Source organism: Eleutherodactylus coqui, chromosome 1, assembly GCF_035609145.1.
Source record: "Eleutherodactylus coqui strain aEleCoq1 chromosome 1, aEleCoq1.hap1, whole genome shotgun sequence".
Lineage (NCBI taxonomy): Eukaryota > Metazoa > Chordata > Amphibia > Anura > Eleutherodactylidae > Eleutherodactylus > Eleutherodactylus coqui.
The window spans coordinates 93,894,785-94,038,963 of record NC_089837.1 but is presented as its reverse complement, the minus strand read 5'-3'; the positions used below and the strand labels follow the sequence as shown (position 1 = coordinate 94,038,963).

Sequence of the window (144,179 nt, the reverse complement as noted above, 5' to 3'; positions counted from 1 at the left end):
TCGTTTCGAGTACTTACGCACCCGAGTACCGCCATTTTCGAGTACTTCAGTACTCGGGTGAAAAGATTCGGGGGGCGCCGGGGGGCGGGGAGAGGCGTGGCGGTGCGGGGGGTAGCAGCGGGGAACAGGGGGAGCCCTCTCTCTCTCCCTCTCCCCCCCCCCACTCCCCACTGCTACCCCCCGTGCCGCCACGGCGCCCCCCGAATTTTTTCGCCCGAGTACGGAAGTACTCGGAAATCGCGGTATTCGGGCGAAAAAGGGGCGTGGCCGAGCACGTTCGCTCATCTCTACTTGCGATGCTTTGATGTAATATCATACCACGATCTGACAGGCAATTAATGGCCTCCGGCATTTCATGACAACCACACGGCAACCCGCAGCAGTTGTAGCATCTGAATTGTCAGATCAATTGGCCTAGTGTTGTAGTGGGAGGCCAGTATAATGTTGGCCTGCTGTGGATGGCGCAGGTACATTTTCTCGCCCGTGCCATCTATTAGTCATAAATTCACATTCATTCAGGGAAGGGAATTGCTATTTGTATAGCGCCAACTTAGTGCTTCCAGGCAATTTGGTTATTACCCCCCAGGGTATATATTCTGTTTGTGCTTTTTTTCATTTTTCTTGCGCAAATGTAGGACTTTGCATTTCCCCTTGTTAAATACCATTCTATTTTCTAGATCTCTTTGAATCCTCTCTCTCTGTTCTCTAGTGTTAGCTATCCCTGCTAGCTTTGTGTCATCAGCAAATTTGATCAGTTTTTCATCAATTCCCTCCTCCAGATCATTTATAAAAATGTTGAACAACACTGGGCCTAGGACAGAGCTTTGTGGTACTCAACTTGATACATTCTTCCACTTGGATGTGCAGCCACTTATGACCATTTTTTGAGTACGATCACTCAGCCATTTGTGAATCCGCCTAACAGTTGCCTTGTAAATCCCATATTTGGTCATTTTTTAATAATTATGGTATGAGATACATTGTCAAATGCTTTACTAAAGTCAAGATATACTATATCCACTGCATTTCCCTGATCAACCCAGTTGGTGATTCTGTCATAGAAGGAAATTAGATTAGTCTGACATGACTTGTTTGTAACAAACCTATGCTGCCTCTGGTTAATTACTCCATTCTCATTGAAGTACTTGCATACATGCTGGTTAATAATTTGTTCAAAGCTCCTTCCCAGTACAGAAGTCAGACTTGCAGGCAAGTAGTTTCCTGGATCCATCTTCTTCCATTTTTTGAAGATGGGGACAACATTTGGCCTTTTCCAATCTTCTGGGACTTCTCCTGTTCTCCAAGAACTTTCAAAGATTATGGCGAGTGGTTCACCAATTACCTTCGCTGCTTCCTTTAGTATCCTGGGATGTAATTCATCTTGACCTGGAGACTGGAATTCAGTTAAGTTATCTAAGTGTTCCCTCACCATCTCTCTGTTTATAGACAGTCTGCAGTAGCTTCCTGCTGTCCCTCTCTCTTTGTAGATTTCTATGAGCAGCATGAGACCATACTGTTCTTCTGTTGCTAGACACAGACGTCATATTACAACAGGTAGTGGACAGCAAATTAGAAGGAAGGGAGATCCCTAGTGGCCAGCACTTTGTAGTTAATTTTCAGCACAAAAACATCATTTTAGGGGAGTGGGAGCAAGCAATGCAAGAACCTAGGTAGGGGAGGCAGTATTGCTTTAAGCTGCTGCTTAAGCCGCCTTTTATCGGAATAGCTTAAACATTCAGGTTTATGCAGCCTAAGTTGTATTTCTCCCTGTTGTCAGACACACTGTTGCTCAACACCTCTGACCTTCGGTCTTCACCTCCAGGGCACTATTTGTTTTGGCATAGATAGTAGTCTGATCCACTAGTTTACGTAACAGTACTTACACATCCACACTGTTCTTTCAAGAGGCTATTCCAATAGAACAATTTCAGCATCTTGTACCTATTGTTTCTTCCTTTTCTGTAATTTTTAACTGTTGCAGCCACACCAAGACCCTGGTGCCTAAGGCTGCCTGCAGACGGCCGGGTCGGATCACGCTGCGAGAATTCTCGCAGCGAGATACAAACCCGTGCCCCTGCACAGCCCTGCGGCTCTCCCGCTCCCGGCATCTTTCCTCTGCACTATGTGCCGGCTGCCGCCCAGCCGCCACGTGTGCAAAGCGGAGCCGGCCCATCACTAGTGATGTTTCTGTGCAGGCCTCTGCGAGACCCGCACAGAATCAGAACATGCCGCGATGTGTTTCCCGTGTGTGTTTTCACATGGACAAATCACGGCCGTCTGCATAGGATTACATTATCTAATGCAATCCTATGGCAGCGGGCACGGGTGGAAATTCTGCGGTAAATCCCACCGCGGAATTTCTGCGTGTGTCCAGGGAGCCTAAGAGAGGTCTATGCCAATACTAGAAAAACCATATTATGAATAGAATTGGATATCAAGTTATACCTCCTAATCATTGTCCGTGTCAACCTTCCTGAACATACATCTTATGCAGTAAATGTCATCAATGTATCTATGCCTCACAATTGCATGATAAAAAAGAATACACATAGAAAAGGTCATCTTTGAAGGCAATTTCATAATAACTTGCTTGTGGGAAAAGACAATGGTACACACGACACCATACCCTTGTTTTGGGGTATGAAAGATGTCCAATACTAAAACAAGAAATGCTGGAATAAATAAATCCCAACATATTCAATCATCTTTATTATTTCATCATATCATGATATAAAATCTATTTAGAAACAATGAGTGCAGCAACCTTATTGATGATACTATTACTTCCAATCATGGACAATTATATGTTTCTGTTGGTCTTTACTTTCAATTTTTTGGGGGTAGTGATCCTTTGCTATTTTCCATGATCCTTTCTTAGAGGAATTTGCTACCCATTTCCTTTATCCAGTGAAGAATGAAGAAGAGTTAAGCCCAATGTCCGTGGGTGGGTTTGATTTGCAGAATCCGCACGGGACACCCGCAAATCAAGCCACCCATAGGGATGCATGGGTGTCTGCAAATGCATTAAAACATGCGCATTTGTTTTCGGACCTTTTGGTCCGGATAACAAATCACAGCATGCTCCATTTTCCTGCGACTCCTGCACGGACAGTTTCCATTGAGGTCAATAGAAGGTATCCTATCCACGGCCTGCCTGCAATTCAATTGCGGATGGGCCGCGGATACCACAGGAAAACAGGAACTATTTAAAAAAAAAAAAAAAGTATTGCACATGCGAGCGGCGTGCCCGCATGCATCCGCAGTGCAAAAGAAAGAAGATCCGGACAGGGATGGAGAAGATCCACACAGGATCCAGACAAGTTAAAAAATGTTATCGGCCGTGAGCAGAGTCAAATCCCGCTGCGGGCTCCCGCGGGCAGAATCCGACCCGCCCGTGGACATGAGGCCTAATGGTAAAGCCAGAGCTAGTAACAAGGAAGAGACCAAAAGCTTAGGAACCTTCCTTTGAGAGAATGTGCTTTATATAAGCCCAGGTGCTCTGGGATTGGAGGGGAACAGGATACAGGACGTGTGCACACCCGTTTGCGGGAGTGTGCTCTTGTGCTTTTTGGACAGGAAAGAAGGCTTTACTGAAGTGGATTAGAGCCTATATATGAAAGGCCTGATTGCACAGACCCCTATAGAAGCAATTGGGTGTGGCAGCAGCTGGTTTTATTGGTTTGCCTTTCACTCCTCTCACACTTACTACACCCTTGTGATCTAATTATTCTACATCCCTCAACTAAGGCCTGTACCTTCAAGAAGGACCCTTCGCCAATCTCCATTTTTTTTCTTCCTTTGGTGTCCCTGAAAATCTTCAGTGTTGTAACATTAATGTCAGGTTTAAGTCAGGAAATGTGCATCTACAGCCTGACTTGGTGTAAGCTACTCTAGCTATCAACACCTAGGGACCGCAGGTTTTCACTCATTAACCCCTCCAAGAAGGATGTGATCTCTATCTGCTGCGAATCCCCAGGGTGCTTCACCAGACTTGCTGCTGGGTAGTGGAGCGAATTGGCAACAGAGTTAAACAGGCCAGGGGCCAGTACCGGGAAGTTCATAGATAAACCTCAGAGCCCAAAAATAAACAAGAAACAGAGTTAGGTACACAGCAGGACCAGATCCAGGAGGACTACAAGGTAAATCCAAGGTCAAAATACAGATATAACAACAGACGGGAATACAGGTATAACAGGAAGGCAATCAAGTCAGACATATACAGACCTACAGATTGGTTTGCTGGTAGAACCTGATTGACAGGTGAGAAGAACTAGCAAACAGCTCAGAATTAAAGGGGTTGTCCCGCGGCAGCAAGTGGGTCTATACACTTCTGTATGGCCATATTAATGCACTTTGTAATGTACATTGTGCATTAATTATGAGCCATACAGAAGTTATCAAAAGTTATTCACTTACCTGTTCCGTTGCTGGCGTCCTCGTCTCCATGGTTGCCATCTAATTTTCGCCGTCTAATGGCCAAATTAGACGCGCTTGCGCAGTCCGGGTCTTCTCCTTTTCTCAATGGGGCTCCGTGTAGCTCCGCCCCGTCACGTGCCGATTCCAGCCAATCAGGAGGCTGGAATCGGCAATGGACCGCACAGAAGCCCTGCGGTCCACCGAGGGAGAAGATGCCGGCGGCCATCTTCAGCAGGTAAGTAAGAAGTCACCGGAGTGCGGGGATTCAGGTAAGCGCTGTCCAGTGTTCTTTTTTAACCCCTGCATCGGGGTTGTCTCGCGCCGAACGGGGGGGGGGGGGGCGGGGTTGAAAAAAAAAACCCCGTTTCGGCGCGGGACAACCCCTTTAATATACACAAGGGAATAATATACAGAGTTTCCTTAAGGGTGCCTTCACACTGGCGATTGCGTTTTTCTTTTTTTTTTCTCCCCATGATTTTTGAGCGTTAACGCTGCTTTTTCTCACAAGAACATCACTCCTACTTGTAAATTTCTCATGCATTTTTATCTTGCAATTTTGCCATGATTTCTTTGCATGAAAGTCAATAGATCTTTCTAATGTTAAAAACACATCCCATCGTGCAAAAATCGCAAGTTTGTTCTTTGCGATACGATAAAAAAGGAGACTCCACAAGGAAGCATGGTAGATAAGAAAACAGAAAACACAGAAAGATAGGGCATGCAGCGATTTTTTTCTATCGCAACATTGCATGAGTGAAAACATCACAAATGTGAAGGAAACTATTGAAAGGGTTACCTTAAAGGGGTGGTCTCGCGAAAGCAAGTGGGTCTATACACTTCTGTATGGCCATATTAATGCACTTTGTAATATACATCGTGCATTAAATATGAGCCATACAGAAGTTATTCACTTACCTGCTCCGTTGCTAGCGTCCCCGTTGCCATGGTTCCGTCTAACTTCGGTGTCTTCTTGCTTTTTTAGACGCGCTTGCGCAGATGCATCTTCTCCCTTCGGCTGGTCTTGGAAGCATCGGCGTTTTGGCTCCGCCCCCTTTTCGCGTCATCGCGTAGCTCCGCCCCCGTCATGTGCCGATTCCAGCCAATCAGGAGGCTGGAACCGGCACACGTCATGGGGCGGAGCTACGCGATGATGCGTACAAGGGGGCGGAGCCAAAATGCCGATGCTGACGAGCGGAGCCGAAGGGAGAAGAAGGGAGAAGACGGATCTGCGCAAGCGCGTCTAAAAAGGCAAGAAGACACCGAAATTAGACGGAACCATGGCGACGGGGACGCTAGCAACGGAGCAGGTAAGTGAATAACTTCTGTATGGCTCATATTTAATGCACGATGTATATTACAAAGTGCATTAATATGGCCATACAGAAGTGTATACCCCCACTTGCTTTCGCGAGACCACCCCTTTAAGTCCTGTTTGTCACCATGACACCAACGTTCCTGAACAAGAATCGGGAACATTCGGTCCTGTTCGTCTACTTAAACTCTTGATGAAACACCAGCAGAACAGTTCTTGCACGGAAAACAATTTATACATTACTGAAGCAGTGAGGGCTCCCAAGGCATTATTCATCTCAGTTATTTGTAGGATCTTTCTCTCTCTTGGCCCAAACTCTCTCACCTGGTAGACACTCACTTTACTCACGTGCTTGCGGTTTTCCTTTCATTCCAGTTACATGCGGTTCTTGTGCTGAACTCCCACACGTATGCAACATGTCTGGGCTTCCACACTCTGTAAAGGCAATTTCTAGAAGGAGTGTTGCAGACATGGTTGCGCTCTAGCAGGAGCAGCAAACCACTTCTCCTCTTCTTCTATTGCTCCTCACAACAGCCAACTCTCTACTTCTCTCTCCGACAGCTACCAACCAAGCACTCTCACTAACTAAGGCTGCCTGCAGACGGGCGGAAATCCCACCGCGGGATTTCCGCCACTAAAAGCCTGCATAGGAGTGCATTACAATACGCACTCCTATGCAGACGGCCGCGGTTTGGCCACGCGAAATGTCGAGCGGCAAACAAACCGCGGCATGTCCTATTTCTGTGCGGGGCTGGCAGAGCCTCGCACAGAAACGTCACTCACCTGGCCGCTGGCTCCGGTCTGCGCATGCGCCGACTGCCCGGCAGCCAACACATGAAAGAGCTGGGGCCGCCAAGCACGGGTGAGTACGCGCTCGTCCCTGCAGGCGCTGGGGTCGGGTCCCGCGGCGAGAATTCTCGCCGACGGATCCGACCCGATCGTCTGCAAGCCTAACTCCTCTAGACATCTCTCTGCATCACATGCACACAAACCCCACACAAAATTGATACATTTTCCAGACAACACTAGACATGACCAGACATTAACCAGTTCATGCCTGCAGGTGCTAATACACATGACCCAGAGGCATTCCACATTTCTGACAATGTAATACAAGACAAACATAAAAAATGTATAATACGGTGCTGGAGAGCACCCCAAAACTCTGGGCCACTACACATAATTCTACGTTTTCACTCACTCTCGCATCACGCGAAAATCTAACAATTTTATTGCCAGTGTGAAGGCACCCTAAAGAGGTTTTCCATGGAAAATAATATTGATGACCTATTCTTAGGATGAGTCATGAGTAGTTGATCGTCCGGGGTCCACCGCTTGACACTCCAACCAATCAGCTGATTTTAGGCCTGCTGACAGTGCTGCAAATACACCAGTTTACACTACCGCTGTGTAGTGGCTGGCGGTTGTAACTGCAGGCGCTGCTCTCATTGAAATCAATGAGAGGTGCACCTGCAATTACAAGCACTGCCCACTACACAGGGGTTGCAGCAGCAGCTTCTGCTCTGACACCAGTGTATACAGGTGCTATCATTGGGCGCCAGATTAGCTGATGGGTCGTGGTTCTGAGCTGCGGATCCCAGCAGATCAACTATTGATTATCTATGTTTAACAGTATTTGCTGCATCCTCTTTTCCCCCTTCACGGTCTCTTCCCTCACTGCTCTACATCCTTCTCCCCTTTCTTTTCTCGGTGCCAGCAATTTTTTTCCCATTATGACAACAACATGTTTCATATTGTGGATCTAGAGAATTTCAAGTTTGGTGCCCCAAACAGATCTTTGGACTGTTCTCATAGATGTCCACACTGCCCGGATTATTCCCTGTCCAAATGATCTGTTTAATGACGGAATCAAATGGCACCAGTAACTATAATAGGATCTGTCCGGGTTCCATTATGCACTCTAGCATTTTGCTGGACGAAATAGTGCAGATAGAATTGCCAACCTGAATTTCTCTCTTTTCTGGACAACTTTTCCAAAAATCAAGGACAGCCAACATTTTTAATGGACACATTAAAAAACCATAATGAACAATAAAGATTATAAATGATACATGTTTATAGGTTAAATACTGATATGAACTCATTGCCAGTCTTTCTTGTGAATTGTAAAATGACAATAATTATATTGTGCTTCCCCGAAAGTAAGACCTACCCCAAAAATAAGCCCTAGCTACACTACATAAAAAAGCAATACTTACCAAGCAGGCGCCGTCAGGGTCCTTTCCATTGCTCTCTGGAGTTCTTGCAGGCTTCCGTGCAGTTCTCAGCCACCGACAGAACATAGCTTGCTGGTAACATGGTTTGAAAACCCCGTCTCCAAAAAAAGGCAAATTGCTCTGATTGGTTCTTGAGCTCCAGCTGGCTCTGAACCAATCACAGCCATTCAAACAATGGCTGTAATTGGTTTTATCGAGCGCTGGCTCTGATTGGCTGAGCCGCGTCGCTCGAGAACCAATCAGAGCAATCGCTTGCTGTAGGCCAGGGTTTTCAAACCCCGTTACCAACAAGCAATGTTCTGTTGGCGGCTGGGATCTGCAAGGAAGCCTGCAGAAAAGATGGAGAGCAGCAGTAGGGACCCAGACGGCGCCTGCTGGGTACGTATAACACATCTCCCGAAAATAAGACCCTGTGCCTCTTTTGGGACAAACATATATATAAGACAGTGTCTTATTTTCAGGGAAACACAGTAGTTATAATAACCTGCTCAAGTACCACAAGCCTCAAAATATGTATATTTTTTTCATGGACACTGGAAAAAACAAGCCTTATTTTTTCTGACTGTCCAGAAATTTTGAAATGGTTAGCAACCCTGAGGACAGATTGCTGTACTGCATCTTCTGGGATTTTCTACTGAATCTGTGCTGAAGGATCTAAATGGAGCCTACAATGTAGATGTGAAAGTATATTTATTTTAAATAATTTTTTTCCATGTACTGTCTCATAGTGGGACATAAATTTGTATTTGTTGCATTTTTAACTTATTGTCCATCAGTGCATGTATGTCTGTAAGTACTCCTGAGCAATATGGTACAAATGAAGTAAGGAAAAAGTAATAATAATAAAAACAATAAATAAGGTGTGTCTGTATTGTCCCTCGTTGTTTTTAAAGACATTTTTCATTCATGATGAATTAGGCCAGTCTCACACAGGCGTTTGTAAAAACATGGTGTTTTACAGCGTCTTAAAACGGAACCCCATCATTGCAATGTGTGATGTGGTGCGTTAAAAAGCGCTGCTATCAACTAAAATAGAACATACAGCATTCAATTTAGTGCGCATTAGAAACGCCTAAAACACTCGTGTGCGAAGCCTTATTGAAATCAATGGAGGCTCAGTACAGTGCATTGCTAATTTGGATTTTTGATAAAAGAAATCAAGTAAAGCAAGTAATTTGAAATTAAACTGTTCCTCGTAAGACATATGGCTAATTAACCCCTTAGTGGCGAAGCCTGTTTGCGCCTTAGTGACGGAGCCAAATTTTGGAAATCTGACATGTGTCACTTAACATATCATAACTCCGTGAAGGCTTTACATATCCAAGTGATTCGGACATTGTTTATTCGCCACATGTTGTACTTCATTTAAGTGGTAAAAATAGACCCATAGAATTTGTGTATATTTATTAAAAACCCCAAAAATGGGAAAATTTAAAAAAAATTGTCATTTTTTTCACATTTTCAACTGTAATATCTCAAATATGTGCAAACATACTGTACAAATTTTTGCTCAGATATATATTTCCATCTGTTCACTTTATTCTGAATGCACGTTTGAAAAACATTCGTTTTTTTTAACCATTTAGGAGACGTACAAATTTAACATTACTTATCAACATTTTGAGGAACGCTTTATTTTCCGGCACTAAGCCAAGATTGTAAAGGCTCATAGGTGTCAGAATTATAGATAACGCCAAAAATGACCCCATTTTAAAAACTACACCCCTTAGTGTATTCACTGAGGGGGGTCAGGAGTATTTGGACCCCACAATTTCTTTTCAGGAATTAATGCAATTTAGAGTAAAAAAATAAAATGTCATATTTTTGCAAATACGTAATTTTTAATGCAGAATTTTTTTCTATAGTGCACATGAAAACGAGGATTTACACCTCAAAATGCATACCCCCGTTTGTCCCGTGTTCAGAAACATATCCATTGTGGCCCTAATCTTCTGTCCGTATGTACAACGGGGCCAAAACCGAAAGGAGCAGCCGGTGGCTTTCAGATCAGACATTTTGCTTGAAGGCGCTTTAGGCCCCATCGCTCACTTGTAGACCCCTCGAGCGGCCAAAACGATTGAGAACCCCCACAAATGAACTCATTTTGGAAACTAGACCTCTTAGCTCATTAATCTAGGGGTGTACTGCATATTTTGACCCAACAGTTTTTGAATGAAGCAAAGCAAAGCATAAGGAAAAAATTACGATTTTTGTTTTTTTATCAATTATGTGATTTTAAAAACATTTTTTTTTGGACAGCAGACATATAAATGGAGGCTTTCACCCAAAAATGGATACCCCTGTTTGTCCTGTGTTCAGAAACATACCCATTGTAGCCCTAATCTTCTGTCCGTATGCACAACGGGGCCCAAACTGGAAGGAGCAGCGGGTGGTTTTCAGAACAGACATTTTGGTTGAAGGTGTTTCAGGCCCCATTGCCCACTTATAGAACCCGTGAGTGACCAAAACGACAGAGGACCCCCACAAATGACCCCATTTTAAAAACTAGACCCCTTAACGCATTCATCTAGTGGTGTACTGCATATTTTGACCCCACAGTTTTTAAATGAATTGAAGCAAAGCAGAAGGAAAAAATCACGATTTTTGTTTTTTTGGCAATTATGTAATTTTAAAAATAGGTTTTTTTGTACAGCATACATAGGAATGAAGACGTTTAGCCCAAAATGTATAACCCCATTTGTCCCGTTTTCAGAAACATATGCATTGTGGCTCTAATCTTCTGTCTGGATGCACAACGGGGCCCAAACTGAACGGAGCGTCAAACTTTAACTGTCTTTTGACTTTTACGTGACCGCCATTATCCATTGGATAATGGCGATCACGTGACCGAAGACCGCTCACAGCGGCCCCCCGTGACATCTCTAAGCTCTTGGCTACCTTTAGTAGCCAGGAGCAAGGAGATTTTAAATTTTCTCTTGCCCTCCCCAGCTTTAGCGCTTGCGTCCGACATTTTGGCGACGGGCGCATGCGCCAAAACTGGGGGAAGGTCCGCGGATAAGGATCCCATCAGGGAACCTTGCTGGTGGCCTTATTTAGGTAATTTCACCTCCCCTTACGGATCCGATCCGTGATGGGAGGTGAAAATTAAGCTTTTTTTAACTTTTACGTGATCGCCGTTATCCGTTGGATAACGGCGATCACGTGACTGGGAAACGCGTATCGTGGCCGCCCATGAAATCTCCAGGCTCTTGGCTACATTTAGTAGCCAGGTGCGGGGAGATTTTAAATTACCGCGCCAATCTGCGGCTTTTGCACCTGCGTCCGCCATTTTGGCGACGGACGCGTGCGCAAAAGTCGGGCAAGGTCCGAGGATAAATCTGGGGGCTTAAGGTACCTAATTTCATCTCCCCTCATGGATATGATCCATGAGGGGAGATGAAAAAAACTTTTTATCTTTTTTTTTTTACACTTTTTAAACTTTTTCTTTACTTTTACATGATCGCTGCTATCCAATGGATAGCAGCGGTCATGTGACCAGGAACCGCATACAGCGGCTCCCGGTGACAGCTCCCTGCTCTCGGCTACTCATTCTAGCCGGGAGCAGGGAGTTTTTAAATTTCCCTGGCCTCCCGGCTTTCTGCGCATGCGCCTGACGTAATTCGTCTGGCGCGCATGCGCAGACGCCAGCGGCAGTGCCGGGGAGAAGACCGAAGGATCCGGACGCTGCGGAGGACCGGGGGTGAGTACTCTCAGCTCCCCTTACGGATCGCATCCGTAAGGGGAGCTGAAACTTTAATTGCTTTTAACTTTGCATTGACTTTAACGGTGGATACCGATGATCGCGTTACCGGGGGTGGGGTCCCGCGGCCCGGGATGACAGCTCCATGCTGTCAGCTACCTCCGGTAACCGGCAGCATGGAGCTATCACGTCCTGAGCCTGCAGGGCTGTCATTCCTAGAGGATGCATAAAACTACGTCCTGTAGGAATAAAGCCCAGCCGGCCAGGACGTAGAATCCTGATGGGGTGGTCGTTAAGGGGTTAATCAAATACTGCAATTGCAATACGTGTCAAATGCCTGCAGAAATGCAGTCCTAAGCTCTCGTTCACGACCTGTAGGTTGCAGGTTTAATCCCTGTGTGGTTTAGGTAGCCGGCTCGAGGTTGACTCAGCCTTCCAAGGTCAACAAAATGAGTACTCAACTTGCTGCGGAAGGCAATGTCAAACCGCCCCACACAAACAGTCTGCCAATGCGACATTACCCAAGGAGTCAGTCATGACTCAGTGCTTGCACCAGGGAACTTTACCTTTACCAATATTTGTAAGTAATGTTAGGGGGGTCTTTGATCAGACCGTTCAGCTGATGCTGTCTGCTTCCCAATCAGTTTCAGGTTTGAGTACTCAAAGACAACTCAGATGGATGACCACACGGGTATGCGGTGCCAAAGAAGAAGTGAGTTTATTGGCAAAGTACAGAATATATAGAAAGGTTGCTTGCGTAAGATTTAATCACTGCGCATGTCCAAGGTCGCTGGACATCTGGATGAACAATTAACAATACTCCTTTCAAAGACACCTGGTTTCCCAGTACAGTACATCAACATATTATGATCAGTTTATAAAAAGTAGAAAGTATTCAAGGATACTTTCCCAGAAGGGAGGGAAAAGGGAGTATAGATAAGAACTCGTGTGAGAGAAAAGGGAGGGTCGATAACAAGAACAGAAAGAGATACAGAAAGATAATAATTTCAGACAGTGAAATTAAAGCTTATTTTCCTCTATTTTATTTGAGACAGGAGAAAATCTAGAATTAACCCCTCACATTCCCCCATTTGGACATAGGGTCCACCATCATGCTAGGTACTTCACCCGAGTGGTGCCAGCTCCTGCCAGATTCCCTAGAGTCATGTGGTGGTCCCAAAGTCCATCTGGGTTAAAGTTTAGCAAAAGCCTTTCACTACAGCGTGTGATACAAGACATGATTAACTTTAAAGCAACATATATGATGAGCAAAATCATCACTACTTGAAGCATACTTTGTAAAATTCCCATGAACCACCCTCCTAGACCAGAGAACCAATTGGCAGGGTTCAAAGAACTAAATGTGTTACCCCACTAGCTATCTCTGGTTTCTGAGTTTTCATTTGTCCATGCAAGCAGTTCTTTCAACGGAACAGGAACAGCCAGGAAAGGAAGACTAGTGGCAGTTACTGGTGCGTGTGTGCAAGTCCAACAGTCCTTCACCTGTGAGGTGTTCAGTATATCTACCAGTATTTGGTGGTGTCTAACAAAGTGGTTCTGGGCGTTGTCATTTTGCACCCTCTCATAGGGGCGAAGCATGGAGTGAGGAGTCCAAAAAGTTCAACAATAAACAAAATGTCCTTCATTTTCCTTCTCATAGGGGGGGCAAAGCAGGGCGTGAAAAGTCCCATTAGTCCCAAGACAAGCAACAGTTCCTTCAACTTTTACTGAAGTAGGTGTGGTCAGCAGGACTTGATAGGGCCCCTCGAATCTGGGCCCTAGGGATTTCCGGACACGCCTCTTTACGACCACCCAGTCTCCAGGTTGTAGAGAGTGTGATCCCTCCAAGTTGTCTGGGTCTGGAATGGAAGAAAAGACTAGATTCTGTGTTACTGTTAGTTGGTCACACAGGTGCTTTACATATCCGGTTACTGTGTCATAGCCCTGCTGTAGGGCCTATGGATGATACAGCCCCAATCTTGGCACAGAGCCAAACACTTCTTTTAATTTAAGCGTACCATTTAGTCTTTGTAATAGTCTGGCAGCCCCAGTGCGGGTGCACTTGTTATCTGTACTTTCAGCTGATGGAGGGCTGACTCGGCCTGTGGGGTCAGGGCAAATGGCCGTGAACCCAAACAGTCGTACAGAGGCTGCATGGTCATGGAGGCAGAGCGTATCCACGGCCGACAGTATGAGCCCAATCCCAAGAAGGTACGCAACTGAGCATGGGAGGTGGGAAGTTGCATGTCACTTACCACCTTCGTGCATTCCGGCGTCAGGTGTGTTGTACCTGGACCTAGGCAGTGGCCCAGGAACACTACGTGAGACTTGCAGAACTGAAGTTTGTCTTTGCTGGCTTTGCAGCCATTCTACTCTGATGGAGGAAACACAAAAGGCTTAGTGATGCATTGAGGCAACTATTTGGGTCAGGAGCACACAAAAGTAAGTCATCAGCATATTACAAGAGGGCGGTGCCCTCGGGAATTGGCGAGGCATCTAATACCAGCTTCATGCATCTGGTGAACTGGTTTTGGGCTATTCTGTGCCCCTTATGGCAGCACTGTCCAACAGTACTGCTTTCCTCTGAAAATAAATGCAAACAAATACTGACAGTCTGGCTGGCCCTTTATACTTTTTCTCTTAACGGGGAACAAAAGGGGTATTGGCTGGGAAGACACGTTCCTTAAGGGCTTTAAGTTGACATAAAGAAGAGACAGTGTCTGCAATTGCATCTTCCTGGACATGTGCCAGGGGGTACTGACGGACCAAGGGGGCTTTTTTCCCCTTCCTTTAGGTAAACCATTACAGGTGGGATTGACAGTCTGCCGAGGTCCGTCTGCTTGGTAGCCCAAAGGCTCGAAGGAATGACACTAAAAACTTGTTCCTCTGCGTGCGTAAGAGTGAGGACAGGGAGAGGTGTCGCTTGGTCTGCTGCCATCCGACAGAAGGTCAGGTGACTTTCAGACCTGGGGTGTATACGAGCCTCACCGGACGGGTGAAGTTTGATACAATATCCCAAGGGTCCCATCACGTCAGTTCCCAATATGCTTTCAGGAGCTTCCAGCACAAGGAAGCGCGTGAGGCATCGCGACCCTTTGAACGTAACCTCTAGGGGTTCAGTTTCTGCCAATTGAATTGGCACTACTGAAACCCCTTGCACCTATTACCACTAGACAATCAGGCTGGTATTCTATTTCAAATAGATCAGAACCTTGTTGCAAAAAAAAAAAAAATTTAAATAGCTGACCTGCAATACCTAGATCACCCATGTCTTCTCCTCCCCCCCTTTGAACTAGGGTACTTAATTGGAAGAAGAGTAGCCGGGTTCAAAGTAGTAGCAACTTTGAAAAGAATGACAAGAGCACATTGTAGCTGGATTTGACGGGCCAGAAATAAGTGCTTGGGTTGCACTTGCGTGTATATGCTCTGGATGTCATGAGGGGTGAGGACCACTAGGGGGTAGTCCAATACCAACTCCGAAGATTTGTCAACCATTGCCTGTACTGCTGCCACCGCACAAACACATGAGGGAGCTCTTCGAGCCACTGGATCCAGCCTCATGGAGTAGTATCCAAGTGGCCGTGGTTGTCCTCCGTGCTTTTGTATCAATACTGTCGTCATATGGCCAGAAAATTCAGTACAGAAAAGAATAAATGGTAAAGTGTGAAAGGGTGGAGAGCTGAGAATTGAGCTTCAGGGGTGAGAGAGAAAAGAATGATTGAAAGACAGTCATAGAGTAGTTGCATAAGAGAGGAAACAGAGTGGATCCATGGGCGGCAGTATGAAACAAGGCCCAGAAAGGTGCGGAGTTTGGCAGCAGGTGTAAGTACAGGTATGGCTTTTGGACAGCAGCCTTTTGTCCCTATGTCAGATGTCCAGTTCCTTGGGCTAAGCGATGACCCAGGAGAACAACCTTTGTTTTGCAGAATTGGAGTTTGTCTTAGAGGTGGCTTACTATTTGTCAGGACCTGCGGAAAGCTGAGTTTCCGCAGTAGCTGTCAAGACAAATACATGAGCCGGATCCACCAAGAGAGCGGTTAGTTTACAAAACTCTTCTGAACTGTCACCTGAGGTCTCAACCCGTACCGATCCATCTGGTGAGAATTTGATGGATGCAGATAAGGCTTGTAAGATACCAGTACAAATAACAGAGACATGAATTACAACAAGGCAGAATAATCCATAAACATCTATCCACATTGGAATATTATTTTCTTTAAGCAAATTCATTATTAATCTGATCCTGCTGCAATGTCTCATCAAATTTGAGAAAGAAAAAAAAAAACTTTTCCTAACTGCCCAAGCTTCTCACCCCTCCTTTCGGAGAAGAGAGGGATAAAACATTACGCACTTTTACATCATCTAGCTCCACCCCTTCGATACTGTCAGTTTGCATATTTCCCCTACAGAACATTCTCTCAGGGACAGTACAGTACTAACAGCATTTAGCAGTGATACAGACGTCCAATCAATCACAGAACTGACCTTTACACAAAAAGCAAAAATATACCTTAAAATCCCTATATGTTTTCTATTTTTAAAACCGTATAATTCACGTAATTCATTACAAGTTTCTTATTTCATCAACGTCTGTCTTTCTTCTATGACCTTGAATTTTATCTCTCTATGAAACAGAACAATAGCTAAGATTTTAGAAAGCGGCCAGAACATTCAGACTTTAAACAGCATTAATCATTAGTAATTACAAGAGGTATATTTCTCTGCACAGACTATGAAACACAGACGGCAGGGGATAGTTAAACACATAGAAAAGACAACATGCTAAGCACTTCTAACAGCACAGCATTTTTAACCCTTGTATTCTTAAAAGCCCCCACAGACGTGAGTGGGGTATAACTTTCTTACACTTGTATGAAGGAGACTAAAATGTACAACAAAGATTAGATTACATAACATCAAGACATACAAGACAAACAATAATGGTTATTTGTCACATAATTGTCCACAGATTCTGCATGAACCTGCTTTATGTCCCAAAGGAACACAGACTATAAAAGAATTCCCTTTCTCTGATAACCCATTACCGCCGTGTCTACACTTGCCTCTATCCATCTGTCTAACATACTTTTATCCAACCTTTGACTATCTCTGAATCTTTCCCAAACTTGCTGGTCTAAGACTCCCTTCTCCCAAAATTCTAAACACCTGCTTTTCTCAACAACTTACTAAATTCTCTCCCCACGGCTAACTTGCTTTCTCTGTCTTTTGCTATTTCTCTAGCTGTTTCCATATAGGCATACTCCTTGCCCTGTACGTTTCCCATATTGTCTGTTCCTTTTTCTAAACCGGCGTCTCTGATATCTTTCATGCTTTCCCCCGTACTATTGTCAGAACTCATAGTTAAAGGTTCCCGCTTTTCTAAGTCCTATCCGCTTGTATACTTTACAGGCTTGCCTACAGATGTCTTTCCTTTCCCCTTCTCTCATGGACTTACCTTTTGATTTACCACTATCACACAGTGTAAGGATGCCCACAGCTTCCTCTGGTAAATCTGGCGGTCACACAGAACGTTTAGTCCCTTCTGCCAAGTCCGCGACTAGCAGGACACTTATTTGCACTATGGACTTGTTCCTCTGTTTTTACCTCAATCACGCAGTATAAGAATGCCCACAGCTTCTTTCTGGTAAATCAGGGCAGTCCCTTCTTCCAGGTCCGCAGCTAGCAGGACACTTATTTGTCACACAGACCTTTTTATGGAGATAGGGGAAACCACGGCTCACCTCTATATGCGGCTTTTGTAATCTTATAACAAATTACAGCTAAGATAATGAGTCTGGCAGTTAAAGCACAACAAAAAGTTATCAGTTCAATGCTTGCAGCAGACAGCATGGCAATATACACATATGGGTTCTTCCGTCTATTACAGTTACTAAGAACACCAAAAATAACAGGCAGAAGCGTCCTATAAACATGCAGCGACTCACCTCCTGTCAGGGGAGCCCAGAGCTGGAGTGGCAAGTCAAGGGCTTACCTTACACCAGTGTTTTGTAGATCTGGGGTCCCGTGGCCTCTGGTCCGGCTGGTCGTCAGGTAGGGTCGTCAGGTATCGGCTGCAGGTAAGGAGTTAGCTTCTGCCCCCACGTTGCAGCGCCAAGTAATGTTAGGGGGGTCTTTGATCAGACCGTTCAGCTGATGCTGTCTGCTTCCCAATCAGTTTCAGGTTTGAGTACTCAAAGACAACTCAGATGGATGATCACACGGGTATGCGGTTAGCCAAAGAAGAAGTGAGTTTATTTGCAAAGTACAGAATATATAGAAAGGTTGCTTGCGTAAGATTTAATCACTGCGCATGTCCAAGGTCGCTGGACATCTGGATGAACAATTAACAATACTCCTTTCAAAGACACCTGGTTTCCCAGTACAGTACATCAACATATTATGATCAGTTTATAAAAAGTAGAAAGTATTCAAGGATACTTTCCCAGAAGGGAGGGAAAAGGGAGTATAGATAAGAACTCGTGTGAGAGAAAAGGGAGGGTCGATAACAAGAACAGAAAGAGATACAGAAAGATAATAATTTCAGACAGTGAAATTAAAGCTTATTTTCCTCTATTTTATTTGAGACAGGAGAAAATCTAGAATTAACTCCTCACAGTAACATAGTATGTTAGGCCAAAAAAAAGACAAATGTCCTTTCGTTCAGCGTATTCAATCCCCCCTCCCCCAATATTAATCCAGAGGAAGGAAATAAAAAAATACTAAATGAGGTAAAAGCTCACGGGGAACATTATTTCCTATATATCCCCTTTATAGAAGCAAGAACCATTTGGTGTTTTAGATAAAAAAAAGGTTTAGCTTTAGATCCTCTCCTGACATGCTCTTATGACATTAAAAGAAGGATTGGACTTTTCTATACTTCAGACCGGTAAGGTGAGTTGTAGATTTTGCTCAATCTAATAAAAGCGCTGTCGATTTGATGGCTATTTATGATTCAGGAAGTGCAGAAACGTATTGGAGAGCAGGTGATCCAGTGGACTAAGTGCAGAGTGACTACTGGGATCAGCCTGGGTCTGTCAGACTGCTTGGATGGGCAGGGGCACCTCCGGGAGTTGGAAGCCCCTTTATTGCAGAGTTATGGCGCCCCGATCTGTCTAGGTTGGAGGAGGTGCCAGCAAGGCCTTATGACTGGTCTCTGCTCAGACCAGTTCAGGGGTAGGCCTTGCTTTGAAATAAGCCAGCAGAGTTGCGGAACCCATAAGCAACAAGGAAGTCTAGTAGCCCAGAGTTGGGCACTGCAATAAAAAAGTGATTACTTTTATTTAAATGTGTGTATATGCCTTTAAAATGTTCATTGCATGTTTGTTACTCACAACATAATCTGCCTAACAACTGGCAGCGTTTTTTAATTAGCTTCCCATTCCCTGAGTTCCATTGGCCTGAGTAATACCCAGCAACAGTTTATTGGTTGGAGGACAGGATAGTTAGGAGATAGCAGGCCTGTGATTGGTGTGTTGGCTGCTTAGCAGCACCAGAGCCCGCATGGAAAGATAATTTTAAGTGTTCGTAGTTGGCAGTTAGAGAAAGACCAGGGAGTTGGAGTTTAGCAGCCAAGGAGAGAGGAAGCAAAGACAAGAGCAGGAGAGAAAGACAGTGTAGTGCGGCAAGAAGGCAATAGTGTGAGTACTAACAGAAGGAGGAGAGAGAGCAGAAGAATAGGAAAGATAATATTTGTCTAGAAAGAAAGAAGATATATAAGAAAGAGAAACGGACAGAGAAATAAATAGCTATAAAAGGAGAGCTAAAGCCTAAAAGAAAAGGGTTGAGAGGAAAGACAGATATCCAAAATAATAGTGTATAAATGTGGTTCCTGTACTTAAATAACAAATAATTCACCTCAGAAAATGTCAATTTACTGAAGACTGCTCTCAAAGAAAAAAACTATTATTTTGGTTTACTGTTTAACCGTTTGTCTCCTAGAGTCCCTTCTTGCCACCGTAACACTGCCAGTAAAGAGTACCACACCAATACCATCCTCCAGGGGAAAAGGACCATTCCCCAACTTTTATTTTATTTTTGCCCGCAGCCGGTTGGGGGCTGGTGCAAGGGCTGGCGTCACAAACAATTCACAATAAACCACCCGAGTGACTGGTAGCAACCACCGTTCACGGTGCGCCCAACTAGAGAATTTAGATATTTATTATTCAGTCGGTCACCACCGTTTGTGAGGAAAAGCCATGGAGCCACCGCCGCCATTACCACCAACTAGAGATGAGCGAACATGTCCGTTACGGACACATCCGCACCCGGACACCGGCTTTGCCGAACACTGCAGTGTTCGCGCGTAAAGGTCCGGGTGCCGCCGAGGGGCGGGGAGATGCGCGGCGGCGTGGGCGGCAGTAGCGGGGAACAGGGGGGAGCCCTCTCTCTCTCCCTCTCCCCTCCACTCCCCGCCGCACCCCCCCGCGCTGCCACGGCGGCCCCCGAACTTTTTTCGCCCGAACACTGAAGTGTTCGCAAAGTTCGGTGTTCGGGCGAAAAAGGGGCGGGGCCGAACGTGTTCGCTCATCTCTACCACCAACGCCTCACATTTTGGTGCGCACCAGAGAAGTAGCAATATCCACCAGTCTCTGTAATGCTGCAAAACATTTATTCAATTGTGTGATGGTTCTCAGTAAGAGAAACCAAGTAATCTCATACATATGATACCTTTTAATGGCTAAAAAAATATATGATGTTATAGCGAGCTTTTAAACCTCGCAGGGTCCTTTCTCAGGCATAATGGAATAGATCTAAAGACATTTTTATATAAAAAACATATACACATGATCACATAATGTGATTAATTTGCACTTGAAACAAATTCCAGAACAGGAAAAGAGGGTACAGACAAGTTGTAGTTCTGCAATTCCTGCCCATAGCGCTACTACGGTATGTAGAATCATAGAATGATAGAGCTGGAAGGGACCTACAGGGTCATTGAGTCACCTGATCAATGCTGGATTCACTAAATACTCCCAGACAGATGTCTGCCCAGCCTCTGTCTGGGAGTAGTTAGTCTCCCAGTACCTTCTTTCAAGAGCCACTGGCAAATGCATCCTCACATAACGACAATCTGCTGGTCTCTGCTCACCTCCCGGGTTCTGGTCAGTGGTTTCTTACCACCAGCTGCTCCTCGAACCCTTCCCTTCTTAAAGAGACACTACACAATATCTAAGGATACATTAACAAAAAGAAAACAATGGCAAAACCCTCCCCCCCCTTACATAAGGATCAAACATAAATAAGTATGCAGATGATCAAACATAAATAAGTATGCAGATGATCAAACATAAATAAGTATGCAAATGATATAAGTTGTCATTGATGTAAGTTGCCCACTTTGTATTTTTGCAGCATGAGATAAGAACTGGGAAATAAACAGCCTCCTTTGGCCTTGTTCACATAGGCAATAAAGTCGCGTGATTTTGTAGCGTTGCTACAATGCTACAAATCGCATGTATGAGAAGCCCTTGCTTTCCTATGGGTTCTTTCACAAATGCGATGTTTTGTAGCATGCAACAACCCGACAGAAAAACCTTGCGGGTCCGGCAATATGCACGTGCACATGTTCCCCTATAGAGCTTTCCTCCCTGTTGCATCGCACGAAAACGCGGTTTATGTGCGGTGCGATGCAACTTTGACAGTAGAAAATCCTACTGTCAAAGGTATAACCTAAGCCCTGGCTGCAGGGAAAAAATACACATACACATACAGCAATTGATTGGTTCAATCACAGCCATTAATGAAGTGCTGGCTGTGATTGGCTAAGCTTCAGCCAATCACAGCCAGCGCTTCCAGAAGGCAAGGATTTTTCAGAACAGAAGAAGATCAGTGCCGGGAACTGGGAAGAAGATGCGTCCGGGCTGAAAGCGCGTCTAAGATGATGTATGTCTATTTATTTTTTCTCTTCTTCAGCTGCAGCTTATTTTCGGGGTAAGGCTTACATTTCAAACCTCCCCCGAAAATCCTTGCATGTGATGCTACAAAGTCGCGTAACTTTGTAGCGTCACATGCGACTTTGTAACACTACAAAATCATTGTATTGCCGTGAGAAAACGTGGCGATATAGCACGGACCAGCGATGTGATATCTCTGCGATTTTCTCATGGCAATGCCGTGTCGCCCGTGTGACCGAGGCCTTACAGACATAGAAGAACTAACTACCAAGTAAAGTAAAACTGTGTCTGTGCAGCGTCCATGGAGAAGGTTTCGGTGTAGGAGATGGCGGGGATTAGAGTAGGGCCTTGTCATGGAGGTACTGCCATTTCCCACCTGAAGGGTAACAGGAAAACAAGTTCCAGGGGCCAAGGGCAGGCTAATAGATAGGGTTTATAGCTTACTTGGCTCTGTGGTTATCCCGGGTGATGCCACTGCTCCTTCCTGCGCGGTGAAATTGGCCATGTAATAAAGTCCTCAGACACGGGTAGCAGTGAAAAACACACAATTGCCAGGAACGGTCGGCAGCTGGAACTTCACTTGAACAACTCGCATATATTACAATACGGTGGATGGAAGTAGTTGTAATAAACACACCAGTGCAGGCAGAATTAGTGATGAGGACAGGGAGGCAGACACAGGATGATACCGGGCCCACAGTCCAAGTTATCTGTGCAGCACTGCTCCTGGAAAAATATACTCTATAGGACAGTGATGGCAAACCTTTTAGAGACCGAGTGCCCAAACTGCAACCCAAAACTCACATATTTATGGCAAAGTGCAAACATGTCAGGGGGCGGGGCTTATCACGTATCATGTATGATTTTACACCCGTCGTTTTAAAAAGCACAGGGCTGCTTCAAAATAGACAGCGTGCAGATTTTGACTGCTTTTTGGATGCGGAAATACTGCAGAATGTCCTGAGCAGAAATTTCTGTGGAAAATTCTGCAGCATTACCGCATCCAAAAAGCAGTCAAAATCTGTACGCTGTCAATTTTGATAGCAGCCCGCAGTATGACAGCTGCCCCCAGTATGACAGCGGCCCCCCACAGCGGCCCCCAGTATGACAGTGACCCCCCACCGCGACCCCCAGTATGACAGCGACCCCCCACAGCGGCCCCCAGTATGACAGCAACCCCCCATAGTGGCTTCCAGTATGACGACAGACCCCAGTATGATAGCGACCCCCGTGTGACAGCGACCCACTGTGTGACAGTGACCCTCCCCACACACAGCGGCCCTCAGTGTGACAGCGACCCCCCCAATAGCGGCCCATTAGAGTGACAGCGACCCCTCCCCACAACGGCCCCCAGTGTGTCAGCTACTCCCCCCTCACAGCGGCCCATTATTGTGACAGCGACCCCCCCCTCACAGCGGCCCATTAGTGTGACAGTGACCCCCTGACAGTGGCCCATTAGTGTGATAGCGACCCCCCCACAGCGGCCCATTAGTGTGACAGCGGCCCCTAGTGTGACAGTGACACCCCCCACCCCCATTCCCCAGAACCCATATACTTATCCACTGCTCCTCTGCTCGGCGTTGCTGCTGGTACTGATCCCGATGCAAACTGTGATGTCAGTGTGCTGCTGGATGCCTCCTCCCCCTGATCTCGCGGAACTAATAGTAATAGGAGACGTCAGGGGAGGGAGGAGGAGGATCCCGGCTGCACACTGATGTCACAGTGTGCGCCGGTATCAGCGCTGCTAGCAGCGCAGTGAGTGAATGCCGGCAGGGGAGCCGCGGACCCTGCTGGTAATCACAAGTGGTGAGTGGCCGATGGCGGCTTGTGCCAGCAGGGAGGGCCCTGCATTCCACCTCTGCCATAGGTTAACCACCACTGATATAGGAGAACATGAACTCGCTACCTGTCACACCCTCGTTTAGCCAGACTTAAACTCTGCATGGTGGACTCCACACTTCAGGCACACTTCTTAAATATGGGCCTAGAGAAAAAGTTCCAGGCCACCTCTCTTCTTCTTCCATCTTCACCACATACAGGTTGAAGGTACCTATAAGTAGCCAGCACTCCACAGCAAGCTCTCTTGTCAAACTCCAATTCAAACTCAAGGAAAAAGACACGATCATCCACCTTGCAAATACATATATGAAACATGGTCACATGGCATACAAAGGATACATTTCCAGACATGACCCAGACAGTAACCCATTCAGTGCTGAATAGAGATGAGCGAACGTGCTCGGCCACGCCCCTTTTTCGCCCGAACACCGCGATTTCCGAGTACTTCCGTACTCGGGCGAAAAAATTCGGGGGGCGCCGTGGTGGCACGGGGAGTAGCAGTGGGGAGTGGGGGGGGGGGGGGAGAGGGAGAGAGAGAGGGCTCCCCCCTGTTCCCCGCTGCTACCCCCCGCACCGCCACGCCTCTCCCCGCCCCCCGAATCTTTTCACCCGAGTACTGAAGTACTCGAAAATGGCGGTACTCGGGTGCGTAAGTACTCGAAACGAGTACGTTCGCTCATCTCTAGTGCTGAAGCTAGGCAATACACTTCATATTCATGCAACATAAAAAGTACTGATAATACATAGATCATCCAGCACCTTCCAGAAACTTCCAAACATGAACTTCTGTACACTACATCTTATTCTTTCATGTTGAGAAGACTGTTTCCATATAAAATAGTTGAATGCTGCACCACGGATAATAGTTTAGCAATTAAACTTCCAAACTAGAAGAGCTATACTTTGCCAGACAGATGAAAAAAGTGTCTCTTTGCCAAAAACCTGTGTAAGAACAACGGTCACTGATAAGGAGGTGAACAGTAATTATTGGGAAACATTTCTGTAAATAATACAACTGATCCGCTCACTTAGCCACCCCGTTCTTCTATAAATACAGGTGCCATTAACAGGCACGCTGCAGTGCTTCATGGGACATTCTTCACATGGTGCCTGGTACGAAATAAGGATGACTCCTGCTTTCCAATTGTTACTGTGTCTCTGCCTGTTGGGTAAGCTCAGACATCGTTTGCTACATGTTCACACAATGGCGCTCTGTTAATTCATAGAGAACAACTGTGATTGAAACCTTTTAAATATGCTAATCATTTAAACTGGCAGTCAACATAATAATGTCCAATTTAAAATGTTTTTTTAGGGAAAAATACTATTGATAACCTATCCTGAGGGTGTGCCGCTTGGGAACCTGGACAATCTGCTGAGCAGATGCATGTTATCAGTGTTGCAAATAAACAGGGGTTGGAGCTAGAGATGAGCGAACGTACTCGGTTCGGGTGTTTTTGGACTCGTGCACCGCTTTTTCCGAGTAACTGACTACTCGGACGAAAAGATTCGGGGGGCGTCGGGGGCGGCGTGTTGGAGCAGGGGGTAGCAGTGGGGAACAGGGGGGAGCTCTCTCTCTCTCTCCTCCCCCCCCACTCCCCTCTGCAACCCCCCACGCAACCCCGGCGCCCCCCGAATCTTTTCATCCGAGTAGTCAGTTACTCGGAAAAAGTGGTGCTTGAGTCCAAAAACACCCGAACCAAGTACGTTCACTCATCTCTAGTATGAGCAGAAGCTTCTGATCTGACACCTGTGTAGTGGCTGGCACTTGTAATCACAGATGCAGCTCTCATTGATTTCAAGGAGACCCCAGCCTGCAGTTACAAGTGCCGGCCACTACACTTACGCTCCACCCTTGTGCATTTGCTGACAGTGGGCGCTCGATCAGCTGATCACCCGAGATTCAAAGGGTAGTTTTTATTGATACCATTTAGGGGATACATATGTATTTTTGATCGATTTTTTTTTTTATTCAGTTTTTTTCTAGGATTCGGGGTGAGCAAAAAAAAAGCTCAATTCTGGCATTGTATTTTCTTTCCCACATTATTTGTCATTCAGAATTATTAATGTGATACTTTAATAAGTGGACTTTTATGACATGGTGATATCAATTTTTTTTATTAATCTTTGATTTGACTGGGAAAAGGTTTTTTCTTAAAACTTTGCAATATTTTTTATTCTTGTAATAATTAAAAAAAACTTTATTTTTAATTTTATTTTTATTTGCTAAAGGCGACGTACACTTATAATCATTTGATCACTCATACAGTATAATGCAATAATATAGTTCTGTATTATTCTACATTCCATCTGGCGTTCTATTAAGACATTCCACATGCATCATATTGTAGGGACAAGTCTGCTAAGTTATTATCCCAAACAGCAAAAATGATAGGGGGAAAATTATTAAGACAGGTATTTCCAATGCCAGTCTTAGTACAATTTCCCCAAGCACATGGAGTGCTAAATGCACAAAAAGGCGAACACCACTTCAGGTATTACACACATCCCTGACACCTCCATGCACCTTCTCAAAAATGTACGCCAGGTCGGACCTGATGTACATTTCTGGTATAATCTATGCCAGTTTATAGCATACATTATACATAAATCTATCAGTCTGGGGTGGCCACACCCCCTCCCGACAAACCCTGGTATAAAGATAATTTTCTTTATGAATTTTATGTTACTTTTATGATTATTCCTTAACCTACAATTTTCCAGGGCTGAGCTACACAGCGCCCCAAGGGAGAAATGTACGTTGGTGTGTGACATCAGATATTGAAGACAAAAAGTGCAATGATCTTGCAAACTCTTGCACCGTCAATGAAATTCACCTAAAATGTGTGAAAAAATCCAGCACTTTGGACTGTGTGAAAACTATCAGTGTGAGTACATCTTCATGGAAGTCCATGGCCATTCATAAAGTAGTGGCTTGAACCAGGTTCAACTGCTGAACAATGAAGTAGATTTCTCTCCAAATCATATCTTGTAGTGTTATCTGAGACCAGCATACCTGGAAATATAGACTAGAAAATTAGAGAAAGGCTACAAAGAGAATCTCCAGCTCTGGGGACAGTGTAATTTTAAATTTATCCTGCAGTGGCGCTGCAGGGAAATTGAGCATTTGTTGCAGGAATCACCCATAGGTTGAGCTGATCGCTGGTGATTGTTGTGATCACCATATTGTCGAGGGAACCTTCCAATAAAAGTAAAATAAATGACATTGATTAGCCTATTGTTTTTCAGGATGGAGAAGCAGATGCTATTTCTCTGGATGGTGAAGATATTTACAAAGCTTCATTAAATCCTTTTAATCTGAAGCCCATTATGGTTGAAAGTCATTATCACAGAGGTGAGCACTAATCTCATGTGACTAGAGTTATTATTTTTTCTTTACTGTGAAAGAACAAGCTTAGGCCATCAATAGTAGATTAGCAAGGGTCTACCTCCAGTCCCATTGCACTGGTCGGGCTTGGTATTACGCACAAAGCTCCCATTCACTTCAATGGGAAAATTGCCTGCAATACCAAGCTTGGCCACTGCAGTGCGAATGGAACTAGCTTCTTCACGAAGAACTGAGCTCAGTGCACAAGAGCATTGGCCCGCTGAACTGCTCATCCACAGGGATCCCAGGTGGTAGACTACCACTGATTTTCTATTGATGGCTTATTGTATGGATAGGCCATCAGTAGTTTACAACTGGACAACCCCTTTAATTAACCTGCATACAACACTCCTACATGTTTGACCATAGAAATCATTATGTAATACAAAATTATCAACCTAACAGTATGTGAAGTGACTGCATATGAATGGGAGTTTAGTATGATTACAGTAGTTTAAAAAAAAAACAAAGTTAAAGGGCTTATCCCAAGTTTTAAACTTATTTCCTAGCTGCAGGTGCAGTGGTCGAGACACAAGGCCCACGCTGAGGAGTTGGAAGGGTAGAGATGGCAATTGTCATGGTGGCTCTACCAAACTCCTCGCTGGAGAGACGCATGCAACCTTGACCAATGCACCGCTAGGCCTCTTCCAGGCAACGCTGATACAGCGATTAACTGTATATGGGTGCAGTGGATTGAAGAAGTTGTCACTCATGACGCCACCGTTCCTTCACACTGTTGATTCTCTGGCAGTAGAAATACTAGAGTCCACATAGAATCATAGAATGGTAGAGTTGAAAGGGACCTCCAGGGTCATCTGGTCCAACCCCCTGCTCAGTGCAGGATTCACTAAATCATCCCAGACAGATAGTTGTCCAGACTTCCATTGAAGGAGAACTCACCACTTCCCGTGGTAACCTGTTCCACTCATTGATCCCCCTCACTGTCAGAAAGTTGTTTCTAATATCTAATCTGTGTCTCCCTTTCAATGTCATCCCATTGCTTCTGGTCTTTCCTTGTGCAAATGAGAATAGAATCATTAAATGGTAGAGTTGGAAGGGACCTCCTAGCTTATTGGGTCCAACCCCCTGCTCAGTGCAGGATTTACTAAATCATCCCTGACAGATATTTGTCCAGTTTTTGTTTGAACACTTCCATTGAAGGAAAACGCACCACCTCCCGTGGTAACCTGTTCCACTCATTGATCACCCTCACTGTCAGAAAGTTTTTTCTAATATCTAATTTGTGCCCCCTCCCTTTCAGTTTTATCCCATTGCTTCTAGTCTTTCCTTGTGCAAATGAGACTAGGGCTGATCCCTCTGCACTGTGACAGCCCTTCAGATATTTGTAGACAGCTATTAAGTCTTCTCTCAGCCTTCTTTTATGCAAGCTAAACATTGGACACAGTATTCCAGATGAGGTCTGACTAAAGAAGAGTAGAGGGGAATAATTACCTCCCGTGATCTAGACTCTATGTTTCTTTTAATACATCCCAGAATTGTGTTTGCCTTTTTGGCTTTTGCATCACATTGTTGACTCATGTTCAGTCTATGATCTATTAGTATATCCAAGTCTTTTTCACATGTGCCGCTCAGCCCAATTTCTCCCATTCTGTATGTGCTTTTTCATTTTTCTTGCCCAGATGTAGGACTTTGCATTTTTCCTTGTTAAATACTAGAGATGAGCGAGCGTACTCGTCCGAGCTTGATGCTCGTTTGAGTATTAGGGTACTCGAGATGCTCGTTACTCGAGACGAGCACCACGCAGTGTTCGAGTCACTTCCATTTTCTTCCCAGAAAAGTTTGCGCCATTTTCTGGCCAATAGAAACACAGGGAAGGCATTACAACTTCCTCCTGTGAAGTTCCAGCCCTATCCCACCCTCCTGCAGTGAGTGGCTGGGGAGATCAGGTGACACCCGAGTATATAAACTGGGGCCGGCCGCGGCTCGCCACAGATGCACGCTGAGAGACATTAGGGAAAGTGCCGTCCTGCTGTAACTGCTATAGGGAGAGTGTTAGGCTGTTATCTTCATCTTCAAGAACCCCAACGGTCCTTCTTAGGGCCACATCTGACCGTGTGCAGTACTGTTGAGGCTGCTTTTAGCAGTTTTGCACATTTTTTTTTTTGTATATCGGGCGTGCAGACCATAGCGTCCTCAGTCTGCAGTCATTTTACTGAGTATAGGGGCAGTACTGGTGAGGCAGGGACAGTGGTACAGGGAAAGAGATATACTGGCTTTATAGGCAGTGGGCTTTTTCAAAAAAATTGGAAAAAAAAATCTTTGGGCTGCCTGTGACCGTGTTCAGTTTACTGCGTGTCTGCTGGGGGTAGTAGTCGCTCACTATTACCCAGCTAGGTGTTACTGCAGGCTTGCGCATAATTGTTTTCTGGATGCACTGTGCTTTCAATAACCACAGTCATCCTCCAACAGGGAAATCCATATACAGGCAATATAGGCCGTGGGCTTTTTCCCACAAATTGGAAAAAAATACTATATTTTGGCTGCCTGTGGCTGTCTTCAGTTTACTGCGTGTGTGCTGGGGGTAGTAGTCGCTCATTATTACCCAGCTAAGCCTGTGACCGTCCACAGTTTACTGCGTGTCTGCTGGGGGTAGTAGTCGCTCATTAATACCCAGCCTTGCACATACTTTTTTCTGGCTGCACTGTGCTTTTAATAACCACAGTCATCCTCCAACAGGGAAATCCATATACAGGCTATATAGGCAGTGGGCTTTTTCCCAAAAATTGGAAAAAAATACTAAATTTGGGCTGCCTGTGACCGTCTTCAGTTTACTGCGTGTCTGCTGGGGGTAGTAGTCGCTCATTATTACCCAGCTAAGCCTGTGACCGTGTACAGTTTATTGCGTGTCTGCTGGGGGTAGTAGTCGCTCATTATTACCCAGCTAAGCGTTACAGCAGGCTTGCGCATAATTGTTTCCTGGCTCTGCTGTGTCCGCTACATGATCGCCGTCATCCCGCCAGAGGGAAAGAGTATACATATATACGCTGCATACAGGGTCTGTCTGGTTTTTCACCTCACCATTTTAAAAAATTGAAGCAAAATACTTAAAGAAGTTGTCCCGCGCCGAAACGTTTTTTTTTTTTTTTCAACCCCCCCCCCCCGTTTGGCGCGAGACAACCCCGATGCAGGGACTTAAAAAAAAAAACGCTCAGCGCTTACCTGAATCCCCGCGCTCCGGTGACTTCTATACTTACCTGCTGAAGATGGCCGCCGGGATCTTCTTCCTCCGTGGACCACAGCTCTTCTGTGCGGTCCATTGCCGATTCCAGCCTCCTGATTGGCTGGAATCGGCACGTGACGGGGCGGAGCTACACGGAGCTACACGGAGCCCCATTCAGAAAAGCAGAAGACCCGGACTGCGCAAGCGCGTCTAATTTGGCCATTCGACCATTTTAGATGGCGAAAATTAGACGGCAACCATGGGAACGAGGACGCCAGCAGCGGAGCAGGTAAGTGAAAAACTTTTTATAACTTCTGTATGGCTCATAATTAATGCACAATGTACATTACAAATTGCATTAATATGGCCATACAGAAGTGTATAGACCCACTTGCTGCCGCGGGACAACCCCTTTAAGGCCTACCACTGGCCTTTGGCCACTTGACTGGTTCTTCGCTGTGAATTCCAGTAGCTCAGTCATATGCACCTAGGTCTGACTACAGGCTTGCGCATAATTGTTTCCTGGCTCTGCTGTGCGTTCCATAAGCGAAGTCAGCCTCCAACCACAGGCCAATAAGCGGCACATTTAATTACAGCATTCTGTTTCTGCTCTACTCGTAATACACCATGCTGAGGGGTAGGGGTAGGCCTAGAGGACGTGGACGTGGTCGCGGGCGAGGACGCGGAGGCCCAAGTCAGGGTGTGGGCACAGGCCGAGCTCCTGGTCCAGGTGTATCGCAGCCGACTGCTGCGGGATTAGGAGAAAGGCACGTTTCTGGGGTCCCCAGATTCATCTCACAATTAATGGGTCCACGCGGTAGACCTTTATTAGAAACTGAGCAGCGTGAGCAGGTCCTGTCGTGCATGGCAGAAAGTGCATCCAGCAAACTATCCACCGTCACCACCCAGTCTTCGACACCGTCCACTGCTGCATCCCTGAATCCTCTCGCTGCTGCTCCTCCCTTCTCCCAGCCTCCTCCCTCCCAGCAAATGACACATTCAGAAGAGCAGGCAGGCTCCCAGGAACTGTTCTCGGGTCCCGGCCTTGAGTGCGAAAAAATGAATCCTCTATCACCTGAGGAGTTTCTCATGACCGATGCCCAACCTTTGGAAAGTTCCCGGGATCTGGGTGAGGAGACTGGGGACTTCCGGCAACTGTCTCAAGACCTTTCAGTGGGTGAGGAGGACGATGACAATGAGACACAGTTGTCTATCAGTGAGGTAGTAGTAAGGGCAGTAAGTCCGAGGGAGGAGCGCACAGAGGATTTGGAGGAAGAGCAGCTGGACGATGAGGTGACTGACCCCACCTGGTTTGCTAAGCCTACTGAGGACAGGTCTTCAGAGGGGGAGGCAAGTGCAGCAGCAGGGCAGGTTGGAAGAGGCAGTGCGGTGGCCATGGGTAGAGGCAGGGCCAGACCGAATAATCCACCAACTGTTTCCCAAAGCGCCCCCTCATGCCATGCCACCCTGCAGAGGCCGAGGTGCTCAAAGGTGTGGCAGTTTTTCACTGAGAATGCAGATGACCGACGAACTGTGATGTGCAAGGTTTGTCGCGCCAAGATCAGCCGGGGAGCCACCACCACCAGCCTCACCACCACCAGCATGCGCAGGCATATGATGGCCAAGCACCCCACAAGGTGGGACGAAGGCCGTTCACCGCCTCCGGTTTGCACCACTGCCTCTCCCCCTGTGCCCCAACCTGCCACTGAGATTCAACCCCCCTCTGAGTTCACACGCACGACCGTCTCCCGGCCTGCACCCACACCCTCACCTCCGCTGTCCTCGGCCCCATCCAGCAATGTCTGTCAGCGCAGCGTCCAGCCGTCGCTAGCGCAACTGTTTGAGCGCAAGCGTTAAACGTGCACATAGCCAAATTGATCAGCCTGGAGATGTTGCCGTATAGCCTTGTGGAAACTGAGGCTTTCAAAAACATGATGGCGACGGCGGCCCCGTGCTACTCGGTTCCCAGTCGCCACTACTTTTCCCGATGTGCCGTCCCAGCCCTGCACGACCACGTCTCCCGCAACATTGTACGCGCCCTCACCAACGCGGTTACTGGCAAGGTCCACTTAACAACGGACATGTGGACAAGCACAGGCGGGCAGGGCCACTATATCTCCCTGACGGTACATTGGGTAAATTTAGTGGAGGCTGGGACCGAGTCAGAGCCTGGGACCGCTCACGTCCTAGCCACCCCCAGAATTGCGGGCCCCAGCTCGGTGCTGGTATCTGCGGCGGTGTATGCTTCCTCCACTAAACCACCCTCCTCCTCCTCCTACGCAACCAGCAGTCAGTGTCGCGCGGTGTGGCAGCACAGCGGTGGGAAAGCGTCAGCAGGCCGTGCTGAAACTACTCAGCTTAGGAGAGAAGAGGCACATGGCCCACGAACTGCTGCAGGGTCTGACAGAGCAGACCGGCCGCTGGCTTTCACCGCTGAGCCTCCAACCGGGCATGGTCGTGTGTGACAACGGCCGTAACCAGGTGGCGGCTCTGCAGCTCGGCAGCCTCACGCACGTGCCATGCCTGGCCCACGTCTTTAATTTGGTGGTTCAGCGCTTTCTGAAAAGCTACCCACACTTGTCAGACCTGCTCGTAAAGGTGCTCCGGGTCCCACACGGACGCTGCCACCCTGCGGACCCTGCAACATCGGTTTAATCTGCCAGTGCACCGACTGCTGTGTGACGTGCCCACATGGTGGAACTCTACGCTCCACATGTTGGCCAGGCTCTATGAGCAGCGTAGAGCTATACCAACTCCAACATGGGCGGCGTAGTGGGAGTCAGCCTCCTCAAATCTTTACAGAAGAGTGGGCCTGGTTGGCAGCCATCTGCCAGGTCCTTGGAAACTTTGAGGAGTCTATGCAGATGGTGAGCGGCGATGCTACAATCATTAGCGTCACCATAGCTCTGCTATGCCTCTTGAGAAGTTCCCTGCAAAGCATAAAGGCAGACGCTTTGCGCTTGGAAACGGAGGCGGGGGAAGACAGTATGTCGCTGGATAGTCAGAGCACCCTCATGTCTATATCTCAGCGCGTTGAGGAGGAGGAAGAGGAGGTGGAGGGGGAGGAGCCTGAGGAGGAGCAGGGGGAAGAGACAGCTGGGCCCACTGCTGAGGGTACCCATGCTGCTTGCCTGTCATACTTTCAGCGTGTATGGCCTGAGGAGGAGGAGGAGGATCCTGAAAGTGATCTTCCTAGTGAGGACAGCCATGTGTTGCGTACAGGTACCCTGGCACACATGGCTGACTTCATGTTAGGATGCCTTTCTCGTGACCCTCGCGTTAGACGCATTCTGGCCACTACGGATTACTGGGTGTACACACTGCTCGACCCACGGTATAAGGAGAACCTTTCCACTCTCATACCTAAAGAGGAAAGGGGTTCGAGAGTGATGCTATACCACAGGACCCTGATGGACAAACTGATGGTAAAATTCCCATCCGACAGCGCTAGTGGCAGAAGGCGCAGTTCCGAGGGCCAGGTAGCAGGGGAGGCGCGGAGATCAGGCAGCATGTACAGCGCAGGCAGGGGAACACTCTCCAAGGCCTTTGCCAGCTTTATGGCTCCCCAGCAAGACTGTGTCACCGCTCCCCAGTCAAGGCTGAGTCGGAGGGAGCACTGTAAAAGGATGGTGAGGGAGTACGTAGTCGATCGCACGACCGTCCTCCGTGACGCCTCTGCTCCATACAACTACTGGGTGTCGAAGCTGGACACGTGGCCTGAACTCGCGCTGTATTCCCTGGAGGTGCTTGCTTGCCCTGCGGATAGCGTCTTGTCAGAGAGGGTGTTTAGTGCAGCTGGGGGAATCATCACGGATAAGCGTACCCGCCAGTCAACTGACAGTGCCGACAGGCTTACACTCATAAGTATGAACAAAGCCTGGATTTCCCCAGACTTCTCTTCTCCACCAGCGGACAGCAGCGGTACCTAAACAATACGTAGGCTGCACCCGCGGATGGAAGCATCATTCTCTATCACCATAAAAAATGGGGACCTTTTAGCTTCATCAATCTGTGTATTATATTCATCCTCCTCCTCCTGCTCCTCCTCCCGAAACCTCACGTGATCACGCCGAACGGGCAATTTTTCTTAGGCCCACAAGGCTCAGTCATATTACTTTTGTAAACAATGTTTATACGTTTCAATTTTCATTAAAGCGTTGAAACTTGCACCATAACCAATTTTTATTTTAACTGGGCTGCCTCCAGGCCTAGTTACAAATTAAGCCACAGTAACCAAAGCGAATAATGGGTTTCACCTGTCCTCTTGGTTGGGCATGGGCAATTTTTCTGACGTACATTAGTACTGTTGGCACACCAATTTTTTTGGGCCCTCGCCTACAGTGTAATCCTAGTAATTTTTATGGGCCTCGCCTGCACTCATGCTAGAGCAAGGTGTGTGGGGTTGGCCTACACCTTTGCTGCATAAATGTAACTGGGGCCTTGTCTATACTGCAATACTGAATTGTGAAAGAGACTGTTATCTCCCTAAACTGCTGCAACAGGAATGTTACTGTGGCCTGTCTTGACTGCTACTATTACTGAAATGGAACTAATACTGTGCTCTCCCTATACTGCTGCTAGTGATATGTTACTGGGGCCTGTCTAGACTGCTACTACTACTCAAATGGAACTAATACTGTGCTCCCCCTATACTGCTGCTTTGGAATTGTAACTGGGGCCTGTCTTGACTGCTACTATTACTGAAATGGGCGGTTGGGCAGCATGTTACCCAGGAGAAGTGGCAGCGGAGTGTCATGCAGGCAGTGATTGGGCTTTGTTAGAGGTAGTGTGGTGCTTAGCTAAGGTATGCCTTGCTAATGAGGGTTTTTCAGAAGTAAAAATTGTTGGGGGGGGGCCCACTCTTGCTGCTATTGTGGCTTAATAGTGGGACCTGGGAACTTGAGATGCAGCCCAACATGTAGCCCCTCGCCTGCCCTATCCGTTTCTGTGTCGTTCCCATCACTTTCTTGAATTTCCCAGATTTTCACAAATGAAAACCTTAGCGGAGCATAGGTCCCATACAAAAATGCTCGGGTCGCCCATTGACTTCAATGGGGTTCGTTACTCGAAATGAACCCTCGAGCATCGTGGGAAGTTCGACTCGAGTAACGAGCACCGGAGCATTTTGGTGCTCGCTCATCTCTATTAAATACCATTCTGTTAGTCACTGCCCATTGTTCAAGCTTTTCTAGATCTTTTTAAATACTCTTTCTCTCTTCCCTAGTGTTAGCTATCCCTCCTTGCTTTGTGTTGTCGGCAAATTTGATCAGTTTCCCATCAATTCCCTCCTCCAGATCATTTATAAAAATGTTGAACAACATTGGGCACAGGAGAGAGCCTTGTGGTACCCCACTTGATACATTCTTCCACTTGGATTTGCAGCCATTTATGACCACTCTTTGAGTACGATCAATCAGCCAGTTGTGAATCCACCTAACAGTTGCCTTGTCAATCCCATATTTGGTCATTTTTTCAATAAGTATGGTATGAGATACATTGCCAAAAATGCTTTACTAAAGTCAAGATATACTATATCTACCACATTTCCTTGATCAACTCAGTTGGTGATTCTGTCACAGAAGGAAATTAGATTCATCTGGTATGACTTGTCTTGCTGGCTCTGGGTAGTTACTCCATTTTTATCCAAGTACTTGCATACATGCTGCTTAATAATTTGTTCAAAAATCATTCCCAGTATAGACGTTAGACTCACAGGCCTGTAGTTTCCTGGATCTACCTGCTTTCCTTTTTTGAAACTAGGGACAATATTTGCCCTTTTCCAATCTTCTGGGACTTCTCCTGCTCTCCAGGAATTTTCAAAGATTATGGCAAGTGGCTCAGCAATTACCTCCGCTGCTTCCTTTAGTATCCTACGATGTAACTCATCTGGACCTTGAGACTTGAATTTATTTAAGTTAGCTAAGTCTTCCCTCACATCTCTCAGCTTATAAAAAGAAAATATAGTGGGTAGCGCTCCACGAAGTGGATAGAGAGTAGAAGGAAAATGAAATGAAAAATGAAAATTATATGTAATATAGGGTGCTGTAGAGAGATAACTCACCCCGTTGGATGGGCTCCGATGCGTCAAAATCCAGGATAGCGTATCAATCCACAATATGGATGGAGCTTCCTTACACCGGTCACTAAGGACATCTTGAGGAGAGCGTCATAGTTGATCCCAGAGATGAAAAAAACACCACGGGATAGGAAACAAACCAATAAAATGCAGAAAATAAACCAGCGCTCCAGTGTTTGGAAGATAACAGTCAGGAAATGCAGCTGTTTGTATTTGGATTTAGTTCTATAATGAGTATTACTTCACAGGGGTGCTTATTGAAAAGCAGCCCTGGATCCGAGATAGCAGGCAGAATTCAAACGATGTATAAAGAAATCTTTTATTTACGACGCGTTTCGGCAGTAATATCGGCCTTTTTCAAGCTTGCGGCCGAAACGCGTCGCAAATAAAAGATTTCTTTATACATCGCTTTTCAATAAGCATCCCTGTGAAGTAAGTAATACTCATAGAACTAATTCCAAATACAAACAGCTGCATTTCCTGACTGTTATCTTCCAAACACTGGAGCGCTGGTTTATTTTCTGCATTTTATTGATCTCTCAGCTTATAGATAGCCTGCATTCTTTTATTCCCCCAATAGCACAAGTAAAATCAGTTGATGTTCCATCTACTTTCTAATAATAATAATAATCTTTATTTGTATAGCGCCAACTTATTTTGCAGCGCTTTCAGACATGGATAAATGCAAAACAATACAACAATTACAATGTGAGGTATATTGGGTTTGACACAAATGGGTTGGGGGAGGTACAGGAGGTGCAGGGTTGGGGGGGGCAAGGCATGGGGAACACAAGCAATAGGGAATTTCATGTGCAGATCAATTATTAGAAGGCAAACAGGGTGGGGCACCATAGGGAGGGACAGGGGACTAGGTCAGGAGATTTGGTATGCTTCCCTGAAGAGGTGCGTTTTTAAGGCACGTCTGAAATTTCGTGCATCGGGAATTGTCCGGATGACTTGGGGTAGAGCAATCCAGAGGATGGGTGCTGCTCTGGTGAAGTCCTGTAGGTGAGCATGTGAGGTTCGTATTACAGGGGTGTTTAGTCTGAGTGTGTTACAGGATCGGAGTGAGCAGGCTGGGTGGTGTACTGACAGGAGGGAGGCGATGTATGCTGGCGCAGCGCCATGCAGAGCTTTGTGAGTGCGGTAGCGGAGTTTAAATTTAGTTCTGCAGTGAATGGGCAGCCAATGGAGCGACTGGCATAATGCAGAGGCATCTGAGTAACGACTGGATAGAAAAATGAGCCTAGCTGCTGCATTTAGTATGGATTGGAGTGGAGCGAGTCCGATGCGGGGAAGGCCAATGAGTAGCGAGTTGCAGTAGTCAAGCCGGGAGTGGATGAGGGCAACCACGAGTGTCTTTAGCGTGTTCGTGGTTAGGAACGGACATATTTTAGCAATATTTCTGAGGTGCATGTGGCATGTTTGGGCCAGAGATTGGATATGGGGGGTAAAGGAAATGTCAGAGTCCAGTGTGACACCAAGGCATCGGGCATGCCGTCTGGGAGTTATGATGGTGCCAGACATTGGAATGCAGATGTTTAGGGGAGGTCGGTTGGAAAGTGGAAAGTCAAGGAGGTCAGTTTTAGAGAGGTTTAGTTTGAGAAAAAGGGAGGACATAGTGTTGGAGACAGCGGACAGACAGTCGGTGATATTTTGGAGGAATGGTCCAGAGATCTCACGAGAGGAGGTGTATAGTTGGGTGTCGTCAGCGTAGAGATGGTATTGGAGGCCAAATTTGTGGATGGTTTGTCCAATTGGGGCAGTATAGATAGAGAAGAGAAGGGGACCAAGGACCGAGCCCTGGGGTACCCCAACAGTGAGAGGAAGTGGAGCGGAGATAGAACCCGCAAAGGAAACACTGAAAGAGCGGTCAGAGAGGTAGGAAGAGAACCAGGAGAGAGCAGTGTACTTTAGACCAATAGAGCGGAGCATAGTGAGAAGGAGGTTATGGTCGACAGTGTCAACTTTCTAAGAGAAAACAGATACAAAATAGAAATGTAAAAGTTCGGCCTTCTCAACATCATTCTTAACCAATTCACCATTTTCATCTTGTAAGCATCCGATAGCATCTTTGACGTTTCTTTTGCTTTTGACATACTCCAAAATCCTTTTTCTATTGCTTTTGGTCTCTGTTGCAAGCCTCAATTCATTATTAGCTTTAGCTTTTCTGACAGCTGCTCTACAGTTTCGGCAGACCACATTATATTCTTCTTTAGATATTCCCCCCTCTTCCCATTTGATAAACATTTTTCTTCATTTTTAACATGTGTGCAAGTTCTGTGTTCATCCATCCTGGTCTCTTTAAATGCTTCTTCTTTTGGGGATTGTTAACAATTGTGCTTTGAGAATCTCATTTCACAATATTTTTTCAACCTTCTTGGACATCTGTCCTTAAGAACATCCAGCCATTGGATTCTTCCTAGCCTCTTTCTGAGTTCATTAAAATCTGCCTTTCTGAAATCGAACCTTGAGGTCTGAGTTTTCTCAGGTCTTCCTCCCCTTTTTATCCAAAATTCAAGAATAGCATGAACACTGCCTCCCAAGGTCCCAGCCACCCTTACTTCCTCAACAATTTCCTTCCTGTTGGTAAGTGAGGTTAGCACACACTGTTAACTTTGGATAAGTTAATCACTGGGAACAGACAGTGACTGGAACTTTTACATCTTGTTCGCACAAAATACAACGTCAAACACCAGTGCAGGAAGACAGTTTATAAGACAGTCAGGGGGAGGACACGGGATGAAACTGGGCATACACTTGAGCTTTCTGTATGACTCCACTCCTGGACACTCACACTCCAAGATATAGGAGAACACCGGATGGGGGACACAACACTCCACGGACGCTCACTTGAGATTAGTAGTTTGGGTTCTGCCTGGCGACTCCTTTCTGCATTCATGCTTTAAACATGGATCCTGGAATTGCGAACATCAGAATACCTCTCCTCAGCTTTCATTCTCTTCACAACATGAGGGTTGATGGTACCCCCATGTGTCTGGCACTCTCTCTTTCTCAAGGCACCCAGAAGAACAGAATAGACTGCACTCAGAGGAAAATGGACTGTCTGACTCACTACTTGCAAACATATATATAGGGTAACATCACGTCACAAGACAAATTGTTACATTTTCCAGACATATCCCAGCCACTTTCAGCATTAACCTCTTACATGCTGCAGCTGTGCAATACACATACCTCTAGACAAGACACTTCGCACAGTGCATCCACACTGAAGACACTACATGTATGACAATTATGGAGGGGCCAGACATATGTTTTTCGGGCCACTACACAGGATATCCAACAATCACAAGGATAGGGGTCCTGAAGTTAGTTTCTGCACTAAGATCTTGTCACAACTGGTAGGTCACTTCAGTCATTTGTATTACAAAATTTATATACTCTGGCGTGCCATTGGCCAGGACCTAACTTTGAGTTAGGGTTACGAGGAACAGATGCCTGTTTGGAGATGCTGTATTAAGAAATATATTGCCCTAAATATGTGGCACCTGGCCTAAATTTTGCTTCATTCTAAAAGAACTTTGATTTTTTTTTTAGATCTCAATTTAGCAGATCTGAGTCCCTGTCAAAAAGAACGTCAGCATGTACCCAAAGGAGGACAACCCCTTTTAGGAGCTTTTGTGCCCGAGTGTGATGAATGGGACAATTATAGTCCAAAGCAATGTCATGGCAGCACCGGTTACTGTTGGTGCGTTAATGAAGATGGTAAAGAGATTGATGGCACAAGAACTCCACCGACACAAAAATCTCCTACGTGTGAAGATCAAAGTAAGAAATAGTTCTCAGTTTTAGGGCTTATTAACATGAGCGTATATTGGCTGCGTTTTCATGGCTGGCCGATATACGCGACCATCTGATGCATTGATTTCCAATGCATCACTTCAGATAGCCGACTTGAAAAGATAGCGCATATGGTGCGCATTCTGGTCGGCCGTTTTAACGCCGGATGGAAAAGTTAGTTCTGGAACTATCTTCTGGCTGGAATACGGTGGCCAGTCCCCTGGACTCCTATGTAAGGCTATGGGAGCTCCTGGAAAAGGGAGGTGGGAGGGATTTTAGTTCCCTTCCCCTCTCTGCTCCTTGCCAGCTGTCTGCAATGGGATGGGGTGAGAGCTAGTGTGCTAAGCTCCCGTCCCGCCCCTTCCCATTGCTGGCAGCCAGCAAGGGGCGGAGGGAGGTGGGATTTTAGCACACTAGCTCCCGCCCTATCCTGCCCCCTCCCATTACAGACAGACGCCAAGGAGCGGAGAGGGGGAGGAAAGGGGGAGGGAGTTTAGCAGCACTAAACTCTCTTCCCACCCGATGGTATCCCAGGGCTCCGCTGTATATGCGCCACAGCTCTGGCCATCTGAATGGGTGCTAAAACGGGAGATGCAGCAATGACTTGGCCATGGCTGCCTTTTGTTCATGCGATTTTTGGACGCACTGCGGCCATGACATGGCCGGACGAAAATCCCAGCACTCATGTGAAAGAGACCTTATTTTGTAACTAGTTATATTTGTCATATGAATATTACACATCAACTGCTGTATGTTTGTGAATAGCACTAGACCACAATGATGGCAATAAATACATGCTGCTTAAGGCCGTTTCCACGCGGGCGATTTTCTTGCACAATTTCACCGCAATGCGACAGTGCGACAAATTGCATGTATGTAGAGCCCATTCTTCCACATGAGCGATATTTTGTAGCCTGCGACATTGCAAGACTACAAAATTGCAGTATGCTCTATACAGCCACGCTTTGCGATGTTTTGTGGCCCATGTTTCCATATAGACCCTTCCTATGTGTTTCAGCGCATCGCACGAAAACGCGGTTTTCATGCAATGCAACTTTTGCAGTAGGAAATCCCACTGTAAAAGCCCTAAAATAAACCCTAGTTGCATTAAAAAAACACATACATCACCAAAGAAGCGCCACGTCTTCTCACGATCGCCGGCAGTTGTCTTCAGGCATCTTTTCTAATCAGGAAATGGAGAACCCCTGCCTCCAGGAAGCACTGCCTCTAATTGGCTGAGCCCCAAGCCGCTTAGCCAATCAGAGCCTGCTCTCAATGAACCAATTACAGCCATTCAATGAATGGCTGTGATTGGTTCATCGAGCACTGGGTCTGATTGGCTGAGCGCCTCGGTGCTCAGCCAACCAGAGGCTGCACTTCCTGGAGGCGCAGATTTTTCAAATCCCTGGGCAGGGAGAGATGCCTAAGACAAGTGCCGGGGACCGGGGCGAAGATGCAGTGGAGCCGGACTGCGTTTCTTAGATGATGAATGTTTTGTTTTTTTTAAATGTAGCTAGGGATTATTTTCGGGGAAGGGCTTATATTTCAACCCCCACCGGAAAATCCTCGCACGTGGTGCTACAAAGTCATGCGATTTTATATCACCATGAGCAACTTTCTAGCGACAAATGCAGCGATATCGCAGTTGCAGAAATTCTGCAGCATTTACAGTACAAGCCATTTAAAAAAATCTCCTTCATATGATGCGGACGTTCTTGAGAAATGCTGTGGATTCTAAATTCAAGGCATGTCTATTTATGCTGCACAATCGCGCTGCAGAATTCAACCCTTGGAATACAAAGGTTAAATTGCACAGCTGTTCCGCAAGTAAAAATGCAGCCAAATCTGCACCATTTAGATGCGGATTTGGCCATTGTGAACGTCTTGCAGAATTGCTGCTGGTATCCCATTGTGGAATGCCAACAGTGATTCTGCCATGTAAGAAAACAGCCTTAAGGCTGTATCAGGGTGCCTTCACACATGGCAAAAGCATTATGGTCAGTGCAGATTTGGCCACGTTTTTAATTGTGGAGCAACTGCGAATTTAACCTTTGTATTTCATATGCGCCGCGGATGCGTTGCTGAAAATTTCCACATCATGTGAAAAATAATGCAGAAAGAAAAAAACTTTTCTATTCACTGCGCTACACTCCCAACCCAAAACGTCCTGTGGGAATAAGCTACTATGAATACGTCAATAGTAAACTATACTTTTATTCCCCATATTACACATAACAGATATATTAAAAGCAACGCGTTTCTGCGTCCACTGACGCCTTTATCAAGCTAAAAACAAATCTGTACTGACACTCATATAAATACATACATTAAATACCTTAATCACATGTGTAGATATCCTTCATCTGTTACCTTCTCGTCGCTCCATGCTGAACGCCGATCCGGCGTGTGCAGGTAGAAGGAGGAGTTCCCCAACTCACCGGTCTGCGTCATCAGACAGCAGGTCCGGACGGCATGCGTTCCACCCTGTGCGCTGCGTCTCACGTCCTCCCTAATGAGGAACGTGGTATGCAGAAGCTTGTCTCGCTTCTGTTACCTAGCAACTCCGCTATACGGGGTACCGATGAAGGCTAGACAATCTTTCTTGTGCTATGTAGCAGCGCTCAGTGGCGGACCGCACTGCCAATATCACACAAATGATATAATCACTATTCAAACCAATCTACTCTACCTTCATAACTCTATTCTTAAACGATTTTAAAACTATTATATAGGTGGTATATATATATATAAAATTATAATGCATAAAAAATTCATATTGTTAACCCTATAATGACATTTAGATAAATCTAGTTCTACCATATACATATAAAACAATTTACTCTTTCATAATACTCAATAAATAAATATATAAACAATAAATAATTAATACAAAAAACTCAGTATTATAGACCCTAAGATAAATACTCCCAATACAATAAAAAAATGTCCTTATATATTTATCAATATCCAACAATCGACTGTTTCATAATCATCAATAATTTAACATATATACTAACACTATCCTATAAAAAACCATCCTATTAACTAGTATAAAATGTGATGAAGATCTTTTCTTATGCATATTACCCTGAGAATAATGAATATCTAAACCTTTATATCATATCATGTTATTTTTTCTAAAGGGGTCAGAAACGCTCTTTTCTCCTTAGGGAGAGCAACTATATACTATAAACTAAGTGAGGAGACTCAAATGGCCACGCACGCTCCTCTGGGTAATATGCAAATAAGGGAGATGGAATAAATCCTCCACAGTGCCACCTATGCCACCTATTGAAAGGCAGCATTCCTTCGAGTCAAAGTGGGACTTTTTTATACACTGATGATGGGCAATAACCCGGAAACAGCTGTATGTACATGGAGTCTGGCTTTGCTTTTGATTCCCAGTCATTGTAACAAGACTTGTATAAAAAGTCCCACTTTGACTCGAAGGAATGCTGTCTTCCAATAGGCGGCACTGTGGAGGATTTATTCCATCTCCCTTATTTGCATTTTTTCTAAAGTCTCATTCAAGCCGTTCGGATGTAAAGAATTCATCCGGAATATCCAGAACATTTCCCTCTGGTGTAAATGGGAAAATGATCTGGATGGGATAGTCTCTAATGGCGTAACAACTAATTTAGTGGGATTTTGTTTATGTATTTCCTTAAAATGGCGTGATACGCTATGTTTAGTAAAACCAGATCGTTTAGATATTCATTATTCTCAGGGTAATATGCATAAGAAAAGATCTTCATCACATTTTATACTAGTTAATAGGATGGTTTTTTATAGGATAGTGTTAGTATATATGTTAAATTATTGATGATTATGAAACAGTCGATTGTTGGATATTGATAAATATATAAGGACATTTTTTTATTGTATTGGGAGTATTTATCTTAGGGTCTATAATACTGAGTTTTTTGTATTAATTATTTATTGTTTATATATTTATTTATTGAGTATTATGAAAGAGTAAATTGTTTTATATGTATATGGTAGAACTAGATTTATCTAAATGTCATTATAGGGTTAACAATATGAATTTTTTATGCATTATAATTTTATATATATATACCACCTATATAATAGTTTTAAAATCGTTTAAGAATAGAGTTATGAAGGTAGAGTAGATTGGTTTGAATAGTGATTATATCATTTGTGTGATATTGGCAGTGCGGTCCGCCACTGAGCGCTGCTACATAGCACAAGAAAGATTGTCTAGCCTTCATCGGTACCCCGTATAGCGGAGTTGCTAGGTAACAGAAGCGAGACAAGCTTCTGCATACCACGTTCCTCATTAGGGAGGACGTGAGACGCAGCGCACAGGGTGGAACGCATGCCGTCCGGACCTGCTGTCTGATGACGCAGACCGGTGAGTTGGGGAACTCCTCCTTCTACCTGCACACGCCGGATCGGCGTTCAGCATGGAGCGACGAGAAGGTAACAGATGAAGGATATCTACACATGTGATTAAGGTATTTAATGTATGTATTTATATGAGTGTCAGTACAGATTTGTTTTTAGCTTGATAAAGGCGTCAGTGGACGCAGAAACGCGTTGCTTTTAATATATCTGTTATGTGTAATATGGGGAATAAAAGTATAGTTTACTATTGACGTATTCATAGTAGCTTATTCCCACAGGACGTTTTGGGTTGGGAGTGTAGCGCAGTGAATAGAAAAGTTTTTTTCTTTCTGCATTATTGTTTATTTCCCAATCTGTTTATTGAAACTTTTTGGGGTACTTTTCGGGCTGCTGCTGTCTGGATCAGCTGAGAACTATTGGATTCTTTAGTTTTAGCTGTTCTGGATAATACTCCACCCATCGGCAAAGAAACCCTCTAAAGGTGAACTGGGATTCCCGGTGCAGGTGGGACACAAACTTATGTTTGTTGCCCCGCCTGACACCTGGTAAGTAGAATCCGATTTAGTGCTTATTTTTTCATTTTTGCGATGGCGCTCTCCCTAGCTTTTGTCACATCATGTGAAAGAGATTTCTAAAATATCCTCTGTGTGGCTTGTAGTGTAAACACTGCACAATTTCCACAGCAAAATCCGCTGCAGAAACTCCTCAGCAATTTCACCATTTGTGAAGGCAAAGATTAGTTACACTTCTCTGTCCAATAACTCTCATTTGTTGCAGTTACCACAAAGCACATACACCCTATTATCTGTACAAACAATGAAGAAAAGGGCATTCCGAATAGTGCCATCCCGAGGAAAGTACTTACAAATAAAAAGCTGCAACAATTAAAAAATAAGAAACTTTATTTCTCTTCTACAGACTTAGGGCTCCTGTCCACGGACGATCTTGCATTTCGTTACTCGCGGCGATAATCCAGCTTTCCATAGTGTTGCCATGAAAAGCGCAGACCCCTGTCCATGAGCGGAGAATCATAGCGATTGACCACTCGCGAGACTCAAATCGCGGCATGCTGCGATTTGCTGCGATTCTCCACGGTGAACCTATCTGTCAGATAGGCTCACCGCAGAGAACTGTGAGTTCTCTCCCCTGCTCCCTGGCGGTGGACAGGCGGCCTTGAGGTCACATGTATAATTGGATTTCCATTCTTCTCTTCTGTCATATGAACAGAAAATTGGAAACCCTGCAGCAAAAGAATCCATCCTGTACCATAGCTCACTATAAGGTTGTGTCCATCTAGCATCCATTTGGGTGCTTTCAGACCAGTAGAAAATTTCTGCAAGTTGCATTGAAAGATGCAGCTTAATCTGCAGCTGCAGGATTCCGCTCTAATACTTGATTTTTGTGCAATGCGAGAGTGAGTGAAAATGCCGAATTATGAAACCAATGATTTTCAATGGTTTCATTCCCATTTGCGATGTTTTCACTCATGCGATGTGCAGTGAAAACAAAATTGTAGCATGTCCTATCTTTCTGCGTTTTGCTTTTTTTTTTAATCTCCAACATCACAACACACGAACTTGTGATTTTCGTTCAAGCAATGTTTTTAACATTAGAAACTCATATTAGCTTTAGTGCGATTTTATCACGTGAGAAAACCGTGGGTGACAGCAATGCGATGCGAGATTATGCTCAGGAAAAAGCATCACTGATGCTCAAAAATTACACGAACAAAGATTTTTATCACAATTTTCTCGCCAGTGTGAAGGAGCCCTTAGGTGTAACTTGCAGAAATATTCCACACTTAACTACTCCAACTGAAAAATATTATATTTACGTGGACGTGGCTCCTTAAAAATGGGAATACCAACCAACTACAAGACTCAGGAGATTGCAATGCAGCTTTTACATTTCTGCCCAAAATGTCTTCAGTGTATCTCCTCACCTGGATCTCAGCCAATCTCATTAGTTAAAGGTCCTGTATTTTTTATTTTATAATTGTTTTACCTTGTATGTGCATCATTTTATTTTTACTTTTTAGGTATCTTTTTTAAGCACTGCAACTTTTGTATTAAAACTTAAATCTTAATTAAATCCGGTCTTTGTATGTTCAGAGCAATCACCTCTATTATGTCACCAGTCTAAAATCCTTCCTGCTTGTTCTTTGTGTTTTATTTAAATAGAAAGTACTCGTTGCTTGAGGCATCGCCACAGTGCCCTTAGAGGAAATAAACCCAAAATAGGGGCATATGTGCCAGAATGTGATGAAAAGGGTAACTACGTTCCAAGTCAGTGTCATGGCACCAAAGGTCACTGTTGGTGTGTGAAACCAAATGGTGAAACAATAGAGGAAACAAGAAGTGCACCATACAAAGTTCCCACAAAATGTGAAGAATACATAGGTTTGTAATAGTCCATTCAATATTTGTTTTTTCACCCTCAATCTCTATATTGGGCTAAGTATGCCTTCTGATCTACCATTACTTATTATATGTTATTCTTTGCACTTGTTTGTTGAGAAAGTAGCTGAACTTTTGGTTCATCATAGACGATACACTCAGTTTTTAACCACTGATTTTGCTGTTTCCCTAATGAATTGGCTGACTAACATCGTTTTACAAACAGCAAGTGTGGACCCACTGTGCAAACCAGCCGGTTTGACTTTGGGCTACTCCTAAGGGCGTTATCCTGATGGCCCCCCGGTATTCACCCTTTAATCCCTACACAGGGATCTGGACTTCATCGCAGGAGACCAAGCAGGCTCCTACCTCTTGGAGTAGTCCCAGAATGGTTGGCAGCTGAACCCTGGAAGTCAGAGGCATCGGTGCAAAGCACGCTGAAACAGGCCAACCTATGAACAGAAACTAGTGCAAAGTCAGTGAACAAATGAATACAGACAAGAGTACAAGACAAAGAGCAGACAACAAAGTCAGAGACAGGATGGGTACAAAGAAAGGTAGACAACGAACAAACGCACACAAACAAGAGCCCAAAACAAAGAGCAGACAGTAAAGACAGAGACAAAGACCCATGTTGGGTGACTGATACACAACACAAACGAACACTCAGACAAAGAAGGCGAATCCCCAGCTCACTTAAATAGCAGGGTAATAGTCTATTACCCTGCAGCTGGGCTGTGAGAACTAAGGAGGATTAACTCCAGCAGTGTTGATAAAAATTACCCAGCTAAGAGCTATTCACACAAGAGGAGCAGAGCAATGCCCACATCTGCCTGAAACAGCAAGAGGGCGGCAGACACGGGTAGCCAGCTTAACACATAATAGATGTAACGTTTCTCCCAATAATGCCAGTGAAATAGCCTGCTAGCAAACACACAACCACAATCAAGTTTGGTGCTAGCTACTCTAGCCATAAACACCCAGGGACAACAAGTTATCTCCCTTTAACTACTTTTTAACTACTTGCCCCCCAAAAAGGTATCTATTTCTTATATCACAGAGATTTATTTTAAAGTATCACAGCGGAAAAAAAAGTATACATTTTGTATCGCCCTAATTGTATTAAACCCTCAAAATAACATTAACATGCCATTTTTACCACTCCATATATGCTGGAAAATTAACCCTCAGAAAATGGTGGAATTGCATTTTTTTTCCACTTTACCCGGCTTAGAAATATTTCAAAGTTTTTCAATATATTATATGACACATTAAGTGATGCTATTAAAAAAAATCATCTTGTATAAAACAAGCCCATATACAGCCAAATCAATAGAAAAATAAAATAAACTATGATTTTTTTAAACTGGGGTTGATAAATAGCAATGAAAAAACAAACAAATCTCTGATCCTGAAATGGTTAAAGGGATATATACACGCAAACTAGAATACATTATATTCACTTGTCTGGATGTCTGTGTGCTCTGCCAACACACCACCCAACAAGTTCTTTTGGTGTCACCTCTGTCAAGGTGGCGGCACCTGACCTCACAGACAGTCACGAGAGCACAACCAGGTACGATTTATTAAAGTAAGATTTCAAAAACATGTCTAACTACTTCACCCCATTATCCTGTAGTGTTGATCCAGAGGAAGTCATAACAACCTCCATAAAGGGAGAAGAAAATTTTCATCAGCTTGGGGCACAGTGGTGGTGGTGTGGGGGACACACCAGTCCCTTCCAGCACCAAATATGGGTATGATAATAAATCCCTGGATCAATGACCTATCTCCAGTAATTTAATCCCCATAATTTATACCATATTAATTCCATATAGTGTCACAGTTATAGACTATAGTGAAACGCATTGGCTTTATACAGTAGTTACATGCAAGGACATATACACCAAAGAGATAGATTGTGCGGCTGCTATGGGGTCTTTATAGAGAGATGGTTCAGCATTAGCAGGCACCATTCCCTTTTATGAGAACTTGCATTGGACTCTCTGCTCCAGAGGATCTTTGTTGCTAGCAAACAGGATGGAGGGAAATTTTTCAAAAGGTTATGAACACACTGCGGAGGGGGAAAATAAACACCATGTCCATCTGTCCTGGAAGTCAAAACTCAGCATCAAAAGGGTACATCTATATTCATCTTTGCTATGGGATCTTATCTCTTCTTTGTACATCACTGGTTGTATGTAACTGCTTTGAAAGAATTCTCACCGGGACCCCTCTACCGTCCCTCCATATGCCTCCACCTTCGTGCGGAGTGTGTTTTGTGTTGGATTCTATACAAAGCATTGTTTCTAGGTTAGAACATCTCAGTACACGAACAATACAAATGAGATTGCACATTAGTGCACCTAGTGTAGTGCTGTTGTGAGATCTAGAATTCAATAGATGACAACAGTTCTCAATCATAATCAAACTACTAACGACCACTTGACCGTGAGTATGTATGTTTGTGTGTGGGTGCTTATGATGCTCCGCCCCTGGTGACATCATCGCAGGTCCTACAACATATATAAAATGCAGAGCCTGACCGACAGAACAACACAGGGCCCTTGGAAAAATGAAAAAGAGAAAAATGAGGAAAAATGAAAAAGAAAATGAGAATACAACTAAGCCATTATTATCTCGGACACAACTCAGCGGTCCTGATAGAAGACACCGACCTACCTCCACCGCAGAGATCCGGTCGGCTGAAGGATCTGTGATGACGTCACTGCTGTGGGAGGAGCCACAGTGTAATTCAGTAAAAAAGAACCGATGGGTGGAAGGACCTGTGGTGATGTCACTCCTGTGGGAGGAGCCATTGTGCAGTTTGGTAGAAAGTACTGTATACTGGATAAGCTGACAGCAGCCACCAGCCACCTCTGATGATGTCACCATCATGTGATCACCGGTGTGGGTGGAGTCAGTGATCACATGACATGGGGCTGATCACTGTATCCAAGAGTCTGCTGAGCTGGTGATGTCTAGAAATCAACATGGATGTACCAAGCTCTGTGTGTGTGTGTGTGTGTGATGTGTGGGAATCAGGGCTTAGTCAGACGGGTGGTTTTTCGCGCGATTTGCGCATGCGCATGCGTCCGGCGATTTTATAAAACCATTGCTTTGCAATGGTATCGGACACATGAGCGCTTTTTATGCGCTCGTCCGATAAATTATAGAACAGAAATCGCAGATCGCACCTATCTGCGATCTGCGATTCCTGTTCTCTTCTCTATATGCGCTCAATGGGGCCGGCGGCAGCAGCGCCAACCCCATTGAGAACATATAGTAGACAAATCATTCTCCTCTGCCACAGCTGTAACAGCTGTGGCAGAGAAGAATGATGTTTGCCCACTGAATTCAATGGAGCCGGCAATACAGCCGGCTCCATTGAAAGCAATGGGCTGCCGGCGAGCATGGGATGAATTTTTGGTAAGGGCTTAAATATATAAGCCCTTCCCTGCAATTCATCCAGAAATGTCTAAAAATAAAAAATATATACTCACCTTGTCCCGGCAGACGGAGTTCAGTGCGGCCGGCCGGCAGTTCTCCTGAACTGCTCTCTGTAGTATTCAGCAGCCGGGGATTTAAAATCCCCGCCTGCTGAATGAACTGCCTCTGAATTCATGAATGGGTGTGAGTGAGAGCTGCCTCTGATTGGTCAGGCTGTGACCAATCAGAGGCAGTTCATTCAGCAGGCGGGGATTTTAAATCCCTGGCTGCTGAATACTACAGAGAGCAGTTCAGAGATCTGCCGGCCGGCCGCGCTAAACTCCGTCTGCCGGGACAAGGTGAGTATATATATTTTTTTTATTTTTACACATTTCTGGATGAATTGCAGGAAAGGACTTATATATTTAAGCCCTTCCCGACAATTCATCGTGAGATCGCCCGCAGCGTATTGCTTTCAATGGAGCCGGCTGTATTGCCGGCTCCATTAAATTCAATGCGCTGGACAGCTCCGGCCCGTTTCTATTGAAACATGGCTGGGAGCAGTTTTTTTGGGCGATTTTTTTCGGCCCCGGTCACGCGATTTGCGGATGCGCATCCGTCATGCGATCCACAAATCATGGCAAAAAACGCCTGTGTGACTAAGGCCTCAGGATGCATATGGAAGAGCTCTTTGTGGGATGTGTGTGGATCATAATAGTACCATGTTGCACAGCTGTGTGGCGCCACCAGAAACACTGGTAGTATAATTTCCTAATAATTACTAGTCCTATTTAATATGGGTAAGCGTCACACTATAAAATCAGCAGAGCCACATTATCAGCAGAGAAGACAATATGACTGAACTACTGTCGGTTATTATCTATCCATTTTTAGCAAAGAATCTACCCTGCCTGAAAGAACGCCAAGAAGCGCTTGGAGGAGGGCACCCCTTACCAGGAGCCTTTGTACCCAATTGTGATGAGAAAGGCAACTACAACCCAAAGCAGTGCCATGGCAGCACCGGATACTGTTGGTGTGTTAATAAGAACGGTCAGAAGATTAACGGTACAGAAACTCCACCGGGACAACCATCTCCAACATGTGAAGAAGAAAGTAAGACACAATTCACAGTATATTTTATAATTGGTTATTTCTGATTTATGCATAGTGCACTTCAACTTTTGTATATACACTGAATGGCTACTAGAGACATTAGCCCATTCACGATTCTAGCTTCCTTGTATGGAAATTAGACATGTGACCCCCGAGTGTAGCATAAAATTAAGTGAGCAAGTTTTCTGTGGATCAGTTTCAGTGTGAACCCATCTGAATGGGAAAATCTAGCAAAGTAGCTGACTTTCAGAGGGGCCTGGTTATTGGTGCTAAACTAGCCAGGGTCAGGATTTTAAAAAATGCCATCTTTCTAGGATTTTCTCAGACAACGGTATGGGCAGAATCCTGAGAAACAAGGGGCTAGAGGAGGATGTTAAGAATCCTACTGATGATCAGGAAGTGCTGCCAGGCAAACTGCAGCCGAATACAATGCTGGTTCCTTAGCACAGATGGGCTATAACAGCTGATGGCGAGTTTCAGTCCCATTGCTGTCTTAGGCCTCATGCACACGGCCGGGTCGGAGACCCTATACTCACTTATCCCGATCCACTGCGAGTGTCCCGCCCGGCGAGCCAGCGTGCATGCGCAGTGCAGGGCATGATGTGCCGGCGCTGCCCTATGACGCGGATTCCCGCGATACTCCACAGTGCCCACTGCACGGAATATTGTGGGACGGACAGCTTATATGGACTGCAATGGAAGCTGTCCATGTGATTTACCACACAAAATAGAACATGCTGCGATCCTCCCCCGCGAGTGGAAAATCACAATTTGTCTCCGCTCATGGGCAGGGGAGAATCTTTTAACACAGCATGCCTATAGATTGACATTGCTGCAGAATCCACGGTGGGCATCTGGCTGTGAATTCTGCGGCGATAATCCGTCTGTGAGCATGAGCCCTAAGAGAAATGGAAAAACAAGACTTCAGTGGACAAAAATTGGATTACTGAGCAGTGGAAAAACATCACCTGGTCAAATGCATCCAAATTTGTGTTGCACCAAGTTGATAGGAGGGTCAGAATTTGGCACAAGCAGAGTAAATTGATGAACCCTTATCAGCTGTTCAGAACATGTCAGTAGCTCCATCTAAGGGTGGCTTTACACGAGCATGTTTTTGTGCATTCATACGCTCGCAGAAAAATACGCTTCTGTTAGAATCAATGCATTCCCTATGGTGTGTACACGTCTGTGTTTTACAGGTGCGTGCCTATAAAGATAGGACATGCGTGCACCATAGGGGATTGTTTCTCAGGGAAAAGCTTTACATATAAGCTCTTCCTTGAAAAATAAAAAAAAAACCTTACCTGTCCGCCGCTGCCGTGTCCCCCGCAGGGATGAAGAACACATCTGCCGCATGTGGCAGATGTTTCCTTCATCCCCATGAGGAAAAAGACTTCCCTGCTGCACCTGCCACATCTGTGACAGATGCAGCAAAGGAATTCATCCCTGTGGGGGATAAAGAATTCCCTACCACAGCTGTCATAGATGAGGATCCAGCTGCCAGCATCCTGTAATTGTTTTTCATCGTTTTTATGGCTGTGGGCATTATCCTTTAAGCTTAAGAGTTATCTCATGATTACAAGTAATCCCTCTATTAAATCATGCAAAATCAAATTTTTCTATTGCAATCATTTTTAAGAAATGTTCTTGTGTCTACATCACTGTTACATACTTGTTATGGTGCCCTCTGCTGTTCTTTCTATTCCTTTTCAGAATGTCCACCTAATGTGACCAAGTGCTGATTCTTATTGGCTGGTCTGCATAATTACAGGAAACCCTTCGGATGTGTAAGAACATCCGAGTGATGGTACTGGGCCACAGGCAATGAGAATGCACTGGGCATATGAGGTGAATGTTCTGAGAGGTGAGCAAAAGAGCAATTTTTAAAGGGTCACTTTGATTTTTTTTCCGTTCATTATGTAACTAGCCCCCCAGTATACATAAGCTAGTATTACCTTGGTTAGTTTTTAATTTCTATCTGAAACTCCTGGAGTCCTTCTCCTCAGGTTGGTCGTGTGATCTCATTCTGACTACCTGAGAATTACTTGGCTTTATGTTCTTTCAAGAAGTCAGTTTTGCAGTCAGCATAATTCCTGTGTGATGACATTACATGGACTCTACTACACAAGCTCTTAATAGAGGGGACAGAAACTTCTGTCACGGTACTGCTGTTAATAAGAGACTCCTGCCACAGAGTTATAATGGAGGATGTCACAGTTCAGCCTGCTAACTGTATAATTAATGTCTGTAATTTATTTAGGTGAATATAAAATACAGACGGTTATGGCAGTGTCCTCCCAGCAGGCAGAGATGATGCTGGCCCTAGCTGGTCATGTGATGCTGTGCTGATGCATCATGGGAGTGTTAGCGGAGCATAGAGAAAGTGAGCAGGCATACATATCAACATCAAGGTGATAAGTCACAGATAGGAGGCTGCACTGCATGGAAGTGACTACAATATATATAGAAGACATCCTGAGTATAACAGGCAATCAGGTGAAAGGGCAGAGATGGAAAAATGTGTTTTAGGCTGAGTGGCCCTTTGAAAATCATTCCAATTAAAAAAAATGTTATGTTTAGCATAATTTCATAGAGAAATCTAAAATTTACTTGTAGGATAACTGTTTTAATGAAACTAAAATTAAATACATGAGACATTCTCATTAGTAAATATCTTGATTTGCTGCACATGAAGAACTGTGGGGTCTTCAGGTTCGGCTTTGCTGCCCTATATTACTGTGGAGACATTTCCTACATATAGCATTCACATGATAACATACATGTACCTCAGGCTTATAGGGAATACAATCCAGCTTGAAATGTAAGTTCAAAGTCCTTCTTGTGATTTATTTAAATAGAAAGTACCCCTTGCTTGAAGCATCGCCAGCGTCTGCTTGGAGGAAACAAACCCAAAATAGGGGCATTTGTGCCAAAATGTGATGAAAAGGGTGACTACATTCCAAAGCAGTGTCATGGCAGCACCGGCCAATGTTGGTGTGTGAACACAGATGGTGAAGAGATTGCCGGTACAAGAACCGGACCAGGCAAAGCGCCCCCAACATGTGAAGATGCAGGTTTGTATTCATACATTCAATATGTGTTTGTTGTGTCTTCAGTCTCTATATTGGCCTGGGTATGCCTATCTCTTCTACTATTACTTAGGCCACGTGCACATTGGTGGGTCAGAATCCAACCCTGTGCCCAGCCAGCAACAACGCATACCTGTCCTGTAGTGTTTTTATCTGTACTGTGGATGATCCGCACGCCGAGCCGTCGGATCATCAATACGACATATCACTATTATTCTGGGGGCCACTGTGGGGTGTCACTACTATTCTGGGGGAGACTGTGGGGTGTCACTATTACTCTAGGGGCCGCTGTGGGGTGTCACTATTACTACTGGGGGCCACTGTGGGGTGTCACTATTACTATTGGGGGCCGCTATGGGATGTCGCTATCATGTTGGGGGCAGTCGCTATTATCACTGGGGCCGCTGTGGGGAGTCGCTATTATCGCTGACCGCTGTGGGGGGGGGGGGTCACTGTTACCGCTGGGGGTGTCACTATTCCTGCTGGGGTATGTTTACATATAGCAGAAATGGGCAGGGCCACTTTAAAATAGACCGTGCAGATTTTGACTGCTTTTTGAATGCGAAAATGCTGCAGAATTTTCCGCTGAGGACATTCTGCAGTATTTCCGCATCCAAAAAGCAGTCAAAATCTGCACGGTCTATTTTGAAGCGGCCCTGTCCTTTTTACAACGACAGGGGGTAAAAATCATATATTGTGATAAGCCCCGCCCCCTGACATGTTGGCACTTTTCCATAAATATGTGGGTTTTGGATTGCAGTTTGGGCACTCGGTCTCTAAAAGGTTCGCCATCACTGATATATGTGGTATCCTGATCAAGTACATTAGTACTCCCTGCTGGCATAGCAGTTACAGACTAAAGGTTTCCTAGTAGCTTCTCTAGTGTAACCCTAGTAATACTATCTCATCTGGTTGTTCTACAACATTCCAGGTGTTATTTTTTTTGTTGTTGCTCTTTATTCTTTGTTTTGTTATTTGTTTAGCTCGATATTCGTCTATCTAGATTCGGCAATCTATATATATAAAATTGAATGTCTGTCTGGCTGTTTGTTTGTTTGTTTGTCCTTTATGTGCTACGACACCATTCATCCGATCGCCATGAAACTTTGGGAAGTTGTTGAGTACACTCCTGGGAAGATTATAGGCATAGTACATTTATGCTATGATAAATGGCGCACGTGCGAGCGTCATCGACAGTTACGCCCCCCCACGTAGATTGTTCGATTTCCATCATTGCCACTAATTCTCTCACTTCCCGATGTCGTAGAAACATGAAATTTGGCACAGGCATTGATTATGTCATAAATAGGAAAAGCTAATGGGTCCCAACTCGATTATTCAATTCTATGCGCCAAAGAATTAGCATCCAAATTTTACGTACGGAATCTAATTCTCTCACTTTCCAATGTCGTAGAAACATGAAATTTGGCATGAGCATTGATTATGTCATAAATAGGAAAAGGTTATCGGTCCCAACTCGATTATTCAATTCTAAGTGCAAAAGAATGAGCGTCCAAATTTTACGTATGGAATGTAATTTTCTCACTTCCCAATGTCATAGAAACTTGAAATTTGGCACGAGCATTGATTATGCCATAAATAGGAAAAGCTAATGGGTCCCAACTCGATTATTCAATTCTAAGCGCAAAAGAATTAGCGTCCAAATTTTACGTATGGAATCTAATTCTTTCACTTCCTGATGTCATCTGTATTTATAAAAAGGAATGTATGTCTGTCTGTCCTTTTTGCGCTACTACACCATTCATCTAATCGCCATAAAACTTTGGGAAGTTGTTGAGTACGCTCCTGGGAAGATTACTGGCACAGTACATCTATCCTACGATAGGTGGCGCGCGTGTGAGCATCGTCGACAGTTATGCCCCCCAGACAAAGATCGTTTGATTTCCATCTCAAGCACAAAAGCAAAAGGCATTACGAGCAACGGGATGAGTGTTCAACCAGAAAATGATGCATCCGCCGAACGTTTCGCAAGACAATTGCTGGATATTGAGAATGCTGAGGTAAAATAAAAGCTGTGCTGTGATTGGTTGCAATTTCTTATACTGCTGAGGTAAAATGAAAGCTGTGCTGTGATTGGTTGCTATTTGTTATACTGCTGAGGCAACATGAAAGCTGTGCTGTGATTGGTTGCTATATATTATACTGCTAAGGTAACATGAGAGCTGTGCTGTGATTGGTTGCTTTATATTATACTGCTGAGGTAACATGAAAGCTGCTGTGCTGTGATTGGTTGATATATGTTATACCGCTGAGGTAACTTGAAAGCTGCACTGTAATTGGTCGTTATCTAGATATATATATATATATATATATATATATATATATATATATATATATATATATATATATATATATATATATATATATATATATATATATATAACGAATGTATGTCTGTCTTCGCAGCAGCGCGCGATGGGTAAGCTAGTAATTAATAAAAGGTAAATTTTAATAAGTATTCTGACTCAATAACATGGCTGCAAGCATATCGGTTGAGGTAACTGCTCTTGTAGTTATGAACCAGTACTCACACCAGGTACTGTATATGTTGTCAGACAGCATCCAACTCGACTGCAGAGGCATGTGAGAAGATTCCAGGGTTTATTCAGGTAGAAATCTTATAGAATGCACATTCAGCAGAAGGTAAAAAGAATGATGATGAGCCAAAGCACAGAGTAGAGACTAACACGTGGGCTATAGACAGGAAACTCCCTAGCAGGAGGAAAAGGAGGAGTTATGCAACACAGGGGGGTACAGAGAACCAGGAGGGACAAACTAAAGAAGGCAAACACTTGCAGATACAGTACAGCTTATACATGTCAATGAATAGAGTCAGGTAGATGAGACATGACAATAAGCAATAGTGAATATTAAGGGGCTTTTTGGGGTTGATAAATAGCAATGAAAAAACAAAAAATCTCTGATCCTGAAAAGGTTAAAGGGATATATACACGCAAACCAGAGTATATTATATTCACTTGTCTGGATGTCTGTGTGCTCTGCCAACACACCACCCAACAAGTTCTTTTGGTGCCACCTCTGCCAAGGTGGCGGCACCTGACCTCACAGACAGTCACGAGAGCACAACCAGGTACAATTTATTAAAGTAAGATTTCAAACACATGTCTAACTACCTCACCCCATTATCCTGTAGTGTTGATCCAGAGGAAGTCATAACAACCTCCATAAAGGGAGAAGACAATTTTCATCAGCTTGGGGCACGGTGGTGGTGTGGAAGACACACCAGTCCCTTCCAGCTCCAAATATGGGCATGATAATAAATCCCTGGATCAATGACCTATCTCCAGCAATTTAATCCCCATAATTTATACCATATTAATTCCATATAGTGTCACAGTTATAGACTATAGTGAAACACATTGGCTTTATATAGTAGTTACATGCAAGGACATATGCACCAAAGAGATAGATTGTGTGGCTGCTATGGGGTCTTTGTAGAGAGATGGCCCAGCCTTAGCAGGCACCATTCCCTTTGAGCTGGACTCTCTGCTCCAGAGGATCTTTTTTGCTAGCAAACAGGGTGAAGGGAAATTTTTCAAAAGGTTATGAATAGAGATGAGCGAGCATACTCGTCCGAGCTTGATACTCGTTCGAGTATTAGGGTGTTCGAGATGCTCGTTACTCGTAACGAGTACCACGTGGTGTTCGGGTTACTTTCATTTTCTTCCCTGAGAAATTTGCGCGCTTTTCTGGCCAATGGAAAGACAGGGAAGGCATGACAACTTCCCCCTGCAACGTTCAAGCCCTATACCACCCCCCTGCAGTGAGTGGCTGGCGAGATTAGGTGTCACCCGAGTATTAAAATCTGCCCCTCCCGCGGCTCGCTACAGATGCATTCTGACATTAGTTCAGGGAAAGTGGTATCTTGGTGGAGCTGCTATAGGGAGAGTGTTAGGAGTATTTTAGGTTTCAAGAACCCCAACGGTCCTTCTTAAGGCCATAGAAATCGCAGATCGCACCTATGTGCGATCTGCGATTTCTGTTCTCTTCTCTATATGCGCTCAATGGGGCCGGCGGCAGCAGCGCCGACCCCATTGAGAACATATAGAAGACAAATCATTCTTCTCTGCCACAGCTGTAACAGCTGTGGCAGAGAAGAACGATGTTTGCCCATTGAATTCAATGGAGCCAGCAATACAGCAGGTTCCACTGAAAGCAATGGGCTGCCGGCGTGCGCGGGGATGAATTGTCGGGTAGGGCTTAAATATATAAGCCCTTCCCTGCAATTCATCCAGAAATGTGTTACAATAAAAATATATACCAGCGTATAAGGCGACGGGGCGTATAAGACGACCCCCCAACTGTCACCTTATACGCCGGGAATACAGTGGAGCAAAGAATAAAAATCATTACTCACTTCTCCTGGTGTTCTGCGGCGCTGCTGCAGGCTGTCGCTCCCTCCTGGTTCCCGGCAGAGCATTGATTTCTCTACGAAGGGCTTTAAATCCCCGCCTCCAGAAACACACGTGCCTTCAGCCAATCACAGCCAATGACAATGATGTCATTGAATGGCTGTGATTGGCTGTGTTTCTGGAGGCGGGGATTTCAAGCCCTGCGTCCAGAAAGCAATGCTCTGCCGTGGACCAGGAGGGAGCGACAGCCTGCAGGAGCGGCGCAGAACGTCAGAAGAAGTGAGTAATGATTTTTATTCTTTGCTCCACTGTATTGCCGGCGTATAAGGTGACAGTTGGGGGGTCGTCTTATACGCCCCGTTGCCTTATACGCCGGTATATATTTTTATTGTAACACATTTCTGGATGAATTGCAGGGAAGGGCTTATATATTTAAGCCCTTCCCGACAATTCATCCTGCGATCGTCGGCAGCCCATTGCTTTCAGTGGAACCTGCTGTATTGCTGGCTCCATTGAATTCAATGGGCAAACATCGTTCTTCTCTGCCACAGCTGTTACAGCTATGGCAGAGGAGAACGATCTTTACGCTGACAGTGCGGGGGGGGGGCACTCTTGCCGCTATTGTGGCTTAATAGTGGGACCTGGGAACTTGAGATGCAGCCCAACATGTAGCCCCTCGCCTGCCCTATCCGTTGCTGTGTCGTTCCCATCACATTCTTGAATTGCCCAGATTTTCACAAACGAAAACTTTAGCGAGCATCGGCGATATACAAAAATGCTCGGGTCGCTTATTGACTTCAATGGGGTTCGTTACTCAAAACGAACCCTCGAGCATTGCGAAAATTTCGTCCCGAGTAGCGAGCACCTGAGCATTTTGGTGCTCACTCATCTGTAGTTATGAACACACTGCGGAGGGGGAAAACAAACACCATGTCCATCTGTCCTGGAAGTCAAAACTCAGCACCAACATGTGGCATCCATATTCCTCTTTGCTATTAGGTCTTATCTCTTCTTTGTACATCACTGGTTGTATGTAACTACTTTGAAAGCATTCTCACCGGGACCCCTCTACTGTCCCTCCATATGCCCCCACCTTCATGCGGAGTGTGTTTTGTGTTGGATTCTATACAAAGCATTGTTTCTAGGTTAGAACATCTCAATACACAAACAATACAAATGAGATTGCACATTAGTGCACCTAGTGTAGTGCTGTTAGTTCTGAGATCTAGAATCCAATAGATGACAATAGTTCTCAATCATAATCAAACTACTAACGACCACTTTACCGTGAGTATGTTTGTTTGTGTGTGGGTGCTTATGATGCTCCGCCCCTGGTGACATCATCGCAGGTCCTACAACATATATAAAACGCAGAGCCTGACCGACAGAACAACACAGGATCCCCTTGGAAGGGGAGGACAAAATTAACAAAATGAGAATACAACTAAGCCGTTATTATCTCGGACACAACTCAGCGGTCCTGACAGAAGACACTGACCTTCCTCCACCGCAGAGATCCGGTTGGCTGAAGGATCTGTGTTGATGTCACTGCTGTGGGAGGAGCCATTGTGTATTTCAGTAAAAAAGATCCAATGGGTTGAAGGACGTGTGGTGATGTCACTGCTGTGGGAGGAGCCATTGCGCAGTTTGGTAGAAAGTACTGTATACTGGATAAGCTGACAGCAGCCACCAGCCACCTCTGATGATGTCACCATCATGTGATCACCTGTGTGGGTGGAGTCAGCGATCACATGACCAGGGGCTGATCACTGTATCCAGGAGTCTGCTGAGCTGGTGATGTCTAGAAATCAGCATGGATGTACCAAGCTGTGTGTGTGTGTGTGATGTGTGGGAATCAGGATCCATATGGAAGAGCTGTGTGTGGGATATGTGTGGATCATAATATCTACCATGTCGCACAGCTGTGTGGCGCAACGCGTAAACTGGGAGTCTACTTTCCTTATAATTACTAGTCCTATTTAATATGGGCAAGCATCACACTATAAAATCAGCAGAGCCACATTATCAGCAGAAAAGACAATATGACTAAACTACTGTCGGTTATTATCTATCCATTTTTAGCAAAGAAACTGCCCTGTCTGAAAGAACGCCAAGAAGCGCTTGGAGGAGGGCACCCCGTACCAGGAGCCTTTGTACCTGATTGTGATGAGAGAGGCAACTACAACCCAAAGCAGTGCCATGGCAGCACCGGATACTGTTGGTGTGTTAATGAAAAAGGTCAAAAGATTGTTGGTACAGAAACTCCACCGGGACAACCATCTCCAACATGTGAAGAAGAACGTAAGACACGGATCACAGTATATCTTGCAATTGGTCATTTCTGATTTATGCATAGTGCACTTCAACTGTTGTATATACACTGAATGGCTACTAGAGACATCGGCCCATTCATGATTGTAGCTTCCTTGTATGGAAATTAGACATGTGACCCCCGAGTGTAGCATAAAATTAAGTGAGCAAGTTTTCTGTGGATCAGTTTCAGTGTGAACCCATCTGAATGGGATAATCCAGAAAAGTAGCTGACTTTCAGAGGGGCCTGGTTATTGGTGCTAAACTAGCCAGGGTCAGGATTTCAAAAAATGCTAACTTTCTAGGTTTTTTTCATACAACGGTATGGACAGAATCCTGAGAATGATGTGCTCGGGGAAAAACATCCAATAAAAGGGGATCCCGTAGGCATGAACAACTTGTAGACAAAAGGGGCTAGAGGAAGATGTCAAGAATCCTTCTGATGATCAGGAAGTGCAGTCAGCAAACTGCAGCTGAATACAATGCTGGCTCCTTAGCACAGATGGGCTATAGCAGCAGATGGCGAGTTTCAGTCCCATTGCTGTCTTAGGCCTCATGCACACGGCCAGGTCGGAGACCCTATACTCACTTATCCCGATCCACTGCGAGTGTCCCGCCCGGCGAGCCAGCGTGCATGCGCACTGCAGGGCATGATGTGCGGGCCCTGGCCTATGACGCGGATTCCCGTGATACTCCACAGTGCCCACTGCACGGAATATCATGGGACGGACGGCTTATATGGACTGCAATGGAAGCTGTCCATGTGATTTACCTCACAAAATAGAACATGCTGCGATTTTCCCCCGCGAGTGGAAAATCGCAATTGGTCTCCGCTCATGGGCAGGGGAGAATCTTTTAACACAGCATGCCTATAGATTGACATTGCTGCAGAATCCACGGTGGGCATCTGGCTGTGAATTCTGCGGCGATAATCCGTCTGTGAGCATGAGCCCTAAGAGAAATGGAAAAACAAGACTTCAGTGGACAAAAATTGGATTACTGAGCAGTGGAAAAACATCACCTGGTCAAATGCATCCAGATTTGTGTTGCACCAAGTTGATAGGAGGGTCAGAATTTGGCGCAAGCAGAGTAAATTGATGAACCCTTCTTATCAGCTGTTCAGAACATGTCAGTAGCTCCATCTAAGGGTGGCTTTACACGAGCGTGTTTTTGTGCGTGCATACGCGCGCACAAAAATATGCTTCTGTTAGAATCAATGCATTCCCTATGGTGTGTGCACATGTCCGTGTTTTACAGGTGCGTGTCTAAAAAGATAGGACATGCGTGCACCATAGGGAATGCACGCATTGTCTTCAATGGAGCCGCGGCTGCTGCCGGCACCCCTGAATTGTTTTTCAGGGAAAAGCTTTACATATAAGCTCTTCCTTAAAAAACAAGAATTTTAGTGTAAAAAAAATAAAAAATTTTAAAAACTTACCTGTCCGCTGCTGCCGTGTCCCCCGCAGGGATGAAGAACACATCTGCTGCATGTGGCAGATGTTTCCTTCATCCCCGCGAGGAAAAAGACTTCCCTGCTGCACTTGCCACATCTGTGACAGATGCAGCAAACGAATTCATCCCTGTGGGGGATAAAGAATTCCCTACCACAGCTGTCACAGATGAGGATCCAGCTGCCGGCATCCTGTAATTGTTTTTCATCGTTTTTACGGCTGTGGGCATTATCTTTTAAGCTTAAGAGTTATCTCATGATTACAAGTAATCCCTCTATTAAATCATGCAAAACCTAATTTTTCTATTGCAATCATTTTTAATAAATGTTCTTGTGTCTACATCACTGTTACATACTTGTTATGGTGCCCTCTGCTGTTCTTTCCATTCCTTTTCAGAATGTTCACCTAATGTGACCAAGTGCTGATTCTTATTGGCTGGTCTGCATAATTACAGGAAACCCTTCGGATGTGTAAGAACATCCGAGTGATGGTATTGGGCCACTGGCAATGAGAATGTACTGGGCATATGAGGTGAATGTTCTGAGAGGTGATCAAAAGAATACCAGAGAATGTGCCAGCAACACTCAGACACAGATGCAATTTTTAAAGGGTCACTTTGATTTTTTTTCGTTCATTATTAGGGATGAGCGAGCATACTCGGAAAAGCACTACTCGCTCGAGTAATGTGCTTTATCCGAGTATCGCTGTGCTCGTCCCTGAAGATTCGGGTGCCGCTGCGGCTGACAGGTGAGTCGCAGCAGGGAGCAGGGGAGAGCAGGCGGGAGAGAGGGAGAGAAAGATCTTACCTCCGTTCCTCCCCGCTCTCCCCTGCAGCTCCCCGCTTCGTGCCGGCACCCGAATCTTCAGGGACGAGCAGAGCGATACTCGGATAAAGCAAATTACTCGAGCGAGTAGTGCTTTTCCGAGTACGCTCGCTCATCCCTATTCATTATGTAACTAGCCCCCCAGTATACATAAGCTAGTATTATCTTGGTTAGTTTTTAATTTCTATCTGAAACTCCTGGAGTCCTTCTCCTCAGGTTGGTCGTGTGATCTCATTCTGACTACCTGAGAATTACTTGGCTTTATGTTCTTTCAAGAAGTCAGTTTTGTAGTCAGCATAATTCCTGTGTGATGAAATTACATGGACTCTACTACACAAGCTCTTCATAGAGGGGACAGAAACTTCTGTCACGGTACTGCTGTTAATAAGAGACTCCTGCCACAGAGTTATAATGGAGGATGTCACAGTTCAGCCTGCTAACTATATAATTAATGTGTGTAATTTATTTAGGTGAATATAGAATACAGACGGTTATGGCAGTGTCCTCCCAGCAGGCAGAGATGATGCTGGCCCTAGCTGGTCATGTGATGCTGTGCTGATGCATCATGGGAGTGTTAGCAGAGCATAGAGGAAGTGAGCAGGCAGACATATCAACATCAAGGTGATAAGCCACAGATAGGAGGCTGCACTGCATGGAAGTGACTACAATATATATAGAAGACATCAGCAGAGAAGATAATATGACTAAACTACTGTCGGTTATTATCTATCCATTTTTAGCAAAGAAACTGCCCTGTCTGAAAGAACGCCAAGAAGCGCTTGGAGGAGGGCACCCCGTACCAGGAGCCTTTGTACCTGATTGTGATGAGAGAGGCAACTACAACCCAAAGCAGTGCCATGGCAGCACCGGATACTGTTGGTGTGTTAATGAAAAAGGTCAAAAGATTGTTGGTACAGAAACTCCACCGGGACAACCATCTCCAACATGTGAAGAAGAACGTAAGACACGGATCACAGTATATCTTGCAATTGGTCATTTCTGATTTATGCATAGTGCACTTCAACTGTTGTATATACACTGAATGGCTACTAGAGACATCATGATTGTAGCTTCCTTGTATGGAAATTAGACATGTGACCCCCGAGTGTAGCATAAAATTAAGTGAGCAAGTTTTCTGTGGATCAGTTTCAGTGTGAACCCATCTGAATGGGATAATCCAGAAAAGTAGCTGACTTTCAGAGGGGCCTGGTTATTGGTGCTAAACTAGCCAGGGTCAGGATTTCAAAAAATGCCAACTTTCTAGGTTTTTTTCATACAACGGTATGGGCAGAATCCTGAGAATGGTGTGCTCGGGGAAAAACATCCAATAAAAGGGGATCCCGTAGGCATGAACAACTTGTAGACAAAAGGGGCTAGAGGAAGATGTCAAGAATCCTTCTGATGATCAGGAAGTGCAGTCAGCAAACTGCAGCTGAATACAATGCTGGCTCCTTAGCACAGATGGGCTATAGCAGCAGATGGCGAGTTTCAGTCCCATTGCTGTCTTAGGCCTCATGCACACGGCCGGGTCGGAGACCCTATACTCACTTATCCCGATCCACTGCGAGTGTCCCGCCCGGCGAGCCAGCGTGCATGCGCACTGCAGGGCATGATGTGCGGGCCCTGGCCTATGACGCGGATTCCCGTGATACTCCACAGTGCCCACTGCACGGAATATCATGGGACGGACGGCTTATATGGACTGCAATGGAAGCTGTCCATGTGATTTACCTCACAAAATAGAACATGCTGCGATTCTCCCCCGCGAGTGGAAAATCGCAATTGGTCTCCGCTCATGGGCAGGGGAGAATCTTTTAACACAGCATGCCTATAGATTGACATTGCTGCAGAATCCACGGTGGGCATCTGGCTGTGAATTCTGCGGCGATAATCCATCTGTGAGCATGAGCCCTAAGAGAAATGGAAAAACAAGATTTCAGTGAACAAAAATTGGATTACTGAGCAGTGGAAAAACATCACCTGGTCAAAATGCATCCAGATTTGTGTTGCACCAAGTTGATAGGAGGGTCAGAATTTGGCGCAAGCAGAGTAAATTGATGAACCCTTCTTATCAGCTGTTCAGAACATGTCAGTAGCTCCATCTAAGGGTGGCTTTACACGAGCGTGTTTTTGTGCGTGCATATGCGCGCACAAAAATACGCTTCTGTTAGAATCAATGCATTCCCTATGGTGTGTGCACATGTCCGTGTTTTACAGGTGCGTGCCTATAAAGATAGGACATGCGTGCACCATAGGGAATGCACGCATTGTCTTCAATGGAGCCGCGGCTGCTGCCGGCACCCCTGAATTGTTTTTCAGGGAAAAGCTTTACATATAAGCTCTTCCTTAAAAAACAAGAATTTTAGTGTAAAAAAAAAAAAAAAAAATTAAAAAACTTACCTGTCCGCCGCTGCCGTGTCCCCCGCAGGGATGAAGAACACATCTGCTGCATGTGGCAGATGTTTCCTTCATCCCCGCGAGGAAAAAGACTTCCCTGCTGCACCTGCCACATCTGTGACAGATGCAGCAAAGGAATTCATCCCTGTGGGGGATAAAGAATTCCCTACCACAGCTGTCACAGATGAGGATCCAGCTGCCGGCATCCTGTAATTGTTTTTCATCGTTTTTACGGCTGTGGGCATTATCTTTTAAGCTTAAGAGTTATCTCATGATTACAAGTAATCCCTCTATTAAATCATGCAAAACCTAATTTTTCTATTGCAATCATTTTTAATAAATGTTCTTGTGTCTACATCACTGTTACATACTTGTTATGGTGCCCTCTGCTGTTCTTTCCATTCCTTTTCAGAATGTCCACCTAATGTGACCAAGTGCTGATTCTTATTGGCTGGTCTGCATAATTACAGGAAACCCTTCAAACTGTCGAGGGTCTATTTTTGGATGCTTAATATGCTCTGTGGCTTTTACAACATCCTTCTCTGTCCATGGTCTGTATACTTCCATGGTAGCAGGATGTTGACCCCCCTGGCCATCATCTAGCCCACCCCGGGGGTTCGGGACATCAATCATAGGAAAGACATCCTTACTCTGTTGCGCTACTCGTTGAATCATTTGTCTCTCACTCCTGCGGGGGCCCTGGGTTACAGGAGTCTTGAAATTACTATCATCTAACAAGGAATCTATATGATGACTTGGCAACAAAGGAGCATTAGGTGTGGAATTTTGCCCGTATGGGGGTGGTTGGACACTATCCAAACCCCCATATGCAGCTACAGGGATAGGTGGCACAGTTTGTACGGGGGCAGACTAAATGATCATCTTCTTTATCTACTAGAGGCATCATTTCAGTCTTTGCTGCATTGGGTCTATTTTTTATCTAAGTATGGTGGGTTTGGGCTTCTTTTAACCAGGCTTCAGCAGCGGATAATCCGTATTTCTGCTGATCTTTAGTTGATTTTGTCCGTATTTTATCACATAATTCTTTACAACTATTAACTTTCAATTTATTTCTAAATCCATATTTCTTTTCCCACTTGTCACAATATTTGACATAGTCAGGATCTAACTTGTGCATGTACTTCTTATCCCCTTCAAGGACCTCCTGTTGTTGACAACAGCAACAGAGACATGCACAGGAAAATGCCTTACAATTTGTATTTCCCATTGTTAGTAATTATGTTCTTGGCGCCGATTTACAAGACAAACAACATAAAACAAGCCTCTGGCCACTAAAATATATAGTGAAAACGCAAAGGTCCCTTACCAGAATCGCTGCTTCGCTTTATACACGAAGACCCCCTTTCAGTTTCACCGAGTAGGGCCTGTGAACATCGAACACAATAAGGGGCTTGTCCGAAAACAACCTGCGCAGCAAGGTTGGTCCTTAATGTGTCCTAGAGGTCAATGCCCACGTATCGGATCCACTCATCTCAATCACTCACACATTCAATATAAGACAGCAATACAAATATTACAATATGTTAGTAGGCGGCCGCCCTCTTCATATTCTTAGTTACTCTATAACACAATATCAAAGAGAAAGTAATAGAAAGATAAGAAGTAAAGTTCCTGGACACCCCTGTGTCCCATGACGTCATCTAACCACTTTTTACGTGTCGCACGGAGTTAATTCTTTCCTGTAGCCTTCTCACAATGGCTATGGTCTCACATAGACTACTGCTATTGCCCCTTTGGCAACCCATTCGTCTATACTTCTCATTTACCTTACACATTTCACATAGACTACTGCTATTGTCCCTTCGTCTATACTTGCCTCTCATTTACAATACACATTGTAAATTCTACTAACACTAAAGTATACAGAAGAAGAAGAAGAGAGAAGAGAAGTTTAACCATTGTTATACTTACTACACGTTATCTGGGAGGCTTCTAAATTCTCCGGCTAGTTCGGAAAAACGTCACTGTTTCAGACAGGATGCCCGACTGGCCTCTAATTACGTCTAAGCAAGACGGAGGTCTTTTAATGATCGGAGAGTACTTCAGACCCACCTTTTCACAGCCAGGCTGCCCTCTCCCTCTGCAGTGAGTGATTCCGGCTCGAAGGACCAAAAATGTAAGGAGAATTTATGTGTTTATCAAAGAGAAGACGATCCCAGATCCCGTGCAGAAGTCTGGGCCCAGGAGAAAACACATCACACCAGCCTGTGCTGTATCAGATGATTTCTAATTTATTCTGAGGTGGACAAAGTATATATATCCTAAATGACATCACAGTAAAAATTATATACCTCCAGAAATGGATATAATATATGATAGGCTAAGATAAAAATGATTAACATAAGTTACACCTTCTAGGGTGTATCTATTACATACAATGAGACCATTATGAATTCAGGAGAAAGGAATGCATGTAATGCTTTACAGACCTACCCCCTGTAATCTATAGTTTCCTGTCTATAGATATGCATACATATGGGGTCTAGTAGACTCTCATCTTTCCTGAGAAGACATGGAGGCCTAAAGAAGGGTTATATTTAACCCTTTCACTACTCATACTAGTATCATGCTCTACAATGCAATATAGAATAATTAACTGATACATTGATCTACAATTTTCTTAACATTTTCCTCCCCGGTCTCCCCTGCAGCTCCCCGTTTCGTGCCGGCACCCGAATCTTCAGGAACGAGCAGAGCGATACTCGGATAAAGCAAATTACTCGAGCGAGTAGTGCTTTTCTGAGTACGCTCGCTCATCCCTATTCATTATGTAACTAGCCCCCCAGTATACATAAGCTAGTATTACCTTGGTTAGTTTTTAATTTCTATCTGAAACTCCTGGAGTCCTTCTCCTCAGGTTGGTCGTGTGATCTCATTCTGACTACCTGAGAATTACTCGGCTTTATGTTCTTTCAAGAAGTCAGTTTTGTAGTCAGCATAATTCCTGCGTGATGAAATTACATGGACTCTACTACACAAGCTCTTCATAGAGGGGACAGGAACTTCTGTCACGGTACTGCTGTTAATAAGAGACTCCTGCCACAGAGTTATAATGGAGGATGTCACAGTTCAGCCTGCTAACTATATAATTAATGTGTGTAATTTATTTAGGTGAATATAGAATACAGACGGTTATGGCAGTGTCCTCCCAGCAGGCAGAGATGATGCTGGCCCTAGCTGGTCATGTGATGCTGTGCTGATGCATCATGGGAGTGTTAGCAGAGCATAGAGGAAGTGAGCAGGCAGACATATCAACATCAAGGTGATAAGCCACAGATAGGAGGCTGCACTGCATGGAAGTGACTACAATATATATAGAAGACATCAGCAGAGAAGATAATATGACTAAACTACTGTCGGTTATTATCTATCCATTTTTAGCAAAGAAACTGCCCTGTCTGAAAGAACGCCAAGAAGCGCTTGGAGGAGGGCAGCCATTAATAGGAGCCTTTGTACCTGATTGTGATGAGAGAGGCAACTACAACCCAAAGCAGTGCCATGGCAGCACCGGATACTGTTGGTGTGTTAATGAAAAAGGTCAAAAGATTGTTGGTACAGAAACTCCACCGGGACAACCATCTCCAACATGTGAAGAAGAACGTAAGACACGGATCACAGTATATCTTGCAATTGGTCATTTCTGATTTATGCATAGTGCACTTCAACTGTTGTATATACACTGAATGGCTACTAGAGACATCGGCCCATTCATGATTGTAGCTTCCTTGTATGGAAATTAGACATGTGACCCCCGAGTGTAGCATAAAATTAGGTGAGCAAGTTTTTTGTGGATCAGTTTCAGTGTGAACCCATCTGAATGGGATAATCCAGAAAAGTAGCTGACTTTCAGAGGGGCCTGGTTATTGGTGCTAAACTAGCCAGGGTCAGGATTTCAAAAAATGCCAACTTTCTAGGTTTTTTTTATACAACGGTATGGGCAGAATCCTGAGAATGGTGTGCTCGGGGAAAAAACATCCAATAAAAGGGGATCCCGTAGGCATGAACAACTTGTAGACAAAAGGGGCTAGAGGAAGATGTCAAGAATCCTTCTGATGATCAGGAAGTGCAGTCAGCAAACTGCAGCTGAATACAATGCTGGCTCCTTAGCACAGATGGGCTATAGCAGCAGATGGCGAGTTTCAGTCCCATTGCTGTCTTAGGCCTCATGCACACGGCCGGGTCGGAGACCCTATACTCACTTATCCCGATCCATTGCGAATGCCCCGCCCGGCGAGCCAGCGTGCATGCGCACTGCAGGGCATGATGTGCGGGCCCTGGCCTATGACGCGGATTCCCGTGATACTCCACAGTGCCCACTGCACGGAATATCATGGGACGGACGGCTTATATGGACTGCAATGGAAGCTGTCCATGTGATTTACCTCACAAAATAGAACATGCTGCGATTCTCCCCCGCGAGTGGAAAATCGCAATTGGTCTCCGCTCATGGGCAGGGGAGAATCTTTTAACACAGCATGCCTATAGATTGACATTGCTGCAGAATCCACGGTGGGCATCTGGCTGTGAATTCTGCGGCGATAATCCGTCTGTGAGCATGAGCCCTAAGAGAAATGGAAAAACAAGACTTCAGTGGACAAAAATTGGATTACTGAGCAGTGGAAAAACATCACCTGGTCAAATGCATCCAGATTTGTGTTGCACCAAGTTGATAGGAGGGTCAGAATTTGGCGCAAGCAGAGTAAATTGATGAACCCTTCTTATCAGCTGTTCAGAACATGTCAGTAGTTCCATCTAAGGGTGGCTTTACACGAGCGTGTTTTTGTGCGTGCATACGCGCACACAAAAATACGCTTCTGTTAGAATCAATGCATTCCCTATGGTGTGTGCACATGTCCGTGTTTTACAGGTGCGTGCCTATAAAGATAGGACATGCGTGCACCATAGGGAATGCACGCATTGTCTTCAATGGAGCCGCGGCTGCTGCCGGCACCTCTGAATTGTTTTTCAGGGAAAAGCTTTACATATAAGCTCTTCCTTAAAAAACAAGAATTTTAGTGTTAAAAAAAAAAAAAAAAATTAAAAAACTTACCTGTCCGCCGCTGCCGTGTCCCCCGCAGGGATGAAGAACACATCTGCTGCATGTGGCAGATGTTTCCTTCATCCCCGCGAGGAAAAAGACTTCCCTGCTGCACCTGCCACATCTGTGACAGATGCAGCAAACGAATTCATCCCTGTGGGGGATAAAGAATTCCCTACCACAGCTGTCACAGATGAGGATCCAGCTGCCGGCATCCTGTAATTGTTTTTCATCGTTTTTACGGCTGTGGGCATTATCTTTTAAGCTTAAGAGTTATCTCATGATTACAAGTAATCCCTCTATTAAATCATGCAAAACCTAATTTTTCTATTGCAATCATTTTTAATAAATGTTCTTGTGTCTACATCACTGTTACATACTTGTTATGGTGCCCTCTGCTGTTCTTTCCATTCCTTTTCAGAATGTCCACCTAATGTGACCAAGTGCTGATTCTTATTGGCTGGTCTGCATAATTACAGGAAACCCTTCGGATGTGTAAGAACATCCGAGTGATGGTACTGGGCCACTGGCAATGAGAATGTACTGGGCATATGAGGTGAATGTTCTGAGAGGTGATCAAAAGAACACCAGAGAATGTGCCAGCAATACTCAGACACAGATGCAATTTTTAAAGGGTCACTTTGATTTTTTTTCGTTCATTATTAGGGATGAGCGAGCATACTCGGAAAAGCACTACTCGCTCGAGTAATGTGCTTTATCCGAGTATCACTGTGCTCGTCCCTGAAGATTCGGGTGCCGCTGCGGCTGACAGGTGAGACGCAGCGGGGAGCAGGGGAGAGCGGGCGGGAGAGAGGGAGAGAAAGATCTTACCTCCGTTCCTCCTCGCTCTCCCCTGCAGCTCCCCGCTCCGTGCCGGCACCCGAATCTTCAGGGACGAGCAGAGCGATACTCGGATAAAGCAAATTACTCGAGCGAGTAGTGCTTTTCCGAGTACGCTCGCTCATCCCTATTCATTATGTAACTAGCCCCCCAGTATACATAAGCTAGTATTACCTTGGTTAGTTTTTAATTTCTATCTGAAACTCCTGGAGTCCTTCTCCTCAGGTTGGTCGTGTGATCTCATTCTGACTACCTGAGAATTACTTGGCTTTATGTTCTTTCAAGAAGTCAGTTTTGCAGTCAGCATAATTCCTGTGTGATGACATTACATGGACTCTACTACACAAGCTCTTCATAGAGGGGACAGAAACTTCTGTCACGGTACTGCTGTTAATAAGAGACTCCTGCCACAGAGTTATAATGGAGGATGTCACAGTTCAGCCTGCTAACTATATAATTAATGTGTGTAATTTATTTAGGTGAATATAGAATACAGACGGTTATGGCAGTGTCCTCCCAGCAGGCAGAGATGATGCTGGCCCTAGCTGGTCATGTGATGCTGTGCTGGTGCATCTTGGGAGTGTTAGCAGAGTATAGAGGAAGTGAGCAGGCAGACATATCAACATCAAGGTGATAAGCCACAGATAGGAGGCTGCACTGCATGGAAGTAACTACAATATATATAGAAGACATCCAGAGCATGACAGGCAATCAGGTGAAAGAAGACAAATAGATTTGTAATAAAAACGTATGCGCTCGTGAAAAATAAAAGAAGAAATAGCCCAAATAAACTGTCAAATCCGATGAGAAAGAAATCAAGGCGGCACTTACTCAGGAGGAGGGGGGTGTATGAAACAAGAAGCCCCCTCCTTGAAGTGTCGACTCCTAAAAAAAACCTCCCGGTTGTGGATGAAACTGCCACAGGAGGATTAGGTCTTTTGTTTTTATTCATAGAAAAATGTTGGCAACGCGTTTCGGTGTGAGAAACTCCTTTCTCAAGCCAATACAAGAAAGGTGTTTCTCACACCGAAACGCGTTGCCAACATTTTTCTATGAATAAAAACAAAAGACCTAATCCTCCTGTGGCAGTTTCATCCGCAACCGGGAGATTTTTTTTTAGGAGTCGACACTTCAAGGAGGGGGCTTCTTGTTTCATACACCCCCTCCTCCTGAGTAAGTGCCGCCTTGATTTCTTTCTCATCGGATTTGACAGTTTATTTGGGCTATTTCTTCTTTTATTTTTCACGAGCGCATACGTTTTTATTACAAATCTATTTGTCTTCTTTCTGTTGGGGCTCGTTCTCATTGTGAGAACCCCCCAAACTTACGCTGCAGCTCTCCTTTCCTGTAAAGGATTTGAAAGTACTAAGATTAATAACCCACCTCTAATCTCTGGCGCTATCTGAACTACGGTGTTTTGTAATCAGGTGAAAGGGCAGAGAAGTAAAAATGTGTTTTAGGCTGAGTGGCCCTTTGAAAATCATTCCAATTAAAAAAATGTTATGTTTAGCATAATTTCATGGAGAAATCTAAAATTTACTTGTAGGATAACTGTTTTAATGAAACTAAAATTAAATACATGAGACATTCTCATTAGTAAATATCTTGATTTGCTGCACATGAAGAACTGTGGGGTCTTCAGGTTCGGCCATGCTGCCCTATATTACTGTGGAGACATTTCCTACATATAGCATTCACATGATAACATACATGTACCTCAGGCTTATAGGGAATACAATCCAGCTTGAAATGTAATCATCTTTATCATGTGAAAAGTTCAAAGTCCTTCTTGTGATTTATTTAAATAGAAAGTACCCCTTGCTTGAAGCATCGCCAAAGTCTGCTTGGAGGAAACAAACCCAAAATAGGGGCATTTGTGCCAAAATGTGATGAAAAGGGTGACTACATTCCAAAGCAGTGTCATGGCAGCACCGGTCAATGTTGGTGTGTGAACACAGATGGTGAAGAGATAGCCGGTACAAGAACCGGACCAGGCAAAGCGCCCCCAACATGTGAAGATGCAGGTTTGTATTCATACATTCAATATGTGTTTGTTGTGTCTTCAGTCTCTATATTGGGCTGGGTATGCCTATCTCTTCTACTATTACTTAGGCCACGTGCACATTGGCAGGTCGGAATCCAACCCCGTGCCCAGCCAGCAACAACGCATACCTGTCCTGTAGTCTTTTTATCTGTACTGTGGATGATCCGCACGCCGAGCCGTCGGATCATCAATACCACATGCAGTTGTACTTAAAAATTTGAGAACCCTTCAAAATTTTCCATATCTCCGCTTTTATTTGACCAAAACTACATCAGATTTTCACGTTAGTCTCAAATCCTAAACGTAGATAAAGAGAACCAAATCATAAATCAAGCTAAAAATATTAGACTTGGTCATTTATTTATTCAGAAAAATTATCCAAAATCAAATGTCTGTGAGTGGCCAAAGTATGTGAACCTTTAGCATTAGCAGATAATTTGAAGGGTCGGGTGTTTTTAATCAATAAGATGACAATCGAGTGTGAGTGGGCCACCTATTTCATTTCAACGCTGCTTCGACTCTGTTGTGTTGGTGGGTTTCCTCCCGTGAACTGCTTATATCAGGTCTTTCTACAACACTTCTATAGGATTAAGGCCAGGACTTTGACTTGGCCATTTCAAAACTTTATCTTTATTCTTCTAATCATTTTTTTGTAAAACGACTTGTGTACTTTGGCTTGTCTTGCTGCATGACCCACGTTCTCTTGTGATTCTGCTCACGGACAGACGTCCTGGCATTTTCCTGTAGAATTTGCAGGTATAATTCAGAATTCATTGTTCCACTAATGATGACGAGCCATCCTGGCACAGATGTAGCAAAACAGACTCAAACCATGATACTACCACCGCTGTGGTTTACAGATATTATGAGGTTTTTATGCCGTAATGCAGTGGGTTTTTTTCTTTAAACATAACGCTTCTCATTTAAGCCATAAAGCTGTATTTTGTTCTCCTCAGTCCAGAAAACATTGTTCCAATAGCAACTTTTTCCAGCCTGATGAACTTCAACAACTCATTTTGAGGTCCTCAGAAATTTCCTTTTGTGTGCTCCTTGGTCTTGTGCTGCTATGCACTTTCAGGAGCACATCTCTGCAGGTGTGGGCTGATGTGGCTGGCTGCTGTGTGGAATTCTCCAGCTAGTCAATCACATGGAGTCAGTGGACATATATACCAGCCCCTCTTACTAGGAGATGCGGGGTTATATATTATTTCATCTCCTTATGGATCTCTGGTGATAAGATGCATGATGTGCAGATCGCTGTGTGTTTGTGTAGTTCTGTCCATCTGGTTTGTGGTCTGCATGCATGCTGTTCTGTTTGTATTCCCCTTCCATCCATAGATGTGTGGACGCCTGAATCCCCTCCGTTCATAGAGGTGTGAACGCCTGAATTCCCCTCTGTCTGTAGGTGTGCAGATGCCTGGTCAGTGTGAACTATGCCCTATCTGCAGAGCTTTGCAGTTCCCCTTGTATCTGACTATGTCCTTTTTGGTCTATGTCTGAATCCTTTTCTGTCCTTGGTGTGCGTCTGCACTAGGTCCTGTCTGACTGTTCCCAGGTCTTGGGGGTTGCCTGTGTTTTTGGTTCATGTTACACGATTTGCTGGAGTTTATATTATGTATTATCTGTGCCACAGCTCCCTGCTGCCTTTTAAGTAGAGTTAGTTCGGCCCCAGGTTCCTGACATGGGGCTGTCCTTGTCAGGACAATTACTCTATTTATAGGCAGGTTTCCCCTCTTGGTTTAGACAAGGGGTAGGGTCTATTTAGCCGGGATGAAGGCCGGGCAAACAATGCCCGACACACGTCCCTTCATATACTCGCTACCGTGCTGTTGAATGGGAGCTATTATCACTGGCTCGCTCACAGAGCGACCAGCAGGGGGCCGGGGCGGCTGGAGGAGGTTTTACTTCTCGTTCTCCCCACCCCTCTCCATTCACTTAACCTAGCAGCCATTCAATACTCCATACTGCAGCATAAATGATGGACAATGAGCTAAACAATGATCGTTCAGTGTAAATAGCAGCCGTTTAGTACTGAACGGCTGCTATGTTACGTGAATGGAGAGGAGCAGGGTAGAGCAAGGAGTAAAATCTCCTCCAGATGCCCCACTGTGAGCCAGCAATACTAGCTCCCATGCAACAGCACGGGAACGAGTACATAAGGGGACGAGTGTCGGGCATCATTTGCCCGGCATTTGTCCTGTCTAAATGGGCCTTTAGATATTTCCTTGTTGATATGAGAATGTATTTGTATATTGTATTCTTGTTAAGGCCCCCTGTCCACGGCCGAAGCGGAATATAGCTAGTGATATTCTGCTGCAGGAGACAAGGGGGGAGAGCCGACAGGTCTCAGCGGTGATCCTGTCTAACAGATAGGCTCACGGCGGAGAAACGCGGCATTCCACGATCTAGATCCCATGAGCGGAGAATCATGATTCTCTGCTCGTGAATGCCAGCACTGCGCTGTCCATAGCAACGCTATGGAAAGCTTCACAGAGCGTGATCCGCCGACGATTTATCGCCAGCGGATGATCGCCCGTGGACGTGCAGCCTTAAAAAAACTATTATGTGTTTTGTATATCCGAGTTGTGTCTGTTTATGTCCAGGTATTTTCTGCCTGGTTTAGACTTTAGGGGTTATTTCCATGCAGATTAGGGGCAGTTGTTCTGCATGGTAATCATAGACGGTCCATTTTGGACACCATATATACATTCTTGCAGGCACGGTGAATAACCCTTGCACTGAAAGTGACAGATACACTTCCACAAACATGTTGTGAAGATCAGACTTTGATAGATCCCTGTTCTTTAAATGAAGCAGGTTGCCTATTCACAACTGATTACCATCCCATTAATTGAAAACATCCAACTATAACTGTACATATCAACAAGCTACTGGCAAATAAAGATGAACAATAATGTTAATGCTTTAATATCACTCAATGGAAAAGACAATATGACTCAAGTACTGTTAGTTACTATTGATCCATTTTTAGCAAAGGAAACTCCCTGCCTGAAAGGACGCCAGAAAGTACTCGGTGGAGGGCGCCCCGCACCAGGAGCCTTTGCACCCGATTGTGATGAAAAAGGCGACTACAGGCCAAAGCAGTGCCATGGAAGTACTGGCTCTTGTTGGTGTGTTACCAAAGATGGTGAAGAAGTACCAGGCACGAGAACTGGACCTGGGCAGTCACCTCCTTCATGTGCGGACATAGGTAAGAAACTACAGTGTTCCTTAGGAGTTACATTGGCCCTTAATTCTCCTGTGATTATAAATAACTTACTAACAATTGAAATGTTACTGTTACCGGTTACACCTTGATTAACAAAAATAGTGAAGAAATTCCTGGCACAAAAACACCACTTAGATAACCAACCAAAGCATCTGGAGCTCTATGTGCGATGTCTAAGGCCTCCCTCACACAGGCGTTGCTGAAAGCGCTGCGATTTCACCTCTTCTTTAAGCCGCAGACAGCTGCGGCCGACAGCGAAGTTTAGCATAGTTCATCATTGATGAAGTAAACATCTGAAATAGAACAGACTGCGCTCGAAAATCACGGCACTGGAAAGCACTGCAATCGAGCATCCGTCAGAGGCTCTGTGAGAGGCTCGCTCCATTGAAAACAATAAATTTTATTAGTAATTAATTTAAAAAGTCAAAGCCTACCAACAAAAAAACAGTCACATAGAACATATAGTGACAGGACAAACAGTTAACATAAAAAGGGAGGATCTTATGGGGGGTAAGGGAGGGGGGAATATATCTACAGTTCCCGTGTAGCCCTCCAGAGGTCCTCAGGAGTCACTTATATAAGATGGTTCACTATCAAGGTAAGTATTTAGTACTTGAGCTGTTATGATTCGCATCCCCTTGAGATGGCGATTGTTTTTTAGTGCGAACCAGACAGCCCTTTTATTTATAAGGACTCGTATGATTTTTAGTATGGTATTCAAATCAGTGTCGTTTGGTGTATTGTTTACACTGTATCATTTCGTGCATTGTTTACACTGTATTCATTATTTTTGACTCTCATTTGTTTTTGCTCTACGCGTTTCCCTATCGGGATAGCCGATAGTTCGTCAGGAGCTGGGCAACAATACGCCCCTAGAGAAGTAGGAGAGAGTTTTCTATCAGAAATGATCACCAAAACGATGGCTAAAATGTGCCTGTCACTTTTCAATAGATTCCTAGATTCCTCAAAATTGCCTCATTTATAAATTGCGCTTGGATTCTATCTGTAGAGTGAATCCTACGTATGCTTGAAACCTATAAGGTCCAGAAAGCTATTCAACTGGATCCTATTGCCTCGCAACTGAATGCCGTATTCGCATTAGATAGTGTAACTCTAGGATAGAGTAAAGTAACTGTGCATCGTGTATTATACACGGCGACGATGCATGTGCAAAATAGCCAGAATTTTGTCCACCTCCAATCGTGTCTCAAGATCCTTGGTGATTTTCGTAGGGTTAACACCAAGAGACCTAGGGTTAACACCAAGATGCCTGCAGCTCACCATCAGAGCTGCAGGTGCTGCTGGAGATCACTCCTGGCACTCCTCTTGCCCTGCTCTATACCTTCTGTCTCGCTCTATAAGCTATTACAGCTAATTCTGCCTTACTGAATGCAAGCCTTATAGCCAGTTTAAAATGCTTTTTGCCATTGTGGCAGTTACTAGTAGGTCTTAGCCTGAAGTGGGGCTGTATATCCTGCATGCTATCATTGTGCTGGGCTAATAGGTGTTTAACCTGACAGTCATTTTTCCAAGAGCCAAGGTCTCTTGGTGTTAACCCTACGAAAATCACCAAGGATCTTGAGACACGATTGGAGGTGGACAAAATTCTGGCTATTTTGCACATGCATCGTCGCCGTGTATAATACACGATGCACAGTTACTTTACTCTATCTTAGAGTTACACTATCTAATGCGAATACGGCATTCAGTTGCGAGGCAATAGGATCCAGTTGAATAGCTTTCTGGACCTTATAGGTTTCAAGCATACGTAGGATTCACTCTACAGATAGAATCCAAGCGCAATTTATAAATGAGGCAATTTTGAGGAATCTAGGAATCTCTTTATTGAAAAGTGACAGGCACATTTTAGCCATCGTTTTGGTGATCATTTCTGATAGAAAACTCTCTCCTACTTCTCTAGGGGCGTATTGTTGCCCAGCTCCTGACGAACTATCGGCTATCCCGATAGGGAAACGCGTAGAGCAAAAACAAATGAGAGTCAAAAATAATATGAATACAGTGTAAACAATGCACGAAATGATACAGTGTAAACAATACACCAAACGACACTGATTTGAATACCATACTAAAAATCATACGAGTCCTTATAAATAAAAGGGCTGTCTGGTTCGCACTAAAAAACAATCGCCATCTCAAGGGGATGCGAATCATAACAGCTCAAGTACTAAATACTTACCTTGATAGTGAACCATCTTATATAAGTGACTCCTGAGGACCTCTGGAGGGCTACACGGGAACTGTAGATATATTCCCCCCTCCCTTACCCCCCATAAGATCCTCCCTTTTTATGTTAACTGTTTGTCCTGTCACTATATGTTCTATGTGACTGTTTTTTTGTTGGTAGGCTTTGACTTTTTAAATTAATTACTAATAAAATTTATTCTTTTTAACTCTATATCTGTGACGGCCTCAACCTATAAAAAATATAGATACTTCATACCACTGTGATTTATTGAAAACAATAGGAGCCTCTGACCGCCTTTAGTGCTGCGCTTTTTCTTTGTAAATAACCCACAATATAAAACCTGGACATGATATTACAAGATCTTAAATACAAATTTTACAACTTAGGGCGCCCACCCACTGGCGTTTGCGATTTTCGTGCGTGAAAAACGCAGCGTTTTCGGCGCGTCTTCGCGGCGTTTTTTGCGGCGTTTTCGCGGCTTTTTCGCGCCTTTTCCATTAATTTCCATTGACATTCATGGGTGCATTAGGAGAAAAATTAGGACACATATGCAACTGACAGTTCCTATGTTAAAAATCGCAACGCACCGCAAAAAAAAAACGCCAGTGGACAGGAGTACATTCAATTCTAATTGCTCTTGAGAAAAAACGCAAAACGCAAAGAAAAAAAAATCGCCAGTGGGTGGGCGCCCTTATTGTGTGAAATTTATGGATGTTATGGGTTTTGGATTTACATTTTAATCTATAGTGGATGGACAACCAATGCAGTGAATTGCACAGGGCGAAGGCATTGGTATAGGAAGGGTTGCTACTTATCTCGTAACCCACCTTCCCTGGCTGGGTTATTACATTCAAGAGCTGATACTGATATTTTTTTCACTCATGATATTAATTGCCAGTAAATATAATTAAGTTGTAGTGGACACAGGACAAATTGGCCCCATTCTACCACCAACTCGCAAGTATCCGTCCCACTCATCCGGCTGATTAGCAACATGTAAGCAAGCATATCTCTTAGGGCGCCCACCCACTGGCGATTTTTTTTCCTTTGCGTTTTGCGTTTTTTCTCAAGAGCAATTCGTTTTGAATGTGCTCCTGTCCACTGGCGTTTTTTTTTTCAGTCCGTTGCAATTTTTAACATAGGAACTGTCAGTTGCATATGTGTCCTTATTTTTCTCTTAATGCACCCATGAATGTCAATGTAAATTAACGGAAAAAGCCGCGAAAATGCCGCGAAAAACGCCGCGAAAAACGCGCACTATTATTATTTTGAGTCACAAAGGGAGCACCATTCCTAAGCACAGCTAAATAGGGGAAAAAAATAATCTCACCTATGTAGCAGGTTATGTCAGCTCCCGTCTTATATTTCTTGCTGTGTCCTCTTTTCAGCATGAAGAAAGCAGTCTCTCATCCATACCGCTCGATCCTAGGCGGTTTCTTGACACATATGCATTTAAATGATAGGAGCTTGGATGCATAGAGATAAAAGCTTTCTTCTAGTTATTCAGTATGTGCCCATCAAAACAAGAAAAATACAACCGTCCTGAGCTTTTATCTCTATGCATCCAAGCTCCTATCATTTAAATGCACATAAATAGGGAAAACACTGTTTGGGTGACTGCCTTATTATAGAGGTATACTAGAGTTAGGCTGCTGTATTTAAGCCCGCTGTATTATAAAAGTTGTTATATAGAACATAAAAAATTTTTTTTTCAGGGGGCTTTTGTTATGGGACCCCATGAGTCCTATTGTACACCTCAGACTAGAATACATCATAAGTGGCCCCTGAACCACCCGTGCAGTTTTATGAAGGCAGCTAGTGCCCCAATATTGGGGATGTCAGGGCTATCACCCGCTGGTGACACAATATAAGATGAACTGAATCATAGAATGGTAGAGTTGGAAGGGACCTGCAGGGTCATCTGGTCCAACCCCCTGCTCATTGCAGGATTCACTAAGTCATCCCAGACAGATATTTGTCCTGCCTTTGTTTGAACTCTTACATTGAAGGAGAACTCACCAACGGTACTGGTGCATCTTGTCTCCACCGGAACTGTGGGCGGAGACATGGGTGTGTGCAGGTGAAGTCAAAGTGAATACCCCCAGCTGATGATTGGCTACCTGGATGCCAGGTGAAGACTGTGGATGACAGTTTGCGGGGCCCGGGGAAGCAGAGAGCAACCCCTGGCTTCATCGTTGGCAGTGGACAGGGGGATTGCAGGGATGGCTTCAGTGTGTGCGGTGGACAGGAGGAGACATTGCACAATAGCAGGCAGAGTGACAGCGGCCAAGGGCAGCCTATATGCTTCCATGTGATAGCAGGGCTGCATTCCACGTAGGAGCAGGACAGGCACAGTGATTGTACAAAAGATAGGAGCCATTGGGGGAGACTGACAGTGGCGGAGGCGGGAGAGGAGAAGGGAGAGCGACTGGAAAGGCTGAAGGGAAGATCATTTTACCTGGGTGGGTGAAGTGACAGCGGGGTGCCAGGGGGAGATTGACATTGGGGCAACAAGAGGATATGGAAGGATGGGGGCGGGAGCAATACAGAGGTGCTAGGAGTGCAGATAGAAGGCCAGAGGGAAGCATGTCTGCCAGAATGACGGGTGGAGGAGTGTCCATTCGTCTGAGGAGTAGCCAATATTCATTAGTAACGATCATCTGCCCCTCCCCTATATGTCAAGCCACACAACCCATGTCTCCACCCATTCTTCTGGTGGAAATAAGATGCACCAGTTCCCTCACCACCTCCCGTGGTAACCACTCATTGATCACCCTCAGTGTCAGAAAGTTTTTGCTAATATGTAGAGATGAGCGAGTATACTCGCTAAGGCACATTACTCGAGCGAGTAGTGCCTTAGCCAAGTATCTTCCCGCTCGTCTCTAAAGATTCAGGAGCTGGTGCGGGTGACAGGTGAGTTGCGGTGGGGAGCGGGCGGGAGAGGGGAAGAGGGAGATCTCCCCTCTGTTCCTCCCCGCTCTTCCCCGCCAGCCCCCGAATCTTTAGAGACGAGAAGATACTCTAGAGCGGGGAGATACTCGGCTAAGGCACTACTCACTCGAGTAATGTGCTTTAACGAGTATACTCACTCATCTCTACTAATATCCAATTTGTGTCTCCTCCCTTTCGGTTTCATCCCATTGCTTCTAGTCTTTCCTTGTGCAAATGACAATAGGGCTGATCCCTCTGCACTGTGACAGCCCTTCAGATATCTGCAGACAGCTATTAAGTCTCCTCTCAGCCTTCTTGTTTGCAAGCTAAATATTCCCAGATCCTTTAACCGGCCTCATAGGACATCATTTGCAGAACCACTCACCATCTTGGTAACTCTTCTCTGAACTTGCTCTAGTTTGTTGATGTATTTTTTAAAGTGGGGTAACCAGAACTGGACACAGTATTCCTGATAAGGTCTGACTAAGGAAGAGTAGAGGGTAGAGATGAGCGAGCATACTCGTCCGAGCTTGATACTCGTTCGGTGTTCGGGTTACTTTCATTTTCTTCCCTGAGAAATTTGCGCGCTTTTCTGGCCAATAGAAAGACAGGGAAGGCATTACAACTTCCCCCTGCAACGTTCAAGCCCTATACCACCCCTCTGCAGTGAGTCGCTGGCGAGATTAGGTGTCACCCGAGTATTAAAATCTGCCCTCCCGCGGCTCGCCACAGATGCCTTCTGACATAAATCAGGGAAAGTGCTGCTGCTATAGGGAGACCGCTAGGAGTTATTTTAGGCTTCAAGAACCCCAACGGTCCTTCTTAGGCCATAGAAATCGCAGATCGCACCTATGTGCGATCTGCGATTCCTGTTCTCTTCTCTATATGCGCTCAATGGGGCCGGCGGCAGCAGCGCCGACCCCATTGAGAACATATAGAAGACAAATCATTCTTCTCTGCCACAGCTGTAACAGCTGTGGCAGAGAAGAACGATGTTTGCCCATTGAATTCAATGGAGCCGGCAATACAGCAGGTTCCACTGAAAGCAATGGGCTGCCGGCGATCGCGGGATGAATTGTCGGGAAGGGCTTAAATATATAAGCCCTTCCCTGCAATTCATCCAGAAATGTGTTACAATAAAAATATATACCGGCGTATAAGGCGACGGGGCGTATAAGACGACCCCCCAACTGTCACCTTATACGCCGGGAATACCGCGGAGCAAAGAATAAAAATCATTACTCACTTCACCCGTGCTTCTGCGGTGCTCCTGCAGGCTGTCGCTCCCTCCTGGTCCCCGGCAGAGCATTGCTTTCTCTACGAAGGGCTTTAAATCCCCGCCTCCAGAAACACACGTGCCTTCAGCCAATCACAGCCAATGACAATGATGTCATTGAATGGCTGGCGATTCAACCCCTTGCCTCCAGAAAGCAATGCTCTGCCGGGGACCAGAAGGGAGCGACAGCCTGCAGCAGCACCGCAGAAGCACCGGTGAAGTGAGTAATGATTTTTATTCTTTGCTCCGCTGTATTCCCGGCGTATAAGGTGACAGTTGAGGGGTCGTCTTATACGCCCCGTCGCCTTATACGCCGGTATATATTTTTATTGTAACACATTTCTGGATGAATTGCAGGGAAGGGCTTATATATTTAAGCCCTTCCCGACAATTCATCCCGCGATCGCCGGCAGCCCATTGCTTTCAGTGGAACCTGCTGTATTGCTGGCTCCATTGAATTTAATGGGCAAACATCGTTCTTCTCTGCCACAGCTGTTACAGCTATGGAAGAGGAGAACGATCTTTATGCTGACAGTGCGGGGGGGGGGCACTCTTGCCGCTATTGTGGCTTAATAGTGGGAGCTGGGAACTTGAGATGCAGCCCAACATGTAGCCCCTCGCCTGCCCTGTCCGTTGCTGTGTCGTTCCCATCACTTTCTTGAATTGCCCAGATTTTCACAAACGAAAACCTTAGCGAGCATCGGCGATATACAAAAATGCTCGGGTCGCCCATTGACTTCAATGGGGTTCGTTACTCGAAACAAACCCTCGAGCATCGCAAAAAATTCATCCCGAGTAACGAGCACCCGAGCATTTTGGTGCTCGCTCATCTCTAGTAGAGGGGGATAATTACCTCATGTGATCTTGACTCTATGCTTCTCATAGTACATCCCAGAATTGTGTTTGCCTTTTTGGCTGCTGCAACACATTATTGACTCATGTTCAGTCTACGATCTATTAGTATACCCAAGTTTTTTTCCACATGTACTGCTGCTTAGCCCAATTCCTCACCTTCTGTATGCTATTTTTTCATTTTTCTTGGCCAGATGTAGGACTTTGCATATCTCCTTGGTAAATACCATTCTGTTAGTCACCGCCCACTGTTCAAGCGTTTCAAGATCTTTTTGATTACTCTCTCTTCCCTAGTGTTAGCTATCCCTCCTAGCTTGGTGTTGTCAGCAAATTTGATCAGTTTCCCATCAATTCCCTCCTCCAGATCATTTATAAAAATGTTGAACAATATTAGCCCTAGGACAGAGCCTTATGGTACCCCCCTTGATACATTCTTCCACTTGAATGTGCAGCAATTTATGACCACTCTTTGAGTACGATCACTCAGCCAGTTGTGAATCCACCTAACAGTTGCCTTGTCAATCCCATATTTGGTCATTTTTTCAATAAGTATGGTATGAGATATTTTGTCAAATGCTTTACTAAAGTCAACATAAACTATATCCACCGCATTTCCCTGATCAACCCAGTCAGTGATACTACCATAGAAGGAAATTAGATTAGTCTGGCATGTTTGTTACAAACCCATATCGGCTCTGGTTAATTACTCCATTTTTATCCAAGTATTTGCATACATGCTGTTTAATAATTTGTTCAAAGCTCTTTCCCGGTATAGAAGTCAGGCTCACAGGCCTGTAATTTTCTGGATCCACCTTCTTCTGGCGGCTGGAACTTTAGCACAAGGGACCCTAGAGCATAGTGCCATAATAAGAGAATAGTAGCAGCCAACTGTCAGTTCATTCATACACTTCCAGGTGGAATAACAGAGGTGAAATCACATGCCATGTTAAGCAACGCCACAAGCCTTTTTTTACCTTGGTTAGTATATTTTAGTGAAAAAGGTGGAAACTCAGGGTATAACAGTTAGACAGAAAGATGAGCCTGGCTGCTGCATTCAGGGTAGATTGGAGAGGGAAAAGTTTATTGTGGGAAAGACTGATCAGTAGTGAGTTAAACTAGTCAAGACTAGAATGGATCAGGGCAATAGGAGTTTTTGATGTTTCCACAGTAGGAAAAGGGTGGATTCTGTTTTTGAAATGGAAACATGAGCGTGAAGTGATTGAACATAGGGAGTGTAGGAAACATCTAACATGACCACAAGACGGCAGGTATGCTGCCGATGAGTTATGGTAGTACCACAGACTGAAATGGAAGTATCAGGTTTAGATTGGTTAATAGATGGCGGAAACACAAGAAGTTCCGTTTTTGAAAGATTCAATTTCAGACAGAACATGATGTTAGAAACAATGGACAAACTATTCTCGTGTAAACATTGAAGGCTGCAGCGGTCGCCGGACCACTGTTGCCTTTTCATTCTGCTGATCAGGAGTCTTCCACCAATCAAATATTGATTGATACTATGTGACTTACTTGGAACAAACCGTGCCATAAATCTGTAAGCAAGGTGTTCATAAACCAGACACACTCCACACATTCCAGCAGACTTTTATACTTACTATCAACTATGGCAATAATTTTGTTGAAACCTTATCCCTATCAAGTAACCCAAGCCACTAGGGAGGCCATACACATAGTAGTTTTTGACCGGGAACCTCGTGGCAATAACGTTTTTTACTGTGAATTGATGAAGTTTCGGTGATTTGGTTTTAGACTAACGGCTTGAACAAGTAATGTGCATCACCTGTCTCAGCTGTACAACTGGAAAGCCCATCATAAAATCATGGTAGTGGGGGGAAAAAAGACTCTCCGCGCTTCGGAGTCCAAAGTAATGATCAATCAGACCTGATGGTCCAATGGTTATAATAAACCAAATTTTATTTAAAGTCTTATACTATGTGTTTCGCAGTTTTCAAACACTTTGAATAAAATTTGGTTTATTATAACCATTGGACCATCGGGTCTGATTGATCATGGTGGGATTCCCCACCGTGCACCAGGTGAGTGTTAAATATAATAATACTCCCTACTTAGATACCTCCCACATTGGAGATAAAGGTGCTATTCTAAGAATACATTTGTTTCATCATAAAACTATGGCAATTTGTTATGAGGTTCCCAGCAACAACTGCTATGAAAGCTATAGCAGTATCTAATGATAAAATCACCTCATTATAAAGTTTTTAGACTTTTTTTCTTGAAGATCTAACAATAAGTGCTAAATGTGTCTTACAGTCTCATACATTTGTATGTGATGTTTCAGAACCAGTGACGTGCCATTATGCAGTAGCTGTGGTGAAAAAATCAAGCACTTTACAGTTTGACCAACTGAAGGGAAAGAGATCTTGTCATTCTGCGGTGGGAACGGCAGCAGGGTGGGCTGCGCCACTGAACGCACTCATGAAGAGGAACTTGTTGGTGTGGAAAGGACCTAAGGAAAAAACTATTGAAAAAGGTACAAGAGAGAACAGATGAAGCAAAAACCAGCAATCGGCCACAGATAAACTACTGCCTGTTGAAACCAGATGATGCAGTGGCAGACCAGCAATGATTTTATGCTTTGCATGAAAGATCCAATCAGTGATTTATCGCTAATTGGTCTTTACACTGCACAATTATCGTGCAAACCGTTTGATCTAACTAACTATTTGCGCAATAATAATGCCGTGTAAAAGAGGTTTAGGCATGGATCATCAATATTTAAGCTTGAAAAAAACCACTTAAAATATGTTTCAGGAGTTTGTCTCAACAAGACAACCTTTTTCAATATTCATGTTACAAAGGAAGTCCAAAACTCAGAATCCCCTCTGTAAACCAGATCAGTAAAGCACATCTCTTGCTCTGGAAGACTTGGTCTGCCCACCAGATGTGCCATTTCTTACCTTTCCTTTTGCTTCAAGATACCGTGAAATGAGTAGCACAAGATGAACATCACTAACTTTGAAAAAAGACTGATTTTCTGTTACTCTACCCTCTCGAAAGAGGAACATAAAATATTTTTTTTTATGGTTGGTCATCTAGCGCTATTCATGTCAAGAAAAAAAGTAAAGAAGAACATATCTGTATGTTATCATTGATTTTGATTTCTGATACAACATATCTTCTGTCATCACTGAATGGTAAATGTATGGCCCACCAAATCTTTGTTTCAGAAGAATGACCCATAGAAATCAGATGCCCTTTAAGGGTTTGTATATGTTATATATCCCGAATTTGGCATCCTTTGAGAAATCTATGGGATTATACTATACCTCCATATACCTGGAGAAAACAGTGTCTCACTGGGCACAATGGGCACCCTAAGGCTGCCTGTGTTTCCATTATACTGGTATTCTGTGTTGTGCAGATTTCTAGTCATTCTTCATCAATTCCTAATGATTGTATTACTGTGTGCTACTGAGGCTATTTTAGATACTTTTAATACAAGAGAAGATACATTCCTGGGGTTTTTATTCATGGTTTATCTTTTCCTTCTGGAAAAGAATCTGGTTTTGGCATATATTCCCAGTCATTGTTACAAGGCCTGTTAAAAGGTCTGACATTGACTTGCAGGAATGCTGCCTTCTAATAGATGGCGCTGCAGAGGCAGCATTCCATCTTTCCATTTGCATTAATTTCCCAGAGGAGCATGCATGGCCTTATAACTCTCCTCACTAGGTGCTCTCCCTAAGGAGAAACCATACCATTCCTGACCTACTGTTTTTATGTGCTAATGGAAAAGTTCTTCTCCTGCTATGCTTCTATACCGGACATCTTTGGGTAATATATAAGTGTTCTTCTGTGTGTGTTGGTGGCAGTATCTATAAGTTGAAGGTATTCTGTTTCCACCATAGCTGCTTCAGAGTTCTTCTTATCCAGCTGTGCCCCAGGAGCCAAAGAGACAAACTTGTGTAAGCAGTGTGCAGGAAAGGAAGCTAACTGCAAGCACAGTTCTGAAGAACCATACTACGGGGATGAAGGGGCCTTCAAGTAAGTTGGAAGGTATTAAGTACTGCAAGTCCTTCTCTAGCTTGCCGGCTCAGGAAAATGAATTGAGCCTATGGATAAAAGACAACTTTAGATATACTAGATGCTGATGTAGAAATGCTAGCATACAGCACAAATATTGTATATTTAATAATAATAGTAATAATAATAAATTGCACCAGACTTACTAAAATACATAATCCGCTTCATTTTGGTATATTATCCTGGATGACCTGAGCAAATATTTTGATCAAGTGTTCGTGAGATGCATATATTTTATACTATAACAGGAGTCAGTACTAGATTTGAATTTGTGGAATTTGTAGGCACAGATTGGCTGGCGCCTTAGACTCCACCCAACAAATATCCCACATCTTAAGTTATGTGTGGCTTTAAAACGTTTGCCTGGTCTTTCAAAATACATCAGAACATTGTAATTTGCTTCTCCCCACATCTAGCACCCTCTGTAGCATAGCCCTTGTCTCACCCGAGTGTCCTCCTCACATACCTATAGTACTGGGACCACCTAGTTATCATATAACTGCACAGAAGTTATATACACTATCCAGATATTTCTATAAAAAATAGTAGGAAGTCCGTCCCAGGACGGCGACTGCAGTCTATATATAAGTATCCATGCTTAGGAAAATTATTCAGTGGAATTAGGAATAATAGTTAGAATGTAAAGGTGTCAGTTATTAGGAATACACAAAATACTCATGGCAAACCAACCTGGAGGTCCCTTTGTGTGCTGCCCCACTGGCCTACTTTTGTAGACACTTGTGGAATTTTTCTGAAGCCTCCGCAGGCTTTTCTTTTATTCTTAGAGCAGCTAATTAAAATATTTACTTATAAACAATATTCCAATGAAGTTTGTTGCACAGCTTGGCCCATGGAAAATTAGCCTGGCACCACACTGTTATGCTGTCTAAAAGAAAATCTGTATTGCCCATAGCAACCAATCACAGTGCAGCTTTTATTTTACCCCAGCGGTAAAGAAATAAAAGCTGTGATGGGATTGGGTACTATGGGCAACAAAGACAGATATTCTCAAAAGAGTGTGGTGCTGGGCTACTTTTCCATGGGCCACCCTGTAGATACTATGGTGATGATGAGCGAGTGTGAAACACAGCGTGTAGTTACATAATGCATAAACTTGAGAGCAGAGTTGCTTTAATAACAAACCACACCACACCAGGCTAACATGTATACGCATTAGACTAGCTGATATATCCGGCTTCGCCCAAATTAATTTGGTATAGGTATTTACCATTTGTTCACACAAAAATTTTATGAAGTCGAGGTTACTACAGAGGAACCAAAGAATAAAATATGTATACACATAGAGAAGCTCCTCAGACTGAATGTACCAATGTCCCTCTACAGGATATGCCACCCCTTCCACTCTCCTCACTTTTTACCTTTAAAGGTAATGCCCCATTTTATTCAAAATTCCCCCCAGACTGGAGGTTGCAGCCCCTTCTTAGCCTTAAAGGCATGCTCCATCCCTGCAGTCCATGGACGCTTTATTATATACTTTACAGCCTTTCAGTATATGCACATAGAGGCCAGCTATATTCTCCTCAGTATATGCACACAGAGGTCAGTTATATTCTCCTCGGTATATACACATAGAGGTGAGGTAGATTCTCTTCAGTATATACACATAGAGGTGAGGTAGACTCCTCAGTATATACACATAGAGGAGCATTAGATTCTCCTCAGTATATACACGTAGAAGTGAGGTAGATTATCCTCAGTATATACACGTAGAGGTGAGGTAGATTCTCCTTAGTATATACACGTAGAGGTGAGGTAGATTCTCCTCAGTATATACACATAGAGGTGAGGTAAATTCTCCTCAGTATATACACATAGAGGTGAGGTAAATTGTCCTCAGTATATACACATAGAGGTGAGGTAGATTCTCCTCAGTGTATACACATAGAGTTGAGGTAGATTCTCCTCAGTATATACACGTAGAGGTGAGGTAGATTCTCCTTAGTATATACACATAGAGGTGAGGTAGATTCTCCTCAGTATATACACATAGAGGTGAGGTAGATTCTCTTCAGTATATACACATAGAGGTGAGCTATTCTCCTCAGTATATACGTATAGAGGAGCGTAAGATGCTCCTCCGTATATACACATGGAGGTCAGTTAGATTGTCCTCAGTATATACACATAGAGGTCAGTTAGATTGTCCTCAGTAAATGCACATAGAGGTCAGTTAGATTCTCCTCAGTATATGCACATAGAGGTCAGTTAGATTGTCTTCAGTTTATACACATAGAGGTGAGGTAGATTGTCCTCAGTATATACACATAGAGGTCAGTTAGATTGTTTCAGTATATACACATATAGGTCAGTTATATTCTCCTCAGTATATACATATAGAGGAGCATTAGATTTTTCTCAGTATACACACATAGAGGTGAGGTAGATTCTCTTCAGTATATACACATAGAGGTGAGGTAGGTTCTCTTCAATACATACACATAAAGGTGAGGTATTCTCCTCAGTATATACACATAGAGGAGCATTAGATTCTCCTCTGTATATACACGTAGAGGTGAGGTAGATTCTCCTCAGTATCTACACATAGATTCTTCTTAGTATATACACGTAGAGGTGAGGTAGATTCTCCTCAGTATCTACACATAGATTCTTCTTAGTATATACACGTAGAGGTGAGGTAGATTCTCCTCAGTATATACACGTATAGGTGAGGTAGATTCTTCTCACTATATACACATAGAGGTGAGGTAGATTCTCTTCAGTATATACACATAGAGGTGAGGTATTCTCCTCAGTATATACATATAGAGGAGCGTAAGATGCTCCTCAGTATATACACATAGAGGTGAGTTAGCTTCTCAATATATACACATAGAGGTGATGTAGATTCTCATCAGTATATGCACATAGAGGTCAGTTAGATTGCCCTCAGTATATGCACATAGAGGTCAGTTAGATTGTCTTCAGTATATACACATATAGGTCAGTTATATTCTCCTCAGTATATACATATAGAGGAGCATTAGATTTTTCTCAGTATATACACATAGAGGTGAGGTACATTCTCTTCAGTATATACACATAGAGGAGTGTAAGATTCTCCTCAGTATATACACATAGAGGTGAGGTAGATTATCCTCAATATACAAATCTTTTCTCTAGGCTTTATGGTTTCTAAGAAAAGAACTATCTCATGTATTGCAGATTATCACAGAGTTTTTCACACTTAGAATTGAATAATCAAGTTGTGACCCCTTTACTTTTCCTATTTAAAGGGGTTGTCCCGCGCCGAAACGGGTTTTTTTTTTTTTTAACCCCCCCCCCCCCGTTCGGCGCGAGACAACCCCGATGCAGGGGTTAAAAAAACAACCCGCACAGCGCTTACCTGAATCCCGGCGGTCCGGCGTCTTCATACTCACCTGCTGAAGATGGCCGCCGGGATCCTCTGTCTCCATGGACCGCAGGGCTTCTGTGCGGTCCATTGCCGATTCCAGCCTCCTGATTGGCTGGAATCGGCACGTGACGGGGCGGAGCTACACGGAGCTACACGGAGCCCCATTCAGAAAAGAAGAAGACCCGGACTGCGCAAGCGCGGCTAATTTGGCCATCGGAGGGCGAAAATTAGTCGGCACCATGGAGACGAGGACGCCAGCAACGGAGCAGGTAAGTATAAAACTTTTTATAACTTCTGTATGGCTCATAATTAATGCACAATGTACATTACAAAGTGCATTATTATGGCCATGCAGAAGTGTATAGACCCACTTGCTGCCTCGGGACAACCCCTTTAAGACCTAAAGAACAGTTGTGCCAAAGTTTATGCTTGTGCAGTACAGATGTGTGTTATTAGTAGAGATGAGCGAACCTACTTGTTTCGAGTAATTACTCGATCGAGCACCGTGATTTTCGAGTACTTCAGTACTCGGGTGAAAAAATTCGTTGGGCGCCGGGGGGAGGCGTGGCGGAGCGGGGGGTAGCAGCGGGGAACAGGGGGAGCCTTCTCTCTCTCCCTCTCCCCCCCCCACTCCCCGCTGCAACCCCCCACTCACCCACGGCGCCCCCCGAATCTTTTGGCCCGAGTACGGAAGTACTCGAAAATCGCGGTGCTCGGGCAAAAAAGGGGCGTGGCCGAGAAGGCTTGCTCATCTCTAGTTATTAGTTACATTGCATAGGGGGTCACTTACTTTTGCGCTTAGAATTAAATAATGTATTTGTGACCCTTTTACTTGTTCTATTTACCATCTAAAGATTTGTCGTGCCAAATTTCAAGTTTGTACGACACCGTGAAGTTAGAGAATTAGTGGCCAGTCAGTCAGTCAGACAGCTTATCACTTTAGAACATTCCCTTTGCTGATGACCGCCTACTACCCCCTAGATCACCTACCAACTTACAGTGCCATAGATGAATTTGTCTCTAGCAGGTGGTATTTTATGCATTCATTATAGCCATGTTTTTTCTTGAACACTTGCAGCTGGTTCTATAGAATAATGGTGGCCTAATGACTGCATGCACTTTTTTCTCTGGCCAGGTGCTTGAGAGATGATAAAGGAGATGTGGCTTTTGTGGAAAACAGCGTATTATCAGGTAATGTTATTCAGATAAACATTTAACTTTTTGAATAAATCCCTTGACTTATCACACAGAAACTACGGACATAAATAAACCCCTTCCCCAATACTATGCTAATTAACGTACGCAGGGTTAGTATGGAGCGGACTCAGGTGCTGGCTGTAAAATACAGCTGACACCCAACCGCAGCAGTCGGGATAAGAGATAAAATCGATCCTGGAGGTTAACTCTTTAGATGCAGCAATGAATGCTGACCCTGACATTTAAATGACTTGATAGAGTAAGGTGGCTCCCTGTGTTCCAAAATTGCTTCCTCCTCCCACCCCGCAACAAGATTGCAGAGTGCTCTTTGGTTGTCATTGCAGCCTGTGACCTTGTGCAAGTTCCCAGGGCTGTTGTGGATTTTAGGCTGTTAAGATCTGCCGGTAGCTGGCAAATAGGATGCTTGAATGGGTCTAATATATGTATATCCATCTACCAATATCCACAAGTATATTGATCAAACCATCGCAAGTTCCCTTTAGGGGAGAAAAAAAAGTAAGTTAAATAATGGGTCCTACCACAATTGGAAGGTATTCCCTATCCGTGTCCCTCGTCCTCATCACTGTGGGGTTACTAAACCCCCTGCAGTGAGGAAACTGAATAGAGCGCCGATTGTGCAAGACCACTTGCGCTCTATTTCCTTTTAGTTGGAGTGTGAGTGCCGCTCGGGAAATTCCATAAGCCCCACTGAAATTAATAGAGTGCTGACCATGCATACTTGTCCAGCGCTCCATTCACAGTGACATCACTGCAGGGGGAGGAGCAACCCTCACAATGACAAGCATCGCAATACACTGGAGTCCCGTTCTGGAGATCGGCAGGACTCTCATCGGTGAGATCCCCACCGATCAACAAGTTATCCCCTATCCTATCCATTAATTGTGGTACAACCCTTTTTAATTTTGTTCTGTGATCGGCATAAAAAAAGACGACACACAATTCCAGACTTGCACATTTTGGGTCACCTTGTCTCCTGCCAAAAAATTCATAAAAAGCCATCAGAGTCATATGTACCCCAAAATGATACTACAAGAAACTACGGCTCACCGCACAAAAAACAAGCCCCCACAAAGCTCCTTTGACAGGAAAATAAAAATGTTATGGGTGCCAAAATGTGGCGATGGAAAGTAATTTTTGAACAAATAATTTTTTAGGTAATGGTGCTGTTAGGTGAGGTGACAGGGAGCCGGTTGATGTATTTTTTATACTCATTCACTTCCGTGGTCCAGCACTGTTGAAGACTTTGCGCACTGGAAAATCTGACTCTTTTCAGAGTCCCGTGCCCTCCTGTATAAGTCCATAAGAGAAGTGCGCGCATGGGACTCTGAAAAGAGTGGAAGTTGCTGCTTTTACTGACCCAAGTGATCCTGCAGTGTTGTCTGGGGTTAGGAGTGCTACTCTTAGCTGGCGTCAGTTGATCCTGCTCCTCTGTGGCAGCACCATCTCCAGCTCCCTCTGGCTCAGTCCTATGCCCACTCAGTTAACCTCTCCCTTTGGTCTTCCTTTCCCAGCTCCTTTTTTATGCTGTAACCTCTCATTTATCATTTAACCCTTTCCAATCCACTGTCTGACCTGTAAAGACATTAGGATTTAAGGCTGTACAGCTCCAATGTTGGAAGACATCCATCGGGGTTCTCTTACTGTATATTGCCAGCTTCTGCGCTGTTGGAGCCTATCCAGCGTGTCACCTCATGCAGTACTGGCTTTAGCCAGCATACAGCACCGCTGTATAACGGCAGAAAAAGAGTAAGCCCCCTAGGAAAACCAGGATACAAATTGGATTGGAAAGGGTTAAGACATAGTAAACATCTATAGATATAACATGAAAGCCCTAAAACGATTAAATATTTGTCCATCGACAAGTTTGAGTTACAGATCATTTTATATATATATATATATATATATATATATATATATATATATAGATATATATATATATATAGTGTATAGTATATGTGGTACCCTCTTCCGTTATAAATTCCATGTATTGTTCTATAGAGGAACACACGGACAGTTTTGAGCTGCTATGTCCAGACAATACTAGAAAACAACTAAGCCAATATAAAGACTGTAACTTTGGAAAAGTCCCCAGACATGCTGTGGTGACCAGAAGCTCTGGAGACAAGATTAAGGACATCACTGAGTATCTTCTTGGAGCTCAGGTAGGTAAACTTACAAGCATTATATGAAATTGTTGGTATAATCATACAGGCCAAGTATGTCTAATCACAGTGTATACTATAATATTGGCCAGAAGTGTTCCTTTACCACCTTACTGTCCTCAACATTGTGTCCTCTTTGATGGTAAGGGTCTGTTGCTTACTGCAGCATGGCCCCTTTCACTTAAAAGGGGCTATGATGCAGTTTCTTGCATCACCATGCACAGAAAAACAGTGAAAGGGCTTCAACCACCTTCATTTTGGGAAGCAGTGCAGTCGCAGAGGTTGGAAATTCACCAATCATAAAGTGATGTCATCTCCTAGCGGTATACCATCACTTTATAACACGAAAAAAACCTTTTTAATCTAATTTATTTTTCTATTTTTTAAACTGGGTCAGATCCAGCCTAATACAGAGGTAAAAAGCTGTGTTTTAGAGATGTTACATCATAGCTGCTGGTGACTGATTGTCACCTAAACACAACTGTACATACAGTAGAAAACAGAAAAGCTTTAAGGGGTTGCCCCCAAAAAATAAGTCATTCCCTATCTATAAGAAAGGGAATAAACTTTCTGATCGGTGAGAGTCCAAACGCTGGGACCCCACTGATCCCAAGAACAAGGACCCAGAGCATCCTTAAATCAATGCAGCGGTGGTTGCACATGTGTACCACTACTCCATTCATTTTTATGTGATTGCTGGGGATAGCTGAGCACTTGAACTCAGCTATCTATGGTGGTCCCATTGAGATGAATATAGCAGCAGGATTCTCTGGATCTCCTTCTTATGATTGTGGGATCCCAGTGGTTGGACCCTCACTGAGTAATAAGTTACATCATTTCCCGTGGACAGAGGATACTTTGTTTTAATGGGACAACCTATGTATTCCACAAGCCAGTGGGTACTGTGAGCTTGCAGTGACAGGAGGGGTAGACAGGACCTCTGTTCTCTGGGTGGATTCGGCTCTCAGCAATGAAACCCCCACCAATCAGACTTTTATCACCTATCCCATGGAAAGTTTGGGAAAACTCTTTTAAACCTTCACACAATTGAATGTGTCTCAAGACAAGGCTGGCATACATCACCTTTCTAATAAGGTTTTGCAGTTAGTAGTGAGTTGTAGTAGTTTATACTTTTCTATGTTGTCACTTTGTATATTTTATCCAGTCTCAGAAGAAAGAGTGTGAACTATTCAGCTCCACACATGGGAAAAGATTTCTGTTTGAGGACACTACTACGAATTTGATTGCTCTTCCTTCAGCAATGGACACTTTTCTGTTTTTAGGACCAGAATTGTTCGATGCCATGAAAGCTCTGCACGGTAGGGAACATGCTTGTAAATTAAGCCTAGCATTGTATACTTTAAGCAAGGTCTAATGCATTTGTTTGAATATTGTTATAGTGGCAATTTCATTTTTCCATTAGGAGAACATCCACCATCCAAAAATGAGGTGCGCTGGTGTACACTTAGCGAGAAGGAGAAGTTAAAATGTGATGACTGGTCCTCAGTAAGTGGTGGAGCTATTAAATGCACCGAGCCATCGTTGGCAGAAGAGTGTATTGAAAAAGTTCTGGTAAGTAATGTTTACTATCAATTACACAGTACAGGCGAACAGAGGTGGTAAGTGCTGCAGGCATCAGTAACATGTTTTTTTATTGGATGCAGAAAGGTGAAGCTGATGTAGTGAGTCTCTCTAAAAAACACATGTATGCAGCTCTGACCTGTGGACTAATTCCAGCATTTGAAGAGTACCACAATAAAGGTAACTTCAACTAAACCCAGAACTGTTAATCTGTAATATATTCTCTGTTTACTCCAACATCTAACTTTAGTTTTACCCAACGTGTGGCCAACATTGGTAGGTTTGCAAATCTCATAATTAAAATTTCTTTTTGGGAAAGAGATCAGAAAATTCTGTTTACTATGCACAATCAACAAGTGGGGCCGGATGTCAAGACATTGGAAATGTTTAGCACTCCCCAGATTTTTAATATCCTATCTGTAGCCCATGCTTATGTAATTCAGCCAGGTCTCTCGCTTACTACCTGAGTGTCAGCATACAGTTTACTGTGTAGTTCCTATATGTGGATTACGTTTATCAAAACCCCCAAAAATGCTATGTTGCTATGGGGGCAACTTAATACATGTGAGCGGGAACTATTATGTTTGCATTCATGAATTTTTCATGCATATCAATAAATTGGATGTTTAACCTTTATTTTTCTTCTGGTGCTGGACTTCACTCTTATTATTACTTTCTCTTTCGTGAACCCTGAATCAGAGTCTGTAATCTGAGTCCTGGACCTTGGCCTACTGTTCTTCCTGAACTCTGAACCTATGTGTGTATACATGTATATGAATATTTGAACTTTATCTTATGTTGAAAACCTGACTCTACTGTGTCTCCACCGCGGTCTGACCCTTGACTTTCTGATTGTCCTCCTATTTGTCATTCCTGTGCTGTGAACACTCCAGTGCTGTGTTCATGCTCCTGCGCTGTGATCACATTCCAGCTCCTGCCTGTACCCCGATGTCCGTGTTCCTTGGTTGAGCACCCAGCCTTGCCGCTGGTGTCTGTGCCACTATTTCCAGCTCCTTGACATGCTCCTGGTTTTCATGTTCTTAGTTGTATCCCTGGTGACCATGCTCCTAGTTCCAAATCCTAATCCATTCCTGGTCTTGCTGGTCCTGTTCCACACTCCACCTCTGGTCTCCCTGGTCCTATTCCACGTTGCTGTCCTGGCTCCACAGTCCTGTTCTAGGTTTGGTCTTGTTTTGATCCTGTCATCGCTGTTGCATCTGGCTTTCAAATGGCGACTATTCGGGGGAATACAACTTACAGAGCATCCTGAAGCAAAGTTCATACCTCCATGTGGGAATTAACAATGCAAACCAGAAGATCCTATAAATTTCACATTTTGATCTAGCCAGTGCCAAACCAGTTGCATCCTAATGATCCACATCCACATCACAATACCATGACAATGTCTAGGGTAATTTTTCCATCGTAGGGTGAGAACTGTATGTCATACATGCGGCATGCGGCAGATGTTTTCTTCATCCCCGCAGGGAATAAAGAATTCCCTGCTAAATGTTAAAAGCAGGATGCAATAATATTACAATGTGATATAAGATGCAGAACAAATGAGAAATATTGTATACAGAACTGAATGTAATGTAATATTTGCTTGGCAATCGCTGAATGAATGACAGGAGAGAGCTGCCTGTGATTGGCTAAGCACTTCAGCCAATCACAAGCAGCTCTTTCAGAAGGCAGGCATCTTAATTTCCCGCCTGCTGAAAGAACTGCATTTAGAGCCGAGGACAGTGCAGAGAGGACACGGCTGACCCCGGCAGCTAAAGAAAGGTGAGTATGTGGTTTTTATTATTTTTAACACTACTTTGCCTTGCTTTTCAGGGAAGGGCTACTATTTAAAGCCCTTTCCTGAAAAACAATTATGGGGTGCCGGCAGCTGGATCCCCTACCGCAGCTGCCATGTGTGACAGCTGCGGTAGGGAATTCTGTGACAGGTGCAGCATGGAATTCTAGGTACAGGTAAGTATATATATATTTTTTTTACATTAAAATAGGTGTTTTTCAAGGAAGACTTTATATTTAAAGCTCTTCCCTGAAAAACAATCAAGGGGTGTCGGCAGACCATTGCCTTCAATGGTGCCGCCGGCAACAGCCACAGCTCCATTGAATGCAATGGGCACGGACCTGCATTCATGAGTGTTTGCACACCTATGTACGGCACACACACACGCTCGTGTAAAGCCACCCTAATATTGATATACGCCAAGCTTGCTATTTAAGAATAGGTTTTCTAAACCAGACAACCCATTTTAATGAATGACCAAACAAACTGAAGTATAGGTGATTGTGCTAAATATTGTCAAAAATACATCTGCAGGTTGGCTCTGACTGATTCTATTTTATGGCATACCTATAAATCTTTGTAAATAGTAAAACATTCTGTACATAATTTATAATATATTACATACAAAAATGATTCTAAAATTATATTTTCTTTTTTCGTAGATGATTTTGGCCCATGCCAGACTCCTGGAACACAATATACAGGTATGTATAAAATATACATTATCATGTATGCATAAAGTAGACACAAGCTCCAGAGGATATACAATTTCCATTATGCTCAGCTAAGATCATGTATTGTATCTTCTACATGTGTGAAGTACTTTAATGGTTAACACAGCCTGATAGCAGCAAATGTTAAAAGGTTAAAAAAAAAACACTACTTACCTCTTAATTCCCTGCTGATCCAGTTCAGGTGTTTCCAGGACAGGTAGTCTTCCTGGTCTTTTGTTGCCGTCGTCACAAGTCGGCTGCTTATACTGGCATCAACTGTCAGCACTGAAAGCCATGATGCCAATAGAATGACACATGACTACTGGAGCTACTGATTGGCTGCATGCTGGTTGCTTGTAATAAGGACAAGGAGGTCTACCGTAAGCATCTGTAGTGGATAGGAGACATGAGTACCATTTTGTTCCTCATTATTTTAAAACATTTGTTGCACTTTAGTTAATAATCCCCTTTTAATCCAACTTCCACTCAAAACCAATAATGTTTGAACTACTGCTAAATACAGTGTGTCATGTCACTCATAACTGAAGGAGAGTTGTTCATAACCAGTGATTTTTTTTCATAACTTGCTTTTTAACTTTACATGTTCAATTTAAAAAACACTTTTAATGTATTATGCATGCCAATGTACTAGTAGTCACCAGTTCTCCACCATAAGTACTCATCTTCCTTAATCTATCCCTGACCCTAACACCAGGCACCACTGTCCTTGAGTAACTCTAAAATATCCCTAAACATAGTAACATAGTATGTAAGGCATGAAATTAATGTCCATCTAGTTCAGGCATCACAACATCCTCAGGCAGAGATTTCCACAGTCTCACTGCTCTTACAGTAAAGAACCCCCTTCTGTGTTGGAGATGAAACCCTATTTAAAACACTGTCCTTGATAAATAATGAGAGGGCACCAGGAGCTAGAGACAAGAAAGCCAAACAAAGCAAAGCTGAGCTATGAAACAAGAATAGGGATATGAAAAGAAGGAAATAGCATAAAAAACAGAAGACTAGGAAACAAGAACTGACTAGACATAATTATGAGGACAAGACTACACTGACAAGAACAAGCTAGACTACAAGAACATACTAGAAGTAAACAAGAAATACTGGATCTAAATGCACATAGTTTATACTATCACCAGCACTACACTGCAGAAGCCAAACATTTTTAAAGACAGACAAGTCAATAGGAAACTCTTTCTGAAATGAGTCTGATCAGCAGCAGTGTGGTCTGCTGACCCACTCTAATGGATAATCTATGAGACCGTTGCATTGAACCTGCCCCAACAACAAGCTAGAAGACAGGAAATGTTAACCCTTTCCAATCCAATTTGTATTCTGGTTTTCCTAGGGGGCTTACTCTTTTTCTGCTGTTATACAATGGCGCTATCTGCTGGCTAAAGCCAGTACTGCATGAGGTGACACGTTGGATAGGCTCCGACAGCAGAGAGGCTGGCAATATACAGTAAGAGAACCCTGACGGACGTCTTCCAACATTAGAGCTGTACAGCCTTAAATCATAATGTCTTTAGATGTCAGACAGTGGATTGGAAAGGTTTAATACACCAGGAGAATTTCTGTTCATAGGCGGACTTGCTTTTGAACCCTTCAGGAAAAGTCCCAGGGGGCTGGTCAGGTCCTGGTGTCAGTGCAGGGGTGGACATTTTTTTTAAACTTTACTGGTGAAGTGCAGTGAACTAAAATAAAAAAGAGACACTAACTTTCTTTGCGTCTCCTGCTTCCGGCCTTTGCATTCCACGCTTCCAAAACACTGCTCACTTGAGGACAGGCACATGTGATTGCAGCAGCCAGTCATTACCCTTAGTGTTGGTAAGACTGAGGACTGGCCATAGTAATTGCTGTAGCATTCCTTAGATGAGTAGTGCATGTGGCGCAGAATGCAGAGGCCAGGACCGATGCAGGTGATTATATATTTTTTTATTTTAAGGTATAAAGGGCATTCGCAGTTAAATTAGTCCAGAAGGGGCATTATGAGTTGATGGTGGCCAGGAGTAGCATTTTGAGTAAATGGTGGCCAGGAGGGGCATTCTGAGTTTATTTACGCCAGGAGAGGTAATGAGTTAATTTAGGCCAGGAGAGGCAAAGAGTTAATGGAGAAAAGGAGAGGTATTATGAGTTAATGAGTTAATGAAGGGCAGGAGAGGCACTATGGATGCTATTAAATAAGTGCTAGCAGCAGCCACTAGAGTTCGCATTTTCCTGAAGACTGCAGGGTAAATGTGATTTAAAAAAAAAAACTATTGCGCATGTGCAGTGGCGCGCCAGCCAGTGCTTCCTTTACACACATCCGCCGTGAAGACCCGAACAGGTACGAATGGTCCTTGGCCGCGGCAGGTTCGGATTCTGCTGTGGAGTCCCACATGCTGAATCCGACATGGACATGAGGCCTATGTGTATAATCCAACCCAGTTTCAGTAATGCCTATAACATCATATTTCAATTTCTGTGTTAGAAGCTCCAATTCTCCTTGTTTGTTTCCCATGCTCTGTGTATTTGTGTAGAAACATTTTAGTTTGTGATCGGTGTCTATTACTTCTCTATTTTCCTTCTAAACTTTTTGCATTTGTTCTTTCTTTCGATTTCTAATTGCAAGGTTCTCAATTGTATTCATTAGATGTATATTTTTGCCTGGCCTTTTACTTCTCTTCCCATATTGTTCTAGCTTAAAGTATCCTGATAATTGTAGCAAGGCGCCTTCCAAATATATGTTTTCCTGTCTTTGTAAGGTGCAATCCCTCTCTAGCAAGGAGTGCATCATATGGGTAATTCCCCCCATGGTCCAGAAATCCAAATCCTTGCTGATGGCACCATCAACGAAGCCAATTGTTCACCTCTAGAATCTTGTTACACTTCTTTATTCCAGTGCTACATTCACTAAAATTAACATACAATTTAGAATGCTGCGACATAGTCCAGAACTCTCCAGTAACTCTGTTATAGCTTGACAACTTTTATAGAAACAAGTTACAGTCTTTCAAATAAGCGTGAACTGTTAAAACTCCTCTTGCTTCTGACGCAGATCTATATAGTTATAGTTTTAGAGTTTGTGACATGTTCAAATTACATTGTTGATAAGTTGAGCACAAACAATAGAATTGTCTTGAACTCTGGAAGTGATGATATATAGTAAATTATAACAGTTTTCTGTGTCACATTGCAGATCACACTAGCTGAACAGTCTGTTACTTATTATACGGCCTCTCTTGGCACTGTTGGCTCTCAATTTGACACTCAATATTTATAAGACTTGCAGTCCTTGTGGTGGTTTTACTCTTTCACTACACAGCGACAACTGGCCAGATCTTCCTCAGCTCCCACAGTGGACTGTCTGGCATCCCCAGTCTGAGCAGGAGGCTCCACAAATTCTTACACATTTCACATAACTATACTTCCAAGCTCTCACACAACTTTGCTTTGTCTGGTAATGCTCCCTGCACTCTTCACTCAACAAAACCAACCATAACATGCGTGACAAAACCTGCTTTTTATACTTCACTTGGAACCACCCCATGGGGCACAGCATATCCTCTGATTTATTCACACATGCACAGCTCTGCCTGGTCCTGACAGAAGACACCAACCTACCATCACCACAGAGATCCAGTGGGCTAAAGGAACTGCAGTGACGTCACTGCTGTGAGTGGAACATGAAGTGTATCACAGCTGTGTTTGTGACGCGCATGTCATGTAGCACAACTGTGTCTGCAACGCGCATGTCATGTAGCACAGCGGTGTCTATGATGTGCATGACATGTGGCATGGCTGTGTCTGTGCCGCACATGGCATGTAGCATGGCTGTGTCTGTGCCGCACATGGCATGTAGCACGACTGTGTCTGTGACGCGCATGGCATGCAGCACTGCTGTGCCAGTAATGCGCATAACATGTAGCACTGCCGTATCTGACATGCCTGACATGTAGCAGAGCTGTGTCTGTGCCGCGCATGACATGTAGCACAGCTGTGTCTGTTCTGCGCATGTCATGTAGCAGAGCTGTGTCTGTGCCGCACATGTCATGTAACAGAGCTGTGTCTGTGCCGCGCATGGCATTTAGCACAGCTGTGTATGTGCCGCACATGGCATGTAGCACATCTTTTTTCTTTAACGCGCTTGACATGTAGTACAGCTGTGTCTGTGACGCGCATGACATGTAGCACAGCTGTGTGTGTGACATGCATGTAGCAGAGCTGTGTGGCCTTGTGGTAACCAACTAGCCTCATTGCTACACATACATTATCTGCCTAGGTAATATTCTAACAGGTATATCCTAGCTCGCACTCAATAGATGTCCGAGTAATATTTTAGCAACTACATCCTAACACACATGCAGTAGTTGCCCAGGTAGTAATTTAGCAACAATATATCATTATCCTAGTAAACAGCAACATTGTTGTCTTTTCTGCAGCACACTCTGGATATTTAGCATGTGTGAACAGTTAAAATGGTTTTTCCTGGACTGCACAATTTATGACCTATCTCCGGGATAGATCATCAAGTAGTTGATTAGAGTAGACCCCTGTCAATCACTAATTGATGACCTATCCTGAGGAATACACCTTTAACACTCTATATGATATTTGATTAGACTCTAGTAAACAGGATAACTTTCCTTCATTCAAAGGTTTAACTTTTTCAAATTCCATTACACAATTACAAATCTTTGAAACTGATGGAGAACGATTTCTGTTGTCAAATATTCCTCTACATGAAACTGTCTTGCTATCTCCCAGATGTCCTATACTCACTGTATATTATTATGTGGTCTAGATTTTGGCATGACAAGCAATGTAGCTTTAGTAAAGAAGAAAGACCAAGATATCACATGGAACAATCTTAAAGGCAAAAAGTCCTGTCACCCTGAAGTTGATGACAGCGCTGGATGGGTTGACCCTCTCATCCTGATAAAGAAGCAGACCAAGAGCTGTGACCTCGGTGAGTGAATAATTATCCGTAAGGGCTGTATATATATTTATTGCATCTTCCGTAAAATGTAATAGCAATAAAATAAGACAAATGTTAAATTTGGAGAGACTTGAAATGGTTTCCTTGCATTAGTACCTGAAGGAATACCCTTAGTAAAGGGTAAAGTAAAACCTTTACCATAGTAAAGACTTAAACAGTTTTTCTCAACTCCAGTGTTCTGAGGTCCACCCAGCAGGTCATGTTTTCAGGATTTCTTTAGAATTACTTAGGTGCTGCAGAAAGTTCCCCAAGTCCTCCTTACAGGATATCCTCATATTATGACCTGTTGGGAGAATGTGAGGACTGGAATTGAGGAGCACTGCACTAAAATCTGTTCTAAAACTGTATATAGGAAATTGACACTATAAAAAAAGAGGGAAATGCAAAGCTGAAAATGCTGCACATAGATTTAACTTAAAAAAAAACTTACGACCAGCTTTTAAGGGATGGCCACACCGGGCGGATCCACTGCAGACCTTCTGCAATGCAGAGCAAGTCTGCAGAAAATCCACAGCGGCAAAAACCACACCAAATTGTATACTTTTTGTCATATATTTTGGTGAGCAAATGTTGCAGATTTGCTGCAGTTTTCACGCTTTGCATTACAAATGGTGAAATCCGCTCTAACAATCCGCCACATTAATTGAAATGCTACAGATGTGACACTTATACCGAAGGCCAATTAACTCAGAAGATTTTCTCTACACCACGTGGATGTGATAACTTGAAATGTCATCACATTGCTTGTACTTATAATGCTGCAGATCTTCCACAGGCAATCCCACTATAGATAATCTGCAGTATTTGGACTATGTGTGATTGTATCCTATAGATTTATTTAAGGGGTGAGAATTATGCAAACATAAGAGCAGACTGTTCTACGCTATTTCCGTAATTTCCCTTCACTTCTATGTATTAAATGTGGATTTTGGTTTTGGTGTGGATTCACCATAGATTTCACTCTGTCATTTGAAGGGGTGAAATCCATGTGAAAATCTGCAGCATAAATTGACATGCTGCTAATTAAGGTAAGGTAAAGGTAAAGTCCCCTGCTGCAAGCACTGAGTCATGACTGACTCCTCGGGTGACATCATTATGTGATGTTTTCTCAGCAGACTGTTTTTGCAGGGTGGTTTGCCATTACATTCCCCAGTCATCGTTACCGCTCAGCAAGCTGGGCACTCATTTTACCAAACACGGAAGGATGGAACGCAGAGTCCACCTTGAGACGGCTACCTGAACCACATAGGGATTGAACCCGCAACCTTCAGGTCGTAAGCGAGAGCTTAGGACTGCATTTTGCTGCTAATTAAAAGTTGGTCGTTTTATGCCGATTTTTTACACAGGGTGTGCATGAGGTAATTAGAAATCTCATCCACATTGCTTGTATTGTAAGACACTGCAGATTTTCAACAGCAGCATTCCTGCAAGTCAATGTCAGACTCCTTATACGAGAAGCCTCGTAGAAGCCTTATAACATTGACTGGGAATTGTAAACCAAGCTAGAATACCACACACAGACAGCTGTTTCGGGGTTTTTGCAACTCATCAGTGTGCAGTAGTTTTCTGGCTTTGCTAGCGAGAGGCTATAGATGTGGGTCAGGAAAGGTATTGTTTCGCCTTTAGGAGAGCACCTAGAGCGTGAGTGAGGAGACTTTTAAGGCCATCCATGCTCCTCTGGAAAATATACAAACGGGACGATGTAGTAATATGTCCTGCAGGCTGTGAAGGGTGTATGGAGAAGACTAAAGGGCTGAGTGCTCTCTAAACCCGGTGGCTATCAGCTGTTTTTGATATCTAACAGCCGCCGGTAACTGCTAACTACCTACAATTTAAATGCCGCGGTCTAAACAGCCTACTAAGGGCTTGGTGGGCTGCTGCGCATGCATGCCTATCAAGCCCTGGCCTTGGGAGGGCTCATTATGCAACATTAAAAATCACTTTATCCTGCAATGCTGAAGTATTGCAGTATATAGTACAAGCGAAGAAATTATAACAAGTTCTAGTCTCCTATGTGCACTAAATAAAAATATACAAAAACATTTCATAAAATCCTGTAAACAGTTAAAAAAACAACCTTTTTCCAATTTTCCCATAAAAATCTAAACAATGGGAAAAAACACATACAAAGATTACTTTCCATCGCCATATTCTGAGACCCATAACTTGCCATGTTTGTAAACTTCTAAAAAATGTAAAAATATCGCAATATTTATCCTGTGCAATGAATGGGGGGGAAAAGGACAGAATGCCAGAATTGCAGGGTTGTTTGCTACCCTGGCCCCTAAAAAATGTAACAAAAAGATCTCTGTTTCCCAAAATAAGAGCTAGATCTATCTAGTTCTAATAAGATCTAGAGATGCCTGGAAAAAATTAGCCCCTGTACAGCCAAATTGTTGAAAGTTATGGGTCTCAGAACATGGCGATGAAAAGCAATCTTTGTTTAAAAAAATGTAATTACCTTTTTAAAGTAGTAAAACATAAAAAAAACTATGTACATTTGGTGTCACCTAATTGCACTGACCCACAGAACAAAGTTCATATGTCATTTTTAGTGCATCGTGAACAGTGTAAAAACTAACCTCCCTCCCAAATGGTTCAATTAAATGTTTTCATTATTTCACCATAATTATAAAATGTATACGTTTTTCAGTACATTATATGGTACACTCAATAGTACTATTAAAAATACGACTTGTCCTGCAAAAAAACAAGCCCTCATACAGCTATGCCAATGGCTCTTGGAAGGCAGGGGCAGAAAAACAAAAATGAAAAAAAATAAAGACCTCTGGTCTTGAAGGGGTGAATGCTGATTGCAAAGAATAATCATAAACACCTGAATTGTAAATCCTGAGCACTCACCAGAAGTTCCCTTTTTTCATAGACTGTGAATTATTTATGGTTGGTTGGTAATCCTGCTTTTATAGTCAATGAATATGCTGTAATGTTCATGTATCCTGAATAGGGTCCTTCTTCAGCAAGAGCTGCGCTCCTGGATCGGCCATTGATTCCAATCTCTGTGAGCTGTGTATTGGTGATTCACAAAACAGCAAAGCAAACACAAAATGCTCTCGAAGTGACAAAGAGGCTTATTATGGCAATGACGGAGCTATCAGGCAAGTTGTCTATATTTACTTTACAGATTTTTTAATATGAAGCCGAATCCCATAAATAGCCCCTTATATATACATGTTAGCACATAGAAGACATTCATATTGTCTATATAATTATTTTTGTGATTTCTTTTTTTGCTCCGTCTCCACCAATACACGGACAATTTAAAGTGCCACTCTGTAAAAAATACATTTTTCAATGCTTGTTCCCCTGACCTGATTGCCTATCACACTCCGGAGGTCCCCTCTGTATATTGCAGACACTTCCCTGCACTGTAACCTCCTTAGTTTCACTTTCACATCTATCCCATGATGCATTAGCTGAGGCTGAACCATTTTTGCCTGCAGGGAAGACAGTTTAATTATCATTACCTTCTATATTCACTTAAATAAGCTACAGACCCTAAGTATATAGTCAGAAAGAGGAGCTGTGATCTCCTCTATTATAACTGTGAGACAGGAGCTGTGGGATCATCATCAGTAACTGTGATAGGAGTGTCTATGTCCTCTTGTAGGCAGTTTCTGTAGCAGGTTCATGTTTACTGAGAATCTGACTAGAAATGTAATACACAACCCCAAGCAGATCTGAGCTGGTCAGAGCTAAGATCCCATGACCATATAAGAAAAAAGAGGCCAGGAGTTTCAGAAAGAAATAACTAACCAATGCAATGCAAGCTGATTTAGATATATTGAGGGGATTGCTACATAATGAATTTAAAAATCACTGGAGTGGCCCTTTAATCATCTGCCCGGAAGATTACTTGACTCTTATTTACACTGCTAATTTTTACATTATGCTGAACATAAACATTGCATTTTATCATTATTACTATAGTTTATAGCTACTTTAACTTATCCACTGTTTAACTTTTACTTCTACTTGTATTTTGACTTTAGGTGTCTAGTGGAGAAAGGAGATGTGGCCTTTGTGCCTCACTTTGCTGTATCTGATAACACAGATGGTAAGAAAATAATAAAATTAGAATAGAAGTATGGGCTCGCCTCTCCTGCAGTATCTTGGTAGTTTTAGAAAGATGCAATGGGAGCTGGATCCTCAAAGTGCCGTCGGCTAGCGGCTGTAGTTAAATTCCCGCCCCAAAAAAGGTGGAGGACAGCTTCAACCATAAAAAACATTTTCTTCTTTATTAATTATTCCATTACAAAAGCAATCTGCTTGCAAACATTCTATGTAAAAACGCGGAACGCGTTTCGGCCAACTGGCCTTTTTTTTCTTTGGTAAGAAAATAAGTATCTTGCAAGCTTCCTTTCAAAGTTGCCAACAATATAGATCTAAAACATTGAATCCTTTAGTAATTCTTGAATGTCTGATTATTTAAGTTTAACTTTTTTGATTTAGGAGTTAACCCCTTCATGCCCCAGGGCATATATTTACATCCTGGACTTGTGGGTTTGTATGGAGCAGGATCGGAAGTCAATCCTGCTACGTACACAGCGGGTACCAGCTGTATTTGACAGTTAACACCCGCCAGCAACAGCTGTTATCACTGTGTATACTGTTAACCTTTTAAATTCTGACAGAAGCATGTAAATGCCCTGATCATTATTTGGAGGATAATGTTGCTCGTCATGACCGGACAGGTGATAAAATTTTATCAGATCGAATCATTCTGATCCAAATTTTAGCAAAAATTGCCAAAATGTTAACTCTCTACATTGAGCACTAAGGACAGGTGTGTTGGATTAGCACTACTGCCTCGAAGTACTGGACTTCTAGGGAGAATCTTACCTTGATGGGGATTATAAACCTAAAACCCCACCACTGTCAAGGAACAGTGCTAATCTTGTGGTAGGTTGGGATTATTTAGATCGCTGTCTTTGCCTTTCAGCAGGAACGGACACCACATGCATATAGGCTCTATGGATGTGTATTTCTTTTAAATCTGGTACCTGGCAGTTCTATTCCACACCACAACAGTCATATGTACAGCATACAACATTCTATTATCCACACCCCACTAGGGTATGAGTGTAAGGTCATCCTCTCTGTCAGACTCGAGGCCTCCACAGGTCCACAAAGCTAGCAGCCCTTTCAGCTCTGCTGAGCTATCAACTTCCCCCTGAGTGTGGCAGGAATTTACACTTTTATGTTGCTTTCTGCTACACCCACAGGTGTTCCAGAATGCCTGTCTATAGCCCGTCTTCAAGCCATCCTGTATACTGCACTCCTACAACATCTAGACCAGGGTTTCCCAAAGTGTGCTCCGCTTCTCAGGGGCTTCGGTCGAGGGTTTAGGTCCCCGCTCTACTCACTGCTGTAGCAGCGTCTGGATAGTCTATACTGAGAAAATCAGCATGCAAGACCTGCATTTTTTTTATACGGCCCTGTCCTTTTTATAATGTCAGAGGTAAAAATTATATGTTGTGATAAGCCCTGTCCTTTAACCCCTCCCCTGACCACACCTTTGTGTTCCACAAGAAACTTTTGCTTCAAAAGGGGCTCAATGGCTGAAAAGGTTTGGGAACTGCAATGGTTGAGCTGAGCGCGCCAAAGTTGGGGAGACCACAGGGTTTGTAGGAAGGTTGTCATGGGTGGCTCTGTAGCATCTCCCAACAAGGGAGATAACAATGCCCTGCTGAGCGGTCACACAGTTGCCAAAATAATGTACCATGGTATGCCAAACAGAAAGGTCCGTTTTGTCACGGGCGATGCCAATACTCCAACCTGGACCCTGAAATCATTGAGACGAGTCCGGTAGCTTGTGTAGTAATCTGGGAGTACGCAGATTTACTAAGCTGATATTTGTACAGTAGAACACACAACACTTTCAATGCAGCACTTGGTGATGATACAGTCAGAAATAGCAGTATGCAGTGAATTGAGTATGATGATAACATAACAGTAATACTGATTTGAATAGCAATTGACTTCAACACTCTTTCCTTTCACTTTCACTGCAGCTGAACTGAAGACAATTTCCCCCTAGTTTATCTGTCTGAAGGGATTGTAGATGAAGTCGAGTGTAAGGTGGTCGCTAGACTAATCCTGGCTTTGAGTTCACTGGGTAGCTTTAGACTCACTGTTTTAGTGGAAGAACAACCTCGGATACTCTTTCCCCCTCTCTGTTGTGGAACACCAAGGGAGCGGAAAGGGACCTCACTAACCCTCGGGAAAACTTGTAAATATACTGCTTTCTCTCCTGTACAACTCTCTCACAACCTCTATCCTCCAATGCCTAACTCCAACTGCCCAACAGCGCACTCGCTCTCCTCCCCTTTCTCTAGTTTCAGTTCCCGCACTTTCCTTTTCCCCTCCCACTCTGCATAGGGTCTCATTGCAATGTTTTCCCGCTCTGGACTTTGCTCCAATCACTATGAACTTGACAATTGGCTAATGAGCAACAAGCTAACGTCAGAACTAAGCTCTAGGCTTTAAAGAGGGGGAGAAACAGAGTTTCTCCTATGTACAGCACCTTCTATGCACAAGGCAGGCACATAGACAAGTGAGACAGGACAGGTGGTGATGTGAATGTTCTGTAGGACCCGCTGGGCCACTAAAGAAACACTAATCTAGACCAAGCCTTGTTCCCCCCCAAAGATAGTAGAATTGCACTTTTTTCCATTTCACTCCACCTAGAAATGTTCAAAAGGTTTTCAGTACATTGTATGGTATAATAATTAGTGCATTTAAAAAATACAACTAGCCCCACAAAAAACAAGCTCCCAGACAGTTACAGCAATGGATAAATAAAAGAGTTATGATTTTTTGAAATTGGGGAAGTAAAAACAAAAATGAAAAAAAAAGGGCCGTGTCAGTCAGGGGTTAAAGCGCGGTGTAAAAAAAAAAAGGATTGAGGCTTGCTGGTTTAAAGACAAGTACTTCCAAAGACATGTTTTATATTCTTGGCTAGGTTTATATCTACCAAATGTAGGACAAAATAGTGCTATTTTACTTAAGCAAATGGCAAGGGCATCACAGAAGCCTGACTGTCAACATTATAGTCAAAGTATGTAGTAAACTACGATCTCTCTCACTCTCCCTCCGAAGACCTCCCGCCACCCCCCGAGCCTGCTCGGACGAGAATGCAGTTACTGGAGAAGAGGGATGGTCGCTCGAGTAACAGCCTTATCCGAGCGTGCTCGCTCATCTCTAACTATGTAGTAAATATGATGTGTAAGATGCAAGTAGAAATGTAAGTTCTATGCAGCAGAGCTTGTTATTTCGCTGATCAACTAATAACCTTAATGGATCCTCTTCAGGTATTCCTATGTCCTCAGTTACCAGTTATGGATTCAGCAAGGTCGTTTAGCATAATGTGAAATAAAGTAGCAGGTTCCATGACCAGGGACCAAATGATAGCCACCGGCTGCAACCAGGGACACATCTTCTCACCCTCTCTGCCGCTCTCGCTGATATAAAAGCTGCCTTCTCAGTTGCTGTGCGGCCAGCGCCACGTCATCCCTCCTGCCACTGCCTGGTTCAGTAGGGCACATGTGATTCTCACTGTATATTACAGGATAATGTGCTACACCTTATGTTATTTGTCCTTCAGGTAAAAATCCTGCACTTTGGGCAAAAAATTTAAAATCATCAGACTTTGAGTTATTATGTCCTGATGGATCCCGTGCCCCTGTCAGTGACCACAAAAAGTGCAAACTTGGAGGTGCCTCCATTCAAACAGTCGTTTGCCGGGAGGACCGTGTCAGTGATGTTGTAAGAATTATTCAGAATCAGCAAGTAAGTGTCTGAATATGACTTGAGAGGTTGCTGAGCCAATATAAGCACAATTGTATTTCATAGTCGGGAAAAGTTTTGTGTATTTTTGTTTTGCTCTCAACGTGACAGTTTTATATAACAGTAATAATAATAATATAGACTGTAATATTATATGTACTTTTACTTTTTATGCAGATTGCAAAGATTTAAATCTATCCATCTATTATGTAATTGTTATAGTTTATGCTCTTTTGTTATGACGTCATGATATTTCATGTAGTTACAGTTCAGAAGCTCCTGGGCCCCTACGTACTATGTACCACTTATAATAATGGCATATTGTTAAGAAGCAGAGGGACATTTGGGTTCCCTTCGGTACTAAGTGTGATTGTTCTCAGTGAGAGAAAACAAGTAATCTTGTAGATATGACACATTTTAATGGCTAACAAAAATGCATGATGTTACAGCAAGCAAGCTTTCGGGGATATCTTGCCCCCTTCGTTAGGCTATTGAGTTTTATTCATTTACCGCGAAATCACGATTTTGCGCAATCACGATTTTAACATTACAAGTCCCATAGACCCCTGCAGAAAAAAAAAAAAACTGTTGTAGGTAGTCACCCTTACTCTATTGTGGTGAACTAAAAGTATTGTGTATGTTTATAAGATATATTGTGATAACTTTACATTAGTGTATGTGTATTTGTAAGAGGGTAGTGCAGTGACCAAGGGCGGGTCTTTGTGGGGAGACAGTCTCTGTGTGTTAATATCATATTTCTATGACATACCGGTAATACAAATGCTGGAATTAAGTATATACGGTAGATTTACATTAAGACCCAATGGTCACAGGCGTATCGGATTCCGCATGCGGGAGCCCACAGCGGAATCCGACCCTGCCCGTGGCTGAGGACAATGCAGGTGTTATACTTACCCATCCGGGTCTTCGTCTGAGTCTTCTTTCTCTTCACTGTGGATGCGCGCAGAAGTGCCACATATGCGCAAGTGGTCTTAAAAAAAAAAAAAATTACTCCTGATTTTCCACGGAATTGGAGATGGGTCGCAAATCAGATGGCTTCTATTGACTTCAATGGAAGCCGTCCATGCGGAATCCGCACAGAAATGGAGCATGCTGCGATTTTTTTTTTCTGCACCAAAAGGTCTGCAAATCAAATCCAAATATTCTAATTCATGTACAGATGCTCATGTATCCTTATGGGAGGCCTGATTTGTGGATCTTCACCCGGGTGGATTCTGCAAATCGGATCCGCCCATGGACATTGCACCTGAGGGGGACAAAAGTTTGTAAACAGCATAGGAAATGCATGGGATATTAATCATTAGCACTGGGTTGTTTTTTTGAGCCCGGCTTGGCTGAGAACTTTCCCATCAAATTTGTGTTTACTTCACCTCTTGCCCTGCTCTGGGTGGTTTTAAGAGCCAGCTGGTAACAGAGTGGCTTAAACCCTTGACTAATGGAATCTTGTTGCTCCGTCAGATGTTCACTTCTACCCGGCAGCATCTCTGTCATATTACCTCCACTTAAATTGGGATTATGAATCATATTTCAATAAGACATGTAGAGACTAGAGATGAGCGAACGCGTTCGTCCGAGCTTGCTATTCGTGCGAATATTAGGGTGTTCGGGATGTTCGTTATTCGTAACGAACACCATGCGGTGTTCTGGTAAATTAAACTTTCTTCCCTGAGACGTTAGCGCTTTTTTTTGGCCAATATAAAGACAGGGAAGGCATTACAACTTCCCCCTGCAACGTTTAAGCCCTATACCACCCCCCTGCTGTGAGTGGCTGGGGAGATAAGGTGTCACCCGAGTATTGAAATCTGCCCCTCCCGCTGCTCGCTATGGATGCATTCTATATGCGCTCAATGGGGCCAGCGGCAGCAGCGCTGACCCCATTGAGAACATATAGAAGACAAATCCTTCTTCTCTGGCACAGCTGTAACAGCTGTAGCAGAGAAGAACGATGTTTGCCCATTGAATTCAATGGAACCGGCAATACAGCCGACTCCACTGAATGCAATGGGCTGCCGGCGATCGCAGGATGAATGGTCGGAAAGGGGTTAAATATATAACCCCTTTCCTGCAATTCATCCAGAAATGTGTTACACTAAAAATATATACCGGCGTATAAGGCGACCGGGCGTATAAGACGACCCCCCAACTGTCACCTTATACGCCGGTAATACAGTGGAGCAAAGAATAAAAAGCATTACTTACGTTTTTAGATGATCTGCGGCGCTCCTGCAGGCTGTCACTCCCTCCTGGTCCACGGCAGACAAGCTTTCTCCACGAAAGACTTTAAATCCCTGCCTCCAGAAGCACATGTGCCTTCAGCCAATCACAGCCAATGACAATGATGTCATTGAATGGCTGTGATTGGCTGTGTTTCTGGAGGCGGGGATTTCAAGCCTTGAAATCCCCGCCTCCAGAAACACAGCCAATCACAGCCATTCAATGACATCATTGTCATTGGCTGTGATTGGCTGAAGGCACATGTGCTTCTGGAGGCAGGGATTTAAAGTCTTTCGTGGAGAAAGCTTGTCTGCCGTGGACCAGGAGGGAGTGACAGCCTGCAGGAGCGCCGCAGATCATCTAAAAACGTAAGTAATGCTTTTTATTCTTTGCTCCACTGTATTACCGGCGTATAAGGTGACAGTTGGGGGGTCGTCTTATACGCCCGGTCGCCTTATACGCCGGTATATATTTTTAGTGTAACACATTTCTGGATGAATTGCAGGAAAGGGGTTATATATTTAACCCCTTTCCGACCATTCATCCTGCGATCGCCGGCAGCCCATTGCATTCAGTGGAGTCGGCTGTATTGCCGGTTCCATTGAATTCAATGGGCAAACATCGTTCTTCTCTGCTACAGCTGTTACAGCTGTGCCAGAGGAGGACGATCTTTATGCTGACAGTGGGGGGGGGGGGCACTCTTGCCGCTATTGTGGCTTAATAGTGGGACCTGTGAACTTGAGATGCAGCCCACCATGTAGCCCCTCGCCTGCCCTATCCGTCACTGTGTCATTCCCATCACTTTCCTGAATTGCCCAGATTTTCACACATGAAAACCTTAGCGAGCATCGGCGAAATACAAAAATGTTCCGGTCGCCCATTGACTTCAATGGGGTTCGTTGTTCGAAACGAACCCTCGAGCATCACGGGAAGTTCGTTACGAATAACGAACACCCGAACATTTTGGTGTTCGCTCATCTCTAGTAGAGACCGATTTTAAGGCATGCATTTCAGCACGTTGTTTCCTTTCTAATCCCGATATTTTCTCTTTTCCAGTCTCTCTATGGGCGGAAAGGATTTCAGAAGGATATATTCCAAATCTTTTCTTCACGTCACGGTCGAAACATCCTCTTCCATGATGACACACAATGCTTGGTTGACTTTGACAGGGTAAAAGAAATAGACATTATGTATGACTTTTTTGGAAAGGAGCATTACGATTCGTACAAGGAGAGCCGCTGCTTCCAACCATCAGGTACATTTTCTGTTCTGACACTTTCATTATTGTAAACTGAACATTTGATGAATTATTTGTCTTAATATTCTCAAAATATATTTTTGATTTTCATGATTCTAAGCTAAGTTCACAAAGTCTCTGAGAGTTTTGTCTTTTAGTCATGGTCAGTTTCGTATTCGGTATCCTATCCGTAATGACCTATACAATATGCTTATTTCGTTCATTTTGCCTCTCAGGAAACACAATAAAAGTGATCAAAAAAGCAATATGTAACCAAACTACAGTTCATCACGCAGAAAACAAGCCCTCATAGAGCTCCATCCATAGAAAAATAAAAGTTATGGGACTTTGAATGCAATGATGTAGAAAAAGTCATTTTTAGAGATGAGCGAACGTGTTCGGCTCCGCCCCTTTTCGCCCGAGCACCGAACTTTGCGAGCAATTCCGTGCTCGGGCGAAAAAAGTTCGGGGGTCGCCGTGGCAGCGCGGGGGGGTGCGGCGGGGAGTGGGGGGGAGAGGGAGAGAGAGAGGGCTCCCCCCTGTTCCCCGCTGCTGCCGCCCGCGCCGCCGCGCCTCTCCCCGCCCCCCGGCGCCGGCCGAATCTTTATGCGCGGACACTGAAGTCCTCGGTAAAGCCGGTGTCTGGGTGCGTAAGTGTTCGTTTAGAACACGTTCGCTCATCTCTAGTCATTTTCAAAAAAAGGCTTTTTATTGTGCAAAAGTAAAAAAAAAATGGTATTCTTGTAATCGTACTGACCTGTAAAAAAAAGTATCCTGTTATTTATGCTGCAGGATTTGTGTTGTAAAAAAAAAAAACAATAGTAGAACTGATGTGTTTACTCTCCTTGCTCTCAAAACTATTCAAAGTTTTGCAATTCATGATATGTACTTAAAATAGTATCCATAAAAAGCTGCAGTTCGACACACAAAAAACAAGCTGTCATACGACAGTGTCGATGGAAAAATAAAGTTATGGCTTTTGCAGAAGTGGAGATGAAAATTCCCCAAAAATCGTTACGTCCTTATGGTCAAAGTAGGCCGTGTCCTTGTGGTCTCTTGTAGAGGTTTCACTGTACTATAGTATAAGGTCTTAATGACTATGTATGGGACATTATGAATTTACAATTCCTGGCAGACAAGTAACCCCTTTCTGTCGTAGTTAGTGAAAAAGGTGCTACTATAACGTGAGGTCTACCAGGACATTTACACTGTAGTGTGTGGTTTACAGGGATGATAACTGCTACACTCCCTCAGCTAATCAGAAGGAAAGGGAAGGACTACACATTGGGACTATTATATAAATGTATTATTATACTGCAACGACCGAGACACAAGGCACACCACTGAGGAGATGGCGGGGGTAGTTGTTAGGGATGTCACGGTGGTACTACCAACTCCCCTGAGGGAAGCGTGCCTCTTCCAGGCAACGCTAAGGTAGCGGTTACCTGAATAGATGGTGTAGTGGACCTGAAGAAATATGTCACGGGTGACGCCACCGTTCCTTACTCTGTAGGATGTCCGACGGGAAAAGAAAGAGTGGAAACATGAGTAACTTGACAACTTCAGTCACTGGGAAGGGTCAATGACTGGAACTTTGCTTGCAGAATAAGCAAATTCTCACACCAGTGCAGGAAGGACAAATTACGGAAGTTAGAGAGAAAAAAAACTTGGATGACATCGGGTCTACAGTCCAAGTTATCTGTATGACTCTGCTCCTGGACACACACACTCCGGTACACATGATGATACCGGGCCTACAGTCCAAGTGATCTGCATGACTGCACTCCTGGACACACGCACCGAAGGAGAACAAAGCACTCCACTTGCACTCACTTTTAGAGAGATTCTGAACACTGCACAGCGGTCTCTTTCTCTCTCTCCTAGGATAGGGGTCCTGGAATTAGGTCATCAGGGTACCTCTCCTCCTCTTCCATTCTTCACCACATGAGGGTTGAAGGTACCACTATGTGGCTGGCACTCTCCTCCACACGCAACCGTTGAAGCAAATGGACCCTTTCTCTCTTCTTTCACCCACATATATACCTTGCATACTCACGTGACAACATAACTCGCTACAATTTCCAGACCTATCCCAGACATTCAGACATTAACCTCTCACATGCTGCAGCTGTGCAATACACATAACTAAAGACAAGACAATTTGCACAGAGTATCCACTTTGACAAATGACATGTATGACAGTTATAATGTGTGGTATTGTAGCTGCCTGAAGTACATATATCTGGCCCCTCCATAAGTTACTTGGCTCCATTGGCCATTCAGGAGGGAAGGACTATGCATTGGGATTCAGCGTATGCTAAACTCTAAGACTGAGCTGGAGAGGTGAGAGGGGGGGGGGGGGGCAGAATGGTAATCAGCAAAAAAGGGAAGAGGGGGGGACCGAACATCATTATCTAATGTATGCTAGATCCTGGGTGTGTGATTGAGTCCTGCGCCTGTGTGGTTAAGTTTAACTGCTCCAATGGTGATTAATAAACCATGAACTAAGGATACTGTGATAGACCAAATGCTATCATAGCATTGTGAAATATATGGAAATAGCTGAGCACTCTTACTTGACATTTTCCATACATCCTACTCAATATAGGATTCCAACTTATCAGACATCTATGATAGATTGCAAGGGCAGTGGGAGCATGCAAGCCAATGACATTCATTTAGATCAGTCAGAAGCCAACAATCAGCCGTCTTGTAAAGGTGCATAATGGGAGGTTGTCTGTAACATTCCTACTAAGGAACAAATGCAGTTTCACTAAGGTTTTATATTATGTACTAATTTTTGCCTTCTGTTTGTATCTACAGCATTGACTTCTGCTTGCTCATTCCATCACTGATAAGAAGACTTGGGAATAGAGACTTGGTCATCGAAATGTCACTTCTTGTTGTTTTCATTCCTCCATCTTAGAATTTTCAGTTTTTCCAATAAACTGTTTTACCGAACTTGTTCTTTTTTAATGAGTATATAAAAAACGAAAAGGGAAAACTATGGGAGGAAATTTCCTAAGACCAACATTTCCAATGCCAGTCTTAGTGTAATTTACACGGCACCTACCAGTACTTTCTCAAAAATGTATGGCAGGTCCATCCTGGCAAACATCTCTGCCATAATTTATGCTACTTTCTGGCATAAATTATGCATAAATCTGATGGTCCAGGGGCCATGTCTTCTCCTGAAAGAAAAACCCACTTTTTACAAAACGGATGACGCTAACTCAAGAAGTCAAAAAGTTGCAAATATTTTTGCGAATCCTCACTTGCACAGAAAAGTAGCAACTTTCTGATAAATGTGACTCAGTGTATATAATAATATTCAGCTTAGGGGGGCGTGGCTAGCCAGCAGCGGGAAGAGAAGCAGCAGTGAAAACTCCTGGCTGCTAGAAAACTCCGGCGCCAATAACTCTGGCCCAAAAGCCCCCACAGGGCCGAAACCACCACCGCTAGCACCACCGGGACCTGGGCTTTAAAACGAGACCTCTCACAGGTCTCTAGCTGAAACCGCGATTTTGCGGCCTACTGGACCGGGCGCATCCCCAGGCTAAATTTATAAACGCTGCCGACCGGAAGTGAAGGCAGGCCGCGATCGGCAGCAACAGATACCCCCTGCAAAGAAGCAGGCAAGGAGAAGCAGCCACTGGCAGGAAAAAGACAGCCAGAGAGCAAGAGGAACAGGGGAAACAAGAGCGACAGGGACACAAGTAAGTGCTCTCCCAGGACAGCCCCACAGACACCAGAAGTGGAGCAGGCAGTGGGCCACTGCAGGGAAATTAAACTCTTTACATGAACCCAGGGGACTGATGAGATAGCAAGACCCTACCAAGACAACACCCCCCAGAGACCCCCATACCAAGAAGCGGGCAACTCTGATTAAGGGCTCACACGACTATAGAGTCACCCCTAAAACCTGGACACTCTGACCCACAGAGCAGACCCTAAGCAGGACACTACCTGTAACAAAAAACTGCAAGAAATCTCACACTCAAGCGCATATTTGAGTTCATCCGGGGGCGGAGCCTGGACGCCGAGCGCAATGGCTGCTTGAAAGCTGCGCTCCTTCTAACGGGCACCCATGGCACCTTATAGCTGCTACCAGCCGACACAGAAATGGGGAAGACAAGTAAGGAGAAGAGTACAGACCTCCAGTGCACTCCTCGTCCGGCCAAAACACAAGCCGACATGCAGAGATTCTTCAGGGAACGGACTGCCCGCACCCCCGCGGCCCCTGCCTAAGATGGCGCCGGCACGAGCGCTCACTCCCGCTCCTGACCACGAGGAAGAAGAAGACCAAATCTCTGAGGAAGAAGATGGTGAGTCCGTCTCCAGGAGCTTCATGAAGAATTTAATCTCTCATGCCCTGCGTCCTATCAGCTCTGACTTGGCTGAGATCAAGGAAGAGTTGAAACAGCTAGGTCACAGGGTGGAAGACCTGGAAGCATCATCTGTGGCCATGACTTCTCACTCGCTGCAATTGGAACAATCCTTAAAGGAACAGCACCTACATTTAAACAGATCTCTCCTGCTTCAAGAGGATCTTGAAAATAGGAATAGACGTAATAACCTGCGTTTTAAAGGTATTCCTGAGTCCTATGCAAACGATTGCCTAGAGAAAATCGCCAAAGCCATTTTTGGAGATTTACTGGGGGAAGAAAGAGCGACTCCTATTTGCATTAAAAGGATCCATCGAGCCCTTAGACCTCCGTCAGGAGCCTCAGAGCCGCCCAGAGATGTCATGTGTAAACTTCTGGCGTTTCCGGATACAGTCGCGGTTCTAAGTGCGGCCAGAACCCATAAAGATCTGAAATTTGAGGGTTCGTCGATTCTGATATTCCAGGACCTAGCGCCTTCCACCTTAGCAAAGCGCCGAGCCCTTCGTCCTTTACTGGAGGTCCTGAGAGCCAGGGAGATCAGGTACACGTGGTTATTCCCATTTGGCATCAGTATTCCCATTAAGGGCAAGAGAATCAACATACGCACCCAAGAAGAGATGCAGAATTTATGGAGCCTTCTAGACATGGAGCCAATCGAACTTCCAAACTGGCAGCCGCTTCCTGAGCTTCCCCCGGTTCCAATCTTTAGAGAACCCAGGAGACTGGCTAGTGGCGGGTAATACAAAATCCCCCAAGGGAAAGAAAAAGAAGCCCAAGCAGGACTCGTGAAACCCTAAGCTCGGAGAGTGATCCTCTCCGGTTATTTTCTCCTGCGCTGTTCTAAGTCCGTCGGAGGCGGGCTTTACCTGTTCCTTCACCTAGCTGGTGCCTTCCAGCGGAGGCGGGTTTTCCAGCTCCACTTCGAGTATTTTCTCTTTACCTTTGGAGACTCTTATCACCACTTTAACTTTTGCCCCCACAGTGGTCGGAAATACAGGTTCGGAGCTCCGATAAGGTCCAAGCCGTCGCGGTTTGTTTCTGGAGGTCGGGAGAAAAAGGATGTCTCGTCGCCTTCAGGACTTTGTTCCATATTGCTGGAGTGTCTCTTTGTAGGCTACACGTGCAAGCCGATGTGTAAGAAGAGCGCCAGGCAACATATCTGTCGATTATGTGTTCAGGTCATTATTGCATAGATTAGGGCAGCGAGCCCGCCCTGATCTTGGATTGGTGTTTTTCTTTTTTCTCTTTTTTTTTTTTCTCTCTTCTTCCTAATTTTCAGCTCTCCTTCTCCGCTTACTGTGTTTTTTGTTTGAGTCAGTGGGTGCCTGTATCGTCCAGGCCGTAACTAAGACTCTGACCTCCTGCCAGAGCCCTTTGCTCGGCGGGATTTCAGTAGACTGCCCTACGAGTGAGCCTGCGTCAGGGAGTCATCGGACCCCCTAGGGCGCACTCATCAAGATTATTTTTGCCAGCAGAGATTCTGCGGTATTGTATTTTGCATCACATTGCTTATTTGTTCATATTAATCCCTTCCCTTTCATATTGTTCCTTCCTTCCCTTCTTTCCTCCCCTCTTTTCCCGCACCCTTTCCCACCCACCTAGTTGAGACACTGCGCTAGGGGGTTTATTTGGAGACACCCTCTCTCACCGTATTTGCGAGTATATTGTTGATTGCTCACGTGTTTTTCTCTCTCAATTTTAGTACAGGTCTATCGTGATGAGTAGTCTGCGTCTCACCACCTTCAACGCCAGGGGTCTAAATTCACCTTCCAAACGCCACAACCTCGAGCTGCTTCTGAGGAGGTATGATACTAAAATTCTCTTCCTCCAAGAGACCCACTTTAAAGGTAACAAAACATTCACCTTGCCGGGGAGATCCTTTCCCAAGGCTTTTCACTGCACTCACCCCTCGTCGGCCTCGAAAGGGGTCTCCATATTTATCCACAGAACGATTAATTTCGTTGAGGAGGCTCAGTTTAGGGACGACGAGGGAAGAGTCCTATTCGTTAAGGGCACACTGAACAATAGAAAATTGACCTTAGCCAACCTCTATACACCTAACTCCGAGCAGATCCCGTGGCTGCTCAAGCAGCTGGAGACTCTGAAGCACTTCAGTGAGGGTCAGATCATACTTGCGGGTGACCTAAATGTTACCCTCAATCCCACCTTAGATTCTTCCTCAGGCCGTTCCCAAATCTCCCAACGTAAATTAAAAAGCTTAGGTAAACGGCTCCAGAAACTAGAACTAGTGGACACCTGGCGCACTTTACACCCCACCATGAAGGATTTCTCCTTTTTCTCCTCCGTGCATGCCACCTTTCAGAGGCTGGACTACGTCTTGGTCTCCTCCTCTCTTCTCCTGTCCCTGATTGGATCGGATATCGACACAATGACGATCTCCGATCACGCCCCGGTACATGCGTCATTGCGACTACCTCACCCAACACCTAAGGAATGGAGATGGTCTCTTAACACTTCCCTCCTCGACCAAATAGAGGACAGAGAATACTTAAGTAAACTCCTAGAAGAGTATTTTTGCTTAAATCCAACTGAAGGGTCGGAGTTCCCGATAGTATGGGAAGCCCATAAGGCTTATATGCGTGGACTACTTATTGCCCTGGGCTCCCGTATCAGGAAACGTAACCAAAAAACCATTGATGAGAAACTATCAAAGATTGCAAAACTGGAGCTGACTTTGAAACTTTCGCAGGCGAAACAAAATATAGCGGAACTTGCGGCAGCAAGAGCAGACCTGAAACTCCTGCTTAATTCTAAATTTAACAAAAAACAGCTCCATTTTAAGCATAAGATATACGCCCAGGGCAACAGAGGCAGTAAGCTAATGTCAGCATTGATTAAAAAAGCTAAGGTAAGAAACCAGATCAAAGCTATTAAATCCCCCACGGGATCGACTCTGACCACCTCAAAAGATATTGCAGAGGAGTTTCAAAGATTCTATTCTGACCTCTATAACCTACCAAATACCCATAGCACCCCTCCAGTGGAGAACCCTTCCGCTCAGATTGACAATTTTCTCCAACGACTCAAGATGCCGTCTCTGAACACTGCAGAGGCCTCATCTTTGATTACACGGGTCACACAGGAGGAGGTGGAAGCCTTGATAACCTCTAGTCCCCCCAATAAAAGCCCAGGCCCAGATGGACTCCCGATACAATACTATAAAGCCTTTCTCCCGGTGCTAAAACCAAAACTAACAGCGTTATTCAACGACTTGATGGGGGGGGCATCCCTGCCGCGGCAATCCCAGGAAGCCCATATCACGTTGATTCACAAGGACAATAAGGACCCGGAATTATGTGGGAGTTACCGTCCCATATCTTTGATCAACCAAGATACGAAACTATGGGCCAAATTGTTAGCAAAAAGACTAGAGCCGTATTTGCCCGATCTAATTGACACAGAACAGGCGGGTTTCGTTAAGGGAAGGGAGGGGAGAGATAACTGCCTCAGACTCCTCCATGCGGCTAGATACGCCCAACACTACAAGATACCCCTTGCCATAGTAGGTACAGATGTCGAAAAGGCTTTTGATAGGGTCAACTGGCTCTACATGGAGAGAGTTCTGCGTCACTTTGGTCTTCCGGAGCAGTTCACGAAGGCGATTTTCTCGCTCTACGCCTGCCCCCATGCAAGACTCAAAATTAAAGAGATCCTCTCCCCTCCCTTCCTCATAAGAAATGGCACTCGGCAGGGATGCCCCCTCTCACCCTCTCTTTTCATTCTCTCCCTTGAACCCCTTTCTTCTGAAAGTCAGACAGGACCCAGACGTTAAGGGGCTAAGTGTGGGAGAACAGCAGATATCGTCTGCTGCTTTCGCGGACAATATAGCCTTTTTGGTTACGGATCCCCAGAGAAGCCTTCCCAGACTTTCTGAGCTTCTGGAAGAATTTGGCAAGTTATCGAACTTTAAGATTAATTTTGCGAAATCCACGGTATTGAATGTATCTATACCACTAAAGCAATACAACTTATTAAGAAGTAACTCCCCCTTCTCCTGGTCGTTGTCCTACCTGGAATACTTAGGTATTAAATTGTCTAAAAAAGCGGAGGACCTTTATAATACTAATTTCATCCCCCTTATCGCCCAGGTAAAACAACTCCTCAAATCATATGACTTTCCCTTTATCTCTTGGCTAGGGAGAAGGAATGTCATAAAGACGTACATTCTACCCCTAATTTTATACAAGATCAGAATGCTGCCAATTCATCTCCCTACAAGGTTTTTCAAACTAATGCGTTCGGTTTTCTCTTCGTTTGTATGGAGGCAGAGGAGGCCGAGGCTGGCGCATGGTCTGATGACCAGGAGGAGAAAGGAGGGAGGAGTGGATCTCCCCAACCTTTACGAGTACTACTGCGCTTCACAGCTCCGTTACTGGCGGGATCTCTCCCATCCAGGAGGCGACGTTCTACTCACAACGATGGCGGCAGGATATAGCAGCTCCCCCCTAACCGAAGTCCTATGGATGCCCAAAGGTGTCCATTACCGGTCCAAAACATTTAGCCCTCTACTCAGAGGTCCCTGTGAGGTATGGGATAAGCACAGAACCGAACTTGCTCCAACTCCTTCCCCCATATTCCCCCTCAATACCATACCTAGAATTCTGAACCCTCAAGCTAACCGACCCTTGGCTCCAGTATGGAAAAAATTCAAGGCGTTCTCTATAGCTAATTTACAAGCTCTCTCCCACCTGACACCAGCGATGATACCACAGAGTCTCCTCCCTACGGAAACCTTTTCCTTTCTTGAGACTGTCCAAATAACGGGGCTCTGTAGGGAATTTTTTAACGCATTTAAATCAACCAGACCCCTTACCTCGTTCGAGAAGACCTGGTCAGAAAACAAATCCTCCCTTGGAAAGATCTCCGTTATACGTAAGTCTTTCATCTCTCCACATAAATACTATAAACCAGCATATTTTACGTCATGGGAGAAAGAATTAGGTATACGGCTTTCAGAGGAGGAGACCAAGACGATCCTCGATACATCTTTCGGCCTATCGCCATGTGTCCTAGCCCAGGAGGCGCATTACAAACTCTTAGTCAGATGGTATCGAACTCCCCAGTGGCTATTTGATCACAAGCTCTCCTCTCAGGTTTCTTGCTGGAGATGTATGAATGACGCAGGGTCTTACCTGCACATTTGGTGGTCATGCCCGACGTTGTCCCTGTTCTGGCAGGGAGTAGGAAAGATCATTCAGAAAATTGCGCCAGGTGTCCTCCTCTCCCCAGACCTAGTCTTTCTCTGGAGGCCTAGTAGTCATTTTCACCCGAAAAGAAACAAACTGGTCGCCCTGCTGGTTGATACTGCCAAATCCCTGATACCTCGCCTATGGCTTCAGAATGTGGCTCCGACGCTAGGTCAATGGAGGGAAAGAGTTGACAATTTGTATTCCTTGGAGGAACTCCACAGCTGGTCAAACAATTCTTATGATAAATTTATCGTGACTTGGGCTCCGTGGCGTGAGGTGAGATCCTTGGCGTTGTGGGATCAGTGATTCGTACCTCTCTTCGCCCCCTCTGGTACAGGTGTTCTATAATGCATCCCCCCCCCCCTGCCTTTCCCACCGCCTTTTCCTCTCCTCCCTCCCCCCCCCCCCTCCTTTCATTATGGGTTATTTGGACTAATCCTTTTTTGTCGCTGTATGACGGTCCGACTGGATTAGGATAACTGTTTTGTTATGCTGAGGCGAGACAATCTAGTCTCTTCTACATACCATTAGCTCAGTTACAGGCGGTGTAGACCGCATCAAGTTGAAAATACTATATACGTCGTGGTAGAACTTACTATTGAGCGCTGACTCGAGTTGGACCCTTAACCTGTGGCCTTCGGGCTTCTATTTGTCCATGTTTTTTGTATCTGTTATCCCTGTATATTTTGTGAAAATCACAATAAAAATCTGATTTAAAAAAAAAAAATAATAATAATAATATTCAGCTTATATAGCAAACCCTAGGACTGTCCTTACCATGCACACTCTACATTCCTCAGACTTGCTCCCTAGTTGCTTACCCTATTTCAAGTATTACGAATTGTATGATCTCTGTTCTCATTTGGCCACTATACAGTATAGCATTGCTTTCTGGGCATTCTGCTACTTATACATGTTCACTGTATGGCACTAAACATGTAGCTCTGAATATTGTTCCTATCAGTCACAGTATGTCAGCATTATTTATACACACTACATAAATATACTATATACAGTGCATACAAATATTGATACTATAAAGATTGTACTTTACATTTAAGCTGTCAGCTCAAATAACATTGACATCTACAGTGACCCTATATCAGTGACAGCCATTATGCTTTATAACGGTATTGACCTTAGTGCCAGAAGTGCTAACCAGCCAGAAGTGACAGCCAAGGTAATCCCCTACAGAACAGTCATTGCCTCCATGAAAGCCATAGTACCTGTAGTGACCCAGTACTGGCACTTCTGAGAAATATTAACATCTAAGGGACACTGTGCCACCATATGCATATATTGTACTGTATTTGATATTTTAGCTATATCTCCTGTAAGTCTAATGGATCTTAGCGCTTGGGAAATCTCCTTCTGTAGTCTCTGGTAATTTCTCAAGGAGCCCAGTTATTGTCTCTGCAGCAAAAGTGCCAATCCGTCTGCTGAAATACTGGTGACACACAAGTTTGTATTATTCTGTAGCACAGCTATCTCTCATCACTATCCAGGACGTAGTTAACCCTACTATATTCGAAGCCCAAAAGTCTACAGAGCTGCAGAAAGACGACAATACACCTTCTACTACCCCATGATGGTCTGACATGCATGTAGGTGATGTGACTACACCTTACAAACAAATTAAGTGAGTCCTGGAGGCTTCTGAGACTTCCATCAAGCTTTTAGCAAGCATCCAATGGACTTTGGGAGTGTCTGTGACATAGAGCATAACATCCCAACCGGCTCTCATTCTCTAATAAAGGAATGGTACCAATCAATTCCAGTAGCCATGTATCAGCCAGACAAAAAGATGCTTCAAGTGAATGGAGCTAAAGTGATTAGAGAAAGCCATAGCCCATGGGCCACACCTCTGGTTCTGGTCAAAAAGAAAGATGGCAAGATCCAATTTTTTGTGGACTATAGAAAGATCAACAGCATGCATAAAGATTCCTATCACTTTCCACGCTTTGAGGAATCCCTGGAAGCCTTAGGTTCAGTTGCTTACTTCTCCACCTTCAATTTAACAATCGGGTACTGGCAAGTGCCTAAATCATTAAGAGTCCAGGAGAAGACAGCATTTACTACCACAATGGAATTATTTGAGTTAAATTGGGCTCTTATACGCCAACATCCCACACCAAGATGAATAACCACCTGCCAGGCATACCTTGAGGTCAATGGGGTTGCACCTGAATCAGTGTTACAACTCACAAGATTCATTTTCACACACAATTATTTCTCCTTTGGCAAAGTGATATTCCTGAAACTCACCGAAACTGCCATGGGCAGTAAAATGGCACCGCAATATGCCAACATTTTCATGGAAAAACTGGAGAGTGACTTTCTGGCCTCCCGCTTCAGCAAACCATTGGCCTACTTCCACTACATTGATGACAAAATAATCATTTGGACCAACACTATACAAGAACTAGTAAAATTCCATGAGAAATTCAACGCATTTTACCACACTATAAACCTGACATTAAGCAACTCATACACAGAAATCAACTTTTTGGACGCCACCATATAAATTTCAAAGAACTCAATACAGACATCCCTATACAAAAAAAAACCAATTGATTAGCCTGAAAACCTGAGATAGGTCTGTTCTGATCCTAAACACAGCAAAAAATCCATAGTCTGCAGCCAGGCCATCAGATACAACCGGATCTGCTGCAACCTGATAGACAGTGAGGAACATTTAAACCACCTTAAAAGGACATTTTTAAACCAGGGCTACTATTTCCCCTTAATTGATGACTAAATAAGGAAGGAATCGGTTGTATACCTGTAGTAGTGACCTATAATTTACAGCTAGAGGTACTAAGGAAAACTGCAAAGAAACTCCATCATACCCTACACGAGGATGACCATCTAAAAACCATATTCCTGGACCGTCCCCTTCTGTGTTACAGGCAGCCTCCAAATTTGAGGAACCTTATAATCAGGGGTGCATTGTCCTATGACATACAAAAAGGAACTTATGCCTGCAATGTAAGGAGTTACAAGACATACTCACATATGTCGACCACGGACAGGATACAAATCCCTAACATGCAGTATGACTACAAGATCACCGGGACATTCACATGTTCCAAGTCCAATGTTGTGTGCCTGATCCTGTACAGTAAAGGGGTTCTTACATCAGTGGAGATTATGAGATGTGAGAAACCCAGATTAGAGGCAACACGTTGACATTGTGGTGACCCCTTAACATCAATTTAGAGACTATAAACGTTCACTTTCACATTTCTTGTTACTGGACTAATTATTTACTGTCATGCTCATCCCTCTCTGGTATGTATCTAAGTGCTATTAATCACAAAATATCTGTGCCCTCTTATCCTGTCTCTGGTATTTATCTAAGTGGAAATTAAGTTCACCATGTCTGTTCCCCTTCCATGTGATCATGTGTATATGTTTTAATATAAATACGTCTGTAGATTTGTTCCATTAAGCCTGAGGAAGAATCCTGTGTAGGTTCAAAAGATCATTATTTCATCATGTATTTTTGTTAGCCTTTAAAAGGTATCATATTTACAAGATTACTCGGTTTCTCTTACTGAGAACAATCACATTTTGGACTCTGTTATGTCCCTGGAACTTTCCAAAGGTTGATGGAGCACTGCCTAGGCCACTAGAACTTTGAGACTGTCTTGATATACCTGGATGATGAGATAATCTGCTCTAAATTCCATGAAGATCACCAACAACATCTCCCTGATGTCTTCCAGATTCTGATGCGTCATGGCCTCAAAGTTAAGCCTTCTAAATGCCACCTACTGGAAACTCAACTGCGCTACTTAGGACACATTGTAAGTGCTGAAAGAGTGATGCCTGACCCAGAGAAAACTACTTTAATCAAGAATTGATCTACACCTAGGACAGTAAAAGAGTTCAGAAGTTTCTTGGGATTTGCATGCTATTACAGGCCCTTTATACCTAATTTTGCCCAGATTGCTGAGCCACAAGTACTGATATGAAATCATCCAAAAGAGCAATAGAAGAGACAAATCTCTATTAATTTGAAGAAGAAACATGAATTTGCCTTCCAGAAACTCAAGGCAAACTGACCGTGCCACCCATATTTGGCTATATGGACTACAGCAAAGCTTTCCATCTCTAAACAGACGCAAACCTGTAGGGATTAGGAGCAATTCAAAGCCAACTGCAAGATGGGAAGGAATGGATAATCACCTTTGCAAACCGATCTTTTAAGGTAGTAGAGCGCAACAATCAAATCTACAGTTCCTTTAAAGGGGTTGTCCCGCGCCGAAACGGGTTTTTTTTTTAACCCCCCCCCCCCCCCCCCCGTTCGGCGCGGGACAACCCCGATGCAGGGGTTAAAAAAACAGACCGGAGGGTGCTTACCTGAATCCCGGCGGTCCGGCGTCTTCATACTCACCTGCTGAAGATGGCCGCCAGGGTCTGCTCCCTCCATGGACCGCAGCTCTTCTGTGTGGTCCACTGCCGATTCCAGCCTCCTGATTGGCTGGAATCGGCACGTGACGGGGCGGAGCTACACGGAGCCGGCATTCTGCACGAGCGGCCCCATTGAAGACAGCAGAAGACCCGGACTGCGCAAGCGCGGCTAATTTGGCCATCGGAGGCCGAAAATTAGTCGGCACCATGGAGACGAGGACGCCAGCAACGGAGCAGGTATAAAACTTTTGATAACTTCTGTATGGCTCATAATTAATGCACAATGTACATTACAAAGTGCATTAATATGGCCATACAGAAGTGTATAGACCCACTTGCTGCCGCGGGACAACCCCTTTAAGCTTGAGTTCCTTGCTTTCATACCTGCAGTGACAGATACATTCATTGACTATCTTGCTCATTTGAATACAACTTGCCTGGGAGCTCTAAAACAAAAATGGGCCTCAAGACTTGCAAACTACGATTTCATGGTCAAATATCATACATGGTCAAATATCATGACGGAAAGAACAATGAGAATGCCAATGCCTTGTCCCGCTTGCCAACAGCAATGGATCCTTCACCAGAGAAAGATCTTTGTAAGATGTCGACATGCTTACCTTCTATGCTCAATTTGATCAACAGAATGCAACTAGAACTAAGCCATGGAAGACCTCCACCTCAAAGCCACAAGACTTGAGTTCTGGATCATCTTAGGAGGAAGAACAATGGATTTTTGTTTAAACTCTCAAATAAAATTATTTGCATACTCTAAGACTTCCTAACCAGCGAAAAAGCTCTTGGGAGAATCCGTCGAGGCAATGCAGATCCAGAATTGAGTCAACTGTGGCGACAACAAAAGCGACTCTTTATAAAGAAAGGTCCAATGTATGACAACACCTTAGAGCTAGAGATGAGCGAACGTACTCGTCCGAGCTTGATATTCGGGCGAATATTAGGGTGTTCGGGATGCTCGTTACTCGTAACGAGTACCACGCGGTGTTCCGGTTACTTTCAGTTTCCTCTCTGAGACGTTAGCGCGCTTTTCTGGCCAATTGAAAGACAGGGAAGGCATTACAACTTCCCCCTGTGACGTTCAAGCCCTATACCACCCCCCTGCTGTGAGTGGCTGGGGCGATCAGATGTCACCTGAGTATAAAAATCGGCCCCTCCCGCGGCTCGCCTCAGATGTCTTGTGAGTTAGCTGAGGGACAGTGGTATTGTGCTGGAGCTGCTGTAGGGAGAGCGTTAGGAGTGAGTGTAGACTTCAAGAACCCCAACGGTCCTTCTCAGGGCCACATCTTAAAGTGTGCAGTACTGTGTTAGCACTGTATATTTTTATTTTTTTTTTCAAAATTGGATCTGCAGAGCATTGCGCCCTGCAATAGGGACAGAAGTGGTGGTTAGGCAGGGAGAGTGTTAGCAGTGAGTGTAGGCTTCAAGAACCCCAACGGTCCTTTCTAGGGCCACATCTATCCGTGTGCAGTACTGTCCAGGCTGCTGTTAGCAGTGTTGCATTTTTTTTTTTTTCTCAAAACCGGCTATGCAGACCATTGCACCCGGCATTAATACTACAGGGATAGAATTGTGTAGGCAGGGCCAGAAGACATACATTATTCATTGAATAGACGCAGTGTGGCTTTTCCTTTGAAAAACAAGGGAAAAAATTCTATTTCGCCTGCCTCTGACAGTCCTCAGGGCTCTGGGTACGTGTGTGCTGCGTGCAGAACGTAAAAAAAAATCAGACGCACCCAGCTACGTTTTACTGCAGGCTTGCGCCAATTTTTTTCCTGCATGGGAAATCACTGATCTGCTGGAGCCAATAACTTTGCATCACTGCAGCTCTGTGACACATTTGCAGGGCCACAACACAGTTATTAAACTTAGTAGTATTCATTGAATACACGCAGTGTGGCTTGTCCTTTGAAAAACAAGGGAAAAAATTCTATTTCGCCTGCCTCTGACAGTCCTCAGGGCTCTGGGTACGTGTGTGCTGCGTGCAGAACGTTAAAAAAAATCAAACACAGCCAGCTACGTTTTACTGCAGGCTTGCGCCAATTTTTTTCCTGCATGGGAAATCCCTGATCTGCTGGAGCCAATAACTTTGCATCACTGCAGTTCTCTGACACATTTGCAGGGCCACAACACAGTTATTAAACTTAGTAGTATTCATTGAATACACGCAGTGTGGCTTGTCCTTTGAAAAACTAGGGAAAAAATTCTATTTTGGCTGCAGGCTTGCGCCAATTTTTTTCCTGCATGGGAAATCCCTAATCTGCTGTAGCCAATAACTTTGCATCACTGCAGTTCTGTGACACATTTGCAGGGCCACAACACAGTTATTAAACTTAGTAGTATTCATTGAATACACGCAGTGTGGCTTGTCCTTTGAAAAACTAGGGAAAAAATTCTATTTTGGCTGCAGGCTTGCGCCAATTTTTTTCCTGCATGGGAAATCCCTAATCTGCTGTAGCCAATAACTTTGCATCACTGCAGTTCTCTGACACATTTGCAGGGCCACAACACAGTTATTAAACTTAGTAGTATTCATTGAATACACGCAGTGTGGCTTGTCCTTTGAAAAACTAGGGAAAAAATTCTATTTTGGCTGCAGGCTTGCGCCAATTTTTTTCCTGCATGGGAAATCCCTGATCTGCTGGAGCCAATAACTTTGCATCACTGCAGTTCTGTGACACATTTGCAGGGCCACAACACAGTTATTAAACTTAGTAGTATTCATTGAATACACGCAGTGTGGCTTGTCCTTTGAAAAACAAGGGAAAAAATTCTATTTCGCCTGCCTCTGACAGTCCTCAGGGCTCTGGGTACGTGTGTGCTGCGTGCAGAACGTTAAAAAAAATCAGACGCAGACAGCTACGTTTTACTGCAGGCTTGCACCAATTTTTTTCCTGCATGGGAAATCCCTGATCTGCTGTAGCCAATAACTTTGCATCACTGCAGTTCTCTGACACATTTGCAGGGCCACAACACAGTTATTAAACTTAGTAGTATTCATTGAATACACGCAGTGTGGCTTGTCCTTTGAAAAACTAGGGAAAAAATTCTATTTTGGCTGCAGGCTTGCGCCAATTTCTTTCCTGGCTTGGAAATCACTGGTAATACAGCATGCTGAAGGGTAGGGGTAGGCCGAGAGGACGTGGATGCGGCCGAGGATGCGTAGGCCCAAGTGAGGGTGTGGGCACAGGCCGAGCTCCTGATCCAGGTGTGTCGCAGCCGACTGCTGCGCGATTAGGAGAGAGGCACGTTTCTGGCGTCCCCACATTCATCGCACAATTAATGGGTCCACGCGGGAGACCTTTATTAGAAAATGAGCAGTGTGAGCAGGTCCTGTCGTGGATGGCAGAAAGTGCTTCGAGCAAGCTATCATCCACCCAGAGTTCTGCGCCGTCCAGTGCTGCAAATCCGAATCCTCTGTCTGCTGCTCCTCCTTCCTCCCAGCCTCCTCACTCCACTACAATGACACATGCTCAGGAGTGGGAAGACTCCCAGGAACTGTTCTCGGGCCCCTGCTCAGATTGGGCAGCAGTGGTTCCTCTCCCACCAGAGGAGTTTATCGTCACTGATGCACAACCATTGGAAAGTTCACGGGGTCCGGGGGATGAGGCTGGGGACTTCCGGCAACTGTCTCAAGACCTTTCAGTGGGTGAGGAGGACGCTGACGATGAGACACAGTTGTCTTGCAGTGAGGTAGTAGTAAGGGCAGTAAGTCCGAGGGAGGAGCGCACAGAGGATTCGGAGGAAGAGCAGCAGGACGATTAGGTGACTGACCCCACCTGGTGTGCAACGCCTACACAGGACAGGTCTTCAGAGGGGGAGGCACGGGCAGCAGCAGGGCAGGTTGCAAGAGGCAGTGCGGTTTCCAGGGGTAGAGGCAGGGCCAGACCAAATAATCCACCAACTGTTTCCCAAAGCGTACCCTCGCGCCATGCCACCCTGCAGAGGCCGAGGTGCTCTAAGGTCTGGCAGTTTTTCACCGAGACGCCTGGCGACCGACGAACAGTGGTGTGCAACCTTTGTCGCGCCAAGATCAGCTGGGGAGCCACCACCAACAGCCTCACCACCACCAGCATGCGCAGACATATGATGGCCAAGCACCCCACAAGGTGGGACGAAGGCCGTTCACCGCCTCCGGTTTGCACCGCTGCCTCTCCCCCTGTGCCCCAACCTGCCACTGAGATCCAACCCCCCTCTCAGGACACAGGCACTACCGTCTCCTGGCATGCACCCACACCCTCACCTCCGCTGTCCTCGGCCCCATCCACCAATGTCTCGCACCGCACAGTCCAGCCGTCGCTAGCGCAAGTGTTGGAGCGCAAGCGCAAGTACGCCACCACGCACCCGCATGCTCAATCGTTAACCGTCCACATAGCCAAATTTATCAGCCTTGAGATGCTGCCGTATAGGGTTGTGGAAACGGAGGCTTTCAAAGCTATGATGGCGCCGGCAGCCCCGCGCTACTCAGTTCCCAGTTGCCACTACTTTTCCCGATGTGCCGTCCCAGCCCTGCATGACCACGTCTCCCGCAACATTGTACGCGCCCTCACCAATGCGGTTAGTGGCAAGGTCCACTTAACTACGGACACGTGGACAAGCACAGGCGGGCAGGGCCACTACATCTCCCTGATGGCACATTGGGTGAATTTAGTGGAGGCTGGGACAGAGTCAGAGCCTGGGACCGCTCACGTCCTACCCACCCCCAGAATTGCGGGCCCCAGCTCAGTGGTGGTATGTTCGGCAGTGTATGCTTCTTCCACTAAAGCACCCTCCTCCTCCTCCGCAACCTCTGTCTCGCAATCTAGATGTGTCAGCAGCAGCAGGACGTCGCCAGCAGTCGGTGTCGCGCGGCGCGGCAGCACAGCGGTGGGCAAGCGTCAGCAGGCCGTGCTGAAACTACTCAGCTTAGGAGATAAGAGGCACACGGCCCACGGCCCACGAACTGCTGCGGGGTCTAACAGAGCAGACCGACCGTTGGCTTGCGCCGCTGAGCCTCCAACCGGGCATGGTCGTGTGTGACAACGGGCGTAACCTGGTGGCGGCTCGGCAGCCTCACGCACGTGCCATGCCTGGCCCACGTCTTTAATTTGGTGGTTCAGCGCTTTCTGAAAAGCTACCCACGCTTGTCAGACCTGCTCGTAAAGGTGCGCTGGCTCTGCGCACATTTCCGCAAGTCCCACACGGACGCTGCCACCCTGCGCACCCTGCAACATCGGTTTAATCTGCCAGTGCACCGACTGCTGTGCGACGTGCCCACACGGTGGAACTCTACGCTCCACATGTTGGCTAGGCTCTATGAGCAGCGTAGAGCTATAGTGGGATTCCAACTCCAACATGGGCGGCGCAGTGGGAGTCAGCCTCCTCAATTCTTTTCAGAAGAGTGGGCCTGGTTGGCAGACATCTGCCAGGTCCTTCGAAACTTTGAGCAGTCTACCCAGGTGGTGAGCGGCGATGCTGCAATCATTAGCGTCACCATTCCTCTGCTATGCATCTTGAGAAGTTCCCTGCAAACCATAAAGGCAGCTGCTTTGCGCTCGGAAACAGAGCCGGGGGAAGACAGTATGTCGCTGGATAGTCAGACCAACCTCATGTCTATATCTCAGTGCGTTCAGGAGGAGGGGGAGGAGCATGAGGAGGATGAGGAGGAGGGGGAAGAGACAGCTTGGCCCACTGCTGACGGTACCCATGCTGCTTGCCTGTCATCATTTCAGCGTGTATGGCCGGAGGAGGAGGAGGATCCTGAAAGTGATCTTCCTAGTGCGGACAGCCATGTGTTGCGTACAGGTACCCTGGCACACATGGCTGACTTCATGTTAGGATGCCTTTCTTGTGACCCTCGCGTTACACGCATTCTGGCCACTACGGATTACTGCGTGTACACACTGCTCGACCCACGCTATAAGGAGAACCTTCCCACTCTCATTCCCGAAGAGGAAAGGGGTTCGAGAGTGTTGCTATACCACAGGACCCTTGCGGACAAGCTGATGGTAAAATTCCCATCCGACAGCGCTAGTGGCAGAAGGCGCAGTTCCGAGGGCCAGGTAGCAGGGGAGGTGCGGAGATCGAGCAGCATGTACAGCACAGGCAGTGCAACAGTCTTTAAGGGCCTGGACAGCTTTATGGCTCCCCAGCAAGACTGTGTCACCGCTCCCCAGTCAAGGCTGAGTCGGCGGGAGCACTGTAAAAGGATAGTGAGGGAGTACGTAGCCGATCGCACGACCGTCCTCCGTGACGCCTCTGCCACCTACAACTACTGGGTGTCAAAGCTGGACACGTGGCCTGAACTAGCGCTTTATGCCCTGGAGGTGCTTGCTTGTCCTGCGGCTAGCGTCTTGTCGGAAAGGGTGTTTAGTGCGGCTGGGGGAATCATCACAGATAAGCGTACCCGCCTGTCAACCGACAGTGCCGACAGGCTAACACTCATCAAGATGAACAAAGCCTGGATTTCCCCAGACTTCTCTTCTCCAGCAGCGGACAGCAGCGATACGTAAGCAATACGTAGGCTGCACCCGCGGATGGAAGCTACGTTCTCTCTCACCATCCAAAGCGGGGACATTTCTGCTTCATCAATCTGTGTCTAATATTCCTCCTCCTCCTCCTGCTCCTCCTCCTGAAACCTCACGTAATCACGCTGAACGGGCAATTTTTCTTAGGGCCACAAGGCTCACTCATATAATTTTTCTAAAAATTTTTTATACGTTTCAATGCTCTTAAAAGTGTTGGAACTTTAAGGGTGAGCACCCACTGGCGTTTGCGTTTTCCGCGGGAAAAAAACGCAGCGTTTTCGCGGCGTTTCCCCGCGATTTTTCCGCGCGTTTTTCGCGGCGTTTTCGCGGCTTTTCCATTAATTTCCATGGAGAAAAATAAGGACACATATGCAACTGACAGTTCCTATGTTAAAAACGCAAACGCAACGCAAAAAAAAACGCCAGTGGACAGGAACACATGTTATCTCTATGCCTGTGCAGGAAAAACGCAAAACGCAAAACGCAGGTAAAAAAACGCCAGTGGGTGCTCGCCCTAACTTGAACCAATTTTTCGTTAAACTGGGCTGCCTCCAGGCCTAGTTACCACTTATGCCACATTAACCAAAGCGATTAATGGGTTTCACCTGCCATCTTGGTTGGGCATGGCCAATTTTTACTGAGGTACATTAGTACTGTTGGTACACCAATGTTTTGGGGCCCTCACCTACAGTGTAATCATAGCAATTTGTATGTTCTTCGCCTGCACTCATGGTACAGAAGTGTGTGTGGGGTTGGCCTACACTTTAGCTACATAAATGTAACTTGGGCCTTTGCTATACTGCAGCTACTGAAATAGAACTAAGACTGCGCTCCCACTATACTGCTGCTTCGGAATTGTTCCTGGGGCCTGTGTAGGCTACTACTATTACTGAAATAGAACGAAGACTGCGCTCCCACTATACTGCTGCTTCGGAATTGTTACTGGGGCCTGTGTAGGCTGCTACTATTACTGAAATGGAACGAAGACTGCGCTCCCACTATACTGCTGCTTCGGAATTGTTCCTGGGGCCTGTGTAGGCTGCTACTATTACTAAAATGGAACGAAGACTGCGCTCCCACTATACTGCTGCTTCGGAATTGTTACTGGGGCCTGTGTAGGCTGCTACTATTACTGAAATGGAACTAAGACTGTGCTCCCCCTATAATGCTGCTAGTGATATGTTAGTGGGGCCTGTCGCTAATGCTACGGCTGAAATGTTACTAATTCAGGGCTCTGCCTATACCGCTGCTAATGGTATGTCTCTGGGGTGTGGAAACAGAGGCTTCCCAAAGACATGATGGCGGCGAGGCCATTTCCCACCAACGCTGTTACTGTTAAGGTGCATATAACCACGGACACGTGGAGAGGACACGTAGTGCCTCCAAAACATCCCCCGCCATGGCCCACTTAATCCTGGCCACATTCCGAAAACCAACAAAATAAAACCGCGCTACTAGGTCCGCAGTCACCACCACATTACCACCAACACGGTTACTGTTAAGGTACATATTACCAGTCTGACTGGGGCATGCAGTGTTGGCCGGAGCCCACCTGCATTAAGCACGACATTACTACCTCAGCTGTGTTGGGCAATGCAATGGGATATTTCTATGTACCGCCGGTAGCTTCCTGGCACCCACCCATGCTGTGGGTCCACAGGGAATTATAAATGCATCTGTTTCCACTTGTAAAGAACCCCAGTCAGACTGGGGCATGCAGTGTGGGCCGAAGCCCACCTGCATTAAGCACGACATTACTACCTCAGCTGTGTTGGGCAATGCAATGGGATATTTTTGTGTATCGCCGGTGGGTTCCAGGGAGCCACCCATGCTGTCGGTCGACAGGGACTTCACAATAGGGAGTTGTACCTGCCTGTGTCTATGAATTAAAAAGCCCGGTCTGACTGGGGCATGCAGACACCTTGACAGAATGAATAGTGTGTGGCACATAGGTTCCCCATTTCTATGCCCACGTGTGCAGCTCCTGATGGCGGTGGCACAGGATTCTATTTCTCATTGCTTCTGTACAGCATTGTGGGCTATCGCCCTGCCCCTTTTAAAGAGGGTCGCTGCCTAGCCGTGCCAACCCTCTGCAGTGTGTGCCTGCGGTTCCTCCTCATGGCAGACGCACTTATAAATAGACATGAGGGTGGTGTGGCATGAGGGCAGCTGAAGGCTGCGCAGGGACACTTTGGTGTGCGCTGTGGGGGGGAGGGGGGGCGGTTGGGCAGCATGTAACCCAGGAGAAGTGGCAGTGGAGTGTCATGCAGGCAGTGATTGTGCTTTGTTGGAGGTAGTGTGGTGCTTAGCAAAGGTATGCCATGCTAATGAGGGCTTTTCAGAAGTAAAAGTTTTTGGGAGGGGGGGGGCCCACTCTTGCCGCTATTGTGGCTTAATAGTGGAACCTGTGAACTTGAGATGCAGCCCAACATGTAGCCCCATCGCCTGCCCTATCCGTTGCTGTGTCGTTCCCATCACTGTCTTGAATTGCCCAGATTTTCACACAAGGAAACCTTAGCGAGCATCGGCGAAATACAAAAATGCTCGGGTCGCCCATTGACTTCAATGGGGTTCGTTACTCGAAACGAACCCTCGAGCATCGCGAAAAGTTCGTCCCGAGTAACGAGCACCCGAGCATTTTGGTGCTCGCTCATCTCTACTTAGAGCCCATTAGAGGCAACCACATCCATCAAATTGTCATCCCATGGAGAAATGCAAATATGGTTCTCATCGCCTACCATGGCCAGTCAGGTCATTTGTGTTCAGAAGGCAGAAGCTACCATCCACAGTAGGTTATATTAGATTAGTATGAGAGGAGACAAAGAAAAGTGGTATCAAGAATGTTCCACCTGTGAAACTAGGTGGAAACAGAAAGCTGACAAGAAGGCTCCACTTCATCGCATTGTGAGTGATCGCCCACTCACAATGGTAACTATTGACCATCTCAAAGTAGAACCCAGCAAAACTGGCTATACCTATTTCCTAACCATCATTGATCACTACATTAAATTTGTAGTGGTCACCCCTGTGAAAGATTTGACTACCAAAACTACCGCTGCAGTACTCTGGAAGAATTTTCTATTCTCTTATGACTGTCCAATGAAGATTTTGAGGATAGCGGTTCTGCCTCAACTTTTCAAGAACTGTGTGCTCTCTATAATTGTCAGAAGCTCAGAACCACAGTTTATCACCCTCTGCGAGAAGATGAATCAGACCATCATGAAGCTGCTGAGGACTATATCACTAAACAAGAGGTCTGAATGGCCAAATCTGCTGCCAGAACTCATCTATGTGTATAACTCTACCATGCACTGCTCAACTAGCAACACACCATACCACCTCTAATTTGGACGCCAAGGTAAAGTACCTGTTAACCTTGCTTTGGGTGTAACGGTGCAAGATGAAATCAACCCTTTGCCTATCACTGACTGGGTGAGTGACCACCAGAGTAATTTACCTGAGCCATAGTGAATTGTGGAAACCAGAATGGAAGAGGCTTGTAAGAGATAACAGCAGGATTTCAACCAGCAGGCTAGAGCTGAACCTTTCCACGTTGGAGACAAAGTATGATGAAAAAACAATCACCAAACTGTCAAGCTGAATACCCATTGGTAAAGACAGCCATGCATCATTACAGCCATTGCATTCCTAGCAAGTGACATCTACTGCATTGAGTAAGAAGGCCAGGAACCCAAAGTTGTGCACAGGAATTGACAAAAGCACTGTCTTACAGAACACATTTCTCCTAAGCCAAAAGTCCAAGCCAAAATACCCAAGTATGTGCAACCTTCTGAGCCTGAGTGAGGACAAAAGCCAAGTTTTCCAGTAATGGATCCCGCCAACCCACTATCTTGGTGTTTCGGGCCATGGATGGCCATGCACCTGCAGAAGCCAACATTATGTGATCCTGAACTTCTACCCTCAAGGACTGCTACTCTGAAGCCTGATCCATTCAAGATGCATCCTTACCTTCCAGAGGAAGACGTTCTTGTCAGGCGCTCTGAATGGAGCACCAAAGGATGGCTACCTGCCAGATATTTAGACTAAGTTTGAAATCAAACTGACTTTTAGGGACATCTTGACAACAAACTTTTTGTTCAATGTTGTTCATGTTATTGTGTGAATGAATGATGTAGATACTAAGTGTAATGAACTGAGTGAGGCTTTCTATGTTTCACATTAGTGTGTGATTGAACGGTGGTGTCAAAAAAAGGGTGACATGACTGCAAAGTCAACAATGCTATTATATCCACCAGAAATAATGGAATGGAAACCTTGTCAAATGGAGACCATAATAGTTTCTGTTTGAGTAGTAAAAGTCAATAGTTCTGTTCTGGGTTCCTTATGATTACTGTTTTTGGTGCTACAGATGGAAGCAAGAAATGAAAAACTACAGCATACAAAAATTGGGCCCTTAAAAAGTCTTACAAATAGAATTACATTTACTTCATACCTTTTTTTGCACATGGGAGAGGGAAAGATGCGTGAAAAATTTCAGATACCTGTCTAGGTGTTTCATTTCTAATAGTCCCAAAGAAACAATCACTGTAACCCAAAGCAGATAGGCAACGTTACACAATAGTGTGTACATGGTGATTAGATTCCATGCTGATTTAAACATATTTACAGAGTTAAAGGGGTTATTCTGTAATCCAAGATTTTTGTCAAGAGCCAAGTGCTTTCCTAAGATCATAAAATAGAATGCCATATGCGCAAATTAAATCACTATTTACCTCCCTTCTACATATTTACACTCGTTATTTCCTTGGTGTTTTCACCAATTAGTAAACTTGACGTTCCTATTGCTGAGACCATGTGACCAGCATTTCTAACTGGAGACTACAGTTCCCAGAAGCATCCTGCATCTCCTCCTGGCTGTCAGCATCTCCCAACGCAATGTACGCACAAAGCAGACGTGACAATATGTAAGCGTACACATAACAGCCCGATCATAAATAAGATCAGCCGGGATGGCATAAGTCATATGAAAAATATAATAGCACACTATATCCTGATATAAAGTACATAAATATGGAAGGAATTAATATATTGCACACTGCCCAAGTGCAAAAAAATATAGGAAAAAGAATCAATGTACTACAGACTGCCCAGGGAATAGAATAGGCCTTCAGAAAAGATTTACAGTGGAAGGACGCTAGGGGATTAAGGCCTCATGGAATCAGTGGCATAAAAGGGTTAATGGCCTCGGCATGGCTGTGGATGGGTATGGTTGAATGTAAAGGTTTTGGGGTGGATTTTTTAAACTGTTTTGCTAGATCATTCCAGGGTCAACTGGAGCATAAAGACGTTGCTATCGAAGATGGAAGGCCCTGGTGATGGAGAGTGATTGGGCTAAAGAAAATGGCGGGACCCTATCAGGAGAGAGTGTTCTGGGATGCAGGGACCTAGTAACAGCAGGTGATTTGAGGAGGTGTCAAGCAGGAGAGGATAGGAGTTATTATAAGGAGGTGCTGGATGGTCCAGTTACAGTTTTCCTCACAGCTTTGGTAGTTTGTTCCGCTCGATGATATTGCTATGTTAATGTCTTGTTGTGTGCAGTTTAAATGGGGGTATGTCACCTTTAAGGGATAAAATCCTGTCCTGTTCATTACATACTTCAAGGAATGTATGTAGAAGGAGAGCACAGCTGGCATTGGCACAAACGTTTTTAGAGCCCTCCAGGCTTCTGTAGTTTTTATATGGAATGGGGCTGTTAATGTGTAAACAATCAATTCATACACATCCATTAGTAAGAGAATTGCCTGCAAGAGGATCACAGCAAAAAGCTTGACAACAAACCTTGTATTATGCCGTACCTGACGAAGGATTCTGCCTGCGTCCAAAATGCATAGTTTCTATGTCTGAAAAAATGAAGAATACTTAACCCTTTCTTGTCACACATATGGATATACATGCCCTATCTGAATATGCCCTATGCAATAAGAATGTAAATGGCTGTACACAACATGTGCCAAACCCTCTCCATATATGGCAGGAATCAGCTTTTTTTTTACAGCCGACACCCGCCTGCAACAGCCACAATCCGAGATAACACTGATCATGGCTCTTAGCCCCATAAATGCCACTGTTAGTTCTGACAGCAACATTTAAATTTCACCATCATTTGGTAGTTAAATGTTCATTTGGCATTTAAATAGATCGGGATTTAAATGTCCCCAACAGATATGCTACGATAAGATGGGTGCCATTCAGGTGTCATGAACAGCCTCTGGCTGTGGCACATATTTAATAAGAATCTTTTTATTAAATAGTATAATGCAATACCATACTATTGCATTATACTGTATAAGTGATCAAATGATGATTAACTCTGTAAGAAAAAAAAATACTCAATGGTAGAAATGCACTTTTTTGGTCACTCTTGTCTCATAGAAGAACGCGAATAAAAAGCAATCAAAAAGTCATATGTTGCCCAAAATGCTACCAAAACAAACTACAGGTCTCCCCACAAGAAACAAACCCTCACACAGCTCCATGGACGAAAAAATAAAAAAGTTATGAGGGTCAAAAAATGCCAACAGAAAGATTTTTTTGAAAGTGAGAATATCGAAACTGCAGAATGTCATCTGAACACAGAAGCATCAATGACCCTTGGTCATGAAAAGGGCTAATTATACTCACCTGAGCATTTCATCTTGCATGCGTTGATACTGAGAAGGTACAGGCTCAAAATATGGAAGAATCAGTCTCAAAATGGCCGCTAGATACAAAATGGAGCATTATAAGATGTAAATAAGCTTGTGCGTAGTAAAACAGTAATGCAAAGCAGAAATAAATTTAGAGCAGGAGGTACAGTACAGTGTCTAATGATTTGTTTTTATTCTTCCGAGAAACCAAGTCTGGGTGCCCGCTACAATTGTTATCAGAAGAAGAAGCTCCCCCACGCCTGCAGGTTCGGACAAAGAACTGACTATGTTAACAAGATACTACGGCTGTCTAAATTACAAGGGAGGATCAGACCACGTCGGATAAACAGATATTTTGAAGGACATTTCATAGACTCTCACGTTTTGTGACTGCTGAACAATGCTTGATTCATAATGTTTGTCTAACCCAATGAGATTAACACTGTGACTAATGACCCATTCCTTTCCTGTACAAAAAATATATACAAAGGTAATAAACGTTCAGTATGCCTGCCTTATGCCAGGAGAGAACTAGTATATTTGCCATGGTTCATCTCCGCGTATCTGAGGAAACCGATAACTGTCTCTGAGTTTAGTTCTTGGTTTCTAAGGTGCACCCAGGTACAATAGAATTTGGAACTCAAGACCTGAAAGGTTATGTGACCGTGCAGCGGTCCTTAACAATACCAGCAGTGGTCTTCTACATCTTTTTCTTGAGGCTTCACCTGGAATTAATCCACAAATGAGAGAACCTTCATTGGCAACCACAAGTATCAAAAATTGTATAACTCACAACTTCAGTAATTGAGTACAATACACACCCTTCACTTTCCCAAAAGTATATGTTAGTCCTGCACATGAAGCTCTTGTCCCATTTCTATCTTTACAATTCATGAGATAGACATACAAATGCTCAGTTCATTACAAGAGAGAACAGGCCATGGCTAGTTCACATTTGCTTTCTCATGGAGTAAGCAATTAAGGTTCATATCAAATCACAACAAGCAAGGATCTTGAAAACCATAAGAATGTGTATAGGAATGCAACATTTGATGCGATGAACAAGCGGTATCCCTTAAGGACGTAGCCCCTTTTTCAAAAAACATTTTTTGCCTCCCCACTTTTAAAAATTCATAACTATTTTATTTATCCATCTAAGTAGCTATATGAGAACTTGTTTTTGCAGGACAAGTTTCTTTTCCAATGGTATTATGTAATGTATGATATGTGCTGAAAAACTTTAAATACTTCTAACTGGAATGAAATGGAAAAAAAGCGAAATCCCACCATTTTTAGGGTGGTCTTGTTTCTACGGTGTACACACTGCAGCAAAAATGACATGATAACTCTATAATATGGGTCAGTACGATTATTGTGATACCAAATTTATGTAGATTTTTTTTGCTGCACTACTTTTAAAAGTTAATTTAATATTTTTCAAAGATATTTTCTGCCGCCATCTTCTGACAGCCATAACCTTTTTATTTTTCTGTAGACATAGTTTCTGCAGGACGTTCTGTAGTTTCTATTTCAACCAGTTTGCAGTAGATATGACTTTTTGATCGCTTTTTCCCCAAAAAAATTTGTGTAGACGGAGTGACTGAAAAAGTGTGTAGGCACACATACACATGGAACATAATTACACAACTATGTTTGTCTACTGACATATTTTTAGAGGTAAAAGTTTTAAAAACTTTTCCATTAATAGAAATCTAATTTTATCTTTGTTCTTTGTGTCTTTTGTATCCACAGAACTGCT

At 44.4% G+C, this 144,179-nt stretch overlaps 1 protein-coding gene across 3 annotated transcripts; it reads left to right on the top strand.

Annotated features, from left to right (window-relative positions):
* Window positions 1–26,655: 26,655 nt before the first annotated feature.
* LOC136622541 (saxiphilin-like) lies at window positions 26,656–118,196 on the top strand. 3 transcript variants are annotated; one of them, XM_066598104.1, is made up of 23 exons: window positions 26,656–26,755; window positions 39,607–39,837; window positions 46,398–46,616; window positions 50,937–51,155; window positions 54,014–54,229; window positions 60,721–60,939; window positions 63,964–64,182; window positions 69,023–69,241; window positions 73,328–73,543; window positions 86,378–86,569; window positions 87,948–88,083; window positions 92,631–92,686; window positions 94,712–94,875; window positions 96,041–96,194; window positions 96,299–96,447; window positions 96,540–96,636; window positions 98,917–98,958; window positions 103,769–103,933; window positions 106,929–107,079; window positions 107,974–108,038; window positions 111,588–111,772; window positions 115,061–115,259; window positions 118,065–118,196. In XM_066598104.1, exons 1-23 carry the CDS (start codon window positions 26,731–26,733, stop codon window positions 118,094–118,096), a joined length of 3,570 nt encoding a protein of 1,189 aa, XP_066454201.1. In that variant the 5' UTR covers window positions 26,656–26,730; the 3' UTR covers window positions 118,097–118,196. The 3 variants fall into 3 exon arrangements, with proteins under 3 accessions (XP_066454201.1, XP_066454203.1, XP_066454202.1); XM_066598106.1 differs by lacking the exon at window positions 54,014–54,229; XM_066598105.1 differs by lacking the exon at window positions 73,328–73,543.
* Window positions 118,197–144,179: the final 25,983 nt, after the last annotated feature.

Bases quoted from the DNA above. Each gene is read 5' to 3' on its own strand.
- LOC136622541 (XM_066598104.1), top strand. From the start codon at position 26,731: ATGGTTGAAAGTCATTATCACAGAG. The intron at 73,544-86,377 runs GTTTGTATTCAT...GTGATGTTTCAG, and splicing joins CCCAACATGTGAAGATGCAG to AACCAGTGACGTGCCATTAT. The intron at 115,260-118,064 runs GTACATTTTCTG...TTGTATCTACAG, and splicing joins CCGCTGCTTCCAACCATCAG to CATTGACTTCTGCTTGCTCA.